This window comes from Coregonus lavaretus, assembly GCF_964263955.1.
Source record: "Coregonus lavaretus genome assembly, chromosome: 4".
NCBI classification, from domain to species: domain Eukaryota; kingdom Metazoa; phylum Chordata; class Actinopteri; order Salmoniformes; family Salmonidae; genus Coregonus; species Coregonus lavaretus.
The window spans coordinates 55,100,868-55,245,046 of NC_139991.1; the positions used below are offsets into that span (position 1 = coordinate 55,100,868).

The window sequence follows — 144,179 nt, forward strand, 5'->3', positions numbered from 1 at the left end:
TGTAGAACTTAAATATCACATTTACTTAAGTATTCAGACCCTTTACTCACTTTACTTTGTTGACGCACCTTTGACAGCGATTACAACCTTGAGTCTTCTTGGGTATGACGCTACAAGCTTGGCACACCTGTATTTGGGGAGTTTCTCCCATTCTTCTCTGCAGATCCTCTCAAACTCTGTCAGGTTGGATGGGGAGTGTTGCTGCACAGCTATTTTCAGGTCTCTCCAGAGATGTTAGATCAGGTTATATTCTGGGCTCTGGCTGGGCCACTCAAGGACATTCAGAGACTTGTCCCAAAGCCACTACTGCATTGTCTTGGCTGTGTGCTTAGGGTCGTTGTCCTGTTGGAAGGTGAACCTTCACCCCAGTCTGAGGTCCTGAGCGCTCTGGAGCAGGTTTTCATTAAGGATCTCTCTGTACTTTGCTCCGTTCATCTTTGCCTCAATCCTAACTAGTCTCCCAGTCCCTGCCGCTGAAAAACATCCCCACAGCATGATGCTGCCACCACTATGTTTCACGGTAGGGATGGTGCCAGGTTTCCTCCAGACGTGACGCTTGGCATTCAGGACATAGAGTTCAATCTTGGTTTCATCAGATCAGATAATCTTGTTTCTCATGGTCTGAGAGTCTTTAAGTGCCTTTTGGCAAACTCCAAGGGGCTGTCATGGAGTGGCTTACTGAGGAGTGGCTTCCATCTTTCCACTCTACCATAAAGGCCTGATTGGAGGAGTGCTGCAGAGATGGTTGTCATCCTGGAAGGTTCTCCCATCTCCACAGAGGAACTCTAGAGCTCTGTCAGAGTGACCATTGGGTTCTTGGTCACCTCCCTGACCAAGGCCCTTCTCCCCCGATTGCTCAGTTTGGCCGGACGGCCAGCTCCAGGAAGAGTCTTGGTGTTTCCAAACTTTGTCCATTTAAGAATGATGGAGGCCACTGTGTTCTTGGGGACCTTCAATGCTGCAGAAATGTTTTGGCACCCTTTCCCAGATCTGTGCCTTGACACAATCCTGTCTCGGAGCTCTACGGCCAATTCCTTTGACCTCATGGCTTGGTTTTTGGTCTGACATGCACTGTCAACTGTGCACACACCTTATATAGACAGGTGTGTGCCTTTCCAAATCATGTCCAATCAATTGAATTTACCACAGGTGGACTCCAATCAAGTTGTAGAAACATCTCAATGAAGATCAATGGAAACAGAACGCACCTGAGCTCAATTTTGAGTCTCATAGCAAAGGGTCTGAATACTTATGTAAATAAGGTATTTCTGTTTTATTTTTTATAAATTAGCAAAAATGTCAAAACCTGTTTTCGCTTTGTCATTATTGGGTATTGTGTGTAGATTACTGAGTTTATTTTTATTTTTATTGAATCCATTTAAGAATAAGGCTGTAACGTAACAAAATGTGGGAAAAGTCAAGGGGTCTGAATACTTTCCGAAGGCACTGTAGCTACCTAATAGCCAATATCAGGGTGACAGTCACGGTAAGCACACGCATACAATGCATACAAGCAACAATACACCCGTCATCAGTACTTTTAATGAAAAAATAAACAATCGTCAGTTTTAATAACTGAACAGTTACCATTATTTCTGTAAAACTAACAGTGAAATATGGTACGGTAGTTGCGTGGTACAAAAAAAATAATGTCTCAATCAAAACTGTCTATAGGAGAGCGCTTTCGACACACCCACTCCTTTTCACACGCCCACTACTTTCCTTTCGACACACCCACTTGCCCATACTCCGGTTGCCATATGGGCCTTCTAGTTTACCCACTTTATTTTTTTGCCTGAAAGTTTACCCACCTTTTTGAGGAAAATGCATTTAAAGTAAAGTGAGCTTTACTTTTTTCACGGCAACCAGACTTCACCCACCAATTTTTTTTTTTACCACTACATCACTGTCAGCAATAAGAAATTATATAATGTAGTAGTGACAGAAGTGGAAACCAGGTTATGTTTCCACATCAGCAATGACAGCGCCATTTAGTCTGTCCTCCTCCCTAGATTCCACTGTCCTTATCTCACTCCATAGGGGCTCTGGGGGTTGTGGGGTGAGGGAGGGGTTGAGCGGTTACAGACCTTCTGGGCCAGGATAAAGGTGCAGTCGCCTTGTCGCCCTGATTGAAGGCACATTTTTTGAGGTATGTGCTCTGCCACAATCTCAGACAAGGCTGCCAACACAGTTCAGTGGGTTCCAAGGGAACGAGCGGTCTAGTCTCTGTCTAAACATGAAAGCCAAGAGGGTTCCCTCAGGCCTGATAACAACTAGCTGCTTACTATAAATAGAAGAAAACTGCCCCCTGCATATTATCAGTAAGGGAACAGCAGTGTTTTCACATTGAGAACGCTTCATCTTATACCACGTCATAGTTTCCCTCTGTCTACGGTTTCTGTCATGATACTGAACTTTCAGGTAGTAGCTAATATCCATCTTTTATATTGAACTCTGCATTGTTGGAAAAGGACCCATAAGTAAGCATTTCACTGTTGCGCCTGTTGTTTACGAAGCATGTGACAAATAAAATGTGATTTCATTTGATCCATTTATACATATCCAGAGGTGTATACTCGTACAGAACTATAGGGCTTTTGAAGTGAGGGCTATATGGCTTTTGTAATAACTGGCATAGGAATAACATGTCTGTCTCTCCTTCGTTCTCCTGGGTTTGTGAAACCCAGTAAACTCAATAGACTAGCCCACATTTCAATCTCTCTTGCTAAGGGGTTTGTACTGGCAACAGGAAGGAAAGTTGCCAACAACAGCGTTAGATATAGGAGAACCTGGCTGAATTAGGAAATGCTTTGGAGAAAAAGACCACACCTTGAATAGAATAGGAACAGCCATGTAAATGATTACAATAGAAACACTGTCTAAATATTTGTTCCAATAATAGCACTAGCTGTGTCACTACAATTCATATCGCTACGCTCATTGGCGTAATTCTTGGTTCTTGATTGGAGAGAGAAGCGTGACAGGGTCTGGTGATAAGTGTGACCTTTTTTGAGGGGAAAGCTGTCCTAAAATAAAAGCTGTATTATTGGACTGTGCTTTGATCTGTGTGGGAAACAGAGCTGCTGGCTTTGGGAGACAAATTGCTGTTGTGACCTGGTGTGTGTGTGTGCTGGTTGACCTGCAGCCTGTTTGTACAGAAACTAGTAATGAGATTGTTCTCTCGCTCTCTCTCTCAATTCAATTCAAAGGACTTTATTGGCATGGGAAACATATGTTAATAGATAATAAACAAAAGGGAAATAAACAATCAGAAATGAACAGTAAACATTACTCTCTCTTTCTCACTGCAGGATACTGATCTTCATGTGACAGTTGGTTGGCAACGGCAACACTCCAGCCTCTCCCAGTGTGCAGTGTCCAGCCCCTGAGGTTAGCAACAGAGAACACGATTGGACAGAAGGACTGGAAGAAGGAGAGAACCAAACAACCTTCTGTAGCGTGACAATAGAGTAGAGTGAACCTCGACTCACTTCTTCATTTGCTCTGTGGTTGGCAGTGGCACCATTTCTGGGCAACGGCTATAGAAACAGGAAGTTGTTACTGGTGGTTGAGCCTGCTAATCATCGAACGGACGGTCCCTGGTGGAGGGCCAGAGTCTGCACGTGTAGCGATGCATGTAGAGAGGAGGCCCCTTCCCTGCTACCTGACTCAGACTCTGGCTGTGACCTTCAACGTGCCCCCGGCCCCACCATGCTGAACAATGCCTCTCTGGTCTACATCGCCCTGGAGCTGGTGATCGCCTGCCTGGCCGTGACCGGTAATGTGCTGGTCTGCTGGGCCGTGTGCCTCAACAGCACCCTGCAGACCATCACCAACTACTTTGTGGTGTCCCTGGCGGTGGCAGACATCGCTGTGGGCTTGCTGGCCATCCCCTTCGCCATCACCATCAGCATGGGCTTCTGCGCCAACTTCCACGGCTGCCTGTTCATTGCCTGCTTCGTGCTGGTGCTCACCCAGAGCTCCATCTTCAGCCTGCTGGCCATCGCTGTGGACCGCTACATTGCCATCAAGAGTCCCCTCAGGTGATGACCTTAGCAGGGGAGGAGAGGGAGGGGACTGGGGGGGGTTGGCTGGGGACAGGGCTGAGCATGGTGGTGACACTCTGCTCCTGGTCTTCTCTAAAAACCAACTATCAAACAAACAGGTATCATCTATGCTTGATATGTTGTTTTATTTACAGAACATCAAAAGGCAGGTCCTCTGGCCCATTAGATCTTGGCTATGATATAAGTGATGTGCACAGCACAATGCATTTGTGTATGAAAATACATTGAATTATAGCAGGGTAATTCGATTAGGGTTAATCTTCCCACCGCAGGGCAGACAGAGATAAATGTCTCCACAGGCTTCATTGGGTTAGTGTTTGTGTGCTGCTGGAAGGATTAAAATGGCTAAAGGCTTTGATCATTATCATCCTGGTAAATCAACACCAGGGGAGACCTGTGAGGGAGCGGGCCCAGGCACAGTATATATAGACAGGACTGTGTTCTCACCTCAAACAGCCCTGGATCCCCCCCCAACAGAAACATGAACACTCTCACGTAGCCTCTCTGTCACTGTGACACAAGGGGACACACACAGAGCATTGTCATCCCTCCCTTTTAGCTTTATAGTCATTAATTTCCCCAAAGGGGAAAATTGTTGAATTTCCTTACAATTAGATGTATATTTATAGTCCTTTAGTCCTGCCTTTAATGACAAAATGGAGATAGTTTATAGATAACAATAATTTGTCTGTGAGGAATGGACAATATTTGCGTGGTTGTCAAGTAGGGTTAGTTTAGTTGATAATCTTTACAATTATTTGTTGTCTTTATTTGTTATGTCTAAATGTACACTGCTCAAAAAAATAAAGGTAACACTAAAATAACACATCCTAGATCTGAATGAATGAAATAATCTTATTAAATCGTTTTTTCTTTACATAGTTGAATGTTCTGACAACAAAATCACAAAAATTATCAATGGAAATCAAATTTATCAACCCATGGAGGTCTGGATTTGGAGTCACCCTCAAAATTAAAGTGGAAAACCACAGTACAGGCTGATCCAACTTTTATGTAATGTCCTTAAAACAAGTCAAAATGAGGCTCAGTAGTGTGTGTGTGGCCTCCACGTGCCTGTATGACCTCCCTACAATGCCTGGGCATGCTCCTGATGAGGTGGCGGATGGTCTCCTGAGGGATCTCCTCCCAGACCTGGACTAAAGCATCCGCCAACTCCTGGACAGTCTGTGGTGCAACGTGGCGTTGGTGGATGGAGCGAGACATGATGTCCCAGATGTGCTCAATTGGATTCAGGTCTGGGGAACGGGCGGGCCAGTTCATAGCATCAATGCCTTCCTCTTGCAGGAACTGCTGACACACTCCAGCCACATGAGGTCTAGCATTGTCTTTCATTAGGAGGAACCTAGGGCCAACCGCACCAGCATATGGTCTCACAAGGGGTCTGAGGATCTCATCTCGGTACCTAATGGCAGTCAGGCTACCTCTGGCGAGCACATGGAGGGCTGTGCGGCCCCCCAAAGAAATGCCACCCCACACCATGACTGACCCACCGCCAAACCGGTCATGCTGGAGGATGTTGCAGGCAGCAGACCGTTCTCCACGGCGTCTCCAGACTCTGTCACGTCTGTCACATGTGCTCAGTGTGAACCTGCTTTCATCTGTGAAGAGCACAGGGCGCCAGTGGCGAATTTGCCAATCTTGGTGTTCTCTGGCAAATGCCAAACGTCCTGCACGGTGTTGGGCTGTAAGCACAACCCCCACCTGTGGACGTCGGGCCCTCATACCACCCTCATGGAGTCTGTTTCTGACCGTTTGAGCAGACACATGCACATTTGTGGCCTGCTGGAGGTCATTTTGCAGTGCTCTGGCAGTGCTCCTCCTGCTCCTCCTTGCACAAAGGCGGAGGTAGCGGTCCTGCTGCTGGGTTGTTGCCCTCCTACGGCCTCCTCCACATCTCCTGATGTACTGGCCTGTCTCCTGGTAGCGCCTCCATGCTCTGGACACTACGCTGACAGACACAGCAAACCTTCTTGCCACAGCTCGCATTGATGTGCCATCCTGGATGAGCTGCACTACCTGAGCCACTTGTGTGGGTTGTAGACTCCGTCTCATGCTACCACTAGAGTGAAAGCACCGCCAGCATTCAAAAGTGACCAAAACATCAGCCAGGAAGCATAGGAACTGAGAAGTGGTCTGTGGTCACCACCTGCAGAACCACTCCTTTATTGGGGGTGTCTTGCTAATTGCCTATAATTTCCACCTGTTGTCTATTCCATTTGCAGAACAGCATGTGAAATTTATTGTCAATCAGTGTTGCTTCCTAAGTGGACAGTTTGATTTCACAGAAGTGTGATTGACTTGGAGTTACATTGTGTTGTTTAAGTGTTCCCTTTATTTTTTTGAGCAGTGTATTTTTGAATGTGTTGTATGTTGAATGTCCCATACACCTCCTCTATTCTATACCGTGACTGTGTAGCAGAATGGGACGGTGAAACTCTCCACTTGTGGTGCCGATAGCTAGCTTTTCGGGTGGCACGACTGAGTAAGACGCTTCAGGATGGCGGTCACGTGTGTTTGTGAGGCAGAGGTCCTGGGTTCCAGCCTCGGAGTGAGCCAGCCAAGTTAGGATCAAATCAGGCTTAACACTTTGAGAGATAATGTGGCTAAAACGTTTTACAGTCGCTGAACCAGTGGTGGAAAAGGTACCCAATTGTCATACTTGAGTAAATGTAAAGATACCTTAATAAAAAAAATACTCAAGTAAATAGTGAAAGTCACCCAGTAAAATACTACTTGAGTAAAAGTCTAAAAGTATTTGGTTTTAAATATACTTAAGTATCAAAAGTAAAAGTATAAATAATTTCAAATTCCTTATATTAAGCAAACCAGGCGGCACAATTATTATAATATTTTTATTTATTTATGGATAGCCAGGGGCACACTGGACATAATTTACCATTTGAAATTGTGTTTTTTACATTGGATAAAAGTAGAGACTCAGAGCTACAAAATGGTATATCATACACTGCAGTTGAGGAACAATGGAGAAAGTAATTCTGCTTTGAAAGTTGATCAACTTGTAACCCCACTTTTGAGAAAATGGCCCTTGAATGTTTTGGTACACCTACTGGAGAGCTCCTCTTTGTCTACACCTATTCAGCATCGTTCACACCTTCTTAAGCCTTAGCCCCACCCATCTCTTTAAGGATTCACATGTGAGGCCATGTGCTAAACAGAGTGACTAAGGTAGTGTAATTAACAACCAACGATTTCAAGACTAAAAGTGGTGAAAGTAGTAGCCTACAATAAGGAAAAACTCCAGGTATAAATACACTCCTTATACCTACAGTTGAAGTCGGAAGTTTACATACACCTTAGCCAAATACATTTAAACTCAGTTTTTCACAATTAATCCTAGTAAAAATTCCCTGTCTTAGTTAGGATCACCACTTTATTTTAAGAATGTGAAATGTCAGAATAATAGAAAGATAATTATTTATTTTCTGCTTTTATTTATTTCATCACATTCCCAGTGGGTCAGAAGTTTACATACACTCAATTAGTATTTGGTAGCATTGCCTTTAAATTGTTTAACTTGGGTCAAACGTTTCGGGTAGCCTTCCACAAGCTTCCCACAATAAGTTGGGTGAATTTTGGCCCATTCCTCCTGACAGAGCTGGTGTAACAGTCAGGTTTGTAGGCCTCCTTTCTCGCACACGCTTTTTCAGTTCTGCCCACAAATGTTCTATAGGATTGAGGTCAGGGCTTTGTGATGGCCACTCCAATACCTTGACTTTGTTGTCCTTAAGCCATTTTGCTACAACTTTGGAAGTATGCTTGGGGTCATTGTCCATTTGGAAGACCCATTTGCGACCAAGATTTAACTTCCTGACTGATATCTTGAGATGTTGCTTCAATATATCCACATAATTTTCCTTCCTCATGATGCCATCTACTTTGTGAAGTGCACCAGTCCCTCCTGCAGCAAAGCACCCCCACAGCATGATGCTGCCATGGTTGGGATGGTGTTCTTCGGCTTGCAAGTGACCCCCTTTTTCCTCCAAACATAATGATGGTAATTATTGCCAAATAGTTCTATTTTTGTTTCATCAGACCAGAGGACATTTCTCCAAAAAGTACAATCTTTGTCCCCATGTGCAGTTGCAAACCGTAGTCTGGCCTTTTGATATAGGAATCAGGTTAAAAGTAATGACTAAGTGTTCCACCCTTAAATATAGTTGTGAAATGTTCTTGTTTTAAGTATGATTTAGTATTTTCTTAGTAGTGACTAATTATTACACTCTGAAACTGTGTGAGATGTGTTAGAATCTACTACCTGGTAATGTGTGAGTGTAGGACCAGTAAAGATTATGACATTGTGCTACTATTTAGCAATGTGAATAAGAGTTAGGCCAGACAACAAAGGACAAGGAGAACTGTCTACAGGCAACTGAGAAACCAAGATAACTGAGGAATTTAGGGAGGAGAGAAACTGTTAGGCTTGTGTGTGTGTGTGTGTGTGTGTGTGTGTGTGTGTGTGTGAACTGATGGTCAGGAGAGCAATTATAAAGTGGAAAACTACAGCCTGCCTACAGAGGGGAGGGATTCTTTCTCTGACGTGTGCATATAAAAATATTGTATGACCATTTTGTTTTAGAACGTTCTCATGAATAAACCCTGATGATTGTATGCTGGGCTGCTTGGTCTGATTATTAGAGATTTACAACCTCTGGGATACAGACTGAGTAATAAGTTCATTTTTGAAACATTGGGATAGAAATTCTCATAACACTTTTTTTATGGCGGTTTTGGAGCAGTGGCTTCTTCCTTGCTGAGCAGCCTTTCAGGTTATGTCGATATAGGACTCGTTTTACTGTGGATATAGATACTTTTGTACCTGTTTCCTCCAGCATCTTCACAAGGTCCTTTGCTGTTGTTCTGGGATTGATTTGCAGAACGCGTCTCCTTCCTGAGCGGTATGATGGCTGCATGGTCCCATGGTGTTTATACTTGCGTACTATTGTTTGTACAGATGAATGTGGTACCTTCAGGCATTTGGAAATTTCTCCCAATTTTTTTCTGAGGTCTTGGCTGATTTATTTTCATTTTCTCATGATGTCAAGCAAAGAGGCACTGGGTTTGAAGGTAGGCCTTGAAATACATCCACAGGTACACCTCCAATTGACTCAAATGATGTCAATTAGCCTATCAGAAGCTTCTAAAGCCATGACATCATTTTTGGAATTTTCCAAGCTGTTTAAAGTCACAGTCAACTTAGTGTATGTAAACTTCTGACCCACTGGAATTGTGATACAGTGAATTATAAGTGAAACAATCTGTTTGTAAACTATTGTTGGAAAAATTACTTGTGTCATGCACAAAGTAGATGTCCTAACAGACTTGCCAAAACTATAGTTTGTTAACAAGAAATTTGTGGAGTGGTTGAAAAACGAGTTTAAATGACTGCAACCTAAGTGCATGTAAACTTCCGACTTCAACTGTATGGGAGATTCTGGAGCGGTGCCTGAGACCGCGTTTTTCACCACCATCAACAAAACACCAAATTATGGAATTTCTCATGGAAGAATGGTGTTTCATCCCTCCCATAAAGTTCTAGACACTTGTAGAATCTATGCCAAGTCACATTGAAGCTGTTCTGGTGGCCCATGGTTGCCCAACACCCTATTAAGACACTGTTGGTGTTTCCTTTATTTTGATGTATGTAAACCTCTGACTTCAACTGTATATCCTGATCTGACTTTGGTGCAGGTCATGTTGTTCTTTACATTACCATCTCTGGTAAACACACACTATATCAAATCAAATCAAATCTTAGTTTATTTGTCACATGCACAGGATACAGAAGGTGTAGCAATATCAAAAATATAAAGTGTCCATAAAAAAATATTTTATACATATTTTATCATTATTAGATTGTTTAACCAGACACACTTGTCTAAATTGATGTGTCATGCAAAATAAATGCTATAACCACCCCCCAGCCACATCTAGCTAAATGGATGGGTCACTATTGTCTAGACATGTACACATGTTCATGAAATACAATTGATGGCAGTAATCACCCCGACACACACCTGGCAAACATGATGGGTCATGTAATTATGTGGAGTCTTTTGTTTAGACATGTACCTAAACAATTAACCATAATCCCAACGCATACCATACAAACGGATTGTCATAGCTAGCCACAATGCATGAAATGCTGTAGTATGAATCTGCAGCTAGCTAAAGCTAACCAACTACACTATATTTACAAAAGTATGAGGACACCCCTTCAAATGAGTTGATTCGGCTATTTCAGCCACACCCATTGCTGACAGGTGTATAAAATTGAGCACACAGCCATGCAATCTACATAGACAAACATTGGCAATATAATTTCCTTACTGAAGAGCTCAGTGACTTTCAACTTGGCACCGTCATAGGATCCCACCTTTCCAACAAGTCAGTTCATCACAATTCTGCCCTGCTAGAGCTGCCCCGGTCAACTGTAAGTGCTGTTTTTGTGAAGTGGAAATGTCTAGGAGCAAGACATTTGAGCCGTGAAGTGGTAGGCCACACAAGCTCACAGAACGGGACTACCGAGTGCTGAAGAGTGTAGTGTGTAAAAATAGCAACACTCACTACCCAGTTCTAAACTGCCTTTGGAAGCAACGTCAGCACAATAACTGTTTGTCGGGAGCTTCATGAAATGGCCGAGCAGCCGCACACAAGCCTAAGATCACCATGCACAATGCCAAGCGTCGGCTGGAGTGGTGTAAAGCTCGCCGTGCACAATGCCCCCATGCACAAAGCGATTTCCATACAGAAATGGTTTGTCGAGATCGGTGTGGAAGAACTTGACTGGCCTGCACAGAGCCCTGACCTCAACCCCATCGAACACCTTTGGGATGAATTGGAACGCCGACTGTGAGCCAGGCCTAATTGCCCAACATCAGTGCCCCGACCTCCCTAATGCTCTTGTGGCTGAATGGTCCCCGCAGCAATGTTCCAACATCTAGTGGAAAGCCTTCCCATAAGAGTGGAGACTGTTATAGCAGCAAATGGGGGCCAACTCCATATTAATGCCCATGATTTTGGAATGAGATGTTCGACCAGGTGTCCACATACTTTTGGTCATGTAGTGTAGGTTCAATGTTAGCTAGGTAGCTAACATTAGGCTATAACTAGCAATGCAAACGGCTTTCTGAGATACAAGTAATATTACTACACAGATCTATAGAGACTCCTCAGAGGAGGAAGGGGAGAACCATCCTCAGTGAATTTTAATAAAAATACAAATGATAAATCATTAAAAAAGTTATCCTTTTAGATACAACTATAATAAATATATTAAAGTCACCAAATAATTGATTAAAACAGTGTTTTGCAATGAAGGTCTACAGTAGCCTCAACAGCACTCTGTAGGTTAGCACCATGGTGTAGACGGAGGACAGCTAGCTTCCGTCCTCCTCTGGGTACATTGACTTCAATACAAAACCTAGGACGCTCATGGCTGTCACCCCCTTCCATAGACTTACACAGTAATTATTAAGGTTTTTTCGCCTGGTCTCATACAGCTGATGTGTTGTGCATTGAAGTCCACAACTAAAGGGAAAGGGTGAGAGGGGGATAGTGCATAGATTTACATTTTACATTTTAGTCATTTAGCAGACGCTCTTATCCAGACAGTTAGTGAGTGCATACATAGATGCGAGAAGAAATACAACGTGGCTGCTATGAAAGTGAACTGTGTTTACGCGTGATCAGGGGTGTGTTCTTTCCGCCGATTCTGTTGAAAAACATCTCTTAAACGGAATGAAACAGGGATAAACATACCTGAATTTGGTATTGAATGTGACAGTCTGTCACCTCAATTTTTTCTCTCGACCTGTGTGCACCTAAGTTGGAAACTTTCATTCATAGGCTAGGTTGTAGCAACCTCATGATATAGGGAAAATTAGAGTATCATGTCGTAGCCTAAACCTATCGATGTTACATTGAACTGGGTGAATGGAATATGAATGACAGTCATCCAATATGCTGTAATAGAAATAAGGCAATGCTCATGAACAAAAAAAAATGGTCCTCCCTCATCTTAAACGGCACCAACCGCCACTGACACAGATCATACACGTAACGTTAGCTAGCGAGTCAGCAAGCTAACGTTCGCTAGCTAGCTAACAGTACTTTCTGACTAAATTAGAAACATATAAAATCTGAATATGTAGCTAGACTCTTACCCGTATACATGGATGAACGCTTCATGGCAGCCTGGAACCACTTTAACTAAGTGTCGTTTCCATTTTGTTTGTAGCTACAGCTTGTTTGGCCAGTTGTGTCAAGTCACTCCGGTTCACACAGACCGCCTACTAAATTCAGGGCAGCAATGTTGTTGAGAGCAGTAGCAACACTTTTGCAGTTGTCCATGGCTAACTTCATCTCTTTCAAAAAAGCTGCGGTAGCAAGGATTATCTACACATACTGAGCAGCTCATGTTATAGACAGAAGCATTCTACATGGCAGACCAATCCCAACTCATCTCTTGGCATGTCCAGCCCATCCATTATCTCAACCTGTTTAGTGAGTGCCAGATCAGAGGCAGAAGGGATGACCAGGGATATTCTCTTGATAAGTGCATGAATTGGACCCTTTTCCTGTCCTTTTGGGTGTCAGGGAAAATGTATGGAGTAAAAAGTACATTATATTATTTTAGGAATGTAGTGAAGTAAATGTAAAAGTTGTCAAAAATATAAATAGTCAATTAAAGAAAACAGATACCCCAAAAACTACTTAAGTAGTACTTTAAAGTACACCACTGCGCTGAACCAAGAACCTGACAGGGTAGTGAGCAACTCTTTGGTTCAGAGAGAGAGAGCTTTGTGTTTTTCTGTTTTTCAGCTCTCCCTCAGGGTGTGATGGCAGGTAGATAATTCGGGTTGGGCCTCCTGAGTGGCGCAGCGGTCTAAGGCACTGCATCGCAGTGCTTGAGGCGTCACTACAGACCCGGGTTCGATCACGGGAGAACCATGAGGCGGTGCACAATTGGCCTAGCATCGTCCAGGTTAGGGGAGGGTTTGGCCGGCCGGGATTTCATTGTCCCATCGTGCTCTAGCGACTCCTTGTGGCAGGCCGGGCACCTGCAAGCTGACTTCGGTCGCCAGCTGGACAGTGTTTCCTCCGACACATTGGTGCGGCTGGCTTCAGGGTTAAGCGAGCAGTGTGTCAAGAAGCAGTGCGGCTTGGCAGGGTCGTGTTTCGGAGGATGCATGGCTCTCGACCTTCGCCTCTCCTGAGTCCGTAGGGGAGTTGCAGCGATGGGACAAGACTGTAACTACCAATTGGATATCACGAAATTGGGGAGAAAAAGGGGTATGTGTGTGTGTGTGTGTGTATGTATGTATATATATATATATATATATATATATATATATATATATATATATATATATATATATATATATATATATATATATATATATATATATATAAAAAATAATTACAAAATATGTATCATCCGGGTTGCTATCTGCTCAACACCAGTCATTAGGAACATTAACTGCAACAAATTGCCTGCAATAAATGTCTAGATAGCTAGTTTAGTATGCTATGTTAATAAGGCACTCAAGTTTGCATAAGGGACAAATATGTAACTTTGAATATATGTTAAGGGATATTTCCTGCAGACTACAACCAAACAACCCGCAAACTTGGCAACAACAACCAAAATCCCCTTAACTAGAGTGAAACTAGAGTGAAATAGGGTGCCTCATACTACAAACGTGTGGGTAACCAAAGCCACTGTTTGGTCACAGTCACAACCGCAATTTTGATTCTCCTGTGGGAAGGCATTGCTTTCGTGGAAAAGTCATTGCAGGTTAGGGTTAGGGGCCCAGCCAGTGTGTGTGTGTGTGTGTGTATTTGTATGTGTGTGAAATATGAATGAGCTTTCATTGGAGCCTGAGCTCTAGATCCAAGGGGCTTAGTAAACTTGCCGCCACCCTGGTTCACAGAGGCCTAATTCCCCCTGGACCCCCCAACCCACCCCTTAACCACAAACAACTGGGTCATGTGTCTGTGGCGCTGCCCTTTGAGATTTTACATTATGAACTCTGGTTTAGAAATGGCCAATGGAAGAATACAGACAGCAAGACCTGACAACAGCCTAATATTCTGTTCATTACAACTATTGGCCTTAAGACTGAATGTTCCCCTTAGTATTTGCTTTAATGCTGAGCGAATATTTGCCTTAAATTTCTATAGCTGTGGTGTATCACAATATTGAGTGGTTTGTGATATTATATCAATCGGTTGATCTCATTCTGCATATTACATAGAACACAGATTTTAATTTGTGTACTGTCTGGGGCACAAACAAAGCACAGCCAACAAGGGTTACATCAGAGGGTAGATAAGCTTTTGTGCAATGTTCCCTAAATCACAATACAGGTAGGAAATGCTTTCTTAAGTCCACATATAGTACATGAGCTGATATCCGCTGCTCCATCTCCTAGTATGGCAGGGCTAGTCGAGTCTGTCAAACAATGGACTCATTTCCCAAAAGGCTGCTGCTATACAAGTAGATACGGGTACATTCTATGTATAAAGGCTGTTTACCCTCTGAAGCCTGTCCCATACATTCTGCAGAGCTCTCTGATCACAGGAAGCCATTCGTTTGGTCCAGGAAAGGTGAACTTGCTTTGTTATTGAGTCTGTCTGGCCTTGAATAAAGGAACTCTCTCATCCTGGGAACATCAATGTTTGTCATGTAATAAAAAATATAAAGCACCTATCTGAATTCCTCTCTTGTGTTTTCATGTGATCTTTAGGTATAACAGCCTTGTGACGGCCGGGAGGGCGAAGGGCATCATCGCAGTGTGCTGGGTTCTCTCTGTGGGCATCGGCCTCACTCCCATGCTGGGCTGGAACAGGGGCGTCAACGCCACCAACAGCAGCTCATGCCCCGAGGGCATGACAGAGTGCCTGTTCGAGGGTGTGGTCACCCTGGACTACATGGTCTACTTCAACTTCTTCGGCTGCGTGCTGGTGCCTCTGCTGGTCATGCTGGCCATCTACGCCCACATCTTCATGGCAACAAGGGGCCAGCTGAGGCGGATTGACCTGAAACTGGCTCACATGCACGCCCCCGGGACAAGTTCGTCATCCACATCTTCCCGCTCCACCCTGCAGAAGGAGGTCCACGCGGCCAAGTCTCTGGCCATCATCATGGGGCTGTTCGCCCTTTGCTGGCTGCCCCTGCACATCATCAACTGCTTCAACCTGTTCTGCCAGGACTGTGGGCGCCCACACATCTGGGTGATGAACATCGCCATCATCCTGTCCCATGCCAACTCCGTGGTCAACCCCTTAATCTACGCATACCGCCTCCGGGAGTTCCGCCACACATTCCGCAGGATCCTGCGCCAGCATGTGCTGGGCCACCAGGAGGGGCATGGGGCTGGGGGTGGCAGAGGGGTGGGCGGCAGCATTAGTATCATGTGTACCTCCACTCGCATCAGCATGGTGGATGACTCATTTGGCACCATGGTGAACAGTTATGCCCTGGAGCCCAGACCCAAACTCAGCCCCACTAGGACTCCCATAGAGACCCATAGAGCTGGGAAAGAGGCTTCCTCTGCCTTCTGCCAGTGGTCACCACCACGGTCAGACCCTGCACCAATCAGCTACATCCAAAACGGACACCACAGAGGGGATGCCCCCCTGTCGCCTAGGTGGAAGCAGTGCATCATGGGATGTGCGGTCCAAAGTGGGGTTGAGACTAAGAACCTTGTGGGAACAACAGAGGTGATGGAGATGACAGTGGGAACATCTCATTTGTGCACGTCAGGCCTCTGTCCCCCACACAGACCAGCCCTAACCATTCAGTAGAACTCATTGAGGTGTCATGATATAGTTATCCCCATGATGGACAAGTTACTGATACCCCAATGTACATCATCAACTAGGAGGGGGAGAAGTGAGGGACCAAGCTAAAAGCATGTTCCCTACGCCTGTAAAAATAAATTTGACTTAAATCTTGGAAATGCTTGCACTTACTAGAAATAGCTTTTCTTTCTTTAGGAGGGAGACTCCTTAGCCTGGAAGGGCAACAACAAACTGGTATTAAATTACTCCCAGCCATTTAACTTTTTTCTTTCTTCAAATGATTGTATTTGTTGTTCACATAGCTGTTATTTGTGGACACATTTTGTATACATCGCCTCTGAGGCATTTTAGTGTAGGCTGATAGTCTTTCTGAATTTAAAGATTGATCACATTATAAATTAATGGACTGGTCTAAGGAACACCTGTCGTATGCTGAAAGATTATGACCAAAACCATAAGGACGCCAACGACTGTGCAACACTGTATGATACAATATCCGGTATTGCTGGCCAACCACTACTGAGTTAATGAAACTACTGTATGTCAGTGTGAGGCTTCTGAAATGTATGCTCTCCCTTTTGCAATGCAGTATTCCTCCAATTCTGTCATATCCTGTTTTCAAAAGCTGGTCCCCTGAGTTTACTTGTCAGATTATTAAAAGTCTTAAACTCTATTATCACTGTGTGTTTCTTTAAGTGAGTTCTGGTGGGGAGAGAGAACACATCACTAAGATGTGATGATGCTCTAGACGTCCATTAGTTTATATTGAAAGATGTGATACTGCATCTGGTTGGAGAGTAAATCGCAGCATCTTGTGATTGCACGCTCACTGCTGAAGTGAAAACTAACTACATTACTCCAAGGGGAAAATCAATAGTTCCATATAGCCTCCATATATAGCCTCTGTAACTTGCTGATTTTACAGCCAAATATACTCTGTCTATATCTACTGAACATATGAGGTTGCCAGATTGATAACCTGGACAAAAGAACCAGTCACCCATCACAACTCTATTGAGTACGTCATCAAAGTCATTGTATAATTTCAGAGCCAGATCCCCCTACAAGTGTTGCCAACAAGCCAAAACAAAGAAACACAAAGGATTTTATCTCACTGCTCAAATAAGTGGGCACACCTTTAACCTCCCCCTGGAGAGCTAAAACACACACACAATCACACGCTCACCAACTGGTGTGATTGTGTTTACAGAGTAGTTGCTGACAACAGTCACTGGGCCTAATTCAATGGAAATCAAATGAAGGTGCATTTGATTGTCTTTTATTATGCCATTATGCTTTCCCTTTCCTCATTGAAATGCTCCTCCACTGTGGGAACGACCTGCATTAAGCAGTGTTTTCTCCCCAGAGCAATCGCGTGATGTGGGGGAAGAGTTCTCCCTTTAGTGCTCACAGCCTTAGTTTGTGTGGGCATGTACTGTGTGTGTTTATTCAATAATGATGCATTGCATCTATTCAGCATCCATCATAACATTATGCAGTGAATTAAAATAGAAGGTGGACATTGGCAATTTGCTCTTTAAAATGTTTTGTGTTGTGTAACTATAATAACATGAGATGAAGGAAATATGAAAATGAGCTCTACAACCTACAATCAATGCCGTAACCATCATAAAAATACTAATCAAACACTGTGGAATGTTTTTGCATTCTGAATGACATAATCAATTGTAGACTAAACATGGTGAAAGAAAGACAAGTTTCAGGTGGAGGCTTTGGCGGCATGATATTGTGTAATAAAACAATGGCTCATTCAAGTGGGTTAACTTTTACAGCGAGTAATACAGTAAAAATTAACATATTGCTGGCTTTAACATACAACATGAGTCTAGTGGGTGCCTTGTTAGAGTATACACATTTTATTAGGGACATAATTAGCCTAGCGGATAATCTTTATGGTTATTTGTTTGTAAACATGCCTTTACAAGTCCCTCTGTCACAGTTGATTCTATGGCCTTATTGCTACTGCTATAAATAGAGAAGAGGAGACATGGGGGTCCCGTGTAGCTCAGTTGGTAGAGCATGGTGCGTGCAACGCTAGGGTTGTGGGTTCGATTCCCACGGGGGGCCAGTATGAAAAAAATGTATGCACTCACTAACTGTAAGTCGCTCTCGATAAGAGCGTCTGCTAAATGACTAAAATGTAAAACGTAAATGTACCCTCTGATGCATGTCTCTAGATTATTGGCACTGACTGAATAAGTGTATAGAGGGACAGAGAGCTGTGTAGATCAGGTCCCTGGCAGGTTTATTTGAAGCTTGAATTAGGTTTTGGTCTGGAGCTGAGAGATAGTATATAATGAGTTGGTAGGACTCCTCGTCTGTCTTTCTCTCTGTGTGTGTGTGTGTGTGTTAGAGAGAGAAAAATAGTTTCAAAGCTCAGTCCAGACTAGTCCATGGTCAGTTACAGAGAAAAAGAGAGATAGTATGGCTTGGTATCCTTGGACATATTATATTTGTATCATCTACTTCCTCTGTGGGTCACTTTGTGCAGAAAAGAGATATGTGCAGGCAATCTCCTGATTTAAAAAAACAACAAACTAAGCACATCACCACAACCATGCCAAAACACAACATGTGAAAAGACTTTAAAGGTCAAATACTATCTTCACAAATCCAGAATTCATGGGCCCTTGGGCTCTTTGAGCTAGAAAGGGGACAACTTCAAAACATGTGCATTAAAAGGAGCTGAATAGCCTTCTATTAGTGGCCATTTGAGGCAGGCATGCATCCCATAATCTTATAAGGATAAGGAAGGAAGGGGAACTGGACATCTGTATGCAATTTCATGTAAGTCCACTTACACTTTTGCTCATTTGTCCTGTTTCTCAGGTTATCAAACTAATTGACAATGACAGCTGCAATATTTGTTTGTTTCCTGCTTCTTTCAAAAGCGCCTCAGTGCATGACTGACTGGTCAGTTTCACAGCTGGTCAGATTAACATTTTATTTCACCTTTATTTTTTATCATATTGAGACAAAGGACTCTTTTACAGATGAGCCCTGAATTACATAAATTACAGAAAATACACACCAATATATATATATACATAAAATGTAAGCAGAAAGAAAAACACGGTCATAAAAAACAAACACATTCATCTGTAATAAGGTCCTAAATCCGCTTTCTGAATTGCCAGAGGCACCAGAACATGCCATTTAAGATCATTTTAAAGATGGATAAACAAATAAGGTGCAAGAAAACTAAAAGCTGATTTACCTAACTCAGTAGAGACCAAAGGAATTTCCAGAGTTAGCCATCGCTGAGACCGGGTGTGGTAACTCGTATGTCTAAAGTTTAGTAACGATGTTAGGTATAGTGGGACTTTTTGTAAAAGGGCTTTATAAATGAAAATATAGCAATGTATCAACCTACGTGACATCAAAGAAGGCCAACCATCTTTCTGGTAGAGAATGCAGTGATGAGTACTAAAATTGTTGCCCGTAATAAAGCGCAGTGCGCTATGATAAACTGCATCTAACGACTTTAATTAAGTGGCAGCTGCGTTCATATATGATATCGCCATAGCCTAGGACCGATAGGAACGTCGACTGAATCATCTGCTTTCTACTATTTAGCGAGTGGCAGGACCAATGTCTATAGAATAAGTCCATTTTTATTATCAGCTTCTTAACTATCTCATCAATATGCTTTTTAAAAGACAGCTTTTCATCTATCCAGATGCCCAGATATTTGTAAGCACGGACACCATCCAAAGTACATGTTTAAATAAGAAAGTTATTTTTTACATTGCCATGACACTGGCTGCCACTGGATGAAGTAGGCTACTTTGATTTATTCTAAACAACGCACCAACTCAATACTGCTCCCTACCGTCAATATCAGTGTACTATAGGATCGTAAACCACTGTAGCAAAGATATTTGTAATTTACCCAAGATATTCCATCTGTGTCGTTTACAGTGGGAGCAAATTAAGCATTGTGGGCAGAACAAGCAAGGGCCACAATGAAAGGAAATGGCCTGTCAGATTGTCTGTATGTTTAATTTATCCAAACACGTTCATTTTACAAAAGGATCGTCTCCATCTAAAAAAGTGGGTTCGCCTGAACTTATTTAGCAAATGTAAGCGCCATTGACTCATATTTCGAGGAAGACAACAAGTCCCATGAGGCATCACTTTATGTTTTAACCGGAAGTTCTTCCTTTCCCCAGTTGCATTCTGGGTAGTCGTAAAACGCACAAAACACTCTCGCGGCTGATTCATAGGTCGCACGTTGCAGAAGCTTGAAAGTTGGAAGACCGCGGAAACCAACAAAGAACAACTTCATTCAAGTTCAAATTAAGGTAAAATCAATGCTACATTTTAAGCAAGTTGCTGCTGTGTTAGTTGCTAGATTGCTTATACTATCCAGCGAGCCTAAACCAACACACCCATCCTTGCCAGCAAGCTAACGTTAGCTAGCTAGATAGCTACAGTAGAGACCCCCCCACGGATGAGTAGGCTATAGTTGGCTAGCTATATAGTTACCTAGCTAACTACATTTTGCACTTCTAAATAGGTTTGTGCGGCAGGTAGCCTAGCGGTTAGAGTGTTGGGCCAGTAACGAAAGGTCGATGGTTCAAATACCCGAGCCTACAAGGTGAAGAATCTGTCGATGTGTCTTTTGTGCAAGGCACTTAAACTGAATGTGCTCCATGGGCGCCGCACTACAATGGCTGACCCTGTAAAACAACACATTTCACAGCACCTATCAGGCGTATGTGACAATATTTTGAATTTAACGTTTTTTCTAATTTACCTGGCTCAGAAATTATGTGCAGGTAGCTATCAACCTTGATACTGAAACTCACTTAACTTTCCAGTAGAATTGAAAAGGTTTGTTTTCAATGTAGGCCACCATAACTTGAAAGCCATGCGCAGGCTGAATAACCACATAATGTTAATACAATTGTAACCCAGGTCTAAACCAGCAAGTAGAGGTGACAAAGAAACTGAACTATTGGTAGGAAGAAACTATGAAGGATCCACTCAAGAGGGGTGTACATCCTCTGATTGGCCAAGTAGAAGTTCATAGTTCTGTGACCACCTAGTTTGAAGAACAATAGTCCATCAAGACTAAGTCAGGCCAGGCATATCATTGGCAACAATGAAGACTGATGTTGATCTGGGTCAGCCAAGTGAGTGCATGGACTGAAGACCAGACATTGAAAGAGTCGGGTTCCAGGTAAAAGGTGAAATGGGGCAGTGCATGGACGGGTAGTGCCAAAAGCAAGACTTAGGGTGACCAGGGGTGCGGCAGTGCAAGCATTTTTATTTATAGTAGGCTATAATCTAACCCTTCCATTATGCTGAAATAAAATACTTTAGTTTGGGTGTTATACCTTGTTAATTATTATAATAAGGTACAATTTGTTTTCTATCTCTGGAGATGCTGTCAATCTAAATATTGTTTCTACAGGACCACTGCAAATATGTCCATCGGCGTGCCCATCAAGATTCTGCATGAAGCTGAGGGTCACATTGTGACCTGTGAGACCAACACTGGTGAAGTGTACAGGGGCAAGCTCATTGAGGCTGAGGACAACATGAACTGCCAGGTTTGTCATCTGACTGCCTTCAGGTTTCAGACAATAACTTGTTTTAAGGGATACTTGTCAGATAATCTCTATTTTATTATTATGTAAGGGAGGGATTTGTTTGTTGTCCCTTTTAGAGTTGTCTGTAGGAAGTATATCAACTCTTATCTCTTCTTTTCAGATGTCAAATATCACTGTGACTCATCGGGATGGCCGTGTAGCCCAACTAGAGCAGGTCTACATCCGGGGCAGCAAGATTCGCTTCCTGATTTTACCGGACATGTTAAAGAATGCCCCTATGTTAAAGAGCATGAAAAACAAGAACCAGGGCACCGGGGCAGGGAGGGGGAAGGCAGCCATTCTCAAAGCTCAGGGTGAGTGCTACTGCTTCTACATACACCAGTATGGAAAAGGATTGAGGGTCAATAACACTAATTTTCACTCGAGCCATAAGACTCCTGAACAGCTAATCAAATGGCTACCGGGACCATTTGCATTGTCCCCCCCCCCCCTCCCTCCCTCCCTATTTTTAAGCTGCTGCTACTGTTTATCTATGCAAAGTCACTTCACCTCTACCCACATGTACATATTACCTCGACTAACCTGTGCCCACGCACATTTACTCTGTACCGGTACCCCCTGTATATAGACAGATTTTATTAAATGTATATCTAATGAATTTAACTGTCTGTTTTCTGCAGTGGCTGCAAGAGGACGGGGTCGTGGTGGAGGAATGGGAAGAGGAAACATTTTCCAGAAGAGGCGATAGTATCCGCAATGGTTAATTTAAAAAGATTACATTGTACAGTGTTTTTAATGTTTTTTCTTAAGAGAATATACACTATTTTATTCTTTTGCCAGACTTCTACATTTTGCAAGACTGACACCTGTTTTGACATTGTAGTTTCACCCCCTCTTTTTTGTTATATTTGAAATAAATTCTGCTAACTTCTATTTGAAGTGCCTTTTGGTCTCTTTATTTAGTGATTGTGATAGGACCCTTAATGTCTATGGATATGACATGCAATTACCTTTTTAGAAACGTTCAAATTTTACCACCCTTTACCTAGATTTATGGGTTGTAAAATTACACAATATATACGAAAGTATGTGGACACCCCTTCAAATTAGTGGTATTTCAGCCATACCCCTTGCTGACAGGTGTATAAAATCAAGCACATCGCTATGCAATCTCCTTAGACAAACATTGGCAGTAGGATTGGATTTACTGAAGAGGCTCCGTCATAGGATGCCACCTTTTCAAGTCAGTTCTTCACATTTCTGCTATGCTAGAGCTGCCCCAGTCAACTGTAAGTGCTGTTATTGTGAAGTGGTCCTCTGTAGCTCAATTGGTAGAGCATGGCGCTTGTAACGCCAGGGTAGTGGGTTAGATCCCCGGGACCACCCATACCTAAACCTGTATGCACGCATGACTAAGTCGCTTTGGATAAAAGCGTCTGCTAAATGGCTTATTATACACTGCTCAAAAAAATTAAGGGAACACTAAAATAACACATCCTAGATCTGAATGAATGAAATAATCTTATTAAATACTTTTTTCTTTACATAGTTGAATGTGCTGACAACAAAATCACACAAATTATCAATGGAAATCAAATTGATCAACCCATGGAGGTCTGGATTTGGAGTCACCCTCAAAATTAAAGTGGAAAACCACACTACAGGCTGATCCAACTTTGATGTAATGTCCTTAAAACAAGTCAAAATGAGGCTCAGTAGTGTGTGTGGCCTCCACGTGCCTGTATGACCTCCCTACAACGCCTGGGCATGCTCCTGATGAGGTGGCGGATGGTCTCCTGAGGGATCTCCTCCCAGACCTGGACTAAAGCATCCGCCAACTCCTGGACAGTCTGTGGTGCAACGTGGCGTTGGTGGATGGAGTGAGACATGATGTCCCAGATGTGCTCAATTGGATTCAGGTCTGGGGAACGGGCGGGCCAGTCCATAGCATCAATGCCTTCCTCTTGCAGGAACTGCTAACACACTCCAGCCACATGAGGTCTAGCATTGTCTTGCATTAGGAGGAACCCAGGGCCAACCGCACCAGCATATGGTCTCACAAGGGGTCTGAGGATCTCATCTCGGTACCTAATGGCAGTCAGGCTACCTCTGGCGAGCACATGGAGGGCTGTGCGGCCCCCCCAAGAATTTGCCAATCTTGGTGTTCTCTGGCTAATGCCAAACGTCCTGCACGGTGTTGGACTGTAAGCACAACCCCCACCTGTGGACGTCGGGCCCTCATACCACCCTCATGGAGTCTGTTTCTGACCGTTTGAGCAGACACATGCACATTTGTGGCCTGCTGGAGGTCATTTTGCAGGGCTCTGGCAGTGCTCCTTGCAGAAAGGCAGAGGTAGCAGTACTGCTGCTGGGTTGTTGCCCTCCTACAGCCTCCTCCACGTCTCCTGATGTACTGGCCTGTTTCCTGGTAGCGCCTCTATGCTCTGGACACTACGCTGACAGACACAGCAAACCTTCTTGCCACAGCTCGCATTGATGTGCCATCCTGGATGAGCTGCACTACCTGAGCCACTTGTGTGGGTTGTAGACTCCGTCTCATGCTACCACTAGAGTGAAAGCACCGCCAGCATTCAAAAGTGACCAAAACATCAGCCAGGAAGCATAGGAACTGAGAAGTGGTCTGTGGTCACCAACTGCAAAACCACTCCTTTATTGGGGGTGTTTTGCTAATTGTCTATAATTTCCACCTGTTGTCTATTTCATTTGCACAACAGCATGTGAAATTTATTGTCAATCAGTGTTGCTTCCTAAGTGGACAGTTTGATTTCACAGAAGTGTGATTGACTTGGAGTTACATTGTGTTGTTTAAGTGTTCCCTTTATTTTTTTAGCAGTGTATTAAGTGGAAACGTGTAGGAGCAACAAGGCTCAGCCGGAAGTGGTAGACCACAAGTTCAAAAAACGCGAGTGCTGAAGCGCATAAAAATCGTGTCCTCGGTTGAAACACTCACTACAGAGTTACAAACTCAAACTGCCTCTGGAAGCAACGTCAGCACAATAACTGTTCGTCGGGAGCTTCATGAAATGGGTTTCCATGAGATGTTCGACGAGCAGTTGTCCACATACGTTTGGTCATGTAGTGTATATCGTTTTTGTACCACACGGTGGAGCCAGAAATCATCAAGGCTATATTCTCCGATGCCAAGAAAGGCCAATTCCATGGCAAGTTTGTTTCAGCTATGCTCCGAATAGCTATTTTCTGTTGTGAATCTACTGGGGTAAATAATAGAACCGTTCGTTTGAGAGGGTCCATCACCCACAGCATTTCACCCACCGGCCACAAGGTGTCTGCCCAACTACATTGGTCCGTCAGAGGATTCTCGCTACTTATCACAACGATACCCCCGTTCAGTTTCTCTATGTAGCTAACCAGCAACATCAACGCTATTTCATACCTCAGGTGGCTAGCACACGGAATACCTTTAGTTGACATTTGCACTTAATGAAAAGGTAAGTTTTTGTGCAAGTGTTTCTACCACGCATCACGTTAACGGTCGAGGGCTTGTTTTTGTGAAGCGCGAGCGTCGCCTTCCCTCAACATCATTCTGTATCGTGAAGCTAACTAAGTTGGCTAGCTAGCTCCACAATCAAGTACGACGATACGTGGGAAATCTGTCAAGGTGTATTGAACATTTTATGTTCGTATGTCAATTATATAAATATGCCATTACCTATAACATGACCTTATTTGGCAATACATAGCCTAAACAATAGCTAAGCTATTTTAAAGTGCGAAAATCTTCGTTAGGGTTAGCAACCTAGCTAGCTATAAACTGTAACGTTAGCTATGTAACATATCCTGCACAGCAGTAACGTTTGCTATTTTTCTGTAAGCTGTTGTGAAGGTGAACCTTGCATGGTTCTCTGTTTTGTGTGTTGATGTGGTAATGTACAGGTTATAAGTATCTTCCTCGGAATGAGCCACCTGGGTACCGAATTGTGGGCTTGCAGACTAACATTGTCATTTAATGCGAATTGCTTCCCATCCAATTAATGTGAACAGATCATATCGATAAGTCATAGGCACCCAGGTCAAATCATGATACCAAACTTGCCAAGTGTTTGCTTGCAACATCTGTTTGGTCAAGTATATTTGAAATAGGCCTAATGGGTTTCCAGATGTTTAGCCGTCAATCCCATTGAGTCCACTGCATAAATATTACAGTAGTTACATCAGCTATATAGTCTGCTTGAGAGAAGAGACTTCTCTTGCCATTCACAGGGGCTTATCTGGTCTCGGACTATAGATCAGTGACAGGGTTGTAATGTTGATCTGTTAATGATGTTGAGAATACTCCTCTGCTACATATGGCCCTGTGTGAGTGTTGTTGTCCTCAGAGTGAATCCCCAGATTCTGATACCCACCCAGGTCAGATCATGTGACTGTTGTTATGATATGAGCCAGTGGCATCTGGAGCAGAGCAGCATCTGTTTGTTTCCAGGGCTGGAAGCTGCTTCGTCAGCGATCCAGTGTAATGAGGGATCAGGGTAGTTTAATGGTTTGAGCCTCAGATCTCTAGGAGCAAGGAAGTAAGTTGTCTTTGGACTCCATTTCAGCCAATTTGACAAGAATAGGGACAAGAAAATGTGTTAATATGTAGGCTAACTCTGAAGTGTGTGTGAATATCTCAACCACGGATTGTGTTTGCATTAGCATCTCATGCGAGTGGAAATAGGTCTTGAGCTGGGCCTCGCCAACCATCTGAGATCAAAGTAGGTCATGGATAGTTGACTGCACTCCGATTATAGAAAGCCCCATGTACACAGTGGGTCACGTCTCACCACGTTCCTCTACTCTCCTCAAGCTAAATCAGGCTATCAGAGTTGAGTTGTGACAGCAGGGGAGTTTACAGTGCTACTCTGCTCTGAAAAGAAGGGGGGGGGCACATCGTTGTTGGGTCTGATATCCTTTATTTTCTGTGATCTGTTGAAACCGACCCCGTTTGATATTGTATTGTTACTTGGTAACGAGGGAAGGAGGAAGATTCATAAAGGTTGTCCAATCCACAGCATGTTCTGGAAATGTTTCTCTTCATCAAAAGATGAAACACACAATACCTGTTGTTGACTCTCCCCCAGCAGATGGAGACTGCCAGTGAGTGTGTGTGGGGGTGTTTAATAGGAGGCTGTCTTGTGGATATAATGAGCTAGGGGTCAGTGGTGAAGTACAGCGGGTACCAAAAAGGGAGAAAGGCTGGACGTGACTGAGGGGACAGGGAGTGGTGGTGAGGCAGAGAAGGAGACACAGACAGAGGTTATAGAGAGGAAGCTAGAGGGAGTTTTATGAATAGAGAAAATGTCAAAGAGTGTTGAAAAAGAGTCAAGGAGAGAGCAAAATAAATTCACTCCCCCAAGACAGTGGTGGTAAAGAGAGAGGGATGAATAGAGAGAATGTGGAGGCGAGAGAGAGAGAGAGGAGAAACGAGGCCACCTGGAGGGGGCTTCTTTTCCCACACACATTCTCCTCGTTTTTTTTTTATTTTTTTTATTTTTTTTATTTCACCTTTATTTAACCAGGTAAGCCAGTTGAGAACAAGTTCTCATTTACAACTGCGACCTGGCCAAGATAAAGCAAAGCAGTGCGATAAAAACAACACAGAGTTACATATGGGGTAAAAAAACATAAAGTCAAAAATACAACAGAAAATATATATACAGTGTGTGCAAATGTAGCAAGTTATGGAGGTAAGGCAATAAATAGGCTATAGTGCAAAATGATTACAATAGTATTAACACTGGAATGCTAGATGTGCAAGAGATTATGTGCAAATAGAGATACTGGGGTGCAAAAGAGCAAAATAAATAACAATATAGGGATGAGGTAGTTGGGTGGGCTAATTTCAGATGGGCTGTGTACAGGTGCAGTGATCAGTAAGGTGCTCTGACAACTGATGCTTAAAGTTAGTGAGGGAGATAAGAGTCTCCAGCTTCAGAGATTTTTGCAATTCGTTCCAGTCATTGGCAGCAGAGAACTAGAAGGAATGGCGGCCAAAGGAGGTGTTGGCTTTGGGAATGACCAGTGAGATATATCTGCTGGAGCGCAGACTACGGGTGGGTGCTGCTATGGTGACCAATGAGCTAAGATAAGGCGGGGATTTGCCTAGCAGTGATTTATAGATGGCCTGGAGCCAGTGGGTTTGACGACGAACATGTAGTGAGGACCAGCCAACAAGAGCGTACAGGTCACAGTGGTGGGTAGTGTATGGGGCTTTGGAGACAAAACGGATGGCACTGTGATAGACTACATCCAGTTTGCTGAGTAGAGTGTTGGAGGCTATTTTGTAAATGACATCGCCGAAGTCAAGGATCGGTAGGATAGTCAGTTTTACGAGGGCATGTTTGGCAGCATGAGTGAAGGAGGCTTTGTTGCGAAATAGGAAGCCGATTCTACATTTAACTTTGGATTGGAGATTCTTTATGTGAGTCTGGAAGGAGAGTTTACAGTCTAACCAGACACCTAGGTATTTGTAGTTGTCCACATACTCTAGGTCAGACCCGTCGAGAGTGGTGATTCTAGTCGGGTGGGCGGGTGCCAGCAGCGTTCGATTGAAAAGCATACATTTAGTTTTACTAGTGTTTAAGAGCAGTTGGAGGCTACTGAAGGAGTGTTGTATGGCATTGAAGCTCGTTTGGAGGTTTGTTAACACAGTGTCCAATGAAGGGCCAGATGTATACAAAATGGTGTCGTCTGCGTAGAGGTGGATCTGAGAGTCACCAGCAGCAAGAGCGACATCATTGATATACACGGAGAAAAGTGTCGGCCCAAGAATTGAACCCTGTGGCACCCCCATAGAGACTGCCATAGGTCCAGACAACAGGCCCTCCGATTTGACACACTGAACTCTATCTGAGAAGTACTTGGTGAACCAGGCGAGGCAGTCATTTGAGAAACCAAGGCTATTTAGTCTGCCAATAAGAATGCGGTGGTTGACAGAGTCGAAAGCCTTGGCCAGGTCGATGAAGACGGCTGCACAGTACTGTCTATTATCAATCGCGGTTATAATATCGTTTAGGACCTTGAGCGTGGCTGAGGTGCACCCATGACCAGCTCGGAAACCGGATTGCATAGCAGAGAAGGTACGGTGGGATTCGAAATGGTCGGTGATCTGTTTGTTAACTTGGCTTTCAAAAACTTTCGAAAGGCAGGGCAGGATGGATATAGGTCTGTAGCAGTTTGGATCTAGAGTGTCACCCCCTTTGAAGAGGGGGATGACCGCGGCAGCTTTCCAATCTCTGGGGATCTCAGACGTTATGAAAGAGAGGTTGAACAGACTAGTAATAGGGGTTGCGACAATTTCGGCGGCTAGTTTTAGAAAGAAAGGGTCCAGATTGTCTAGCCCAGCTGATTTGTAGGGGTCCAGATTTTGCAGCTCTTTCAGAACATCAGCTGTCTGAATTTGTGTGAAGGAGAAGCGGGGGGGGCATGGGCAAGTTGCAGCGGAGGGTGCAGAGTTGGTGGCCGGGGTAGTGGTAGCCAGATGGAAAGCATGGCCAGCTGTAGCAAAATGCTTGTTGAAATTCTCGATTATTGTAGATTTATCGGTGGTGATAGTGTTTCCAAGCCTCAGTGCAGTGGGCAACTGGGAGGAAGTGCTCTTATTCTCCATGGACTTTACAGTGTCCCAAAACTTTTTGGAGTTAGTGCTACAGGATGGGGGGGGGGTACTTGAGATAGAGGTAAACAACCTTGGTTGGCTAGAATAGATAACCTAACCCCCTATGGAGGCTTCAATGAGTCCAACCGTTCGGAGATGTTGTTTTTGATTCTAGCACTATTTGGAGTTGTTAGCACATGGAGAAACTGTATGCTAGTAACGTCGTAGCCTAGCCTAAGTTCATACAGCTGTAAGTTGATTGATTCTCTAGTTATGAAGTTGCTCTGTGTTTTCATACTTTTCCTAGGATTTGTTTGTTGGCACCTCAACTCGTTTTGAGTTGAAAGAGCTAAAATGTTGTTGCAGGTTGGAATTCCAAGGGGGTCTGGCACATCTTGCTATTTTGCCCATGAACAAGGTCAGGACCTAGGCTCTGTGTCTGTCTACAGACCTGTGTTGTAACTGTTAGCCTAAATGTTAGACATTTTTTGTTTTTTCATCCTTCAAGTTCTCTGTGTTGAAAAGTGAAATATATTTTGTATTGTGTGTTTTCTCTTAGCTGTCTTCTCTCCTGAGGTAGACCACTGATGGAGCAGCGGCCAATAGGCTCTGGGGACAGTCTACGTCATGTTTCCGTGTGTTTCCTCCTGGCCCTCTGCTGAGCCCCCTTCGCCCTGTTGCCATGCCTCCCTGCTCACACACACTCATACTCAGCCCCTGCTGTGCAGCTGCCCTGCCCCAACGATGAACCCTCAACCCCACCCTGTCCCAGACTACCTGGAGTCCCTCATCGTGGTGACAGAGTACGAGCCCAAGGGAGGTGAGGAGGTGGAGGACATGGACAGCTCTGAGACCCCTGAGCCTGGCGCGCCCCCCTTCAGAGCCCACTCCTGCCACCAGCTGTCCCACGCCGTGGGCCGCCCCGAGGCCCTGTTCCCCAAGCCCCATGAGCACCGGGGAAGACTAAACCTGTCAGACAGGAAGCTATCACTGCAGGAGCGCTCCCAGACGGCCTCGTCTCCCTGCGGCTCCCCAGGGCTCAACGGCCGCTTCATCTACCCCTCGCTGCCCTACTCGCCCATCACCTCGCCCCACTCCTCCCCCCGGCTGCCCCGTAGACCCACCGTGGAGTCTCACCGCGTCTCCATCACTGACCTGCAGGTAGGCTACGGCCATTTAACCTCCTACTTGGTCTGTTTAATAAAACACAATTTTTGTGTTAGCCAAATTCTATGAATGCACATCAGCTGAACATGTGCATTTGTCCCCAGTGGTAAATGAAGCAGCATACTGGTATAAAGGTTGAGTCTATGTGAAGGTAAGGTCCATGGTCTTATTAGATGCCAGCTCACTCCCCATTAGATCTCAGAAGCATAGTCCAGTAGACTCCATGTAGAGATGGTTTGTGTCCCAAATAGCACCCTATGGTCTCTAGCTATGCTGTTACCCTTCTCCTTGAACACCTCTAGACTTGACTTGATGTAAACTAGCAGATCCCATTACTCATGGTTTGTACAGACTTAAATTTTGTATGTTTAGTCATGCTGACTTTTGTTAGTTTGTTTTCCAAGGTGATCCATAATGAAGGTTGTGTTGGGAAGCACATTGCTTTTACATGGATTGTTGGTTCTGCTAATGCTATACCTAATGTGATGATTGTTGTAGACCAAGAAAAATGCATTAGTCAACCAATTGCTTTTTTCTCTCTCTCTCTCAAAGGACTGCGTGCAGCTCAACCAGTACAAGCTCAAAGATGAAATCGGAAAGGTACTGTCGTCGCTCTTCAAAGCACTTCAGATCAACTTTATTATACCACCAGGGGGAAATTAATTTGGTCGTGCTTAAAAAGATGGTACATAAAACATGAAAACACAGAAACTACACAATATATTTAATTAAAAGTGCTATACTGTAGCTACACATTTAAAGTGAAAGTGGAATATGCTGTATACAAGAGGAACCAACAGATTATCTATTATAGAGCCTAATGGCTGTTGGAATAAAATAGTCTGTTTTGATTTTCTTTTGAAGAAGTCCCCATTCCTCTATCTATTTCCCACTGTGCATGTTAAAAAGACGGAGGATCATTAAGGACACAGTTGCCATCATTCTCAGTTCTCCCTGCCAGCCTTGTCCTCATTTCAAATTCTCTGAAAATCCCTGGCCCGGGGAGAGTTAAGAGGAGGATGAGAGGCTGGTATAAATAGCCCTAGTCATCTCCTCCTTGGGTAGTGTGCATGGGGCCAAGTGAGTCTGTTCTGTTCTGTGTGGAGCAGTAGACAATGGGAGCCTGTCAGGATGGAGTTGGAGAGAGTTGTGTTCTGCTATCACCTCATCTCTCTAGTCTGGGATGGGCTTCCTGCTGTAGCCCCAATCTGTTCTCCCAGCTGGGATGTGTGTGTGTGTGTGTGTGTGTGTGAAGGATATACTTTCCAACTAATTGTGCTAAGCTCTGTATATGTGTGTGGGTAGAGAAGCTAGATTGTGTTGCACTAATTAGGCACAAATCTAATATGTGTGGGTGGGTGGGTAGATTTGAATTGGACTGTTGATTTTGAAGCTGCTCCTCATTGAGAGTACTCAGCCCATACATTTCCGATGGGTCAGCTTGGGATAGCTATTCTGTGTGTGTGCGTGCATCCGGGTTTGTGTGTCCTTTTGAGTGTGTACAGCAGGTTTTTATTTGTGTGGATGATTGACAGCTGCTGAATGTCACACTCTGTCTAACTGTTTTCTCCTGTTCTCTGACAAGGGCTCCTATGGTGTTGTCAAGCTGGCCTACAATGAAGACGACAACACCTACTATGTGAGTCCTGCTGGCCACCGTACACACACAACACATACACACACACTCTCACACTGTCATCATTAGTACTAATCGCTATGTAGTGTTGACACGATACAATTATCGCGATACTCAGCGGTATCGTGACAAAGAAATAAAACATGAAGTGGCCCTAATTTTGGAAACTAGCAGCCTTATGTTGTCACCCAGATCACATGTTTATTTTCCAAGCTATAGCACACAATATGTTACATACAATAGGTTTTTTAAAGGACCAAAAAGTTTAGTCTGCTTTGTGTTTTCCTTTTTGCCATGGAAAATCTGGTATCGTAGTATCGCGATACTGGTATCATGACAACGCTATCGCTATGAGGTGTGACAGTATGTGAAGCAGAATAGAGGCAATTGGTAGATAATTAATTAATTGAGGAACACTCGCAGTTCTGTAATGTGTTTCTTGTATTGTGTAAAAGTAGGGTAATGTTTCACATCTACGCCATCCTCTATCCAGAGAAGCATGTGCACAGGTTTGTAGCATGTAACTGCACTCCTTTTTACTGTACATCTCTCCATACTTTGATGTCAGACTTCTCTCCTTCTCCCTCCCTCTCTTTCTCCCTCCCCTCCTCTAGGCGATGAAAGTACTGTCCAAGAAGAGGCTGATGAGGCAGGCAGGTTTCCCACGTAAGTACAGAGCATGAGGCAGATAGTAAATCCAGCAGGGAGTACATAGCCTAGCTAGTAGTGCTTGGACGATAATCCGAAAATTACCGACATTGTCTTCTTCTTACCGAAGCATTTTTCGTACGTGACTAGTTTTCTGTGATTTTGCTACACAGCGTTCATGTAGATAGTTCTAAAACCGATGCATTATGTTGATTCCTGCTTTGAAAGTATCTGCCTGGAACGATACATAGCAGCAGGAGCAACCCAGGGTGTCAAAAACACTTCGAAATTTGAAGTTGGAGCAACTTCTAAATTTGATGTTTGGAGAAACGTGGATAAATTGGTAAAACCGTGAGATCTTGTTGTACATCAAGTAGCCTAGGCCTAGCATTGGAAAGTTTTTGTAGGACATTAGCCTACATTTACTGATAGGTTTAATCAATTAGCTTTCATGGCTATATAGCAGCAATATCATATTTAGAGATTGCAATCTAGCTAAATGTTTTGCCTTTAAATTGTTTAACTTGGGTGAAACGTTTCAGGTAGCCTTCCACAAGTGTCCCACAATAAGCTGGGTGAATTTTGGCCTATTCCTCCTGACAGAGCTGGTGTAACTGAGTCAGGTTTGTAGGCCTCCTTGCTCGCACACGCCTTTTCAGTTCTGCCCACAAATTTTCTATAGGATTGAGGTCAGGGCTTTGTGATGGCCACTCCAATACCTTGACTTTGTTGTCCTTAAGCCATTTTGCCACAACTTTGGAAGTATGCTTGGGGTCATTGTCCATTTGGAAGACCCATTTGCGACCAAGATTTAACTTCCTGACTGATGTCTTGAGATGTTGCTTCAATATAGCCACATCATTTCCCTTCCTCATGATGCCATCTATTTTGTGAAGTGCAACAGTCCCTTCTGCAGCAAAGCACCCCCACAGCATGATGCTGCCACCCCTGTGCTTCACGTTTGGGATAGTGTTCTTTGGCTTGCAAGCGTCCCCCTTTTTCCTCCAAACATAACGATGGTCATTATGGCCAAACAGTTCTATTTTTGTTTCATCAGACCAGAGGACATTTCTCAAAAAAGTACGATCTTTGTCCCCACGTGCAGTTGCAAACCGTAGTCTGGCTTTTTTATGGCGGTTTTGGAGTAGTGGCTTCTTCCTTGCTGAGCGGCCTTTCAGGTTATGTCGATATAGGACTCGTTTTACTGTGGATATAGATACTTTTGTACCTGTTTCCTCCAGCATCTTCACAATGTCCTTTGCTGTTGTTCTGGGATTGATTTGCACTTTTCGCACCAAAGTACGTTCATCGCTAGGAGACAGAACACGTCTCCTTCCTGAGCGGTATGACGGCTGCGTGGTCCCATGGTGTTTATACTTGCGTACTATTGTTTGTACAGATGAACGTGGTACCTTCAGGTCTTGGCTGATTTCTTTTGATTTTCCCATGATGTCAAGCAAAGAGGCACTAAGTTTGAAGGTAGGCCTTGAAATACATCCACAGGTACTCCTCCAATTCACTCAAATGATGTCAATTAGCCTATCGGAAGCTTCTAAAGCCATGACATTGTTTTCTGGAATTTTCCAAGCTGTTTAAAGGCACAGTCAACTTAGTGTATGTTAACTTCTGACCCACTGGAATTGTGATGCAGTGAAATAATCTGTCTGTAAACAATTGTTGGAAAAACTACTTGTGTCATGCACAAAGTAGATGTCCTAATCGACTTGCCAAAACTATAGTTTGTTAACAAGACATTTGTGGAGTGGTTGAAAAACTAGTTTTAATTACTCCAACCTAAGTGTATGTAAACTTCATGGGCAATAATATGGAGTTGGTCCCCCCTTTGCTGCTATAACAGCCTCCACTCTTCTGGGAAAGCTTTCCACTAGATGTTGGAACATTGCTGCGAGGACTTGCTTCCATTCAGCCACAAGAGCATTAGTGTTGTGCGATTAGGCCTGGCTTGCAGTCGGCATTCCAATTCATCCCAAAGGTGTTCGATGGGGTTGAGGTCAGGGCTCTGTGCAGGCCAGTCAAGTTCTTCCACACCGATCTCGACAAACCATTTCTGTATGGACCTCGCTTTGTGCACGGGGGCATTGTCATGCTGAAACAGGAAAGGGCATTCCCCAAACTCTTGCCACAAAGTTGGAAGCACAGAATCGTCTAGAATGAAATTGTAGGCTGTAGCGTTAAGATTTCCCTTCAATGGAACTAAGGGGCCTAGCCCGAACCATGAAAAACAGCCCCAGACCATTATTGTTCCTCCACCAAACTTTACAGTTGGCACTATGCATTCGGGCAGGTAGCGTTCTCCTGACATCCGCCAAACCCAGATTAGTCCGTCGGACTGCCAGATGGTCAAGCGTGATCAATCACTCCAGAGAACTCGTTTCCACTACTCCAGAATCCAATGGCGGCGAGCTTTACAACACTCCAGCCGACGCTTGGCATTGCGCATGGTGATCTTCGGCTTGTGTACGGCTGCTCGGCCATGGAAACTAATTTAATGAAGCTCCCGACTAACAGTTCTTGTGCTGATGTTGCTTCCAGAGGCAGTTTGGAACTGTTTAGTGAGTGTTGCAACCGAGGACAGATTATTTTTACGCGCTACGTGCTTCAGCACTCGGCAATCCCGTTCTGTGAGCTTGTGTGGCGTACCAAAGCAGTTGTTGCTCCTAGATGTTTTCACCTCACAATAACAGCACTTACAGTTGACCGGGGCAGCTCTAGCAGGGCAGAAATTTGACATACTGACTTGTTGGAAAGGTGGCATCCTATGATGATGCCACATTGAAAGTCACTGAGCTCTTCAGTAAGGCCATTTTACTGCCAATGTTTGTCTATGGAGATTGCATGGCGGAGTGCTCGATTTTATACACCTGTCAGCAACGGGTGTTGCTGATATAGCTGAATCCACTAATATGAATGGGTGTCCACATGCTTTTGTATATGTAGTGTACTTGGCACTGGAAATAAATTGTCTATAGCCCTGCCGCTAATGTAAAGTAACTTTCCATTAAACAATTGTTTTTATTGTTGTATGCTATTTATTGTTATCGAGCAAGAAACACTGAACAAAAATATAAACGCAACATGTAAAGTGTTGCCAGAAATTTTCCAAATGCACAAAAAATGTATTTAGCTAAAATTTTGGCCACAAATTTGTTTACATCCCTGTTAGTGAGCATTTCTCCTTTTCCAAGATAATCCATCCACCTATCAAGAAGCTGATTAAACAGCATGATCATTACACAGGTGCACCTTGTGCTGGAGACAATAAAAGGCCACTCTAAAATGTGCAGTTTTGTCACTTACAGATGTCTCAAGTTTTGAGGGAGTGTGCAATTTGCATGCTGACTGCAGGAATATCCACCAGAGCTGTTGCCAGAGAATTTAATGTTAATTTCTCTACCATAAGCCGCCTCCAACGTAGTTTTACAGAATTTGCAGTACGTCCAACTGGCCTCACAACCGCTGACCACGTGTAACCACGCCAGCCCAGGACCTCCACATCCGGCTTCTTCAACTGCGGGATCGTCTGAAACCAGCCACCAGGGCAGCTGATGAAACTGTGGGTTAGCACAACTGAAGAATTTTTGCACAAACTGTTAGAAACCGTCTCAGGAAAGCTCATTGGCGTGTTCATCGTCCTCACCAGGGTCTTTACCTGACTGCAGATCGGCGTCGTAACCGACTTCACTGGGCAAATGCTCACCTTTGATGGCTACTGGCACGCTGGAGAAGTGTGCTCTTCACGGATTAATCCCGGTTTCAGCTGTACCGGGCAGATGGTAGACCACGTGTATGGCGTTGTGTGGGCGAGCGGTTTACTGAAGTCAACGTTGTGAACAAAGTGCCCCATGATGGCAGTGGGGTTATGGTATGGGCAGGCATATGCTATGGACAACGAACACAATTGCATTTGATCTATGGCTATTTGAATGCACATACAGTCGTGGTCAAAAGTTTTGAGAATGACACAAATACTAATTTTCACAAAGTCTGCTGCCTCAGTTTTGATTATGGCAATTTGCATATACTCCAGAATGTCATGGAGAGTGATCAGATGAATTGCAATTAATTGCAAAGTCCCTCTTTGCCATGAAAATGAACTTACTCCCCAAAAAACATTCCACTGCATTTCAGCCCTGCCACAAAAGGACCAGCTGCCATCATGTCAGTGATTCTCTCGTTAACACAGGTGAGAGTGTTGACGAGGACAAGGCTGGCGATCACTCTCTCATGCTGATTGAGTTAGAATAACAGACTGGAAGCTTTAAAAGGAGGGTGGTGCTTGAAATCATTGTTCGTCCTCTGTTAACCATGGTTACCTGCAAGGAAACACATGCCGTCATCATTGCTTTGCAAAAAAAGGGCTTCACAGGCAAGGATATTGCTGCTAGTAAGATTGCACCTAAATCAACCATTTATCGGATTATCAAGAACTTCAAGGAGAGAGGTTCAATTGTTGTGAGAAGGCGTCAGGGCGCCCAAGAAAGTCCAGCAAGCGCCAGGACCATCTCCTAAAGTTGATTCAGCTGCGGGATCGGGGCACCACCAGTGCAGAGCTTGCTCAGGAATGGCAGCAGGCAGATGTGAGTGCATCTGCACGCACAGTGAGGCGAAGACTTTTGGAGGATGGCCTGGTGTCAAGAAGGGCAGCAAAGAAGCCACTTCTCTCCAGGAAAAACATCAGGGACAGACTGATATTCTGCAAAAGGTACAGGGATTGGACTGCTGAGGACTGGGGTAAAGTCATTTTCTCTGATGAATCCCCTTTCCGATTGGTTGGGGCATCCGGAAAACACCTTGTCCGGAGAAGACAAGGTGAGCGCTACCATCAGTCCTGTGTCATGCCAACAGTAAAGCATCCTGAGACCATTCATGTGTGGGGTTGCTTCTCAGCCAAGGGAGTGGGCTCACTCACAATTTTGCCTAAGAACACAGCCATGAATAAAGCATGGTACCAACACATCCTCCGAGAGCAACTTCTCCCGACCATCCAAGATCTGTTTGGTGACGACCAATGCCTTTTCCAGCATGATGGAGCACCTTGCCATAAGGCAAAAGTGATAACTAAGTGGCTCGGGGAACAAAACATCGACATTTTTGGTCCATGGCCAGGAAACTCCCCAGACCTTAATCCCATTGAGAACTTGTGGTCGATCCTCAAGAGGCGGGTGGACAATCAAAAACAAACTCCAAGCATTGATTATGCAAGAATGGGCTGCCATCAGTCAGGATGTGGCCCAGAAGTTAATTGACAGCATGCCAGGGCGGATTGCAGAGGTCTTGAAAAAGAAGGGTCAACACTGCAAATATTGACTCTTTGCAAAAACTTAATGTAATTGTCAATAAAAGCCTTTGACACGTATGGAATGCTTGTAACTATACTTAAGTATACCATAGTAACATCTGACAAAAATATCTCATAACACTGAAGAAAATATTTGTGTAATTCTAAAAACTTTTGACCAAGACTGTAGATACTGTGACGAGATCCTGAGGCCCATTATCATGCCATTCATCCGCTGCCATCATGTTTCAGCATGATATTGCACAGCCCCATGTCGCAAGGATTTGTACACAATTCCTGGAAGCTGAAATTGTCCCAGTTCTTCCATGGCCTGCATACTCACCAGACATGTCACCCATTGAGCATGTTTGGGATGCTCGGATCGACGTGTACGACAGTGTGTTTCAGTTCCCGACAATATCCAGCAACTTCACACAGCCATTGAAGAGTAGTGGGACAACATTACACAGGCGACAATCAACAGCCTGATCAACTCTATGCGAATAAGATGTTGCACTGCATGAGGCAAATGAATCCCCTTTCCGGCAAATGGTGGTCACACCAGATACTGACTGGTTTTCTGATCCACGCTCCCACTTCTTTTTTAAGGTGTTTGTGACCAACTGATGCATATCTGTGAAATCCATAGATTAGGGCCTAATGAATTTATTTAAATTGACTGATTTCGTTATATGAACTGTAACTGTAAAATCTTTGAAATTGTTGCATTTTATATTTTTGTTCAGTGTAGTTGCATTTATCACAATATTACTTTTTGTCCATATTACCCGGCTCTACTAGCTAGTACACTACTCTGGGATTCTGCTGCTGTAGACTAACAAGGCCACTACACTCTCTCTTCCCTCCTGTTCACCTGCAGGGAGACCACCCCCCCGCGGAGCCAAAGCAGCCCCCGAAGTCCCCCCTCAGCCCAAAGGACCCCTGGAACGGGTTTACCAGGAGATTGCCATCCTGAAAAAGCTGGACCATCCCAATGTAGTGAAGCTGGTGGAGGTGAGGCTCTGCAATTTGGATGGCGTTGGTCCTCTTAACTCAAGCTGTTTGTGGACTGCCAATACATAATACAATCATTGAGACTGCGTAGTCTGCACTGTGTCCTCGACCCTGTCAGTGATTGCAAGTTTACTTGTGTTTACCACAGACTGCTAGTAGTGTAGTGTGCTGTAGGCCTAGTATACTTAGTATGTGTTCCTCTCACCTGCTTTCTTCTCCTGCCAGGTTCTGGATGACCCTGGTGAGGACCATCTGTACATGGGTATGATTGGCCTGATTCTCCCTCTGCCTGGCAATCCGCATGCACACACACATGTCCCACTCACGTCCTAATCAGACCTACTCACAGATTAAATGATTTCCCGCTATTATCAATTCAATCATAATAACTAACTAGCTAAAGCATTGTTGATGATGATGTAATGATGGCATCTTTGTTCTGTTCACAGTGTTTGAGCTGGTCAAACAGGGGTAAGTTAAGCCTTTTTTTACTGTAATCATTACAAGCTGGAATGAGCCCAATCTAGTTATGCACAGACGTAGGGCCCTACAAAATCATTGTAATATTTTTCCTGATTCCGTTTAGTTTTTCCCAAAATTCTGTTTGCTCTTTCCAGGTTTCAGATTTTCCCAGTTCTTTCAGGTTTTCTCTCTCAAAATCACACTTTTTAAATAGAAAAACAACTAAATTGGATGTTGTAAGTCCACACAATGCTTCAATCACAAATAAAAAAAAATCGAAATTGTGATTTTTTGGTGTAGTTACCCTTTAATTGAAGTGGCTGTTGTTTAGCGGTGTTTTTGTATTGTATGTGATGAATTTGCTAAACAAATACCCACTGGATTGATGAAAATAATCATGATATCATTCTGCCAGGTAAGCATAGAGCCTCATGAAACTCTGCAATTATATCCTGAAGTTTGTAGTTAAGTTTTTATTGAGAAGGTTTTTTGGAAAGCCTTTCCATCTACCAGAAGACTGTTTCCATTAGCTAGCATCATCGCTAACGCGTGCACAGCACACACACAGACAGGGGCATTCTCGTTGCCTCTTCAGAAAGTTGCAGGAAATACGTATCACTGATGCATTCTGTTCATGTCTTATGATAAACTTGGGAAAATGTATTCATGTTCAATACATTTAGTTGCTTCTCTAGTATATACAATACATTTTTGAACATTGTTGAATTTCGTTTTAATGTCTGGATTCCGTGATTCCGTCCGCGTTCACGGCATCGCAGATTTTATAGTGCCCTACTGACGCTTAATGCACTGCTCTCTCTGCGTGTGTGTCTGTCTGTGGGTATGTTTACGTGTGTGTGTCTGTCTGTGGGTATGTTTACATGTGTGTGTGCGTGAGTATGTGCGCGCAGGGCTGTGATGGAGGAGATGCCCACGGACAAGCCGCTGAATGAAGACCAGGCGCGGTTCTACTTCCAAGACCTGCTCAGGGGGATCGAGTTCTGTGAGTGGGTTCTCTTCTGTGATCTCAGAACTGTCTGTTCTCTTCCTCTCTTTAGCCACCCACTGCCGCCTTTGCCCGACGCACATAATCTCAGTGGCTTTTAGTGCCATTATTGCACTCAAACAGGACCCTAGTCCCTATATAGTGCACTACTTTTGACCAGAGACTACATTACATTTTCTTTTGACCAGAGCCTATGGTGCTCTGGTGAAAGTAGTGCACTATATAGGGAAAAGGGGGCGCACCCTAAGACTTACCACAAGCTCTGTCTTCTACCAGAGCAGTACAGACGGAGATATGGAGGGAGGGAGATGCACTGTATGGGCACTAGATGCAGCACTCAAAACCTCTCTCCCTCTCCCTTATACAACTACTTAGTCAACCCACCTTCACTTATAGACAAGGTAAGAATCCTTATTTACCTGTATTCTACTAAGGCGTGTGTGTGTAACAGATTGAGATCGTACCAAATAAACTCACCCACAGCTTGAAATGTTGCTAATTGCGCCATTAAATTGGATCCTTTTCAGTGGCGCAAATGGTTAGTAGGCTGTCAAGCAGGCGGTCACAGGTGTTTGCGAGCAGAGGGTAACTAGTTCGAGCCATGGACAAGGACAGTGATGGAAGCGATACTGTTTGCAGCACAGTGATGCCGGTAACATGTGTTGTTGTTGTTTTTGTTTTCCAGTGCATTACCAGAGGATCATCCACCGGGACATCAAGCCCTCTAACCTACTAGTTGGGGAGGACGGTCATATTAAGATCGCTGACTTTGGGGTCAGTAACCAGTTTGAGGGGGCAGATGCCCTTCTGACCAGCACGGTGGGCACACCCGCCTTCCTCGCCCCAGAGACCCTCTCTGAGACCAGGAAGAACTTCTCTGGCAAGGTGAATGAGCTTCTGTCACCCCCTGGAGGGCTCTTTGGAAATGACATATTTTCCTTTGGAATTCCCGTAGGGCAACTCGTATGGGACAATTTAATGATGTGGGTTTTAAATTAAGTCCATTTCTGTTTCTTCTTGTAGGCATTGGATGTTTGGGCCATGGGAGTGACGCTCTATTGTTTCGTGTTTGGAGTGGTAAACCTCTAACCTCTTTCCTTACACTGCTCACTAACCTTACACTGTGTTGCACATATTACCTCACAATCCACATCTGCATAAAGCAAGGTCAGGTTTAACACGGATACTGAACAATTTAACTTGTACATTTTTATACATCATTGTTCACCTAAAATGTTAACTTTTGTCAACCACGTTGACTCTAATTTTACTCCCATCAACAGTGTCCCTTCATGGATGAGCGCATCCTCAGTCTTCATCAGAAGATCAAGACCCAGCCAGTGGAGCTGCCAGAGCAGTGAGTACTACATTCAACTCTACTGGGAGTGATATGATCCATTACAAATGGATGACCGTAAGCATCCTAAGTCTATTGTTGTGGCCCTACAGTGCAGACATATCTGACGATCTGAAAGATCTGCTACTGAAGATGCTGGACAAGAATCCAGAGAGCAGGATATCAATACCACAGATTAAGGTTTGCTTCTTTGTGATTTTCTTATATGTTTATGGTGTGTGTGTGTGTGTGTCAAGAAGTAAGTAATCTCAAGCAGTGTTTCAGAAATCCATTATTTTATTCTGGATAGCTTCCAACACTCAACTCAGCAAATTGGATGTAGTCTATCACAGTGCCATCCGTTTTGTCACCAAAGCCCCATATACTACCCACCATTGTGACCTGTACGCTCTCGTTGGCTGGCCCTCACTACATATTCGTCGCCAAACCCACTGGCTCCAGGCCATCTATAAATCACTTCTAGGCAAATCCTCGCCTTATCTTAGCTCATTGGTCACCATAGCAACACCCACCCGTATTATGCGCTCCAGCAGGTATATCTCACTGGTCATACCCAAAGCCAACACCTCCTTTGGCCGCCATTCCTTCCAGTTCGCTGCTGCAAATGACTGGAACGAACTACAAAAATCTCTGAAGCTGGAGACACTTATCTCCCTCATTAACTTTAAGCATCAGTTGTCAGAGCAGCTTACTTATCACTGCACCTGTACACAGCCCATCTCTAATTAGCCCACCCAACTACCTCATCCCCATATTGTTATTTATATTGTTATTTATTTTGCTCATTTGCACCCCAGTATCTCTATTTGCACATCATCTTCTGCACATCTATAACTCCAGTGTTAATACTAAATTGTAATTATTTTGCACTATGGCCTATTTATTGCCTTACCTCCATAACTTACTACATTTGCACACACTGTATATATATTTTCTATTGTGTTATTGACTGTACGTTTTTGTTTATTCCATATGTAACTTGGTGTTGTTGTTGTTTTTATCGCACTGCTTTGCTTTATCTTGGCCAGGTCGCAGTTGTAAATGAGAACTTGTTCTCAACTGGCTTACCTGGTTAAATAAAGGTGAAATAAAATTAAAATTAAAATTAATACATTTGTGTGTATGTGTGTGCTTACATGATGTTGAGATTGTCTCTCTGCTCCCTCCAGGTGCACCCGTGGGTGACGAGGCACGGAAAGGAACCCCTCCCTCTGGAGGATGATAACTGCTGCATGCTGATTGAGGTGACCGAGGAGGAGGTGGAGAACTCTGTCAAACACATCCCCAGTCTGGCCACTGTGGTGAGTGGTGGGAGGAGGACACACACAGGCCACACACTGCCCTGCCTTTAACACTGGATTAAACATGATAGCACTGGATTAATGGCTCAGAACTCACACTCAGGCTCATTTTACAGCAGGCAGTTTCTTGCTGTCCTGGGACATGAGGTCATACTTTGCAGTTCACAAAAGATGCCTTGTTACGAATGTTCATTTATTGGTTTAATATGTTCAGTTTCCTTTCAGCTCTTTGATTATTTCATCTACCTTACTGTCATACAGTTGGGTAATTAAACTGTGGTTACCAAATAAGTTATAGAGTAATTATTGCATTAGTGCAACTTGATATGAAGTGTTGCTAAATATGTAACTAATTAAAATACTTTGTTTGAACTATAACCAGGAAAAGTGAAAGTATGACTACGGACAATGAATGATCTGCTCATAGCCACTCCGTGATGTGTTTCATACTTAACTCTATGGTATAGCCCTTTCAAAAAGCCCCGGACATAATACAGTCTGATATCTGATTTTGTCCCCCTAAAAAGCCACTGACACAATACAATATCACTCAGAGTTGTGTGGCCAGATCACAGATGTCTGTCTATCTGTCTGTTTATGTAGATCCTGGTGAGGACCATGCTAAGGAAGCGCTCATTTGGGAACCCCTTTGACTGGGGCCGTCAGAGGACAGAAGACAGAGGCACAAGTCTGTCTGCACCGGGACATATGCTCACGTAAGTCCCCCTCTTAGGCCTTTTACACTGCTCTCTAGTCAGTTAGGGTTGCAACATTCTGTTAACTTTCCCCAAATTCCCAGGTTTTCCCGAAATCCTGGTTGGAGGATTTTCTGCTTTTTTTTTTGAAAAACCGGGGAATTAGGGGAAAGTTACCAGAATTTTGCAACTATAAAAGCAGCAGGGTTGGGGTCAATTCCATTTAAATTCCTGTCTATTCAGAAAGTAAACCACATTCCAAATATTCCTAATTGAAAAGCATTGAAGAGAATTGAAATGGACTGGAATTGCCCCTAACTCTGAAAAGCAGTTCATGGTTTTTAATAAATGTAATGTAGCTTCATATTACTCTGGAGAAGCTCTGTGCTAGAGGCACTTTCGTACATGGGCAACATTCCTAACTAGTCTGATCTTGCAAAATGATGCTCCTTTTAGAAGGTGTTAAGATGTATTCTCTCCCTGGGCGACCAATGATATGCTTGCCTGCACTTGCTGTGGCAGCCTCTTAATCTGTCCCCCCCTCTCCTGCCCACCAGCAAAAGGAGAGCGGGAAATGTGAGATACTGCTACATTCATAGTAACCAAAGAAGGTAAAGGACTATGGGCCTGCCACTGCCTTGCCTGCCTATCTATCTTAGTACTATTTAAGTGGTATGAAATACACTTAAGTCCATAGGCATGAATGGTGTTAGTTTGTCAAGTGCTCCTGTGTAACAGTTTAACATACAGTCAATGAAACAATTATAGCCAATACACAGGGGTACTTGAAGCCATGTCTGGGAACCTCTTGCTGATCCCCAACTGCACTGGTATCCGTTATGAAGTGGGGTTGCCTACTACCGAGCGCAAATGTAAGTGTTTTTGGCCAGGTGTGTACTGTACAGCAATGAGCAGAAACCGTCAACTTAGAATCTCATTGTCTAAACCCTGATTGTAATGAACTTCATAACATGATCAAGGTCAACCAGCCTGACTCGATCCTTGGCCAAGCACTTACAGAATTGTAGCCTAAACACTTTGCCTGTGAAAACCCTGAATTAAATTTGGCCAAAGTATCCGTTTATTTTTATGGGTTACTGAATCCTCTGCATGCAGCACCACAATACCCTCCTCCCTCTCCCAAGGACATACCAGTGAACTACTTTCATGTACTTTTTTTTTTTCCTCTGACCTGAATGTTCGACTAACAGCTTGCTAAGTTCCCTCTCTGCTCACTCTCTCCAGTTATGTAACAAGTGAATGGTTCCACTCAGTTTCCCAGCTAAACTGAGGTTAACTAACTATCTATGCAGTGATAGAATTGACACAGCTACAGTGCCTTGCAAAAGTATTCATCCCCCATGGTGTTTTTCCTATTTTGTTGCATTACAACCTGTAATTTAAATTGATTTTTATTTGGATTTCATGTAATGGACATACACAAAATAGTCAAAATTGGTGAAGTGAAATGAAAAAAATTACTTGTTTCAGAAAATTCTAAAAAATAAGTAATGGAAAAGTGACCAATTACCTTCAGAAGTCACATAATTAGTTAAATAAAGTCCACCTGTGTGCAGTCTAAGCGTCACATGATCTGTCACATGATCTCAGTATATATACACCTGTTATGAAAGGCCCCAGAGTCTGCAACACCACTAAGCAAGGGGCACCACCAAGCAAGCGGCACCATGAAGACCAAGGAGCTCTCCAAACAGGTCAGGGACAAAGTTGTGGAAAAGTACAGATCAGGGTTGGGTTATAAAAAAATATCTGAAACTTTGAACATCCCACGGAGCACCATTAAATCCATTATTAAAAAATTGAAAGAATATGGCACCACAACAAACCTGCCAAGAGAGGGCCGCCCACCAAAACTCACAGACCAGGCAAGGAGGGCATTAATCAGAGAGGCAACAAAGAGACCAAAGATAACCCTGAAGGAGCTGCAAAGCTCCACAGCGGAGATTGGAGTATCTGTCCATAGGACCACTTTAAGCCGTACACTCCACAGAGCTGGGCTTTAAGGAAGAGTGGCCAGAAAAAAAGCCATTGCTTAAAGAAAAAAATAAGCAAACACGTTTGGTGTTCGCCAAAAGGCATGTGGGAGACTCCCCATACATATGGAAGAAGGTACTCTGGTCAGATGAGACTAAAATGTAGCTTTTTGGCCATCAAGGAAAACGCTATGTCTGGCGCAAACCCAACACCTCTCATCACCCCGAGAACACCATCCCCACAGTGAAGCATGGTGGTGGCAGCATCATGCTGTGGGGATGTTTTTAATCGGCAGGGACTGGGAAACTGGTCTGAATTGAAGGAATGATGGATGGCACTAAATACAGGGAAATTCTTGAGGGAAACCTGTTTCAGTCTTCCAGAGATTTGAGACTGGGACGGAGGTTGACCTTCCAGCAGGACAATGACCCTAAGCATACTGCTAAAGCAACACTTGAGTGGTTTAAGGGGAAACAGTTAAATGTCTTGGAATGGCCTAGTCAAAGCCTAGACCTCAATCCAATTGAGAATCTGTGGTATGACTTAAAGATTGCTGTACACCAGCGGAACCCATCCAACTTGAAAGAGCAGGAGCAGTTTTGCCTTGAAAAATGGGCAAAAATCCCAGTGGCTAGATGTGCCAAGCTTATAGAGACATACCCCAAGATACTTGCAGCTGTAATTGTTGCAAAAGGTGGCTCTACAAAGTATTGACTTTGGGGGGGGTGAATAGTTATGCACGCTCAAGTTTTCATTTTTTTGGTCTAATTTCTTGTTTGTTTCACAATAAAAAATATTTTGCATCTTCAAAGTGGTAGGCATGTTGTCTAAATCAAATGATACAAACCCCCAAAAATCCATTTTAATTCCAGGTTGTAAGGCAACAAAATAGGAAAAATGGGGGGTGAATACTTTCGCAAGCCACTGTACTTAGCACTGATGGCTGTATTGAATTCTGCTCCTTCTGTCTGTTTTCTAGGAAACAAGAGAGCGGTGAGGGCATGAGAAGTATGGACCTGCCCTTCGTGGGCGAAGATGAGGCTCTTTCCTGATGCTGTGTGGTTTTTCAGCACGAAGGTGGGCGCATGCTAGCGACTCGACTTGCAGCCCCCCCTCAAGCCCACCCTTCATTCACTGCTTTATGTTGTCGCGGCCACCAATGGTTTTTGTTGAGGTGGACAGGACTGTTGGAAGAGATCCAGGACTTGAATATGGAAGTGACTGGAGCCTGGACACCCTTCTGGGGGAATCTCCCTCCTGACTGTCACTCACTTAACCCCATGTCTGTAATGCATGCTCATGTTTCTAGTCATAGCATGCTCTGTCTCAGGCTTCTGCTGTAAAGGTCTGTTAGCCTATACACGTGTTTCTCCACCCTCTCCTCCATTTGAAAATGCTCTCACGTTTACTGCAGGGGTATGGGGGCGGGAGGGGGTGTTTGTTGATGGTTGTACATTTCAAAGGGTGACTCCTGGCCCCCACGTTTCAGCAGAGCAGATTACTTGACTATTTATGATTGTCTGGACCTTTCATCAATGTGGCCAGTTTAGGAACATGTTTTGAGTGGAAACCTGTATAGTAGAGGTTTATTGAAATGAAAAAGGTTTACCAAATTCATAGTATGCATGTGAGTTTGTTAATTTCCCAATGCAAAAATTGTATAAGCTACATAAGTTGCACATTTAATAGATATAGTTGTTGATGCACAATCTATTTGTTTTATTTATTAAGTCCTCACTACTGGTTAATTGTAAAGTCTCCCAGTTACTACAACTGGTAAAGAGCTTTTAAAAACGAAATGAAACTAAATGTTTCTAATATATGTGTTTACTTCTCAAACGTGTGGAGAGCAAATGGGGATGATACAATGTTGAAGCTCAAATCAAAATCATGTGTTTGTTTCTTTTTATATGGTAATAGATTTAAGGGTGTGGTTTTTAAACATCTCATTTTCAGAACACCAAAAAGAAAATGTGTATCATATTTTGTAAAGTAAGAGCAATCATAGAGAAACAAACACCTTTTAACCAAGTGAATATTTGTAATTGCAATGTCATTGTGGTCCTCTGTAGCTCAATTGGTAGAGCATGGCACTTGTAACGCCAGGGTAGTGGGTTCGATCCCCGGGACCACCCATACGTAAAAATGTATGCACACATGACTGTAAGTCGCTTTGGATAAAAGCGTCTGCTAAATGGCATATTATTGTGAAATTGTATAAATTACTGGCTCTTACAAATTAATTTTAATACCAAGCGTATAGCCTAGTGTGACTGCAGACCTCTTGTACAATCTATGCATGACATATCTCTTATGGAAATGTTGGAATTAATTTGACATAGATAAAGTTGTCATCAGATATGGTAAGATACAAACGAGATGGTAGAACTTCGACATTGCCAGTAGAGTGCAATCTTAGATGAGCCCAAAGTGGTCTAATAATCTCCCCAGTTCTCTAGTGGCATGTGTTTTTAACCTCTTGCGCTTTTTGCATGTAGTTAGACAGTGTTGGTGTACAGATAACTTCAGTCACTGGGCATGTTTATGATTCCATAAGATATTATTGAAACAACATTAATTCAACAATTCATGCTTCCACATAATGATTATTTCAGCACCAACGTGTCATTTTCTTGCATGTCACTGCTGTATGTGAAAACACGGACTTGTGTGTTTTTTAAGACTTACTATGCATAAGAAATGTCGCTCTGTTGCAATGCTGGACCCTGTCAGTCAGCCTGTCATGTATGCTGTGTTGTTAGATGGTATCTGAGAGGTCTCTGTATAGCTGACCACCTACAGTGCCTTCAGAAAGTATTCATACCTCTTGACTTGTTCCACATTTTGTTGTGTTACAGCCTGAATTAAAAATGAATTAAATATATTTTTTCTCTCACCCATCTACACACAATACCCCATAATGACAAAGTGAAAACCTGTTTTTAGACATTTTTGCAAGTGTATTGAACATGAAGTACAGAAATAGCTATTTTACGTAAGTATTCACACCCTTCAGTCAATGCATGTTAGAATCACCTTTGGCAGTGATTACAACTGAGTCTTTCTGGGTAAGTCTCTAAGAGCATTGCACACCTGGATTATACAATATTTGCCCATTATTATTTTCAAAATTGTTCAAGCTCTGTCAAATTGGTTGTTGATCATTGCTAGACAACCATTTTCAAGTCTTACCATAGATTTTCAAGCAGATTTAAGTCACAACTGTAAAAATTAACTGTCTTGTTGGTAAGCAGCTCCAGTGTAGATTTGACCTTGTGTTTTAAGTTATTGTCCTGCTGAAAGGTGAATTAATCTCCCAGTGTCTGGTGGAAAGCAGACTGAACCAGGTTTTCCTCTAGGATTTTGCCTGTGCTTAGCTCCATTCTGTTTCTTTTTTATCCTGAAAACATCCGTCCTTAACGATTACAAGCATACCATAACATAATGCAGCAACCACTATTTTTTAAAATATGGAGAGTGGTACTCAGTAATGTATTGTATTTGCCCCAAACATAACACTTTGTATTCGGGGCAAAAATGTAATTGCTTTGCCACATTTTTTGCATTATTACTTTAGTGCCTTGTTGCAAACAGGATGCATGTTTTGGAATATTTGTATTCTGTACAGGCTTCCTTCTTTTCACTCTGTCAATTAGGTTAGTATTGTGGAGTAACTACAATGTTGTTGATCCATCCTCAGTTTTCTCCTATCACAGCCATTAAACTCTGTAACTGTTTTAAAGTCACCATTGGCGTCATGGTGAAATCCCTGAGCGGTTTCCTTCCTATCCTATAACTGAGTTAGGAAGGACACCTGTATATTTGTAGTGACTGGGTTTATTGATACACCATCCAAAGTGTAATTAATAATTTCACCATGCTCAAAGGGTATTCAATGTCTGCCTTTTTTATTTTTTCCCATCTACCAATAAGTGCTCTTCTTTGTGAGGCATTGGAAAACCTCCCTGGTCTTTGTGGTTGAATCTGTGTTTGTAATTCACTACTCGACTGAGTGACCTTACAGATAATTGTATGTGTGGGGTATAGAGATGAGGTAGACATAAAAAAATTATGTTAAACACTATTATTGAACACAGTATGAGTCCATGCAACTTATTATGACAGACTTGTTAAGCACATTATTACTCCTGAACTTTAGGCATACCAAAACAAAGGGGTTGAATACTTACTGACTCAAAACATTTCAGCTTTTTAATTTTTTAATTTATTTGTAAACATTTAGAAAAACATAATTCCACTTTGACATTATGGGTTATTGTGTGTAGGCCAGTGACCCAAAAATCTCAATTTAATCCATTTAAAATTCAGGCTCTAACAACAATGTGGAAGAAGTCAAGGGGTGTGAAGGAACTGTAGTATGGAAGTACCTGTTAGTGAGATAGTGATCTAACCATCTTGTCAAATGTTCAGGAGGGGCCCTTTTGAAAATAATCTAACATTTAAATTATGGATAAGATACTGAGGATGATTATAAGCTCAGTCCAAATCTAATTCTGGATAAACACAGTCATGACGCAACTTTGGTTTTAGAAGTGGGGGGGACATAACTTTTGATATAACCCACTATCATGGGTTTAAATTGGACTGTTGAAAATGTCGAAGACAAACCATATTTTATCACCCCTCCACGTGAAAGTGCTCCCCTCTCCTAAGAACAATATATCAAAGGAGAGGTTGGGTTTGACTACAGGGTTAAATTAAATGCAACCCCCAGAATGCTGTATGATATTTGTATTTATACATATATTTAATCTTCGCTTTCTGTTTCATCACAATCTTTGCCCAATCTTATTGAAAGGGCTAGGATTACCTTTACTGTCCATATCACACAATGTACTATAGTATAATGTCATCCATTGTAGTGAGACGTTGGGGCCTCTACCCAAATGCATGCTAACATACTGTAAACATACCATTGAATTGTCAGTATGACAGAGCTTCTCACAAAACGAGAGCTCATAATGAATTATTCTATACATATTGTATCCAGTTCATTATTTGAATAAATTACAGTTGCCTTTCTGCAATTTGTGTCCTGACTCTGTCACATTATTGTTGAGTATTTTTTGCAGAAGAGCATTGTGCACTTGTTTTCGGGCCATCATAGGGGTAATCCCAATTATGTGTATACATTGGTAATGCCCATATTGTATGTAGCTACATCAACTTTTACTTTACACAAAAAATGACCACCAGAGTGCATCCTATCCCATTTCATGATACAGGATGCACTCAGCACATTCACTGCCTTGGGTAAAAAAATATCCTAAAGCTGAATAATACGTTTTCTTATTAATCGTTATAGATAATAGATAGATAGCCTAATAGGTGAATGTATTTTCAGAGTTGTACAAACCAGCTTCAAGCAAACTTGTTGAATGTCTTGGTGAATTTATTTAGCGTAGGGAATAGGGATTATCGTGTTCTTTAATAAATTGAGAGTGGTTAATTTATTATAATATGAAATTCAGGTCAACATTTTGGGAGGACATCTAGACTTGCTTTACATACGTGAAAATGTTATGAGAATAAACGGTTCTTCAGAATATTAACGTTTCTCATTGCGACGTTGGCAGCTGTCTGTGTTGTGGTCAGTGTGGTGTGTGGGAGGGAGGGAAAGAGAGCCACTAGGCAACGCTTTCATCGGTCTCACTTTTTAACGAGTGACAGGTTGAAGCGCAGTGAGTCCTGTAATTGCAGGGTGTTCCCAAGGCAACAGATAAGGCATGCATTTCATCAACCTGTTTGGGTTCAGTTTCTGCAAAACAACTGAGCCCGACGGTGACAGATTGAGTCTGACGCATTGATTGCTCTGTTTGGTCGAGACTCGCATGAACGCAGTAAAATGTAAAGTGTTGCAGCGCTCGCGCCATTCTAGTCATTGCATCTTCTATGGGAAATATATTTTCATCTACTACGCAGCCGGGGAAGTTCATTGAAGAAAACGCTTGTCTACACAACAGTTTGCCGCAGTAAGTAGTATATACATGTACAATTTGACAGTGGCTATTTTGTAGCCATCAATTGAAGCATATAGTTCACAAACTTTCCAAATATCTGTTAACATGATTTGTTTTACCGTTTGAACGCACACACACTTGCAACTTTTAATTTTTTATCTCAGTTCCAATATATTTCCCACCACTGCTTTCTCAGTAGCCGACGTCCAAATGGTAGTTATGTGAAGAATTGACATGTGATTGAATATACAAGACACAAACTAGGCTACACCTCGGATTGATAGGTGAACTTTAGAATGATATCATATCCCAATAAAATTATAAATCTTATGCAGTATCATGCAACAGTTTATTGCATCCTTTTCATACACATCCTAAAATGTAATACGTTTTTTATGGCAAGTAGGGCCTAATGACTAGTCTGAACCTTAAAAATACCTGTAACTTGATCATACACAGTTGGTGCCGTTTAAGATGAGGGAGGATGAGAATTTTTTTTAATGAACATGGCCTTATTTCTATTACAGCATATTGGATGACTGTCATTCATATCCATTACGAAAAAAGATTGCAGTCAAGAGTGCAATATAACTGCAGGACACTGTTTTTTTTACTGCAGTAATTGTGCAGTGCAACTGCAGTTACAGTGCAGTACACTGCAGTTATTCTGCAATTACTGTGTCCAAAATACCACAGTCGACTGCAGTTACTGCACTTTTACTGCAGTTTCAAAACTGCAATCTTTTTTGTAAGGGATTCCATTCACCCAGCTCAATGTAACATAGATATGTTTAGGCTACTACATGATACTAGAATTTTCCCTGTACCCACTATGAGGTTGCAACAACCTAGCCTTTGAATGAACGTTTACAACGTAGGTGCACAGGTCGAGAGATTTTTGAGTAATCAAGGTGGCAGACAGTGACACATTCAATACCGCGTTGCACACTCTTGCCTGCATCTAGCTGATCTAGGGTGTAATCATTACTCCAACACTTTCAAACAAAAGTTTCTATTGGACAAATTCAGGTATGTTTATCCCTGTTTAATTGCGTTTGCTTCTGTTTAAGAAATAGTTTTTTTCAACAGAATCGGCACAATTAATACACCACTGATCACAAGCAAACACAGTTTACTTTCATAGCAGCCCCATACAAACAGCTAGTTGTATATATAATTCCTTCTCGCATGTATCTACGCGCTCTCCTCCTCACCTTTTCCCTTCACTTATTGACTTCAGGGCACAACACATCAGATGTCTGTGACCAGGCGAAAAACCTTTCCAAGCCAAACCTTCATATCATGACCCGCTACACACAGCCTACATCGTTGTCACGGTATAGTCAACATAGCTACTAGAACTAACGCGTTAGTAAACCCGCTAGCTACAATCATGCAGCACAGTGTACAGTCAGCAGCGAGCAGTTACACAGGCGGGCCCCGGTGTTAGATAGCCATAGCCAGCCAGCTAAAATATCATCCCTCTCTGTTTGAGCCTGGTGTTTGAGTAGGCTAAACTAGCTAGCTGCATTTGAAGCTAGCTTAGAAAGTGAAAGTGAAAAAAAGAATACTAGGAAATATAGCTAGCTCTCTCTCTTTTGCTTCTCCTTAATTCTGGAAGAAATTAAGTTGTTCAACTATTGTCTTTCTCACTCTTTGTGTCAACTACTCACCACATTTTATGCACTGCATTGCTAGCTAGCTGTAGCGTATGCTTTCAGTACTAGATTCATTCTCTGATCCTTTGATTGGTTGGACAACATGTCAGTTCATGCTGCAAGAGCTATGATAGGTTGGAGGACGTCCTCCAGAAGTTGTCATAATTACTGTGTAAGTCTATGGAAGGGGTCGAGAACCATGAGCCTCCTAGGTTTTGTTTTGAAGTCAATGTAACCAGAGGAGGACAGAAGCTAGCTGTCCTCCAGCTACACCAGGGTGCTACCCTACAGAGTGCTGTTGAGGCTAGTGTACTGTATACCTTCATTGCAAAACAGTGTGTTTTAATCAATTATTTGGTTATATGTGAATATATTTAGTATAGTTTTATCTAAAAATGATAACTTTTTTAATGTTTCACTATTCATTTGTTCTTCTGAAATTCACTGAGGAGGATGGTCCTCCACTTCCTCCTCTGAGGAGCCTCCACTGGTAAGCGGTGAAACGTGCAACAGGTGCTCTCTTGTTAGGTCCCTATATCATCCAAACTACACAAGTAGCCTACTGAAAGTGCAAGTGCAAAATCGAACCTGTCCCTTGCAGTAATAGTTTTATCACCAAGAGTGTGGAATGTTTCATGTGTGTTATGTGGTGTGGCAGTGACACTTGTTTGCATGTCTAATCACATTTGTCCCTGTCTGTGTGTGCTTTGTGTTCATTGTGTGTGGTCTGGTCTCTCTCAGCTGCTGGACAAAGGCACTAACTTCTGCTGGTCTTGCTTGGGTTACACACACGCTGTGGGACTGACTGTGCATCCTGTCCCGTTCACCCCCACAAGATGCATATGACTAGCTTACTGAATCGATGGAGTAAGTAACACACTCTTCTAGTCCAACCATAAGCTCCTAACAGCATACTTACTACTTTCCTTTTTCCTTTGCACTCAATTCTTTACGTTTTAGAGCTAAATGTAATATTTTTGCATTGTAATTTTAGAAAATGTCCTTAATATACTATTATTGGGCCCACTCAAAATGTCATTCTAATGGTGCAGCCTTCTTATTGGTCAACAAAGGACAGACCATCTCTTGTTGTCAAATTGAATGGCTCCAGCAATTATCTTGTTGTCAATTCAATAACGGACCAGTTAATTTGACAACTAGAGATTTGCTGGCCACAGTGAGACGGTTCGTTGTTGAATTGTTACATGTGGTACCTTTAACACATTTCCCTCCCTTGAAAGAAAATAATTGGAGAAAATCTATTGTTGAAAGTTATTGCATTGCTTTAATCATTTATCTGTGCACCCCAGGGTTTTACATTGTTATATTATCCATCAGCGTGGCAGGTGCTTCACATTTTTCAGGGACTTAGTTTACATAGACTACTGAAATATGGCTTGTCTAATGATCTAACCTAAACTTAGATTGTGCCAAGCCAGTCACGGTGATAAAGTAGGTCTAAACTTGTGTTGAAATCATGACTTCATTTTCTACCCAGTTACACTCAAAGCTGAAGGAAATAGATGGTACAGTAATAAATGTAATGTACATGTCATTATGGACATGTTATGGTAATCACAGGATAATAACATGACTGGCCAATTATTTCACTTCACTGACTGCTGATTTGGCAATACCAACTTTAATCACCATGGAATTCAGAGTTTTGAGTGTGTGGTGAACAGTGCGGTCAACTCCCACACTTATTATTATTATTATTTTCAGTCCAATCCAAATTGGGGGGGGGGGGGGACATAAGAGAAGACATATGAGATATAAGGGTAGGCAGTGAACATAGGGGACCTAAGGGTAGGTGGGGTACATAGGGGACCTAAGGGTAGGTGGGGTACATAGGGGACCTAAGGGTAGGTGGGGTACATAGGGGACCTAAGGGTAGGTGGGGTACATAGGGGACCTAAGGGTAGGTGGGGTACATAGGGGACCTAAGGGTAGGTGGGGGCTTGATGCATTGCCGTGAATTTATTGGCACTAAGTTACTCTACCCAGGAGTAGGGAAGAACAGGAACTGTGCAACTGCCACCCGAACGAGGAGGACAAGTCATAAATCAGTTATTAATTTCAGACAACAGAACAGGTGTTGTGGGCCTTCAGTACAGGAGGCTTTCTAACAGGGAGCTTGTGAATACAGTAGAGTTGACGCTCATTAGGGGTATAGTTGATACAGTGCTTGATATACAGGTAAGACAAAAAATTAAGTTTACATTATTATAATTCACATACTGTATTTATATGTAATTACCATCTATATATACACTATATATACAAAAGTATGTGGACACCCCTTCAAATTAGTGGATTCGGCTATTTCAGCCACACCCGTTGCTCACAGGTGTATAAAATTGAGCACACCGTGATGCAATCTCCATAGACAAACATTGGCAGTAGAATGGCCTTACTGAAGAGCTCAGTGACTATCAACGTGGCACCGTCATAGGAAGCCACCTTTCCAACAAGTCAGTTCGTCAAATTTCTGCCTTGCTAGAGCTGCCCCGGTCAACTGTAAGTGCTGTTATTGTGAAGTGAAAACGTCTAGGAGCAACAACGGCTCAGCCGCGAAGTGGTAGGCCACACAAGCTCACAAAACGGGACCACCGAGTGCTGAATCGCGTAGCGCGTACAAATCGTCTGTCCTCGGTTGCAACACTGCCTTTGGAAGCAACGTCAGCACAATAACTGTTCCTCGGGATCTTCATGAAATGGCCGAGCAGCCGCACACAAGCCTAAGACCACCATGCGCAATGCCAAGCGTTGGCTGGAGTGGTGTAAAGCTCGCCGCCATTGGACTCTGGAGCAGTGGAAATGCGTTCTCTGGAGTGATGAATCACGCTTCACCATCTGGCAGTCCAATGGATGAATCTGGGTTTGGCACATGCCAGGAGAACGCTACCTGCCCCAATGCATAGTGCCAACTGTAAAGTTTGGTGGAGGAGGAATAATGGTCTGGGGCTGTTTTTCATGGTTTTGGCTAGGCCCCTTAGTTCCAGTGAAGGGAAATCTTAACGCTACAGCATACATTGACATTCTAGACGATTCTGTGCTTCCAACTTTGTGGCAACAGTTTGGGGAAGGCCCTTTCCTGTTTCAGCATGACAATACCCCTGTGCACAAAGCGAGGTCCATACAGAAATGGTTTGTCGAGATCGGTGTGGAAGAACTTGACTGGCCTGCACAGAGCCCTGACCTCAACCCCCATCGAACACCTTTGGGATGAATTGGAACACCGATTGCGAGCCAGGCCTAATAGCCCAACATCAGTGCCCGACCTCACTAATGCTCTTGTGGCTGAATGGAAGCAAGTCCCCGTAGCAATGTTCCAACATCTAGTGGAAAGCCTTCTCAGAAGAGTGGAGGCTGTTATAGCAGCAAAGGGGGGACCAACTCCACATTAATGCCCATGATTTTGGAATGAGATGTTCGACAAGCAGGTGTCCACATACTTTTGGTCATGTAGTGTATATTTACAATACACGTACATCCTGTATACCTGAATATTGCATTACATATCAGCACATTTTGTAGAAATATTGTATAGATGAAATGATTTGCTTCAGCCTTTGTAAGAGAAACGCAAAGACAATATGTCTGTCAAATACATCAGTGTTCATTTGTCTCTGAGCCTGAGGAACCGCACGATCTCTTCTCATGGCGTTCCAATGACAAAGTCAGATCTTTCACCCTGTGTCCTCTGTGGGTACAAAGCCTTCCTCAGATCTATACATCATTGTCACTCATTTAGAGAAGGAATGAGAAACGCTCTTAAGAATGTTCTCTCCCTCTAGGAGTGATGTATGTTTTGTCTGTGCGTTCTGTTTGCCACGTACTGCCCTTGGTTATGTTGATACTAATGCTATATTCTGTGGTGTTTCACTAATGGGAAATTGTTTGTGGCAGCCGTCGATGGTTCAGTTGGAGCAAAGTAGCTGAATGAATGTGCGTAGGTCATCTGTTTGGGGTGGTTTACTGACCAAAACAAATGAGAACAAGGGGGTCGATTCATAAGGGGCTTAACCGCGCGAATTAGCTCTTATCTGTGTGGCACAACGATGGCACGCAAGCCTTGACTGAACCCTGCCATGAGGTGACCATCTCTACGTGATGTAAACACAGAGGGTAACATTGGTCAGATTCAGCTGCATGAAGGACTTATGTGTGTGTGTTTGTATGCAGATGCCGTTTGTGTGATTCTGGAGGTTGGCCATAGGTCATTTCCAGCTTTGGCTACTCAATGTGGAACTGTGACACGTGTCACTTAGTTTTCCGGCCATCCAGTAGGACTTAAAATACTTGTCAGGTCATAATGGGAGAGCATAGAGTGATCATGAGGAACAAGGTTACATTAAGCTAAGGGTCAAGGCCTTGGAGTGCAGTCATTTCCTCTGAGGTCTTGCTGTCTTAGTACGGTCAAGTGCTCTGGAAATGTCTGGATTACCTTTAGACACATCTTGTCACATCCTGGATTGTTTGTGATGACACACAGGCGTGGTAGATCCTTCATATGTCCTTAGTTAAATCCTTCCTATGTCCCCAGTTTCTCTTCTGGTCCAAGTTAACCCTTCATAAAAAGTCTTCATGCATGTTTACTTGAATAATATCTACTTAAAAAGCCTGGCTACACAATTGAACTGAAAACAAACTGAATCCTACACGAAGCTGCCACATTGTGCATAGTTCTGGTCAGGGAAATAGTTAATACCCAATAAACTGTTTTCATACCCATAGTTTGTTTAGTTGGTGTAGAACCCAGCCATATCCTATCTATTGCATTGTGTTATAGGTGCCCCCTCTGGTTTTAGCCAGAGTCTCTGTGGGTCTCTGATGGTGTGCCAGCTAGGAGGCATGGTGGTACATGGTACCAGAGGTACAGTAGAGAGTTCACCACCAGTAGCAGACTGTGCTCCAGCGGTAGGTAGGTAGCTGTCCTGGGCAGTTAGTTGAACCTTTTGAACATCCTATTGTTCTGTACTCAGGCACCTGGCCTGGTACTGGTTGCTTTGGCACTGGCACTACTGATGACTGGTGGCCCCAAAAAAACCATTCTGAACCAGAGCCATACAGATCTCTAGGCCAATCTGAACCATTCACCATTATTCACTCCAACCAAATGCAGGAGCTGGATAGTAATGCATTTCACAAGCATTTCGCTACACCCGCGATAACATCTGCTAAATATGTGAATGTGACCAATAACATTTTATTTGATTTACTGTGTCTCTGGTTGGTTGTGTGTTTGTCAGAACGCTGATCCAGTAATTAAGCTACCAGACCTCAGTCACTGACCTCTGATTGATACTTTGAGTCAGTACACTTGACACCTACTCAAGACAATGTGACCGGGTGAAGGAAAATGGGTGATTAAATAATAAAAATACAGTATGTCTCATGTCAAATATAATGATCACGGCATTAGGAGCTTAGAACACCCTGCCCAAGACTCTTAGTCATGAATACGTTTAAACTTTGAATGTAGTTTTAAGCAACACGGTAACAATATCTCCATTTGAATTCAATCACATTTTGACAGAATCCCTTTTGTTTTAAACAAAACGTTCCATACATGTTTGCCCATGGAAGAAGTGGTGAGAAAGTTACTTTTTGGACCTGAATGCCAAAACATTCTGGAGATAAAGGCACAGATAGAACAATAAGCCAGATGTTTCACCGGATGTATAAATCTGAAGCATCTGGTTGGCATTTCCACTCACCACCAAATATGGTGATGAGAGGAAGCCCGGTAGCTGGAAGTGGGAGAAGATGGAGAGAGATGGATTTTGGCAGACATTCTGCAAACTGTCTCATCAATGGAACATTTGATCGCAATAGAGTTTTCTGTTCCCAAAACTACAATCTGTTATGAAAAGACTGGACTAAGTTTTGTAGACTTTTTTACAAAATTGCATGGGCGAATTGAGTTGCACACGCGCACTTCACAGAGTAGGCGTTCCCTAACGGAAATATGCAAATACATGCTAGAACACGCCAATAGCAGCTCACTAGCTCGTGCTTGGTTCTGCCCACAATGATTAATTTGCTCCCATTGGAAATGACAGGCTGTGGTCTATCTTGGGTTAGTGATAAAAATCTTTGATAAAGGTGCTCAAAGTTGACCCATTTTGCATACCCCACCCTACATTGAGACATCCATGTCTTCATCACTTGAACATATAAACTGTTGAGTTTGATATCATTTCAAAGCTTACAAACAGGGTTGTCAAATGATGTCATAATTTCTAGTTTTTGTTTGTTTGTTTTTAATGTCAATTATCTAAAAATGTGTAAACTTCAGTTTTTTTCATATTCACATATGTTGTAGCTTAGACCCTATTTTACAGCATCTGAGGTTTTTGTGTTGTGCCGGCCAGCGGTTGAGACACAACATGCTCTTGAATACAGGGTGGGTGTCATTTTGATCATAGAAATATAATTCATAGAATGAACCTACACCTATCCCTTCAGACCACTGCAATTTATCTGTTACACTATTGACATTTAAATGTAATTGAAATTGTAACTTCTAATTACTACCACAAAGATGGCCGCTGGTCCACCAACCATTGAATGTCAACTGAAATGGTCATGTCTATTCTATTATCTATATTTCTATGATTTCAATAGGTTTCCTATGGAGGATTGACAGTATTTCAAACAACAGATATGACCGTTCAAGTCAACATTTTCTGATGTCTGGACCTCCAACCATTGTTGTGGTACCATTTGATTTTAAAGTTGACATTTCTATTTTATTCCTATTTTAGTACATTTATTAGCCAAAACATGACACCCACCCTGAATTCATGTTGTGTCTCAACCGATGGTGGGCACAACACAAAAAGCTCATATGATGTAAAATAGGGTATTCGCTACCACAGAATCTGAGTTTACACGTTTTTAGATAATTGGCATTAATGGTTAAAAAAATGACAATTTTTATTTAAAACAACATTTTTTTAAAGAAATTATAAAATAGTTTGACAAACCTGTTTGTGAGTTTTAAATCAATCTCAACCGTTTATCTTTTCCAGTGATGAAGACATGGTTGTCTCATGCTATGGTGGGGTATGCAAAAGGTGTAAACTTTGAGCACTTTTATCTCTTGAATGTTTGGCATTCAGGTCCAAAAAGTAACTTTCTGAGCACTTCTACAATGGGCAAATACAGTGGGGAGAAAAAGTATTTGATACACTGCCGATTTTGCAGGTTTTCCTACTTACAAAGCATGTAGAGGTCTGTAATCTTTATCACTTCAACTGTGAGAGACGGAATCTAAAACAAAAATCCAGAAAATCACATTGTATGATTTTTAAGTAATTAATTTGCATTTTATTGCATGACATAAGTATTTGATCACCTACCAACCAGTAAGAATTCCGGCTCTCACAGAGCTGTTCGTTTTTCTTTAAGAAGCCCTCCTGTTCTCCACTCATTACCTGTATTAACTGCACCTGTTTGAACTCGTTAACTGTATAAAAGACACCTGTCCACACACTCAATCAAACAGACTCCAACCTCTCCACAATGGCCAAGACCAGAGAGCTGTGTAAGGACATCAGGGATCAAATTGTAGACCTGCACAAGGCTGGGATGGGCTACAGGACAATAGGCAAGCAGCTTGGTGAGAAGGCAACAACTGTTGGCGTAATTATTAGAAAATGGAAGAAGTTCAAGATGACGGTCAATCACCCTCAGTCTGGGGCTCCATGCAAGATCTCACCTCGTGGGACATCAATGATCATGACGAAGGTGAGGGATCAGCCCAGAACTACACGGCAGGACCTGGTCAATGACCTGAAGAGAGCTGGGACCACAGTCTCAAAGAAAACCATTAGTAACACACTACGCCGTCATGGATTAAAATCCTGCAGCGCACGCAAGGTCCCCCTGCTCAAGCCAGCGCATGTCCAGGCCCGTCTGAAGTTTGCCAATGACAATCTGGATGATCCAGAGGAGGAATGGGAGAAGGTCATGTGGTCTGATGAGACAAAAATAGAGATTTTTGGTCTAAACTCCACTCGCCATGTTTGGAGGAAGAAGAAGGATGAGTACAACCCCAAGAACACCATCCCAACCGTGAAGCATGGAGGTGGAAACATCATTCTTTGGGGATGCTTTTCTGCAAAGGGGACAGGACGACTGCACCGTATTGAGGGGAGGATGGATGGGGCCATGTATCGCGAGATCTTGGCCAACAACCTCCTTCCCTCAGTAAGAGCATTGAAGATGGGTCGTGGCTGGGTCTTCCAGCATGACAACGACCCGAAACACACAGCCAGGGCAACTAAGGAGTGGCTCTGTAAGAAGCATCTCAAGGTCCTGGAGTGGCCTAGCCAGTCTCCAGACCTGAACCCAATAGAAAATCTTTGGAGGGAGCTGAAAGTCCGTATTGCCCAGCGACAGCCCCGAAACCTGAAGGATCTGGAGAAGGTCTGTATGGAGGAGTGGGCCAAAATCCCTGCTGCAGTGTGTGCAAACCTGGTCAAGACCTACAGGAAACGTATTATCTCTGTAATTGCAAACAAAGGTTTCTGTACCAAATATTAAGTTCTGCTTTTCTGATGTATCAAATACTTATGTCATGCAATAAAATGCAAATTAATTACTTAAAAATCATACAATGTGATATTCTGGATTTTTGTTTTAGATTCCGTCTCTCACAGTTGAAGTGTACCTATGATAAAAATTACAGACCTCTACATGCTTTGTACAGTGGGGAAAGAAAGTATTTAGTCAGCCACCAATTGTGCAAGTTCTCCCACTTAAAAAGATGAGAGAGGCCTGTCATTTTCATCATAGGTACACGTCAACTATGACAGACAAAATGAGAAATGTGATTTTCTGGATTTTTTCTCTCTCAATTTGTCTGTCATAGTTGACGTGTACCTATGATGAAAATTACAGGCCTCTCTCATCTTTTTAAGTGGGAGAACTTGCACAATTGGTGGCTGACTAAATACTTTTTATCCCCACTGTAAGTAGGAAAATCTGCAAAATCGGCAGTGTATCAAATACTTGTTCTCCCCACTGTATGTATGGAAGGTTTGTTGCAATCAAAAGGGGTTCAAAAAGTTATTGAATCCCAAAATGCACACACAGGCCGACACACACCTTATGGAAGCAGCAGGTCGTGACCCCAGGAGACAAACCATCGAGGATAACAGGTTCCACTACACTGAATTATTGATCCAGCTCAGCAAGGCAAAGCCCAGGCAGGCCAGGAGCCGATCCACTTACCATCAATACAAGTCCCAACCCTGCCAGCTCTCCATGCAGCCTCATGTCACAGAGACCATAAATTAATCATTATCCACGGGTGGGTGGCCCATTTGGAAAAGCTCAATTTCGTCACTTTTCAACCTGATCTTTTGTTTGTTACATTGCCCATAAGGATCTTACACTAACTGCATTGCATATGAGAGTGATGTACACTTGCATATTGTGTATGAAATAATGCATTGAGTCGAATTGTGATGCTGTGATGCTGGCCAGTGTAAGGTTGTTGTTGATCAGGCCTTGTTCTTTATTACTCCCCCGCCTCCCCCTCTGTCCCATCTCTGGCCCTCTCAGAACAAGTGTTATGAAATCAACTGCTGTCCATTTGTGTGTGAGGGCTGAGTGGCTCTGTGATTGTTTAGTGGTGGGTGGCCCTCCACATGTCCAAAATTGCTTAACCCAGCTTGCTCCATGATTCTCTCTCTCTCTCTCTCTCTCTCTCGTGCGCTCTCTCTCTCTCTCCATACTAATACAAGGTACATACTGTACTCCCACTAGCACAACCACATTCTCTTTTCAGTAGCTCGTATACTCAGACATTTCGGTCTCAACCATTCATTTCCCTTGTAAACTACTCAGTCAGACAAAGAATGACACAGAGTTTGCGTAATGCTCCGGAGGACCACTTAGAATACACCCTCATACATACATGGCTTAGTGTTCAGAAAGGCAGGTTAGCCCACACAAACTCAGCTAGTTCTCATGAATCTGCACACGCACGCACACACACACACACACACAGACACACACACACAAACACACAAAGCCTTGGAATGAGGAAGGCCTTTCTGCCCACTCTCCTGAAAGCTCTGAGAGTTTTAGTGGGAGAGAATGTGAGGGGGAAGTAGAACTCTGGCGATATGCTTTCTCATTTTGAACGGTCACAATGTGAAACATCACATTCAAAATCTTCTCAGTCCTACAAGAAAAAAAAATGCAATGGTAGGGGACCAGCCAAGCAGGTTTCAGGAGTGTTGAAAACAATGAGTTCATCGTTAAAGAAAAAATATGACGTGTGTCTGTGTGTGTGCGCGTGTGCATCATGCACAATAGGTGATAGCTCATGCAGTGTCATGTGTCCAACACATGTGAAGAGCCATGTTCTAGTTCGAGAAGCAGAAAGTTATCAGGTAATTGCCTGTTTGTGTTGATTTGACACTATCTCTCTGTTGCCAGCTGTACTGTACTATACTGTACTGTACTATATTGTACTATACTGTACAGTACTGTACTGTACACCATGGTTGCATATACAGTGGAATGAAAACAGAGCTCTTTGGCCACATACAGTATGCAGAAAAGAACCACATACCTACTGTCAAATATGGTGGTGGATCTTTGATGTTCTGGGGCTATTGGTCCTGGGGCCCTTGTTAAGGTTAACGGCATCATTAACTTTACCCAGTACCAGGAAATGTTTGCCAAAAACCTGGTTGCCTCTGTCAGGAGGCTGAAACTTGGCTGCAAGTGGATCTTCCAGCAAGACAATAACCCTAAGCACACATCAGAATCCACAAATAATTGGTTAATTGGCCACAAAATCAACAGTTTGCAATGGCCATCTCAGTCTCCGGACTTGAAACCCATTGAAAACCTGTAGTTTGAATCGAAGAGTGCAGTCCATAAGCGCAGACTAAGGATATCAAGGATCTGGAAGGATTCTGTATGGAGGAATAGTCTAAGATTCCTCTCAATTTGTTCTCCAACTCATAAAACATTTTATTAAAAGGCTCATTGCCGTTATCCTCACAAGGTGAGGTATTGAAAACAGGGGTGTCAATAATTTTGACACCTACCTTTTTAAATTTGTTTTTATAATATTTACTTGCTAAACAAAATCTATTTCTCTGAGCAATTGAATTAGTATAAAATAATATAATTTCCCTTTCTTAAAAAAAATTAAAATACAATATAGCTCAGTATTTGAATTATTTATTTTATATAGTCATTTTTGCTGATCTTTATGAATGGTGTCAATAGTTTCGGACCCCACTGTATATTCCATAGTGTTGAAAGGCTCATGCTGGAATGAAAAAGGGCACTTTATGCAAAAATGGCAGAAGCAATCTTTTCACAAATCTGAGAGAGAAAGCAGGATTTGATCTTAAGTGAGATGAGACAGGAAGTATAGCGTCAAGGGATTTCAGATTCATCTCTCTATGTAAATCCCTTAATAATCCCTTCTGGGACCTAAATGGGCTGATGATGATTCCCATATGGGCCTGTAGAAAGGCTTTAGCCCTAATGTAAGTTATCTAACATGTCCTCTGTATACAACATTATGCCTTGTTTACGTCAGCTGGATTTTGTAATCTGCGCCCGGTGGCTGCGATAGGGGAGGTTACCAAACACTGGTTATTTGGGCAGCCCCCCATCCCTCTCCCCCCAGTTGTTTGTCTGTTATAACATTGTCAATCATTTGTCCATTGTGGTGTGCTTTGTGCCGCTGTGGGAGGGCTGCTGGTAAGTACACTACATGACCAAAAGTATGTGGACACCTGCTTGCCGACCATCTCATTCCAAAATCATGGGCATTAATATGGAGTTGGTCCCCCCTTTGCTGCTATAACAGCCTACACTCTTCTGGGAAGGCTTTCCACTAGATGTTGGAACATTGCTGCGGGGACTAGCTTCCATTCAGCCACAAGAGCATTAGTGAGGTCGGGCACTGATGTTTGGCTATTAGGCCTGGCTCGCAGTCGGTGTTCCAATTCATCCCAAAGGTGTTCGATGGGGGTGAGGTCAGGGCTCTGTGCAGGCCAGTCAAGTTCTTCCACACCGATCTTGACAAACCATTTCTGTATGGACCTCACTTTGTGCATGGGTGCATTATTTCTTTTTTTAACCTTTATTTAACCAGGTAAACCAGTTGAGAACAAGTTCTCATTTACAACTGCGACCTGGGCAAGATAAAGCAAAGCAGTGCGATAAAAACAACAACACAGAGTTACATATGAGGTAAAACAAAACATAATGTCAAAAATACAACAGAAAATATATATACAGTGTGTGCAAATGTAGCAAGTTATTGAGATAAGGCAATAAATAGGCTATAGTGCAAAAAAAGTACAATTAGTATTAACACTGGAATAAGAGATGATGTGCAAATAGAGATACTGGGGTGCAAATTAGCAAAATAAATAACAATATGGGGATGAGGTAGTTGGGTGGGCTAATTTCAGATGGGCTGTGTACAGGTGCAGTGATCGGTAAGGTGCTCTGACAACTGATGCTTAAAGTTAGTGAGGGGGATGAGTCTCCAGCTTCAGAGATTTTTGCAATTCGTTCCAGTCATTGGCAGCAGAGAACTGGAAGGAATGGCGGCCAAAGGAGGTGTTGGCTTTGGGGATGACCAGTGAGATATACCTGCTGGAGCGCATACTACGGGTGGGTGTTGCTATAGTGACCAATGAGCTAAGATAAGGCAGGGATTTGCCTAGCAGTGATTTATAGATGGCCTGGAGCCAGTGGGTTTGGCGACGAATATGTAGTGAGGACCAGCCAACAAAAGAGCGTACAGGTAACAGTGGTGGGTAGTATATGGGGCTTTGGTGACAAAACGGATGGCACTGTGATAGACTACATCCAATTTGCTTTAGTAGAGTGTTGGAGGCTATTTTGTAAATGACATCGCCGAAGTCAAGGATCGGTAGGATAGTCAGTTTTACGAGGGCATGTTTGGCAGCATGAGTGAAGGAGGCTTTGTTGCAAAATAGGAAGCCAATTCTAGATTTAACTTTGGATTGGAGATTCTTAATGTGAGTCTGGAAGGAGAGTTTACAGTCTAACCAGACATCTAGGTATTTGTAGTTGTCCACATACTCTAGGTCAGACCCGTCGAGCGTAGTGAGTCTAGTCGGGTGGGCGGGTGCCAGCAGCGTTCGATTGAAGAGCATGCATTTAGTTTTACTAGTGTTTAAGAGCAGTTGGAGGCTACTGAAGGAGTGGTGTATGGCATTGAAGCTCGTTTGGAGGTTTGTTAACACAGTGTCCAATGAAGGGCTAGATGTAAACAAAATGGTGTCGTCTGCGTAGAGGTGGATCTGAGAGTCACCAGCAGCAAGAGCGACATCATTGATATACACAGAGAAAAGAGTCAGCCCAAGAATTGAACCCTGTGGCACCCCCATAGAGACTGCCATAGTTCCAGACAACAGGCTCTCCGATTTGAGACATTGAAATCTGAGAAGTAGTTGGTGAACCAGGCGAGGCAGTCATTTGAGAAACCAAGGCTATTTAGTCTGCCAATAAGAATGCGGTGGTTGACAGAGTCGAAAGCCTTGGCCAGGTCGATGAAGACAGCTGCACAGTACTGTCTATTATCGATCGCGGTTATAATATCGTTTAGGACCTTGAGCGTGGCTGAGGTGCACCCATGACCAGCTCGGAAACCGGATTGCATAGTGGAGAAGGTACGGTGGGATTCGAAATGGTCGGTGATCTGTTTGTTAACTTGGCTTTCAAAAACTTTCGAAAGGCAGGGCAGGATGGATATAGGTCTGTAACAGTTTGGATCTAGAGTGTCACCCCTTTTGAAGAGGGGGATGACCGCGGCAGCTTTCCAATCTCTGGGGATCTCAGACGTTACGAAAGAGAGGTTGAACAGGCTAGTAATAGGGGTTGCGACAATTTCTGCGGCTAGTTTTAGAAAGAAAGGGTCCAGATTGTCTAGCCCAGATGATTTGTAGGGGTCCAGATTTTGCAGCTCTTTCAGAACATCAGTTGTTTGAATTTGTGTGAAGGAGAAGCGGGGGGGGGCATGGGCAAGTTGCAGCAGAGGGTGCAGAGCTGGTGGCCGGGGTAGTGGTATCCAGGTGGAAAGCATGGCCAGCCGTAGCAAAATGCTTGTTGAAATTCTCGATTATTGTAGATTTATCAGTGGTGATAGTGTTTCCTAGCCTCAGTGCAGTGGGCAGCTGGGAGGAGGTGCTCTTATTCTCCATGGACTTTACAGTGTCCCAAAACTTTTTGGAGTTAGTGCTACAGGATGCACATTTCTGTTTGAAAAAGTTAGCCTTTGTTTTCCTAACTGCTTGTGTATATTGGTTCCTAACTTCCCTGAAAAGTTGCATATCGCGGGGGCTATTTGATGCTAATGCAGTACGCCACAGGATGTTTTTGTGCTGGTCAAGGGCAGTCAAGTCTGAGGAGAACCAGGGGCTATATCTGTTCTTAGTTCTGTATTTTTTGAATGGGGCATGTTTATTTAAGATTGAGAGGAAATTACTTTTAAAGAACAACCAGGCATCCTCTACTGACGGAATTGTCATGCTGAAACAGGAAAGGGCCTTCCCCAAACTCTTGCCACAAAGTTGGAAGCACAGAATTGTCTAGAATGTAATTGTATGCTGAAGTGTTAAGATTTCCCTTCACTGGAACTAAGGGGCCTAGAACGAACCATGAAAAACAGCCCCAGACCATTATTCCTCCTCCACCAAACTTTACAGTTGGCACTATGCATTGGGACAGGTAGCGTTCTCCAGGCATCCGCCAAACCTAGATTCGTACGTCGTACTGCCAGATGGTGAATTGTGATTCATCATTCCAGAGAACGCGTTTCAACTGCTCCAGAGTCCAATGGCGGCGAGCTTTACACCACTCCAGCCGACACTTGGCATTACGCATGGTGATCATAGGCTTCTGTGCGGCTGCTCGGGCATGGAAACCTATTTCTTGAAGCTCCTGGCGAGCAGTTATTGTGCTGACGTTGCTTCCAGAGGCAGTTTGGAACTCGGTACTGAGTATTGGAACTGAGGACAGACTATTTTTACACTCTACGCGATTCAGCACTCGGAAGTCCCGTTCTGTGAGCTTGTGTGGCCTACCACTTCGCGGCTGACACATGGTTGCTTCTAGACATTTCCACTGCACAATAACAGTACTTACAGTAGACCAGGGCAGCTCTAGCAGGGCAGAAATTTGACGAACTGACTTGTTGGAAAGGTGGCATCCTATGACAGTGCCACGTTGAAGGTCACAGAGTTCTTCAGTAAGGCCAATCTACTGCCAATATTTGTCTATGGAGATTACATGGCTGTGTGCTCGATTTCATACGCCTGTCAGCAACGGGTGTGGCTGAAATAGCCAAATCCACTCATTTGAAGGGGTGTCCACATACCTTTGTGTATATATAGTGTAGATTGTGTGAGAGGATGTGTGTGGATGCCCGGGGTTGCAGGGAGAGCCAAGGGTTAGAGTGATGGACTCATTGGACTGATGGCTGTGGAGACTGCAGTGTGGAGTGTGGCTGCTAGGACCGCCTAGGGAAGATTGGATGGAGCTAGTGCTGTAAATGGTTTATTTATTTATTTGCTGTAAATATGGTTGGATGGTTAAAGAGAAAGAAGGCCTTTACTGGCAGTCCCCCATGTCATAGATGGCTGAGGATTGAGCAGCGATGGCTTTTTAATGTTGGGGTGATGTAACAGGCTCTCATCCACACTGACATGTTAAGCTGTTGTTGATGAAATAATATATTTCTTGTACACATTGGTCATGCAGTACATAACACACACACACACACTTACTCTTTGTGCTCTATCTCTCTCTCTTCCATGATTTATTTCCAAGCATTTATGATGCGTGATTCAATTTCCAGGCCTTTGTAAATATATTTAAAATCAATGTGTTCTTAATTGACCTGCTTGGTAAAATAAAGGTAAAAAATATACAGTGCCTTCAGAAAGTATTCTTACCCTTTGTCTTATTGCACATTGTGTCGTGTTACAGCCTGAATTCAAAATGGATTAAATATGTTTTTTCTCTCACCCATCTACACACAATACCCCATAATGACAAAGTGAAACATGTTTTTCAGAATTTTAGCAAATTTATTGAAAATGAAATACAGAAATATCTAATTTACATAAGTATTCACACCCCTGAGTCAATACTTTGTAGAAGCACCTTTGGCAGCGATTACAGCTGTGAGTCTTGCTGTTTAAGTCTCTAAGAGCTTTCCACACCTGGATTGTGCAAAATTTGCCCATTATTATTTTCAGAATTCTTCAAGCTCTGTTGGTTGGTTGTTGATCATTGCTAGACAACCATTTTCAGGTCTTGCCATAGATTTTCATGTAGACTTAAGTCAAAATTGTAACTCGGCCACTCAGGAACATTCACTGTTTTCTTGGTAAGCAACTCCCGTGTAGATTTGGCCTTGTGTTTTAGGTTATTATCCAGCTGACAGTTGAATTAATCTCCCAGTGTCTGGTGGAAAGTAGACTGAACCAGGTTTTCCATTGGCTTCATGGTGTTGTGTTGGATTTTCCCCAACCAAAACGCTTTGTATTCAGGACATAAAGTGAATTTACTTTCCAAATGTTTTGCAGTTTTACATTAGTGCCTTATTGCAAACAGGATGCATGTTTTGGAATATTTGTATTATGTACAGGCTTCCTTCTTTTCACTCTGTCAATTAGGTTAGTATTGTGAAGTAACTACTATGTTGTTTATCCGTCCTGATTTTTCTCCTATCACAGCCATTAAACTCTGTAACTGTTTTAAAGTCACCATTGGCCTCATGGTGAAATCTCTGAGCGGTTTCCTTCCTCTCCGGCAACTGAGTTAGGAAGGACGCCTGTATCTTTGATACACCATCCAAAGTGTAACTAATAACTTCACCATGCTCAAAGGGATATTCAGTGTCTACCATTAGGTGCTCTTCTTTGTGAGGCATTAGAAAACCTCCCTGGTCATGGTGGTTAAATCTGTGTTTGAAATTCACTGCTCGACTGAGGGACCTTACAGATAATTATATGTGTGGAGTACAGAGATGAGGTAGTCATTCAAAAATGATGTTAAACACTATTATTGCACACTGAGTGAGGCAATGCAACTTAATATGTGGCTAACTAAGCAAATGTTTACTCCTCAACTTTAGGCTTGCCATAACAAAGTGGTTGAATACTTATTGACTCAAAACATTCAGCTTTTCATTTTTTATAAAAATGTAACATTTTGAAAAACATAATTCCACTTCGACATTATAGGGTATTGTGTGTAGGCCAGTGACACATCATCTCAATTTAATCCATTTTAAATTCAGACTGTAACACAACAAAATGTGGAAAATGTCAAGGGGTGTGAATACTTTCTGAAGGCACTGTATACATACACTACCATTCAAAAGTTTGGGGTCACTTAGAAATGTCCTTGTTTTTGAAAGAAAAGCAATTTTTTGTCCATTTAAAATAACATCAAATTTGTCAGAAATACAGTGTAGACATTGTTAATGTTGTAAATGGCTATTGTAGCTGGAAACGGCTGATTTAAAAAAAAATATGAATATCTACATAGGCGTACAGAGGCCCATTATCAGCAACCATCAGTCCTGTGTTCCAAGTTTATCATTTTAAAAGGCTAATTGATCATTAGAAAATCATTTTGCAATTATGTTAGCACAGCTGAAAACTGTTGTGCTGATTAAAGAAGCAATAAAACTGGCCTTCTTGAGACTAGTTGAGTATCTGGAGCATCAGCAATTGTGGGTTCGATTACAGGATCAAAATGGCCAGAAACAAATAACTTTCTTCTGAACTCGTCAGTCTATTCTTGTTCTGAGAAATGAAGGCTATTCCATGTGAGAAATTGCCAAGAAACTGAAGATCTCACAACTGAGCAAGAGGACAAATACATTAGAGTGTCTAGTTTGAGAAACAGACGCCTCACAGGTCCTCAACTGGCAGCTTCATTAAATAGTACCCGCAAAACACCAGTTTCAACGTCAACAGTGAAGAGGCGACTCTGGGATGCTGACCTTCTAGGCAGAGTTGCAAAGAAAAAGCCATATCTCAGACTGGCCAATAAAAAGAAATGATTAAGATGGGCAAAAGAACACAGATACTGGACAGAGGAAGGTTGGAAAAAAGTGTTATGGACAGACGAATCGAAGTTTGAGGTGTTCGGATCACAAAGAATAACATTTGTGAGACGCAGACCAAATGAAAAGATGCTGGAGGAGTGCTTGATGCCATCTGTCAAGCATGTTGGAGGCAATGTGATGGTCTGGGGGTGCTTTGGTGATGGTAAAGTGGGAGAGTTGTACAGGGTAAAAGGGATCTTGAAGAAGTAAGGCTGTCACTCCATTTTGCAACGCCATGCCATACCCTGTGGACGGCGCTTGATTGGAGCCAATTTCCTCCTACAACAGGACAATGACCCAAAGAATCTCCAAACTATGCAATAACTATTTAGGGAAGAAGCAGTCAGCTGGTATTCTGTCTATAATGGAGTGGCCAGCACAGTCACCGGATCTCAACCCTATTGAGCTGTTGTGGGAGCAGCTTGACCGTATGGTACGTAAGAAGTACCCATCAAGCCAATCCAAGTTGTGGGAGGTGCTTCAGGAAGCATGGGGTGAAATCTCTTCAGATGACCTCAACAAATTGACAACTAGAAAGCCTAAGGTCTGCAGGGCTGTAATTGCTGCAAATGGAGGATTATTTGACGAAAGCAAAGTTTGAAGGACACAATTATTATTTATATTAAAAATAAATATTTCTAACCTTGTCAATGACTACATTTCCTATGCATTTTGCTATATTTCCTATTCAAACTAATTTCATGTATGTTTTCATTGAAAACAAGGACATTTCTAAGTGACCCCAAACTTTTGAACGGTAGTGTATATATTTTTAAAGTCATAAGAGAAGTACACAAATATTTTGACCATTTAAACATGATTATAACCTATAGGACAGTCAACAAGTGATTTATGGTTTACTAGGAGCCACTAGTAAACCATATCTATCCCCACACCAACACACTTAGAACTTCACTTTGGCCCAGGGCTGGACGATAAGCTCATGTGGCCCTCATGATCTCACCACTCTACGTTACACACTCCAGGGTAAAGGCTGTGTGTTGCATGCGAGTGTAACCCAATCGACCACCCAAATAGACCAGGCTCATGTTAAAACTGACTGTTGCTTCTTGTCCCATGACATCAGTGGTAGGCTAATACAGGTGAGAGAGAGAGCAAAAGAAAAGAGCGGTAGAGAAAGAGAGGGCAAAATAGAGATAAGTAAAGAGATAAGAAAGAGATAGAGAGAATACAACTGTACTTTACAGTCCTTTGAAAACAAAGACACAGTTGAGTTTATAGCTAATCAACATTGGCTTGTCTGCCCAGAGTTACTGTGTGGCAGTGTGTTTCAGATAAAACAGTCCTCCTGGCAAAGTCATAACATTACCATGACTTACTGTATTTTTGTGGATTCATGACATTCCTTGGAGTATTGCATTGTTTATGACCTTACTGTGCTGGAAAGACTCTGAGGAAGCCCCTGTCTCAGAGGCCTTGTCCTGGGGCCTTGGCCTGTGTGTGTACATGGCAGGGAGGTGTGATACAGGGGCCTGTGTATATGACCTTTATATGACCTGTGTGTGGCCTGGCCACTGGTCAGAGGTCCCCTGGGTTCACTGTCTCTGTCTAATCACCACTCTAACTTGTAAACCAACACTCTGACCACGTTGTGTGTGTGTTGCAAAATTAATATACACACACATGCTATTCAATCATTTCACCCACACCGCTCGCGCGAACGAGGGTCTGCGTAGCCAAGCGCTAAAATAGAACTTGGCTCCACGCACTGCACGTCCCCTCCTTATTAGATATCAGGAAGATACAAACCTACGTGGATGCTTGAAAGACAAACCAGGAGAGATTCATTAAAGATAACTAACAATTTTATATGAATTCAGTTCAAAAATCTACAAAGAAAAAGCTAAAAAGATGTCAGGTAAAATAACAACCCAATGTTTATCTCCCAGGACAAACTAGCTAGCAACAGCTAGCTAGCTAAATATCCATGAATGTTTCATGTGTGTTTCGACATGCCCCCAAATTAATATAGTTGGTTCACAGTTGGTTTTGGTATTTTAACCTGCGTGTCATCATCGCGTCTGGTGTGGATGGATGAAATCAACATGCGGGCGATGGCGCATGCACGTGGTCAGTGTAGTCAGCATGTAATTCATCCCCTCCCCCACCATTCTGCCCCCCAATCGATCTACCTACTACCCACACCTCCCCCTCCTCATCCACCCCCACGCCTACCCAGACTACCCACTTCTATTCTATCTCTGTCACCATGTATGCTCTCCCACTAAAGTATTGTCATGCACACCTTACCTGATCATACCTTATCTGATCATCATGATGAAAATATTTAGCGGAACTCTTTTCAACTCCGCACCATTTGCAGATGCTATGAGAAGCTTGTCTGATGGAATCTGTGTGAACAGACAACAAACAGGAGGTTGTTTGGCCTTGAGCAGGTGTTAGATACAGTAGCCAAGGCCTCAGCCCGATATAATTGTTTTCTGCCTTGGAGCTGAAAGCAACAATGACTTATGCTGTTGTGATGGTGTCATAGACCTCTACCCATGTACAGTATGTATTTGTAGTTTTAGGCTACACACCACATAAGCAAAGAATAATTAATCTAAACCGTGATTCTGTGTCTCCAACTGGGTTTTAAACCTGTCATAGTTATGCTGGCCAAGTCAAACATCACTTTGTAAAGGGGATTTTCTGGTGAACAGAAGAGTAATTTCAGTTTAATACAAGTTGCAACACAGAAGCAGAGAAAATGTCTAGCGGAGACAGGCCCTCTTGGAGACAGGCCCTTTTATATTCTAATCTGACAGTACCAAATGTACTGTAAACACCAGGCTGGGAGGAAGACACAACATCAGCGGCTACAGAATCACACAGTGTCACAGATACATTATCAGTATTCCCTCGGCTCAGCGTGGCGTCACACTTTAACCATAACATTCAACACTGGTAGACATTTGATACTGGCAGTTAAACAGGTAAAAGGTAGGAACATCAGTACTTAGTTACAGTAAATAAAATACAGTTGAGAAATGTAGAAAATAATTTGCCATTACATACTTAGAAGGAAATTGCAAAGTTATTTAAAATTAATTGTATGCATTCAAAAGATCTTTGCTGTGCAAATTATGTTTTCATCTCAGAAAGTCTTTCATCTCACCAAAATGTTTTCCCTTTCCTCTGAATTTGTTTCATTAGCATTTTAAATGAGTATTTTTCCCTTTCAAATCGCCCCCATTTTACTTCAAGATCAATGTTCTTTTTCAGAAACTTTTTTTCTCATGTTTACGACACCGAACAAACATCTAAACGCAACATGTAAAGTGTTGGTCTCATCTTTCATGAGCTGAAATAAAAAATCCCATACGCATAAAAAGCTAATTTCTCTCAATTTATTAGGCACATATTTGTTTACATCTCCGTTAGTGAGCATTTCTCCTTTGCCAGGATAATCCATCCACCTGACAGGTGTGGCATAGCAAGAAGCTGATTAAACAGAATGATCATTACACAGGTGCACCTTGTGCTGGGAACAATAAAAGGCCACTTGAAAATGTGCAGTTTTGTCACACAACACAATGCCACAGATGTCTCATGTTTTGAGGGAATGTGCAATTGGCATGCTGATTGCAGGAAAGTTCACCAGAGCTGTTCATTTCTCTACTATAAGCTGCCTACAATGTAGTTTTAGAGAATTTGGCAGTACGTCCAACCGGCCTCACAACCGCAGATCACATGTAACCACGCCCGCCCAGGACCTCCACATCTGGCTTCTTCACCTGCAGGATCATCTGAGGGGGTGTGGGGGGGTGCTGAGGAGTATTTCTGTGTGTAATAAAGCCCTTTTGTGGAGAACAACTCATTCTGATTGGCTGGGCCTGGCTCCCCAGTGGGTGGTCCTGGCTGCCAAGTGGGTGGGCCTATGGCCTCCATGGCTGCACCCCTGCTCAGTCATGTGAAATCCATAGATTAGGACCTAATGTATTTATTTCAATTGACTTATTTCCTTATATGAACTGTAACTCAGTAAAAACGTTGAAATTGCTGCATGTTGCGTTTATATTTTCGCTCAGTATAATTTTGAGTGTTTGCCGCCAATATTTCTGGATTGAAGGAGAGCATTGTGATAATTCTAGTTCCTCTGATGGCTTTAACACTGGGATAGGGATAGTGAGTGAGACTGAGTGTCTGACCCTGTGACCCTGTGCTTCTCTAGACGAGCTGTCCAGGATGAGGTGTGAGGTGGAGTTGACCCCTGAACCCAGCAGCCCCACGCTGCTCGGAGAGGTAGCAGACACCTACTGCCAGGTGGACCGCTGGCAGAAGCTTCGCACCGCCGTCCGCAAACTGGAATTCTGGGAAGACTTCAGTGCCGAACTGATTGGGAGTGGCTTCTTCTCCAAGGTGTACAAGGTATGAACCGTCCAATTTGTACATGGCTGAAAATAAATGTGTGTGTACTTGTGAATACATTGATATGTGTGTGAAAGAGAGAACAAAAAAGAACAGACTTTCTACACACCTTGTCTATGATTTACTTCCCATTTTTCATATTTTTTTCAGTTACAAAAGTGTTCAAAAGTGTCATCATGCTGTATATGGCACACATCCAGATAAGTGTATTACAACATATTTGACACAGAAGCCAATACATAAATTACAGTCCCATACAAAGAGCAACCTATATTTTGTGTACTACCAACTCGGGTGTCAACAGAAAACATGATGCCTTGGCTGATCCCTTAAGCACTCCTCAGAGCATCAGACACAACATGCCCAGGTGTGAGGTAATGTCTGTAGAGTCAAATGAACAACATTGAAATGCTAATGACTGAACACTGGCAGCGTCTTCAACAGTCCTTCTAGTAGTTGTCCTTGGAGGGAATGTCAGGTCACAATAGCTCTGTAGCAGGGCCATCATGCAGGGCCACCGTGCGTGTTTGTGTTGAGTTGGAACTCCCAGACGTTCAGATACGGATCAGAGATGGCGATATAAAGTCCAGTCCTGAAAGGAGCGTGATTACAGGTGCGCAGTCAGTCAGCCAGTGTGATGGTTCAGGAACCTGTACCAGACAGTCAGTAAAAGTCTGTCTCCCAAATGGCTCCCTATGTAGGGCACTACTTTTGACCTATGGGCCCGGGTCAAAAGTAGTGTACTACATAGGGAATAGGGTGCCATTTGGGACGCAGCCAAAGAATGCTACTGTGGAGGGAACATGGCGTACCACGGAACCAGTCTGGCCTCACAGAGACAATAGGATGCAGTTAACTTTAATCACCTCAGGAAGACATCAAGACTGCTAAGATTAGCACATTTTGGTCTTGTGTTGGTATATAAGAAACGGCATTGTTTGTTTTGTTACCCTGGCTCTAGTTCAGAGAGATCCAGCCTTGTTTACAACTTGTCCAAATGCACAATAGAGAGATTGTCCAACTGTTGTCAATCAAAGCTGAGCAACAACACCTCTGTAAATATATAACGCCCTTTGTTGTCTAGGTGTCGCACAGCACAACGAGGAAAGTGATGGTGGTCAAGATCTATAAGAAGGACGTGGACCAGGACAGCATCGTACGAGAGATCAGTCTACTCCAGAAGCTCTCACACCCTAACATTGTCAGGTCAGTCCCTTTCCAACATATATGACAAATGCTTGTTTTTAGAGGAAGATGTGTAGGAGTTGCAACAACAAAAAAGGTGTAACACCGGGATAGTAATGCAAACTATTATTATCCTCATAGGTATCTTGGAATCTGTGTACGAGAAGAAAAGCTGTACCCGATATTGGAGGTAAGTCTCCGTTTTTTGGTGCTCATGTTCTTAATCCCTTATAGCACCAATATTCTCCTCTCAGTATCTGTGCATCTCACCGTAGTAGCAAGAGATTGGTATGCCTGTGTAAAACCCATAGAAATGATTATCTCTATGGTATAACCCATCTCCATAGACACAAATGTAGATTCTCTATGGTACTTTCCCTCTGTATTTGTGCACCTGGCAGTAATCATGGTTGTTGAAGGGAATAGATTGCTATGTATGTAGGATATCTATGTACTTTATATGGTACTGAAAAAAGGATCCATCTCCATAGACATGAATATAGGATCTATATGGTACTTATGCACCCCCTCTCTGTGTTGTGCCAGTATGTGAGTGGGGGCTGTCTGGAAGACCTCTTGGCCCAGGAGGACGTCTCTCTGTGTTGGAGGGAGAAGGTGGACCTGGCCTGTGATATCAGCAGAGGCATGACCTACCTGCACTACAAGAACATCTACCACAGAGACCTCAACTCCAAGGTATACACAAACACACACACATACGCACACAAGTACACACACACATATGCGCGCACGCATGCACACACACACCACTGCCAGGGTCTCGTCTGGTTATTTCTTGATCTGTAAATCAGATAACTAGGGTCAGCCGACTATTTTCTCAAGCACGTAGATCAGGGATCATCAACTAGATTCAGCCGCGGGCCCATTTTTTTCTTGAGCGGATGGTCAGGGGGCCGGAACAAAATTACGAATAATTTGTAGACTGCAAATTGACCGCAAGAACCCAAACAGATGTAATATTTGACTAAAACATAATAATTTCAAACCTTGCTTACATTTGTATACGATCACATATATCGCTCTATGATGCATGGGAATACTCTGGAACAGATTTCCAAAATAAAAATCAATTGGAGCTGATTTGCTGCTGTTTTTACAGTCTTTTATGTCCAACAATAAACAATTTATTTATTTATTTTTTGGCTCCAAAAAACTTGGGGGGCCAAATAAAATCACCTTGGGCCGCCAGTTGAGGAACCCTGACGTAGATAGATATCCAATCTAACTGCACTATACCCTAACACCCATAATAGGGACCTAACCTAGTGTCTACTTTAACTCTACTAGCTTTAGCAGAACTTAACCTTTCACTGTTTCACTGTATACAACGCAAATGCTAAGCTGCAGGGTTTGCATTCTTCATAGCCTGTATTAGTCCCACTGGACAACTTTGAGAAAAAGTAAGAATAAGTCCTCTTTGAAACAGTGTTAGCTCTTATTCATGCCGCTTTAGTTATAATAAAGCTTGTTTTTGCCAGCATAGGCAGATTACAGGGATCCTGCCTCAGATACCACTGACTACTGACTGAATTTCACTGTAGGGGAGACATTCCTATCAATGTGGTGTTTTGTTAAAGTTATGGGCCTCCCCAGAAGCTGGCCCTGCTATTAAGTCCTTCTCAAAGGCTGCATCCCAAATAGCACCTATTCCCTAAATAGTAGAGCAAAAGTAGTGAATTGTTTAGGGAATAGAGTACCACTTAATAACAGGGCCATCTTCTGGGAAGGCCCATAACTGAAACTAAACCCCACATTGATAGGAATGTCAATGTACAGTGTACAGTAAGTAAGCCTTGTCCGAACCGGAACAGCCCATAGGACAGAAGTCTATCTCATGTTTCTATAGCGTGAGGCAGTATGATGTACAAGTACACCCCCTGGACAGGACCCTAGTCTATAAAACAAGTAAGAGGGGGCTGAGGTTGGGTGTTTTCCACCTCCTAGATAATTAAATTTACATTATCCTCTATGTGAACCTTATGCAAGGGGTTGTTTATATACAAGCATGCACACACTCACATCTCCCTTTCTCATTATCTATCCATCCCAGTCCAAATTCCTCTCTTTAGTAGTAAACCACATCAGTGATGAGATGATGATGGGTTTTGGTGGGTGTGATCCTCCCATTGCTCCATTGCTCTGTCATTACAGGCCATGGTGTGGCAGGAAACGCCCTGCATGCTCTAACTTGAACCAGTCATGTCTCCCCAGCAGCACCAGGGATAGAGAGGTTATAGAGATATGCTGAATTCTTTTTTATAAAACACAGTTACAGATACTCTCTGTCTAACCACTGGCCCATAGGTCTAGATACAGATATTGTCTAAATCACTGTCAATGACCTATTGGTTGAAACGTACTGTTACGATCTGTCATTAGTCTCGGAAACCCAGACCTAGGAACAAGAGCACTAGATCTGGGGAGGATGTCGGATTCTCTTGGACATTTTGAAAGGGAAATCTCTCATCTAAAGTTTGGGTAGGCGGGGCTTAAAATGCGGGTGTGAAGTGTGCTCATATTTAGCTAGGGCAACAAGTGGATACGGCAGTGATGTCACCGGTGACTCACGTCCCATTTCCAACTTCTCCTCTCTGTCCCAACTAACGCCGGAACTTCTACAGACGTGTAAGCTGGAGCATTGGTACATTGTGGGAGGCAACCCATCTGTCTAGAGAGACTACTCTGTCATCACTAGCATTGGGCCAACAAAATGTCCCCCAGGTCACGTCTCAATAATTCACTGTTCAGAGAGGATGGGTGGTGAAGGGACGTTTCAGACTGGATTATGAGGCAGCCTGCTAAACCAGCTGGTTTCAGATGGGTACTGTTTGTCCTGATGCAGGAGCCATAGTCAGCTCAGTAAATGACAGAGGAACGAATCTCAAGTGTGTTTTCACAGTCACATCCAATGTTATGATTGTTTCAATTATTCGCTGTCCATGTGCCTCTTTGTCCATGTTAGAATTGTGTGGTTTGACCTCCAGCACAGTGATCAGTCATACCTGTCAGCACTCCAACAGTGAATAAAGAGGTGTTTCATATCATGTAGAAACATATGAATGTACAGTCTATGGAATTAGGTTGCTACCTCCAGGCTCAAACGCAGATAGAATGGAGGAGGTTAAAATTGCTTTGTCTTGTGGATGTAGAAGTGTCTCACTGACCTCTTGTGGTCAACATGTTGCACTGCAGTGTGACTAGAGGATGACTTCAGCTATTGCCTTTCAAGTGAATACCAGCTCTATGAATATTTACTATACATTTATGAATACATTTTTATATCTACTGTATAGTAAATTTGAATAGATGTAATAGATTTGATAGCAGTGACCAGTGCTTGTAATATGAGTAATGTTCTGAACGTTGTGTGTGTGCAGAATTGTAGGCCGGCATTGTGTTAGGCCGTCATTGTAAATAAGAATTTGTTCTTAACTGACTTGCCTAGTTAAATAAAGGTTCAATTAAAAAGAAATGTAAAAAAGAACTGTTGTCTAACGTTGTCTGAACGTTGTGTGTGTGCAGAACTGTTGTCTAACGTTGTCTGAATGTTGTGTGTGTGCAGAACTGTCTGATCCGGGAGACGTCTCGGGGCAGGGAGGCGGTGGTGACAGACTTTGGTCTGGCCAGGGAGGTAATGGTGGAGCTGCCGGCTAACGACCCTGAGAGGAAGATGTCTCTGGTGGGTTCTGCCTTCTGGATGGCCCCCGAGATGCTCAGAGGGGAACCCTACGACCGCAAGGTAGGTAGACTACACACACTCATTGTATCCCAAATGGCACCCTATTCCCTTTTGAGTGCACTACTTTTGACCAGAGCTCAATGGGCCCTGGTCAAAAGCAGTGCACTAAAAAGGGAAGAGGATGCCATTTGGGACACAGAGAGTCTTACACCCTGATATAGAAATAACTAGGATTTTATTTAATGGTTTCCACTGAATGATAGAAAATACATACATCTGATCCTTCCTATTTTAATCCATTCATAACATTAATTTAATTGATTTAATTCATTAATGGAATGGAATGGAATTAGGACGATGAAGTCAATAACATAACTTCTTTCCTCCAGGTGGATGTCTTCTCCTTTGGGATCATGCTGTGTGAGATTTTGGGCCGGATCCCAGCAGATCCAGAGATCCTTCCTAGAACACGGGTAAATAAAAAACATACACACACACACACTTATCAAAACTAAAGAACCATAGACTACTAGATTTAGACTGACACTATACAGTGAGGGAAAAAAATGTATTTGATCCCCTGCTGATTTTGTACTTTTGCCCACTGACAAAGACATGATCAGTCTATAATTTGAATGGTAGGTTTATTTGAACAGTGAGAGACAGAATAACAACAAAAAAATCCAGAAAAACGCATGTAAAATTTTTTATAAATTGATTTGCATTTTAATGAGGGAAATAAGTATTTTACCCCTCTGCAAAACATGACTTAGTACTTGCTGGCAAAACCCTTGTTGGCAATCAAAGAGGTCAGACGTTTCTTGTAGTTGGCCACCAGGTTTGCACACATGTCAGGAGGGATTTTGTCCCACTCCTCTTTGCAGATCTTCTCCAAGTCATTAAGGTTTCGAGGCTGACGTTTGGCAACTTGAACCTTCAGCTCCCTCCACAGATTTTCTATGGGATTAAGGTCTGGAGACTGGCTAGGCCACTCCAGGACCTTAATGTGCTTCTTCTTTAGCCACTCCTTTGTTGCCTTGGCCGTGTGTTTTGGGTCATTGTCATGCTGGAATACCCATCCACAACCCAATTTCAATGCCCTGGCTGAGGTAAGGAGGTTCTCACCCAAGATTTGACGGTACATGGCCCCGTCCATCCTCCCTTTGATACGGTGAAGTTGTCCTGTCCCCTTAGCAGAAAAACACCCCCAAATCATAATGTTTCCACCTCCATGTTTGACAGTGGGGATGGTGTTCTTGGGGTCATAGGCAGCATTCCTCCTCCTCAAAACACGGCGAGTTGAGTTGATGCCAAAGAGCTCCATTTTGGTCTCATCTGACCACAACACTTTCACCCAGTTCTCCTCTGAATCATTCAGATGTTCATTGGCAAACTTCAGACGGCCCTGTATATGTGCTTTCTTGAGCAGGGGGACCTTGCGGGCGCTGCAGGATTTCAGTCCTTCACGGCATAGTGTGTTACCAATTGTTTTCTTGGTGACTTTGGTCCCAGCTGCCTTGAGATCATTGACAAGATCCTCCCGTGTAGTTCTGGGCTGATTCCTCACTGTTCTCATGATCATTGCAACTCCACGAGGTGAGATCTTGCATGGAGCCCCAGGCTGAGGGAGATTGACAGTTATTTTGTGTTTCTTCCATTTGCGAATAATCACACCAACTGTTGTCACCTTCTCACCAAGATGCTTGGCGATGGTCTTGTAGCCCATTCCAGCCTTGTGTAGGTCTACAATCTTGTCCCTGACATCCTTGGAGAGCTCTTTGGTCTTGGCCATGGTGGAGAGTTTGGAATCTGATTGATTGATTGCTTCTGTGGACAGGTGTCTTTTATACAGGTAACAAGCTGAGATTAGGAGCACTCCTAATGCAAATCAATTTATAAAATTGTTGACATGCGTTTTTCTGGATTTTTTGGTTGTTATTCTGTCTCTCACTGTTCAAATAAACCTACCATTAAAATTATAGACTGATAATTTCTTTGTCAGTGGGCAAACATACAAAATCAGTAGGGGATCAAATACTTTTTTCCCTCACTGTACATGGGGAAATTATACCACAACTGAGGCATGAGTTAATTAAATGTAATTCCCCACAACTCAGACATTATATTGAACGTGATCCTGCAACATAATTTGGCGATTAGCTGTCTTGTGACTTGATAGCACTCTTTAGTTATTAGGCCAGTGACAGTGACATTTGTATGTAGATGATGGTGAAATGAGTCATCTAATGTCCCTTTCTGTCGTCCCTGGGATGATCAAGACAAGGTCAGAGACAGGGAGCAGAGAGAGACTTTAATGTGCTTGTTGAGGTTTCACCTAAATTAGATTTATTTGTGACATTTGTCATTAGAAGTGGGAGGACCGCAGGGTCAGTTAGTCACACTGCTATCCTATCTATACAGTATGTGTTCTGCGAATTCATCAGTAGTCCCTGATGATCAAAACAGAGGGATATACAGTAGCCTGTACACAATAGTGATGATCTCAAGACTTCATTTTTTGCCATGACGTACATTGGTTATCTGATCTAGCTCTCTAACCTGTAACTACTTAGTGATACTCTATGGGCCCGTACATGGTGTACAATGCATTTGACACAGTGTTTGTTCTCTCTGCAGGACTATGGTCTAGACGTCGAGGCCTTCAGTGAGATGGTCCAGGGTTGTCCACGACGCATCCTGGAGCTGTCAGCCAACTGCTGTCTGGTGAGTGTGGACTGGAGGGAGGGAGTGTGAGGAAGAAACAGAGAGAGAGGCTGAGAGACAACATTAGAGAGAGAATGTGAGATCATGTGTAAGAAAATGAGAGATTTAAGCCAGGGTTCATTCCAAAGGGCATTGACCGACAAACACATGGCTCTTATTTAGGTGTGCTTTTTAAAGGTAATTTAAGTTTGACCCAACATCTGCAGCGTTTATCATGAATGCGATCTCACATTGTCTGTATTTCAGTGCGTAGCGCTTTAACAGCACTATAACATGCTTCAAAAGAATCCTGGTCATAGAGTTCGCCTCAAAAATACAAGAGTGTAAAAAATACTTTAGAAGATCACTCATGTTGTCCTATTGTCCTGTGGTTCAGATGGACTCATGTTGTCCTCTTGTCCTGTGGTTCAGATGGATGCGTTTCGGAGACCCTCCTTCTCAGAGTTGCTGGATGAGTTGGAGGACATTGCTGAGAGCCTGGAACCCCCCGACTCAGACCTGACTACTGGGTGATGGGGTGGGGTCACCGTGTACCCCCTTCAGCCCTCCTCCCCTGGAACAGAGGACAATCTGGACGGCAGCAGGCAGCCACCCCAGTCTTAAACAGCAGAGGCACTTTATACTTCAGGGCCGCTCTACAGGAAGCAGGTGTAGGGCTCATAATGCAGCACTTCCTGCTGACTCTGTGTGACTCTGTGTGTTTCTCTGAAACAGAACCGGATGACTGGAAGTTCAACACTCACCACCCCCACTGTCTTTCTACAGTACAAACTCAGCTAGTGTGGGTCCATTTGAAAGGGATGGGGGTCGAAACAGACTCAAAAATTCCCTAAGGAGCATTTCCTCCTGGCTCTGAAGTTGTATTATATGATTTTATTTTTCCACTTTAAGTTAAGGATGTAGAAATCCTTTGATTGTAAATAGTGCATAAGGAAGACTGTCTGAGTAGTCCTGATTTGTCTATTCTCTTCTATTTCAAAGCTGTCTCCTATCATAATTTAAAACAGGGGTTCCCAACCTAGGGGGCACGCCTAAATCTGCAATTCTTTAGGCTAGAAACATGCGGTTAATTGCCTGAGGAAGACACGACTCTGATGCACATGGGAAATTGGACTTTGCTTGGGAAGTAATCTTATACAATGTGTGGCTCTGTCGCTATCAATTGATCTATTCACTTTCTGTAAAAGAGAATACCTATAATTAAATTAAGGGTTCATATAAATGATCATAATAAAACATGTTTGGTAGTGGAATAACATTTGAGGAAATCGGGTTTAGACTTTATTTTCCTTCTCCATTATTATTAAATAGCTTCTAAAAGATGTCACGAGTCTTCTTAAACTACAAAGAATTGCAGGAAATTAGCTACAAAACAAAATTTTCCTAGTCCCTCAAATTAAACAAAATCAAGCTGGTGGTGTATTTAATATAGAATATCTCAATAAACAATCATAAATAAAAAACGAGAGGAGGGTTTGACATTTTTCAAATGTGAAAAAGGGGGCCCTGGGGGAAAAAGGTTGGGAACCCCTGATTTAAAAGAACCTTTATGTGGGACTGCTCCCCCACTCTTTGATCAGCCAGTCCAAGTGGCGACACAAGCAAGAAGAAATCCCTCTCTCTGTCAAAGTAGTCATCTGAATGATGCTGCTGGACTGCAGCAGTTGAGCAGGATTACAGGAGTCAGGATTACATTGCACGAGAAGTGACTGTTACAGTACATGGCTGAAATCAATAGGATGAAGGAATTGTGCTACTGTGTGCGTAAGGACCAAACAACACTCTTTCTTTCTCTCATTTCCTCTTGTCCTTTCTTTCTGGTTTCTAACGTCAACATTGTTCTGTTGGAGATTAACATAGGTGGCCAGTGTTAGGTAAGGGTTGGTGTTCAGTACTAGGGCTAAGTCGACAGGAAGGAGCGCTATACCTCCCTCTCAGGAAGTGAATGAAATAATACTAAACTCAATGAAACACTAACCATAGGAAGAACTTAACTGCTGTTGTGTATCGTTTTCTACTAAATGCCTTTGTTTCTTGTCATGCTTGTACAGTACCTGTTTTGCCTCACCCTTTTGTGGGGATATATTTTACCATATCAGATCCATACAGTACTTTATGTTTATATTTTGTGAATCTGTTGGATGGGTAGGATTTTGCTTACTTTACAGATCTTTAGATTTATATGGAAGATTTAAAGCAATGTTTAATAAAACGTATTGATGTGTGTATGTACTTAAACTGGACTTTTAATGGGATAAAAAAAAAGAACACTATTGTGCTCATTACATTAGCCTCATTAGCTGAAGGTCTTTAATTGGTGTCTGGCTAAAACCAATATGTTGAATAATTCAAAACAATATTGCTGCGTTCACACAGGTAGCCCAATTCTGATATTTTTTTCACTAATTGGTCTTTTGACCATTCAGATCAGCTTTGAAAGATATCTGATGTGAAAATATCTGATATGATTGGTCAAAAGACCAATTAGTGGAAAAAAGATCAGAATTGGGCTGCCTGTCTAAACGCAGCCATTGTGGTGGTTCTCTCTCAGAAAATGGGCTTGGAGCTCTTTCTTAATTCTGCAATTCTCATAATTTACTGCAACAGGAGAGTCATGTAGTAATTCCCCTGTTGCTTCTTCCAGCCTATTGATATGACATGGCATGGCTGCATGATTCCCCTTGTTGCTGTGGAAGCAATACAAATACAAATGGAAAATGGAAAAAGATCTTCAAGGTTATTTTCTGAGGGTGAACGGCACGTAATGTTTTTAAAAGGTTTGCTTTTTGACCATCATTTATTTGTACCAATCAATAGGACATTGTCAAAGGCAAGAAAAAAGTCAAGAAAATCGCTCACATTGGAAAGAACAATTTCCCCCACCACTAACCTCTAAATGAATTTAACAGCACTCTGCAGCTATCCTGCTCTGAGAGAGAGATATACACTGTCCTAGGTCAGCAGTCTTAGAATTGCACACTTCTGCAGGTGTGCAGTTTTTTCTGATCCTCTAGTTCCTCTCTGGTTCCTCCCCTCCTCTTATTTCTCTCAGGCCTTCCCTGGTTTCCTCGTTTGGAGAAATGGCAGGGTTGGCCTCTAAAGAGAAGGAGGGAGCTGACAAAGTAGGTGAGGGAGGGAGGGAAAGAAATCTTCTGTAAGGAGAAGATTATTTTTTAATTAGAGGAGGGACCTGTTTTAGTGCAGAAAGATGGTTAATCACAGTCTGTATAAAGTATTCAGATAAAGTAAATAAATTATTCAAGTTGGCCTTAAATGTAAGAGAAACTCTAGTTGTACTCTAGCATTATAGTCGGATGAAAATACATCAATTTCCTGAATATGTTTTGTCTAGGGACATCAGAGATACTACTGTGAATGTAAAATGTCTAATTCCATACATTGTTGATTCCAATCCCCCAATGTGCTCCACAATGAAGAGAACAAACCCTCAGTTAGGCCTTGGTTGAAGGACAAAACAAACTACTAAGTCTTTGAATGTGCCAATCATGAACGAACACACACCAACGTGCACACACACGCACTCACACACCCTTTAACTTCTATGCGGAATAGTCAATTTACAACGCGTTGCAACTCGCAGCTTCAGACAAATGTTCAAAACGTATGTTCTGACAGTGATGGAAAAGTAACAAACTCGTTCTGGAAATTCAGAGTTCCACACTCTCGACACTGCTCTGATTTTAAAATGATAATATAAACATGACAACCACTTTTCAGCACTTTCATCAGCTGAGCAAAGAGAAAAGAGAGATGAGCAGTGAGGGGTTCTAGTAGAGACAGACTGTACTGTCAACTGCTGTCCTCAGACAGACGTCTCACGTGTTGGCTCATGAGCCCAACAAGCTCAAGCTTCAAGCTCTGGTTCTCTCACTAACTACCAGACATCCCAGTACCTAGCACTCCCCCTCCCCCCTCCCTCCTGCACATCACATAGCTCTGATATGCTCAGTAGCGGTGCGTGGATAAAATCACTGGGGATGCCAAGACAGAAAAAAAGCCATGTTGCGACCTATGTGTTGTGATAATTGCGTTGTTTGCTCTATAACCTGTTAGTTCATATGCCTTGCCGCCGTGATATGTAGGCCTAAGGCCGATACAGTAAGAAGACACAGTGGCAGAATAAATTCAACCACACATTTGTTTCATTACAAAACTGGAGAGCAACATCTGTCCGGTGGAGTCCACAAAGCATATTGCATGTAACAAACAGTTACATGACCTACAGCATGGGCAATCAAGTGAATGTTTCTGACATTTTCGGACCAGTAAACAACTATCGATTTAGAACACTGGAGAGTTACCACAAGTCGCAAAGAAAACAGGAGCTGCCTCCACTATTCCAGTACCATTTCAACTTCAACATTTTAACATAATCAAATCACCTATGCTTAGTCTAATACAGTGACAACTAAAAGATTCCAAAAACAATTTAGTCTAGTCAACGTAAGCTAAATATCATGTGGCTGTCCATTGTACAATTTCTCTGTGTGTGTGTGTGAATGCGTGGTTGGATCAGAATCGCCGTTATAATCATTGGCCGGTACGGATAATTCCGCCCATGGCTAATTTAGGAAGTCCAAATCCCTATCTCCGCCCATGGCTAATTTAGGAAGTCCAAATCCCTATCTCCGCCCATGGCTAATTTAGGAAAGGGACAATTTTAGCTAGCTAGCTAGCTAGCCACCAGAGGACAACACAACAAGATGCCACAATTCAAGTATTTTTTCTGTCAATGACGTTTAGCTTGATGTGATGTAATTGGTGCAAAGCCAAATCCAAACTTGCTTCCCTTGACACTTTTCTTTTGGTGCGGCAGGCCATTCACAGTTGAGCTCACTCAGTGGTTATTATTGTATTTTATTTTTTTATCAAGGGAAACCAAATGCTCGCTGGCTTCCCTTGCATTCAATGCTACGGGCGGCAACAATGTCTTACTCTTTTTGACCAGACAGAATCAGATAGATATGCTACACATACAGAGACAGAGGGGCACTGTTTCGCTCGCTCTGATGTTTTCTCCGGTGAGATACAGTGGGGAAAAAAAGTATTTAGTCAGCCACCAATTGTGCAAGTTCTCCCACTTAAAAAGATGAGAGAGAACTGTAATTTGCATCATAGGTACATGTCAACTATGACAGACAAATTGAGAAAAAAAAATCCAGAAAATCACATTGTAGGATTTTTTATGAATTTATTTGCAAATTATGGTGGAAAATAAGTATTTGGTCACCTACAAACAAGCAAGATTTCTGGCTCTCACAAACCTGTAATTTATTATTTAAGAGGCTCCTCTGTCCTCCACTCGTTGCCTGTATTAATGGCACCTGTTTGAACTTGTTATCAGTATAAAAGACACCTGTCCCCAACCTCAAACAGTCACACTCCAAACTCCACTATGGCCAAGACCAAAGAGCTGTCAAAGGACACCAGAAACAAAATTGTAGACCTGCACCAGGCTGGGAAGACTGAATCTGCAATAGGTAAGCAGCTTGGTTTGAAGAAATCAACTGTGGGAGCAATTATTAGGAAATGGAAGACATACAAGACCACTGATAATCTCCCTCGATCTGGGGCTCCACGCAAGATCTCACCCCGTGGGGTCAAAATGATCACAAGAACGGTGAGCAAAAATCCCAGAACCACACGGGAGGACCTAGTGAATGACCTGCAGAGAGCTGGGACCAAAGTAACAAAGCCTACCATCAGTAACACACTACGCCGCCAGGGACTCAAATCCTGCAGTGCCAGACGTGTCCCCCTGCTTAAGCCAGTACATGTCCAGGCCCGTCTGAAGTTTGCTAGAGTGCATTTGGATGATCCAGAAGAGGATTGGGAGATTGTCAGATGAAACAAAAATAGAACTTTTTGGTAAAAACTCAACTCGTCGTGTTTGGAGGACAAAGAATGCTGAGTTGCATCCAAAGAACACCATACCTACTGCGAAGCATGGGGGTGGAAACATCATGCTTTGGGGCTGTTTTTCTGCAAAGGGACCAGGACGACTGATCCGTGTAAAGGAAAGAATGAATGGGGCCATGTATCGTGACCTCCTTCCATCAGCAAGGGCATTGAAGATGAAACGTGGCTGGATCTTTCAGCATGACAATGATCCCAAACACACCGCCCGCGCAACGAAGGAGTGGCTTCGTAAGAAGCATTTCAAGGTCCTGGAGTGGCCTAGCCAGTCTCCAGATCTCAACCCCATAGAAAATCTTTGGAGGGAGTTGAAAGTCCGTGTTGCCCAGCGACAGCCCCAAAACATCACTGCTCTAGAGGAGATCTGCATGGAGGAATGGGCCAAAATACCAGCAACAGTGTGTGAAAACCTTGTGAAGACTTACAGAAAACGTTTGACCTGTGTCATTGCCAACAAAGGGTATATAACAAAGTATTGAGAAACTTTTGTTATTGACCAAATACTAATTTTCCACCATAATTTGCAAATAAATTCATTAAAAATCCTACAATGTGATTTTCTGGATTTTTTTTTCTCATTTTGTCTGTCATAGTTGACGTGTACCTATGATGAAAATTACAGGCCTCTCTCATCTTTTTAAGTGGGAGAACTTGCACAATTGGTGGCTGACTAAATACTTTTTTTCCCCACTGTACATTCAGCCTCTTGCGATTTGAAGGAAAATTATGAAACACAGAGAGACCAAAGATACATTATTTTATGTTTTTTTTTATTTTCTTTATTGGTACATTTTTGTGGGAAGCCTGGCTTCCCTTGGCATCCATGAATACACACCACTGGATATGCTCTGCTTCTTGAGTTTGAGCTATACAAAAGCCCTTGTTTTGGAATTTAAGAAAATGTTTTCTTTCTACTGAAACAAATTGAAACTTAGTATTTTAGGAAAAGGGCCTTTTAGGCTGCTATATCCTGGATCAAAAGGCCTAACTTTAGGCTCTAAAGGCCTACCTTTCCATCCTACTCAATAGCACATAGACAGTGTATTTCATAAAGGGAGGAGCTGAATAATTGATAGACAAAGCAGAACAAACAGTAGGCAGCCATGCCTCCTCCATCCACAGTGACTGAGACTTTGTGTACACACCACAAGGTAACTGAAGCATTTGGTACATTATTTTGAGCTATTGCTCTGCCTTATGGTTTCAGTAGAGAACCTATTGAAGAAACACACACACACACACACACACACACACACACACACACACACACACACACACACACACTCCTCTGTTTCCTCTGTTCCAAATGGTGATAGATGGAATGTTTAGCGCATTATGCTCTAGACTCTAGCGGCTATGCTCTATTTCTGAGTTCAGGCACAGTGAAGCATCAAGAGGCGTGAGAGAAGGAGGCAAACTGGGTTAGTGAGAGGAGATGAAAAGAGATGAAAGAATGAAAGCTCAATTCCCCCTTATCTTCACTCAGAAACCCTGTCAATGATGGTCTAATGTGACATAATGAGTAGGCCTACTTATGAGAATCACAGGTGGCCAACACTTACCAAAGAAAAATCTCTGATTGTTGCCATTATTGTTTGATTTAGGTTAGTCTTGTTTCAACCTGTGAGACACTTGTACTTAGCATCAACCTGGACATTTAAGAATCGACTAGAATATGTAGGCCTAGATGTGCATGTTAACCAGTCACAGCCTGCTGTAGCCTACTCGTCCACAAGGTTTGCGCTCAGTGCTGGATGGACCACTGCGGTGACATTGACCTTGACGCACACACTTTAACAAAAGTAGTTTGAGAACGTGCTCCCAAATTATTACAAACACATCGACTGTCTAACTCGCGGAAATTCTACAATTGGCCCTTTCCTAACCCTTTGAAGAACCCTTTTGGGTTCCATGTAGGACCCTTTCCGCAGAGGGTTCTACCTGGAACCAAAAAGGGTTCTCCTATGGGGACAGCTGAAGAACCCTTTGGAACCCTTTTTTCTAAGAGTGTAGGCAGTTCTCCAGAATTCCAACTTCTCCCCCTAGGCAAATCTTGGAAAACTTTCTTTAGATTAAATGTATGTCTTTACCCTGCAACAGGTATATATAGAGAGAGAGGGAGGGGTGGAGATTAGTGATAAACGTGCCGAAAACCAGAATAAATACTCACTCCATTGGAAATGATGCAGACAATTACATTGACGGAAGCTACAATCTATCTGCAGTATTAAAGCTGATCTACCCCCCAAAAAACAAAAATAATAAATACGTCTCACTCCATCAATCCCTGTATCTTTCTGTCTGTTAAACTACTGAAAAGATCCTCCTCTAAAGTCAGTTTCAGACTCGAGCTTGTTCTTGTCTACCATCTCTCCATCCCTCTTGTTCTATTGTAGTTCAGAATGGGGGCAAACAGAGTGGAAGGACATAACTCCAATGTTAGACAAAGGACTACACATCATCAGCCCAACAGATGAAATACTGCAAGGCACGATCAGTTTAATCAGAGAATATCCAACTACAAAGATATTCTGTTGAATCAACCCTTTACTCCTCTTTCCCCCTTCATTTTAACAGTCTGAATCAATGCTAATCTCTGTAGACTCCCATTGCTTTATCGAGTGCTCAGTCTGCATAGTGCGTAGTCAGTGCAGACTTTCTTTCCAAGCAATCACTCAATTATGTTAAATTGACCTGTTCACTGACCCTGCTATGGATATGACACAGGGTCACTGGAATTCTTCATTTCTCCAATGGACTCATTAGGAGTGAAGTGTGAGGCAGATAGCAGAGTAGGATATGGCCTTTCAGGGTCAAAGAACCCTGCTATAGCACTCTGAAACATGGCTCTTCCAGCATGACGCCGTTAATACTCGCTTTAATGAAATGACAAGACATCAATGAAAAAAAGAGGCAAACTCTGGTCTCCATTTCCACAGACTATTTTACTGGAAATGTGCTTTAAAAACCATTATGCATGCGTCAGTGCCAATTGTGTACATGGTTTCTCTCAGTAGATTGAATGGATGCCCTTAACACAGCCCACTTTAATCCAAAATGGATTTTCTCCCTCTCAATAACATGATGGTAAAGTACGATGAAATGCTCACGACACAGATTTGCTTTCGAGGTTGGTAATTTCAAATAATCATTATCACCAGTAGAGATATACAGTGTGTATTTTATTGTTGTCTACATTGATCTAGAAACACATTGAGAATCAGAGTGCTCCAAAATAAATAATCACATCGTTTCACACTCCCCTCATGTCTTAAATGATTCATAGATTATAATTCAGTGTAGACTACTTGCTATAGAATAAACAGACATACAAAAGGCTGTGGACTTCTTAATGGCACTAAATATCAATCATGGGGCGTTCACTGGTTAACAATGGACCTCCCCAAAGCAGAATGGTATCGTTCCAGGCCGACTACATTGCAGACATCGCATTGCATCGACCAACGGTTGTGTGCCAGGTCATAAACTGCACAGTCAGGCATCAGATTGCTGTCTTATATGATTTGGTTCGATTATATGTTAAACACCTATCCAGGCATTGTGAAATCTGAAATGCGTGTCTTCAATGTAGTCAGCCTGGAACGCGGCCACAATCCACCAAGTGGGTGGGCTGTATGCCTCCTCAGTCTGTCATCGATCAATCATCCTCTAACTAAGCCAATCATCTTCCAGCTGAGCCAGCCATCTCTCAGTGGGCAGCCAAGAGAGGAGTGATGGGAGGATGCAAAAGAGGAGAGGAGGAAAGACGTAGCTAAAGAGCAGACCTCCTAGGCTTCGTCCCAAATACACCCTATTCCCTTTATAGTGCACTACCTTTGAACAGGGCCCATAAGCAGACATTAAAAACAGTAGCATCCTCTGTCTGAGTTCAAATGAGACATGAAAAAAAACAAGTGCTTTGTTGTTATTTTTCCTCAGCGCTCCAGAACTCTGAAGCGTACAGTACAGTGAGTCGCTGCACATAAAGTCTTGTTGTTAGCAAGAGAGAGTTTCAAAAAGAGTGAGAACATCAATCATTTTCGGTCATTCTCAACTTTCTTACTTTCCTCCCATCTCTTCCATGTTGCTGCTACAAACCACAGATCGAGGAGAAATACATGTCTCTGGATTCTCACTCTGTGCTCAATACCATACCATACACAGTAAACTGGATAGAAGCAAGAAGCAAGTAGCTCAAATGAGTAAGTAAAACAAATCCTCATTTCTTTTTGGATACATTTCTTTTTAATCCGCTCTTATGTTTTCCCTCACACCTTTTTTTATATTTAAAAGGTAACAGTACAGTCATAGAGATTGATGTTACATAAATGATCAGATACGGGTGGAGAGAGAGATACACTGTATGGCTGTTTGCATCTTTAATTAGATGTAGTAACAAAGGCTTATATGAACTTTAGAGAAGAGAACAGAAGAGTACATATAGAACTGCTATAAGAGTGCTGAGTCAGTCTGGGTTACGTAAATCACTATGACTCAGTCTCCAACAGTTAGAGCGTTCGGAGGTGGGTCAAGGTCACCATGTAGAAGTACTGTTCCACCACACCACCACATCTATTGCTACATCTGAAGGATGACATCGATATCTACCACTCAACTCTTCACCCGTTAGTTCCCCTCAGAAACAGTACATTTTTCAAGAGCATGCCAAAGGCCGACAGAACAGCCACACAAAAGAAGACAAATGTGTTTGTGTTATGTTGTGTTGATTTGGCGCTTACAGAGAAGAGCTTGGCTGGGAATAATGCTGTGTGTGTAAGCTGGATGGCTTTGACTAGTGTGGAGTTATGTCTTTTCTCTTTTCCAACAGTAAGCAGAGCAGCTGTTCCTTTTAGACGTCCCCTGATCGTTTAGTGTTACTGGGTAACACCAATAGGAGCTTTGCTTGAGCTATTGGCGATGACACCAGACCTGATATCACAAGTCCTCTACTGGAAGCGTGTGCCAGTGACTTCACTCTGTGGTGAGACATTGACTGGTGCAGCTTGGCTATATCAGAGAAGGAAAACGCACACGCCCACGCTGTATTTGTGGTCACATCATCCCTACACTTTTGGATCTGGAGCTGAATCAGTTGAAATAGATAGCAGATAAATGTCTCTGAGATATACATTCATCCCAAGCAATGGCAATTATGATAACAACATCTGATAGAGTAGGGGATCAAACCAATTATTTCATGGCTAAAACCTGAGTTATTGAAAAGAGTCCATAAGAAACACCACAACAATACACATCAAAAATATCATATTCTCATATATAGACTATTTGCATGACTAGAGCTAGACTATATTCATGTGATGTAGACATACGTTTATTTATGCTTCTCCAATCCAGATTATCTGAAAGAACCAACAAATACAATTGCATTTAAAGGTTTGTGCTATAAGCATCTCGGACACAAACATAGGGAGAGAAAGAGAGAGCACAGAAAATCCCTTCATACCTCTTTGTCTCTCCCTTTATACTCCTTCACTCTTTCTCTCCAATCTTCAGGTCTCCTTGTCCTTCTAGCATTCCTTTGGCTTGGTTTCTCTCTTTTTGACCCCTGACCTTTGTGGTTGCGTAGGAGGTGAAGAGGAAGGTTGAAATAAATAATGGGTTAGAGACACACCGCCATGATAGCTGCTATGTCACCCGTCATCCTCCTCCTCTACCTCCTCTCTATCACTCCTGTCCCTCTTCTCCTCTACCTCCTCTCTATCACTCCTGTCCCTCTTCTCCTCTACCTTCTCTCTATCACTCCTGTCCATCTTCTCCTCTACCTCCTCTCTATCACTCCTGTCCCTCTTCTCCTCTACCTCCTCTCTATCACTCCTGTCCCTCTTCTCCTCTACCTCCTCTCTATCACTCCTGTTCCTCTTCTCCTCTACCTCCTCTCTATCACTCCTGTCCCTCTCCTCCTCTACCTCCTCTCTATCACTCCTGTCCCTCTTCTCCTCTACCTCCTCTCTATCACTTCTGTCCCTCTTCTCCTCTACCTCCTCTCTATCACTCCTGTCCCTCTTCTCCTCTACCTTCTCTCTATCACTCCTGTCCCTCTTCTCCTCTACCTTCTCTCTATCACTCCTGTCACTCTTCTCCTCTACCTCCTCTCTATCACTCCTGTTCCTCTTCTCCTCTACCTCCTCTCTATCACTCCTGTCCCTCTTCTCCTCTACCTCCTCTCTATCACTCCTGTCCCTCTTCTCCTCTACCTCCTCTCTATCACTCCTGTCCCTCTTCTCCTCTACCTTCTCTCTATCACTCCTGTCACTCTTCTCCTGTACCTCCTCTCTATCACTCCTGTCCCTCTTCTCCTCTACCTCCTCTCTATCACTCCTGTCCCTCTTCTCCTCTACCTCCTCTCTATCACTCCTGTCCCTCTCCTCCTCTACCTCCTCTCTATCACTCCTGTTCCTCTTCTCCTCTACCTCCTCTACCTCCTCTTCTTCTCCACCCCCCTCTCCCAGTCCTCTCCTGGATGAAAGCAGGTATGATGGGTGTTACAGTGGGATTGAGCATTAGGGTTGAGTTGAGTTGAGTTGAGCAGTGGTGTTCAGTGGGTCCTTCTGCCCCAGTATAGACTGTATGTACGCTACAGGGCTGACTTCACTTGGAGCCCCGTCACAAAAGATCCTCGTAGTCCAGGAGTTTGGAGTGCTGGCGGGTTTTCCACAGACGGAAGAGACGGAAGTCAAAGTACATCTCAATAATCTCTTTTCCTAGATAAAAGAAGTAAACATTAAATTATGTGTTTCCCTACAGGGCACCTTATCTAGTTACAATTACAAGGACTGAGCTAATAAGATTTGTTACCCTCAAGCGAGTCCACCTTAATATACTTAGGTTGTGTTGCACCAACATGGATTAACTCTTACACTGGTTTAAATCCAGGTTTATGTTGCACAAAACCTAGTTTAAAATGTATCCTAGTTAAATGTAATTATTATTTAAACCCAGATCAAATTGAATCCTGTCGCTCCATTGATCAGGGATTCATTCTAAAACCTGCCACTGGAGGAGGATTAACTTGATAACAAGTCAGTGTATCTGCTGTATTTTTGGTGTGATTAACAATTTTAGTTACTTTGGTTTATCATGTTGGTAAGAGTAAACTAGCCAGCTAACTAATTTGACAAAAAGCGCAATTAATTCCATAATTTAGCCTGAAGTGAAAATTCACTTTGCTAGGTAGCAATGACCAGTGATGGTTTGTTTCCATAGAAATAGAATTAGAACATAATCGCTTTGGTGAATCCATTATGACATGTCACTAATCATAGTTGAAAGATTTAACCTTCATTTTAAACCGGATTAATTAATCTAAATGGTGCAACACATCTCTGATTAAATATAATCCTAGATTTATAAAGTCTAGATTAGGTCTAATCTAAGATTAATTTAACCCATGTTGGCGCAACCCACCCTTAATATACTGTGTGTGTTACACACATATATTGAATATGATAATAATCTCTTTAACATTTGACTGGTTATTCTCAAGAACAATATAATTTACAATGGATGGTTCAACTTTCTATCATTGTGTGTTGACACTATGGGAGACGTCATTCACTGTTCAGGGAGCAGGTTCATTTGACCCTCTCTCACTGCCTGCCATTAACCTTCCTGACCTTATCTAACTCACACCAAAATCTCACATAATCACCCAGTCTGTGTAAGAGAGGGAGAGAGGGAGAGAGAGAGAGAGAGACAAGATGGTCCAGTTACAGTGAATGGACCCATAGCAGTGACAGAGGAAGAAATAAAAATGAGAGCAAATGGAGAAAGAGAGATAGCAGTAGCAGAGAGATAGCAGTAGCAGAGAGAGATAGCAGTAGCAGAGAGACATAGCAGTAGCAGAGAGACATAGCAGTAGCAGAGAGACATAGCAGTAGCAGAAGAGATAGCAGTAGCAGAGAGAGATGGCAGTAGCAGAGAGAGATAGCAGTAGCAGAGAGAGATGGCAGTAGCAGAGAGACATAGCAGTAGCAGAGAGACATAGCAGTAGCAGAGAGAGATAGCAGTAGCAGAGAGACATAGCAGTAGCAGAGAGACATAGCAGTAGCAGAGAGAAATAGCAGTAGCAGAGAGACATAGCAGTAGCAGAGAGACATAGCAGTAGCAGAGAGACATAGCAGTAGCAGAGAGAGATAGCAGTATAAATGAAAAATGTGAGGGACAGAGAGAGAGTGGAAGAAGGAGAAATAATTACATTTTTAATTGAGGGAACGAGTCCATCAATAAATCCTTACTTCGAAAGTTAATGCTGGTCGAGTATATGTGTGTGTGTGTGTGTGTGTGTGTGTGTGTGTGTGTGTGTGTGGTGCGGTGCATGCGTGTGTAGCTGACAGTCCTCACCCTGCGCGGACAGCTCCAGTGGTGACTCAAATTCGATGGAGTAAGGCCTCATCAGGTTCTTCAGCTTCTGGAACAGCTGTTGGCCAACGATAAGAACAGACACCAATTAATCCTCCAGCCTGGCCTCAGAGCCTGGCTCTCCCTCCTGCTAGGTCCTGCCGAGGTCATCCATCCTGGACCTCGGCAGGACCAAGCACCCGCCACAGTGAGCCTCCAGCTCCAAGCTTTACGGCTGCGGCAAACTGCGCATTCATCTAAGATTGGTGACAGAGAGAGAAAGAGAGAGAGAGAGAGAGAGAGAGAGAGAGAGAGAGAGAGAGAGAGAGAGAGAGAGTAGAAGAAAGAGTTTCAAAGGCGCCCATTGATTGCCAGTCTATGTGTGTTCCTTTTTCTGTACTCTGTGATGACACTCTGCCTGCTCTGAGGAACACCTCTTTCATACTCACCTCTGGAGACTTGCCCTCAAGGAGAATCAAAGAATTAGCTCATCTGTAATTTAATGGATCTAGACATACTGGCTGACAACTCTCATTCCGGGAGCCTTTGCTTTAGAGTTTTATTGAAGCTAGCTTTTCTCTTCAGGGAGCACAACTTTCTTCACTTAGCAGCAAGCCCATCCTAGCTGTTCTTCTGATCTGCCAAGCTGTGTCCCCAAGTCAAGACACCTCGCCAATACAAATAGAATGATAATGCGCTGGGGGTATTGAGTCAAGGTCAAGAAGGAGAATTCTAAGAATCAGATCACCAGATCCAGAATTCTGAGTTTACGAGTACTTGTTGAAACTGTAAATGATGACATATCACCCCAGTCAATATGTGATAAACTCTACTGCTGAGCAGTAGAGGAGGAAACGGTTGGTTAGCTGTATTCTGACAAGGCTTTTAGATTTTTTCAGAGGGTGTTCAGTGGAGCAGGAACCATGACCTGACTGTAACTCTGAGAGGGAGAGGAGTGGAGAAGAGAGGAGTGGAGAGGAGGGGTGACGTTGAGTGGAGAGGAGGGGTGGAGAGGAGAGGAGTGGAGAGGAGGGGTGGAGATGAGTGGAGATGAGGGGTGGAGATGAGTGGAGAGGAGTGGAGAGGAGGGGTGACGTTGAGTGGAGAGGAGGGGTGGAGAGGAGAGGAGTGGAGAGGAGGGGAGAGGAAGGGTGACGTTGAGTGGAGAGGAGGGGTGGAGAGGAGAGGAGTGGAGAGGAGGGGTGGAGATGAGTGGAGATGAGGAGTGGAGATGAGTGGAGATGAGGGGTGGAGATGAGTGGAGATGAGTGGAGAGGAGGGGGGAGAGGAGTGGAGTGGAGAGGAGGGGTGGAGAGGAGTGGAGTGGAGAGGAGGGGTGGAGAGGAGTGGAGAGGAGGGTGGAGAGGAGAGGAGTGGAGAGGAGGGGTGGAGATGAGTGGAGATGAGGGGAGAGGAGTGGAGAGGAGTGGAGAGGAGGAGTAGAGAGGTGGAGAGGAGGGGAGAGGAGGAGTGGAGAGGAGAGAAGGAGTGGAGGAGGAGTAGAGAGGAGTGGAGAGGTGGAGAGGAGAGGAGAGGAGAGGTGGAGAGGAGGGGAGAGGTGGAGAGGAGAGGATTGGACATGCTAACTGTCAGAGCTGATTGGTCCTGCATCTGTCTCACACACACGCATGCACAAGCAAACGCTCAGGTAGGCAGGTACACACACACACACAGTCACTCACTCACACACACAGTCACTCACTCACACACACAGTCACTCACTCACACACTCACTCTACATACACCTCCTATGCACACATATTCATGCTCTAACATTCAGACAGACACTGATGCCGAAACCAAGGTCACATATATACATACGTTCTTTACCCCCATCATATATAAGGTGTACACGATCACTTTCATAACCTGTGACATCACGTCTGTTTCCGTGGTCCCTAGATCCACTGTCAGACAAATAATGAGAGAGCAGACAGCCAGGAGGATGGCAGAGCAGAGCCCGGGGGACTACATGGAGGGCTCTGGGATGTTTCGGTTGTTTATAGTGCTTAAGCAGACAGTTATCCTGGCCCCTGCATTTTACTTTACTGTACACTCCCCTTAACAGCTTCACAACAGAGATGCCAGAGAGCACTTCACATTATGTAACTAACAACACCAAGCACTTTGGCAGACTACAGAAGCCCACAGAGTTGTGTTAGCACTGGTCCCATGTGGGTGTATGAGAGAGTGTGTCTATGTGTGTGTACACACTCTGTGCTCTGTTTGTGCTCTGTTTGTGCTCTGTTTGTGTGTGGCTTTAAGTGAAGAATGGCGTAGCAGCCTCTCTCCTGTCACAGTCACTTGGTCCCTGTGCCTCTCTGCTAAATCCAGAAACATGACTCAGGATGAGATAATGGGCTCTTACAGGTAAGAGGGAGAGAAGTAGAGAGAGAGGAGTGAGAGAAACAAAGACAGCGATTCTCGAACCTCTCCATATATTAGCAAGGCGCCATAATGAGTCACATAAAGTAAGGAGTGTGTGTATATGTGTGTGTGTGTATATGTGTGTGTGTGTTTTAATATTTGAGAAGTGTATTGTACCTTCTCTCCATTGGGGTTTCCGAGGACGTAGCAGCCCATAATGTGGATGAGGTTGGGTTCAGGGTTCACTTTGCTCATAAACCGACTCAGCCTCCTCCAGAACCTGTTGTAGGAGGATAACATGGCTCACTTACAACAATACTGCTACTCTAACAATACTAACAGAGAGACAGGTACTGTATGGGCGCATCCCAAATGGTACCCTATTCCCTATGTAGTGCACTACTTTTGACCAGGGCAAATAGGGCCCATAAGACTTTGGTCAAAAGTAGTGCAGTGTGCCATTTGGGACGCATCCAGGTACTGTATAAAAAGTATGGCTGCTGTATGAAGAGTATGACTGATGAAACTCACTGGCTCATGTCCTCCTCTTTCTCCACCTTGGCAAATGTGGCCACTTTATTCTTCAACAGGTACAGATGCCCTGGACCTCCCTAAGAACCCCACAGAGATGTAGCTTTTCAAGTTCTCAGTCAAGATTCAAACCAACACCACTACTTGGCACTCACATAACATAGCAGGATCCCATTAAGAGAAAAACACAATTATCCCCTCGACCTCCAGAGTTATGTCACTAATTGTGGTGTTATCTATCTTTCCACTGGGAATTACAGAATTTAGCCAACACACGCTTTCTTTTGTTCTTTCATAATCATTGTCATCTCTCTCTCTCTCCCCTTTCTCTCTCTCCACCTTCTCCCTATATCACCTGACAGAAGATGAGCATCCTCCAGATTTTGCTGCCTCTCCTGTAGGCTGTTAACTTCTTGTCAATCTCCTCTGTGAAGAGAGAGAAAGAGAGAGGGGTTAGAGAGAGAGAAATAGAGAGGGGTTAGAGAGAGAGAAAGAGAGAGGGGTTAGAGAGAGAGAGGGAGAGGGGTTAGAGAGAGAGAGGGAGAGGGGTTAGAGAGAGAGAAAGAGAGGGGTTAGAGAGAGCGACAGGGGTTAGAGAGAGTGACAGGGAGAGGGGTTAGAGAGAGCGACAGGGAGAGGGGTTAGAGAGAGCGACAGGGAGAGGGGTTAGAGAGAGCGACAGGGAGAGGGGTTAGAGAGAGTGACAGGGAGAGGGGTTAGAGAGAGCGACAGGGAGAGGGGTTAGAGAGAGCGACAGGGAGAGGGGTTAGAGAGAGCGACAGGGAGAGGGGTTAGAGAGAGCGACAGGGAGAGGGGTTAGAGAGCGACAGGGAGTACAGTAAAAACAGATTTCCCCACACTAAAAGAAAACAATATGGAACACTGCATTATTCTCACTGCATAATGCGGTTCACTCCACAAACATGGTCTGCGTCCCAAATGGCACACTATTCCCTACATAGTGCACTACTTTTGATCAGGGCCTATAGGACTGGTCAAAAGTAGTGCACTATATAGGGAATAGAATGCCATTTGGGATGAAGATTTCAACAGAACAAACAGATAAAGACAAAGTCACATAAAGGGCAGTTTACCTACCGAGGATATCATCAAACGTAGCATGTTCATGGTCCTGGAGACACAGAGATATAAAGTCCACTCAATATCCCTTCACTGAATATTATACATGATAACTGATTTATCACCTGTGCATGCAGACACATAGAGAACAAGGTGACAGTGTGTGTGTATGTGTGTGTGTGTGTGTGTGTGTGTGTGAGAGAGAGAGAGAGAAAGCCACTCACATAGAGGATGGGTATGATTGAGGGGTCATCCCTGCGGATGATGGTGGGAACGTACTCTGCCTTGGGGACTTTGGAGGAGATCAGCTGAGAGTGAGATATGGAGAAAGAAGAGAGAAGGAAGAGAAAGGAGTGTCCCATTCACTCTCTGTTGTTTTCTGTCTCTCAACCAATGCCTGCTGGGCCCTGAACACTCACTATTCACACTAGTCTGTCTGCGTAGCCAAGATGCATTACACACTGAGTGTATAAAACATTAGGAACACCTTCCTAATATTAAGTTGCACCCCCTTTTAGCCTCATAACAGCCTCAATTCATCGGGGCATGGACTCTACAAGTTGTCAAAAGTGTTCCACAGGGATGCTGGCCCATGTTGACTCCAATGCTTCCCACAGCTGTGTCAAGTTGGCTGGATGTCCTTTGCGTGGTGGACCATTCTTGATACACATGGGAAACTGTTGAGCGTGAAAAACCTTGCAACGTCCTCACACTCAAACCGGTGCGCCTGGCACTTACTACCATACCCTATTCAAAGGCACATAAATATTTTGTGTGTCCCTGTGCCCAAGAACACTAAGGTAACCTGCCTAAATGACTACCGACCCGTAGCACTCACATCTGTAGCCATGAAGTGCTTTGAAAGGCTGGTCATGGCTCACATCAACACCATTATCCCAGAAACCCTAGACCCACCCCAATTTGCATACCGCCCCAACAGATCCACAGATGATGCAATCTCTATTGCGCTCCACACTTCCCTTTCACACCTGGACAAAAGGAACACCTATGTGAGAACGCTATTCATTGACTACAGCTCAGCGTTCAATACCATAGTGCCCTCAAAGCTCATCACTAAGCTAAGGACCCTGGGACTAAACACCTCCCTCTGCAACTGAATCCTGGACTTCCTGACGGGCCGCCCCCAGGTGGTAAGGGTAGGTAACAACACATCCGCCACGCTGATCCTCAACACGGGGGCCCCACAGGGGTGCGTGATCAGTCCCCTCCTGTACTCCCTGTTCACTCATGACTGCATGGCCAGGCACGACTCCAACACCATCATTAAGTTTTCCGACGACACAACAGTGGTAGGCCTGATCACTGACAACGACGAGACAGCCTATAGGGAAGAGGTCAGAGACCTGGCCGTGTGGTGCCAGGACAACAACCTCTCCCTCAACGTGATCAAGACAAAGGAGATGATTGTGGACTACAGGAAAAAGAAGAGGACCGAGCACGCCCCCATTCTCATCGACGGGGCTGTAGTGGAGCAGGTTGAGAGCTTCAAGTTCCTTGGTGTCCACATCACCAACAAACTAACATGGTCCAATCACACCAAGACAGTCGTGAAGAGGGCACGACAAAACCTATTCCCCCTCAGATCCTCAAAAGGTTCTACAGCTGCACCATCGAGAGCATCCTGACTGGTTGCATCACTGCCTGGTATGGCAACTGCTCGGCCTCCGACCGAAAGGCACTACAGAGGGTAGTGCGTACGGCCCAGTACATCACTGGGGCCAAGCTTCCTGCCATCCAGGACCTCTATACAAGGCGGTGTCAGAGGAAGGCCCTAAAAATTGTCAAAGACTCCAGCCACCCTAGTCATACTGTTCTCTCTGCTACTGCATGGCAAGCGGTACTGGAGCGCCTAGTCTAAGTCCAAGAGGCTTCTAAACAGCTTCTACCCCCAAGCCATATGACTCCTGAACATCTAATCAAATGGCTACACTCTGTTTATTATCTATGCATAGTCACATTAATAACTCTACCTATATGTACATATTACCTCAATTACCTCGACTAACCGGTTCCCCCGCACATTGACTCGGTACCGGTACCCCCTGTATATAGCCTCGCTATTGTTATTTTACTGCTGCTCTTTAATTTTTAAATTTTATTTTATTTCTTATAATTCTTTTATTGAAAGTTTTTTTGGTATTTTTTTAATTTTTGGTATTCTTTCTTAAAATTGCATTGTTGGTTAAGGGCTTGTAAGTAAGCATTTCACTGTAAGGTCTACACCTATTGTATTCGGCGCATGTGACAAATACAATTTGATTTGATTTGATTTGATTTGATTTAACAAGTGACATCAATAATGGATCATAGATTTCAGCTGGATTCACCTGGTCAGTCTATGTCATGGAAAGAGCAAGTGTTCCTGATGTTTTGTACACTCAGTGTATATACTGGTATCAAACAGGAGTCCACTCTAATTCAATTCCACTTTATTTCAGTCAGTTAAGGATAAAAAAGTAGCCCATTGATTTCTATATGGTCTTTTGAGTACATGAGACCACATTTTCAATCATGTCTTGAAGAATCACGACAGCCATGACATTCCAACACAGTAAACATGTTCACATGCAGCCAGTCCCTCATTGGGTAAACCTGGGAATTTTGGGAAAGTTACGAGAATTGTTCAACCCTAGTCCCTCACCATGATTTTGGGTGGGATGAAGTCGTCTCCCTCACAGGCCAGTCTCTCCATCTCCCGCTCTTCCTCCCAGTCTAGGTCCTCACGCTCCCCCTCATCCAGAGTCCCACACGAGGCCGGCAGGTCCCCACCTATCCCCCGACAAAGAGAGCAGGCACACCGTTAAAGAGAGGGGGGAGGAGACGGGAGGGGGAGACATGGCGTAAGAGAGGGGGGGGGGGGGGGGGGGAGAGGCGGACAGAGAGAAAGAAAGCAATGGAATAATAGAGAAAGAACGAGAAAGGCAGATGAAGGGAGAGAGAGTGGCAGGGAGTGAGAACGGCAGATGGAGGGAGAGAGAGTGGCAGGGAGTGAGAACGGCAGATGGAGGGAGAGAGAGTGGCAGGGAGTGAGAAAGGCAGATGGAGGGAGAGAGAGTGGCAGGGAGTGAGAACGGCAGATGGAGGGAGAGAGAGTGGCAGGGAGTGAGAAAGGCAGATGGAGGGAGAGAGAGTGGCAGGGAGTGAGAACGGCAGATGGAGGGAGAGAGAGTGGCAGGGAGTGAGAACGGCAGATGGAGGGAGAGAGAGTGGCAGGGAGTGAGAACGGCAGATGGAGGGAGAGAGAGTGGCAGGGAGTGAGAAAGGCAGATGGAGGGAGAGAGAGTGGCAGGGAGTGAGAACGGCAGATGGAGGGAGAGAGAGTGGCAGGGAGTGAGAAAGGCAGATGGAGGGAGAGAGAGTGGCAGGGAGTGAGAACGGCAGATGGAGGGAGAGAGAGTGGCAGGGAGTGAGAAAGGCAGATGGAGGGAGAGAGAGTGGCAGGGAGTGAGAACGGCAGATGGAGGGAGAGAGAGTGGCAGGGAGTGAGAAAGGCAGATGGAGGGAGAGAGAGTGGCAGGGAGTGAGAACGGCAGATGGAGGGAGAGAGTGGCAGGGAGTGAGAAAGGCAGATGGAGGGAGAGAGAGTGGCAGGGAGTGAGAAAGGCAAATGGAGGGAGAGAGAGTGGCAGGGAGTGAGAAAGGCAGATGGAGGGAGAGAGAGTGGCAGGGAGTGAGAAAGGCAAATGGAGGGAGAGAGAGTGGCAGGGAGTGAGAACGGCAGATGGAGGGAGAGAGTGGCAGGGAGTGAGAAAGGCAGATGGAGGGAGAGAGAGTGGCAGGGAGTGAGAAAGGCAAATGGAGGGAGAGAGAGTGGCAGGGAGTGAGAACGGCAGATGGAGGGAGAGAGTGGCAGGGAGTGAGAAAGGCAGATGGAGGGAGAGAGAGTGGCAGGGAGTGAGAACGGCAGATGGAGGGAGAGAGAGTGGCAGGGAGTGAGAACGGCAGATGGAGGGAGAGAGAGTGGCAGGGAGTGAGAATGGCAGATGGAGAGAGAGAGTGGCAGGGAGTGAGAACGGCAGATGGAGGGAGAGAGAGTGGCAGGGAGTGAGAACGGCAGATGGAGGGAGGGAGAGTGGCAGGGAGTGAGAACGGTGGCAGTAGAAAGTGACAGTGAGGGACAAAGAGAGACAGAGGTGAAGTGACAGAGGACAACAACCATCCAGAGGAATAGGTGGAAGAAAATTAAGAAAGAAAAGGAAGCAAAATAGTCTAGTCAAAGAGGAAAGCAGAAAATGTATGAGTAGGATATCGTGAGGTGAAAAGGAGAACGGGAAAGGTGACAGGGTAGATCAACAGATTGTGCCAATCATTAGGAAAAAAACATTGGGCTGTCAGAGAAGAAGAAAAATTCAAGACACAAATATACCTGCCGCCATTTCAATGTCATAAACAGTAACCTCTATCATCGGACTGTGAGAGATGCAGAGGCCCAAAGTAGATGGAAAAACAGAAACAAACACACAAACATTCAAGAGACTACAGAGAAAAAGACATGCAGACACATAAACATACAGTGCGTATCCACACACACTCCCAGACCTGCGCTTGACACACTCCCAGACCTGCGCTTGACACACTCCCACACCATTTGAGACAAATACTCACAGAGAAAGAGAGAGAGCATCACAAATTTGGAGACAGACCCATGGTCAGAAGGAGACAGACAGATAGGGTCAGAGTCAACAGCAGAGACAGCCGATTAGTGTGTATGTGTCTTTTATCATAAATTATTTTCAATGCTTAATGCTTCAGCATACTTGTACTTGTGTGTGAGTGTATGAGTGTGTGTGTCTGTTTGTGAGTGTGTGTGTATCAGTGGAGGCTGGTGGGAGGAACTAAAGGAGGATGGGCTCATAAATGGTACAGAGTCAAACATGTGGTTTCCATATGTTTCATGTGTTTGATACGGTTCCATTCATTCCATTCCAGCCATTACAATGAGCCCGTCCTCCTATCGCTCCTCCCACCATCCTCCACTGGTGTATTTATAGTAATGCATGTGACTGTTTGTGAGTGTCTTAGTGAGTGTGTATAGTAATGTGTGTGACTGTATTGACTCACTGTCTCTGGGGTCATGTGAAGAGTCATTCTTGACAGGGGTGGGATCACTCCAGGAGCGGTTGAAACTCTTCGCTCTACGCTCGGCAAATGCTAGTGCAGGTGGGGAGAGAGAGTCACACACCCACGCACCACACACACACCCTGAACACACACACCCTGAACACCCAACACACAGTCCATTGTACACACACACAAGCATGTACGCACACGTACGCTCACGCACATACACACGCGCACACACACACAGGTTCCACCCCCAAACACCGCAACTCCTCTCCAGAAGACACACTGGGTGGGTGAGTTTTGGCTAGGTGCAACAACACCAGCCTCACAAATGAGAGACTGGGGAGATATTTCATTCGTTAGCTTAACGACTCGCATATCCAGCACCAGCATCAAACTTGTGCCAAAACATACACACTCATCGGTGCACAACGGCATGCCACACACCGATATACATAGAAATAGCACACATCACACACATGGCCATGCATAAACATAAAGACAACAAAACACAAAACCACTGATGGGGGGCGGACATGTTGGGAGAACACACAGCACACAGTAACACCGTGACTCACTCTGTGCCTTCATTCTCCTACTGCCCACCATTCTAAGATGCTTCCGGAAGTTCCTGTGGGCCGATTGGGCATGGGGAGAGAGGGAGGAGGAGGAAGAGGAAAAGAAGAGGAAGAATCATTTAGAGGAGGAAGTGAGTTAATAAGGGAAAGAGAGTGGTTCTGTCCCAAATGGCACCCTACATAGTGTACTACTTTTGACCAGAGCACTGTGGAAAGTAGTGCGGTATATACGTACGTAGGGAATAGGGTGCCATTTGTGACGTAACCAATAAGATAAAAAGTGACAGATGTGCACAACATTTTTCTAATTAAAGATTTAAGATAGAAAACGATTAATTATTTCATAATTTAGGTCTGTCAAGTGAGTGTTTTAAGTAACATTGGAACATTCAACTGCTACTACATAACCTTCAGTATCTGTTACCTGTTGCTACATGTAACACCACTGCCCTTTGTCAGATGTTTCTGACCCGACATAGACATGTTTGAACCAGTAGCCTAGATCAAAGAAAAAAATACAGACACCTTCTTCATTGACTAGCTTAAAGTATTACGGCTCTTCATAGCTTTGAGTGACATTTCACTAACAACCAATATCATTGTGTTCTCTGTCTGTTTCCCCCTCTCAACTGCCTGCCTGTCGTTCCCTATTCATGCCATTCATTCCATTCCGTATAATTGCTATTTTTTAAATAAATAAACATTTCCTCTCCTCCATCTCTCTGGCCAACTCCCCCACAGAAGTCACATCTCTCCAGCACGCCTTGTGATTGTTCACCACGGCAGCAACACGTCTAATGAAGACAGGGTCAAACATAGCTGCCGCGTGTGGGTGGAGAAGTGTGAGACATGAGGAGGACAGAGAGAGAGAGAGTGAGAGATAGAGAGAGAGAGAGTGTGAGATAGAGAGAGAGAGGGAGAGAGAGGGAGAAACACTGTTCACCAACAATGAATGATAATCCAATTTACACCTTTTCACACACACAGTCAAAAAAAGGAATCTCAAATCAGACTAGTTTTACATTGTGATTAAAACATTCCTTTCTCAAACATTCCCTAACCCCTCAACCCTAAAAAATAGCAGGCCTCATCACTATCGACGTGTGACAGATGGCGGAGCGTGAGCTGATAGAATGGAGAACAGAGACCAACTCTCCACTCCTCTTTTTCCCCACATGCCCACAGAGGAGAGACACGCAGCAGGTCGGCTAATGAGAGGATGAAAGAGAAGGAGAAAACACCCCTCCGCCCACTCAGCCAGCTGGGGATGAGTCACCGGCTCTCCTCTCTCTCTCTGTCTCTCTCTAGTCCTACCTCTCATTTACTCCCTCTCTCTCCATTGTCCTCTCTCTACCTCTGTTCCCTCTCTTTCTCTATCTATCTCCCTCCGTCTATCTCTCTATGCTGCTCACGCGCTGAGGGCCGATCCGATGCTCCTCCGGCGTTATCTCTTATCCCCCCTCTCTTCCCCATCTCTCTCCTCCTCCACCCTCTCTCTCTCCCTCTGTGTTTCTCTGATTGTGTGTCGTAGGCTGCTCCAATGCACCCTCGTCCTCCCTCTCTTTTCCCATTTCTCCTCTCCCCGCCGCGCTTTCCCTCTGTCTCCCTATCTCTTATCCCCCCCTCTTCCCCATCTATCTTCCTCCTCCCCCTCTCTCTCCATCTCTCTCTCTTTCTCTCCACCTCTCCATGTCCAGACAGAGGGGATGGTGGTCTGTTGCTCCTCCATTAATCAGCCGAGGCTTCGTGCCACAGTGACCTTTTACTGCTGTAGCCTGGCATTGTGGGAAAACGTCTGTAGGTTTGTCCGTCTGCCCATCTGACTGACTCTGCCAAGGTAATGGGCTCACTCCCAAAGTCGCCATCACACTGCACACTGCCCTATCCCATCTGGACAAGAGGAATACCTATGTAAGAATGCTGTTCATTGACTATAGCTCAGCATTCAACACCATAGTACCCTCCAAGATCATCATCATCAAGCTTGAGGCCCTGGGTCTCAACCCCGCCCTGTGCAATTGGGTCATAGACTTCCTGACGGGCCGCCCCCAGGTGGTGAAGGTAGGAAACAACATCTCCACTTCGCTGATTCTAAACACTGAGGCCCCACAAGGGTGTGTGCTCAGCCACCTCCTGTACTCCCTGTTCACCCATGACTGCGTGGCCAAGCACGCCTCCAACTCAATCATCAAGTTTGCAGATGACACAACAGTAGTAGGCTTGATTACCAACAACGATGAGACAGCCTACAGGGAGGAGGTGAGGGCTCTCGGAGTGTGGTGTCAGGAAAATAACCTCTCACTCAACGTAAAAAAAACTAAGGAGATGATCGTGGACTTCAGGAAACAGCAGAGGGAGTACCCCCCAATCCACATCGATGGGACAGCAGTGGAGAAGGTGGAGAGTTCTAAGTTCCTCGGCGTACATATCACTGACAAACTGAAATGGTCCACCCACACAGACAGTGTGGTGAAGAAGGTGCAACAGCGTCTCTTCAACCTCAGGATGCTGAAGAAATTTGGCCTGTCACCTTACAAACTTTTACAGATGCACAATTGAGAGCATCCTGTCGGGCTGTATCACCGCCTGGGACGGCAACTGCACAGCCCACAACCGCAGCGCTATCCAGAGGGTGGTGCGGTCTGCACAACGCATCACCGGGGGCAAACTACCTGCCCTCCAGGACACCTACAGCACCCGATGTCACAGGAAGGCCAAAAAGATCATCAAGGACAACTACCACCCGAACCACTGCCAGTACAGGTGCATCAAAGCTGGGACTGAGAGACTGAAAAACAGCTTCTATCTCAAGGCCATCAGACTGTTAAACAGCCATCATTAGCACAGAGAGGCTGCTGCCTACATACAGACTTGAAAATCACTGGCCACTTTAATAAATGGAACACTAGTCACTTTAATAATGCCACTTTAATGTTTACATATCTTGCATTACCCATCTCATATGTGTATATACTGTATTCTATACTGTATATTGCATCTTAGCCTATGCCACTCTGATAATGACATTGCTCATCCATATATTTATATATTCTTATTCCATTCCTTTACTTAGATTTGTGTGTATTAGGTTTTTGTTGCAGAACTGTTAGATATTACTTGCTAGATATTGCTGCACTGTCGGAACTAGAAGCACAAGCATTTTGCTACACTCGCAATGCTACACTTGCTACAATCTGCTAACCATGTGTATGTGGCCAATAAATTTGATTTGATGATTTGATTTGATAGTCACCTGTCCAGGAGTTAGCTTTAGCCTTGTTAGCATCGCTAACTATGCCTCATATACAGTAGCCTAGCTCATCATGAGTTTTTGGCTACGTTAGCACTGAGCTAGCTAGGTTCCGTACCATTATACAACCTCACCAGAGGAGGTTGGTGTGAGGAGCTATAGGAGGATGGGCTCATTGTAATGGCTGGAATGGAATAAATTAGAGATATGTTTCATTGTCACATACAATGTATTCAATGCACCTGGAGCAAATTAGGGTTAACCTTTTACTGCAGTGGGCTAAATCAGGATCACATAGAGTTTTTCTTGGTAGTCCTAAACAAATCTACTTTGAAACAAAAGTATACACCTGGTTATAGTCTTAAGAAAATAATCACCTCTACCATGTCAGATATAGAGTTGAAATGTATTACACTTTGAGTTTGCATCCCAATATTGCACTTTAGATCCTTTTTTCTCTCACTTATAGTAATAACGTAATTGCAATCTGCTTTTTTCCTCCTATTTTCTACCCCTCCTGGGAGTCTATATCTATTCTATGGATAATGGATGGGGGGAGTCAGAGAGTACTGGAGCCCAGCAGCACATCCTGACCAGCCAGGAACACAGTAGGTACCTCTGGATGACTTCAGCCGAATCCAGCTCCCTCTCTCTCCTCTTTCTCTGCACAAATCCCCGGAAAGCCCTGCCGGGACGTGGCACAGAATGAAAGGATGAGAGGGAGAATGCTGGCTTAGCACGAGGGGAGAGATATAGCGCAGGAGGAAGATGAGGGGAGGCGGGGGGTATTGCCAGGGTAGGGTTTAGCTACAGTACAGGCTTTAGTCGGCTCTGGGGGATGTAGCTGTAATGGCTAGGTTTGCATCATCGGGATTTGGGATACTGTCTCTTTGTTTGAGTTAGTTGAGGAGGTTAGCGTCAGACGTTAGGGCCAGCTGGGGTTTAGCTGAAGAGTTGACCATGTGGGTTAGTTGGAGGTATCAAGCAGCCAGAGGTGAAGGAGAACAGTGCTGCAGCCAGAACAGTCTGCATCTTGCAGCCGGGTCTGGGTTATTAGCTGTCTGTCTGTGCCAGTCGCCCCAGGGTCTTCTTGCAGTGTGTGGATTAGAGCTGGGTTTAGCTGCAGTGACAGGGCTCAGGACGGCTCAGTGCACAGAGGCCCTTTACCATGGCTTGGGTTTGGGGTTGGCTAAAGTCTCAGTTGTGGTCAGTTGCAGTGGATTAGTGAAGGGTTCAGTCAGCGGTGTAGGTTTCGGTTTGTTTTGCATAGGGGTTCAGCTATCTACAACAGCTATGTCTGGGTTGTAGTGGGTTAGGACATGTTTTCACTGTTGGTAGAGCAGGTTTAGGTAACATCCACACACATATTATAAACACAGCTTCCAAATGTGTGCTTCCTCATTCACTCTAGTTACAGTGAAGTCAGTTTCCTCTGTAACTTCAAACACTAAGCCCAGGGAAGGGTTATGGGTCATGGGGTTAAAGGTCATAGGCTTAAGGGTCAAGGGGGTTAAGGAGCGGGAGGTAAGCTAGATTCAGTAGGTCAAAGATACTCACGATATCCTGCAGTGGGTCAGAGAAAGAAGTGCATGAAAGAAAAAGAGAGAGAAAGACATTATAGGTCAAGACTATTACAAAGTGTGTGTATTAAAGGAGAGACGAAGCATTATCAGAGAGAGAAAGAGAGACAGAGAGACAGAGAGACAGAGAGAGAGAGAGAGAGAGAGAGAGAGAGACAGAGACAGAGAGAGAGAGAGAGAGAGAGAGAGAGAGAGAGAGAGAGAGAGAGAGACAAAGAGAGAGAGAGACAGAGACAGAGAGAGAGAGAGAGAGAGAGAGAGAGAGAGAAAGAGAGAGACACAGAGACAGAGAGACAGAGAGAGAGAGAGAGAAAGAGAGACAGAGACAGAGACAGAGAGAGAGAGAGAGAGAGAGAGAGAGAGAGAGAGAGAGAGAGAGAGAGAGAGAGAGAGAGAGAGAGAGAGAGAGTGGATGTGGAGTCCCAGTGACATCCCAGCTAGCACATAACGTTCTGAGAACCATATGTTTCTTAGAGCTTGGTGAGAGCATGGTTGTCCTATGGTTCTTTTGCATACAACCTTCCCACAACTTTCTGGGAAACGTGCAGGATAGTTGCTTGGCTTTGGAACATTCTCAGCACATTTAAGGAACTTGACCAAAAAAGTATATTTTCTAGGTATTTTATTACTTTAACAGGACATTTCCTAAAAGTTCAAACATGGTTACATTTCAGTTTTGGTAATGTTCTAGGAACATTATCCAACTGGTTTGAAATTGGGAATGTTCTCAAATAGTTCAGAGAATGTTAAGAAACAACATTCTTCTGTGGGAATTTCAGTACTTCAGCATAACGTTTTCTATAGCTTTCCTCATGGTTCTATTTAAAACCAGTTAAATGTAACTGAATGTAATCGAAAATGTAATCTACATAATCCCCAAAAGTAATGATTTATCATGAGAGGGCTATAAACAATAACTAGTAATGCTGCATACGCCAAGAAATGTTAAAATCTCACCTTACTGAGGATACAAGCTCAAGTACACAGTACAAATATTATAAAAATACTAAAATATGAAATATTTTATGATGTATTTCCTATTCAACAAAACTGTATAAGGCTTGAAAGGACTTATATGCTTTCTAAATATAGTATAATCAAATTATAAAATGACTAACTATAAGATTTCACCTTCCTTATAACTGTAAAATACATATTTGTGTGTTAGCGAAAATGTACATATTTTCTAAAGGTCTCTCTTGATCAAAACGTCTTCCCCCATTACTGTGAACGTCTCACAGAGCTCTAGCTTAGCTTCCTGAACTTGTTAGGAACTCGCCTTTCATCTCATATGAATATTGTCCGTCTATGTTAAACAGAAAGTGTTTTTTGTTTAAAATCAGCATAATGTTTGTCTGAAGGTTTCCTCATGGTTTTATTTAAAGTCATGGTCTCAGAACATTAAGAAAATGTTCCATAAAAAACACAAGAAAACATTAGCAACGTTCCAAGAACAAAACAAGATAGAGGATAGAGGAAAGAGAGAGTTAAGTGTTCACTGATGCCGTGTCACAATAAAAAAAAATGTGTTTGCATGATTAATGCCTAAGCCAATACATTTCTATGGGTCCTATTTGTGCTTGGAGTTCAAAACAATTAACCTGAACTAAGCTACCAGTGTTATTAACAGACGTATTGAAACACGTTCTCAGAATGTTAATAAAACCTCCCAGAAAAACTGTCTGGGAACCATAGTAAAACATTCTCAGAACCTACCTGTAACCTAAACATTTATGTTCCCAGAACAGGCAAAATTTTCACTTTCATTCTCAGAAGGTTTAAAAAAACGTTTTTTTACCAGTCAGGAAACTTAGTTCCCAGAGCCAATGGGAAACCAAAAACGTACGTTCCCACAACTTCCAAGGAATCAAATGTGCTAGCTGGGATGTCAGCGTGTTCCCAGATAGACAGGTGTTCAGTTGTTAGCAGGACTAGCACCTGCACAAGCATCTGTCCCTAAGGTCACACTGATTCACTGTAACTAGCTTACTGTAGACAACTGTGGCTTGTTGTGGGAGATATTATGTATGTGAGTATGTGTGGGCATGCACTAGTCTATGTACATAAATGTGTGTGTCTAACTGTTTGGTCCTCTACATTGTATGTTTGTACGATAATATAGTATGTTTGTAAATGTGTATGTGTGTGTGTGTGTATGTGTGTGTGTGCTTGTGTGTATGAGTGTGAGGGCTGGGTACTCACGCCTGCATGGTGGTAGTAGCAGTCTGAAAGCTGAACATGTTTTCTTTTGGGTCCCAGCTGTTGTCCTCTGTGGCAAGAGAGATAATGAATGGAAGTTACAGTAGCAGCCAGCCACATAGTGTGTATGTTTTTTAACTCTTTATAGCAACGATAGGAAACCTCAAAGGACACAGCACCAGTCCACTCCACAGAGGGAGAGAGGGAGACACACAGGGAGAGAGAGCAGAGGAGAGACGGAGAGACGAAGAGTCAGAAATACAGACCACGTCACAATCCAACTAACATCGACCCCCCCCCTTCACCACACAACCCCCCCTGGATTTCAGCGCCTCTCCCTCTCTGTCTCCCTCATCTCACCTCTCTCCAGCCCAGTCATCCGGTCCACACTCCACATCCTCTCAAGGCGTCTGTGTTGCTTGCCTGCCTCGCGGGAGCTCTCTAGATCCAGGGAGCCCTGGCTACGGGACGGAGCCCCACTAGAGTCCAAGGCCATGTTGAGGCTGCAGTCCTCCCGCGAGCCACCCTTTCCCCCCTCACCCCAGCTGCGGATGTTGTGGGCGCTGACCGAGCTTGACAGGGGCTGCTGGGACAGGTGGTGGTGGCTGCCATGGTGACCATGGTGGGTGGCGCCCCCGCCGGTAACAGTCAGAGTGTGGTGGTTGCTGCCGCTGGCAACGGGGTTGCCATGACGATGGCTCCCATCATCGCGATGAGTGTTGCTACGGTGACCGTGGCGAAGGTGGTGCTGGGTGGGGGAGGAGGAGGTGGAGGAGGGGGAGGTGGAGGGCTGGACCAGGGTCGACGCCCCCTTCAGCACTTCCAGCTCCAGGCTCTCCTTGCTGCCCCGGTTGCTACCCAGCATACCGTGCTCTCCGGTGATGGTGTAGACACGGGCAGGCTGCAGGGCGCACTCCACACACTTCTGCTGGTCCTCTTCGGCCGAGAAGCTGCGCTCCAGAGACAGACGGGCCTTGGTGGTGGTGATGGAGGGAGGCGGGGGCTGGAGGTGGCCCAGCGGAGGTTTCAACAGGCTGGACTCAGGGGGGGCTGGAGAACCCCTGTGGGGGTATGGATGGTTGTTGCTGTGGTGACGGACACCACCAGGGGAGTCAGAGTCTGGGCCCACAAATGTGTCAGACAGGAGATGGGCTGCTGGGTGAAGCAGAAGGAGAGAGAGAGATGGAGGAGTTACAGAAAGAGAGAAATAGACATAGAGAGCAGAAGACGAGAGAGAATAGGATCGTGGAACATTATCATCCATCCTCAATCAGTGGTTTACATATAAATTATGTAAATGACATATAAAGGAGGATGGAGTAAATATGCTATTACAAAAGAAAAGAGGGAAAAGCACAAGAGGAAAATGAACAGAAAGATGGAGGGAGAACAAACGGTGGCAGGTAGGGAGGGATGCTGACCTGATCCGTTTCGGTTCTCAGGGTGTGTGTGGGACAGGTACTCTCCAAATGCTCGCGCTGCTCTGTAGAGACACACCCACATGACACACACTGATGTTAACACATGAGTGACAGGGAGAGAGAAAGATAAGAAGAGAAAGAGAGAGGGAATTGTTAACTTAATTGCCTGCTATGTAGCTTGTGCCACCCACAGATTAAGATGTAGCTGTTTATCTCTCAACTCCAGGCAGACTCAGAGAGAGAGAGAGAGAGAGAGAGAGAGAGAGAGAGAGAGAGAGAGAGAGAGAGAGAGGTGGTAAAAGAACGGCTTAGGTGCACTTAATTTCCAATCATATGACCTCCTGTGTCTTAGTTTGCATCAATGCATACCTAGCAACTGAGAAATGGCTGTGACAACATAGCTGAAAATAGTCAGAGGCATTCACTAGTATATGTGGTACAAACCCACACACATTCTGTACAAACATACATGCACACACTTACAGACAAATGCACTCATTCATACATAGAAACTGGGAGATTATGAAAAGAAATCCTCATTACATTTGACATTTTAGTCATTTAGCAGACGCTCTTATCCAGAGCGACTTACAGTTAGTGAGTGCATACATTATTTTATTTTTTCATACTGGAATCGAACCCAAAACCCTGGCGTTGCAAATGCCATGCTCTACCAACTGAGCTACATCCCTGCCGGCCATTCCCTCCCCTACCCTGGGCCAATTGCGCGCCGCCCCATGGGTCTCCCGGTCGCGGCCTGCTACGACAGAGCCTGGATTCGAACCAGGATCTCTAGTGGCACAGCTAGCACTGCGATGCAGTGCCTTAGACCACTGCGCCACTCGCCACAATTTAACCCATATAGCCTACTTAAATTAGGAATATTCTGTTTATTCATGGATACAGGGATACTCATGAGCGGGATATCAAAGGTGCATGTAAACAGCTTATCCCGAATAAGACCTTAAGCGTGATATGAGCTACTATCCGGAATACTGTGTGCATGTAAACGTGGTCATTGTTTCATGATGTTATGCTAACAAAAGCGGGCGCACAGTGCACTGGTCAGATTCGCGGGCAATTGATCAACTGCGCTATCCATGGTGCTGAATCTCTGCTAGCCTTGGTCTGTTTGTTTAGCGGAGAATTTGATGTTCCCTGTGACTGTCACCACAATGAGCAAGTTATCATGAGGCAAAAACGGTCAACCTTCCCAAATTCCAACGATAGCCAGATGCAAGGGTAGAGAAAAGCTACCTGACGTCTTCCAAAGGTAGGCTAAAACGAATGTAATTTTCACTAGACCTCATAATATTTTACCAGTCGGCCAACAGTGCTTCATAGGTCTAGGCTACCTTAAAACTAAGCTACATCAACGAAAAGTGTGGTAACTTTGAGTTGATTAAATTGAAACACATACAAAAAAAAAAACGTTAGATTCATGTGTAGCCTAGATTTCTGCAATTACATTGGTATACTTTTTATTCGCTGGTATTATATGCTTTTAAATAGCACTTCCGGTTTCAGCGGGAATACAGAACATTCCCTAGGACTGCCTGGAAGCCTTAAGTATGAGAGACAGAGAGAGAAAAGCTCCATCTCTTCTCTTCTCCTCCCTTTCTCTCCCCCTTAGTATTTCATCAGTCAAAAGGATCCACTTCAAAGCCCCTCTGCGGTACTGTAGATGTCATATTGCTTTAAGCTCCTCCACACAACAGTCACAGTAACAGTCTGGTTCTCTGGGTTTGGGGGTGGCACCAGTAAACGAGTGGCTCGACACGTGCACCACCAAACGGCTCCCGTGCACATGTAAAAATAACCCTGCAAACATGTGTCAATGTGATTCTGCCACTGCACTTTCCTCCTTCCTCTCTGGCTAAACAGTATCACCCTCCCTGGAATGCTGTTTGTGTGTCTGTGTCTATGTTTGTGGATGCGTGTGTGTATGTGCCCATTCGCATGCGCGTGTGTGAGCGAGTGCACTTCGTCATGGTGTGATTAGTCAGGCCTTCTGGGAGCTATCTCTCTGTGCAGAGTGCGATTAAACTGGTCTGGTGTAATGGGTAATTACTCCTTCCCTTCTGAAGCTTCTGAATACTTTTTCATTTTTCCCTTTTTTATTATTCAGCAGCTCGGAGCTTTGATTAAAATCAACAACAGGATGCACACAGTGGCCTGGGAGATACACATCATCCATAAAACATGAGCAAAAACAGAGGAGAGAGAGAGAGCAAACCGCCTCCCCATCGCCATCTCTCTCTCTCTCTCTCTCTCCATCTTTTCTCCATTAGTGATGGGAAGTTCGGCTCTTTTTACTGACTCTGATCTTTTCGACTCGTTCAGTCAAAATAACTAATTTCGTTCATTTGAGTCAGTCATGCACAGAGCACGCAGGACCCGCTACCGGCGAACGATGAACTGAAATCTCAAAAGAGTCATGATTCTACAAGCCTCTCGTTCACATAGGTGGCTTATTTGTTTGCCACCTAGCAATGTACATTTGTTGATTGCTAGGCATACAAATAAGATTATGTTTTGATACATTTGAAACAAGGTCTAGTTGTGGCCGCATCCGGACTAGATTGTAAACGACTCTTGGCGGAATGCATTGCTTGACTGCGGTGACATGCTGACCAAACCGGCTGCGTTGCGTGCGTGAGCGATACAAAATAAATGTACATGTACATGTTATTAAATAATTGTATCCAAACTGCTCACGCGCGTCAACGGGCGTCTGCGTAGTCAGGTGCTAAACTAGAACTTGGTTCTATTTTAGATGCATGACATGCTGCAAGTCCCACTTCTCCCATCTACTCATTGGTTTTTACAAGCATATACCCACGTTGGTGATTGAAAGATGAACAGGGTCCACACTCCAGTCCAATTGGTGGCGGTAATGCACCTTAAAGTTGGTTACCAACCGCCATATAAAATCCACAGAAGAAGAAGAAGCAGCAGCATGACAAAGGAGGAGAGATTAATCAAAGAAAACAAACTAGGGTTCCCCTTTTAATCTGTGGATAAATTGTCGGAGTAGAGAACACACGATTTTGTATGATTCAAAATGTGTCAACATTTTACAAAGATCCAGCTAAAAAAAGAACCATATGCATTTCAGGTAAAATAACAACCCAATGTTTATCTCCCAGGACAAATTAGCTAGCAATAGCAAGCTAGATAAATGTCCATTCATGTTTCGTGTGTGTTTCAACCTGTCCCCAAATTAATATAGTTGGTTCACAGTTGGTTTTGGTATTTTAACCTGTGTGTCATGAACGCATCTGGTGGGCATAGACAAAATCAACATGCGCACGATGGCGCACTGAGCCGGTTTAGTCAGCATGTGAGGGTGATAAGCGCAATGTCGTTAGCGAACTGCAGCCCCCCAACGATTTGTTCTCGAGTTCGAGTTTGTTGAGCAGAGGCATTATATGTTATGGTTATACAAAGCTGTGTCCATCATAACGTTCAATAATCAATTAATTGCATTCACTCTTGCACCATGCTGTTCAATTATCAGTGCTAAACATGTATTTTTCTTATCGATGCTCATCTATTTTCCTGCATGCATATGTCGAAGCACGTCTCTGAAGCCGCTGACCCGGAGGAGTGTGTATTAATCCCGCTGTAGGACTCATTGCAGCCAGCTCTAGCAGGTCAATCTAATGACTAAAATGAACGAGTCACTCAGAAAAACGAATCATGAGTCTAGAGTCATCAAAAATAATCTCTCTCTCTCTCTCTCTCTCTCTGGATATAGCACATCTGGGTAATACTTAACTGTATATAGGTTCGATGAAGGGAGAGAACACTAGGGATAGTGAGACTGCATATTAGTGAGAGAGATAGAGAAAGAAGGGGGAGGAGGGGACCAGCATGCTCCCAGACGTGAGTGGAGAGGAGAGCTACGAGGTAGTGGATTTGGGGTAGGGAGGAGGATGTAGGGGAGGAAGATTACAACTGAGAGGAAGAGAAGAAAGGGGCATATTAAAGATGAAAGGGAGATAAAGAAGAGGAGAAGGGAGAGCAGGATGTGGGAAAAAAACCAGAGGGACAGCAGAGAGAGAAAATGGAGGTGAAAAGTGGCTATACAGTGGGGAGAACAAGTATTTGATACACTGCCGATTTGGCAGGTTTTCCTACTTACAAAGCATGAGAGAGCTTTTTGGTCTAAACCCCACTCGCAGTGTTTGGAGGAAGAAGAAGGATGAGTACAACCCCAAGAACACCATCCCAACCGTGAAGCATGGAGGTGGAAACATCATTCTTTGGAGATACTTTTCTGCAAAGGGGACAGGACGTATTGAGGGGAGGATGGATGGGGCCATGTATCGCGAGATCTTGGCCAACAACCTCCTTCCCTCAGTAAGAGCATTGAAGATGGGTCGTGGCTGGGTCTTCCAGCATGACAACGACCCGAAACACACAGCCAGGGCAACTAAGGAGTGGCTCCATAAGAAGCATCTCAAGGTCCTGGAGTGGCCTAGCCAGTCTCCAGACCTGAACCCAATAGAAAGTCCGTATTGCCCAGCGACAGCCCCGAAACCTGAAGGATCTGGAGAAGGTCTGTATGGAGGAGTGGGCCAAAATCCCTGCTGCAGTGTGTGCAAACCTGGTCATGACCTACAGGAAACGTATGATCTCTGTAATTGCAAACAAAGGTTTCTGTACCAAATATTAAGTTCTGCTTTTCTGATGTATCAAATACTTATGTAATGCAATAAAATGCAAATTAATTACTTAAAAATCATACAATGTGATTTTCTGGATTTTTGTTTTAGATTCCGTCTCTCACAGTTGAAGTGTACCTATGATAAAAATTACAGACCTCTACATGCTTTGTAAGTAGGAAAACCTGCAAAATCGGCAGTGTATCAAATACTTGTTCTCCCCACTGTACCTGCAGCCCAAGACACTGCAGCTCTATCTACACAAAGTTCATGGCAAGGCTGTGTGGTGAGAATGCTAGAATAGTATAGAGTTTGAACTCTGTGTGAATATAGAGGTATTATCATGGGATAATGAGGAGGAAAGAAAGCATGATACGGCATCCAGATGTTCAGGAGAACATGCAACATACTCACGTCAAAACTACACAGGGGAGTCTCATTGTGCAAGAGAACACGTTAGAGACAAATCCACTGAGTCCGTATAGTTCAATAATAGGATCTGTTCTGTTGGCTCGTGCTCTGTTGCAGATTGCCAATAGGGGGCACCGTTTTACTTCTGATCATGAGACACTAATGACAAGACTTAAAAAGCATCTCTCATTTTTTCCCTCTCTGCCACTATGCCACTGACTGAACCCTTCCGAATCTCATACTAGTCCTAGCTGAAGAAAGAGTCTTGTCATCACAACATTGGGCCAATATAGAGTTCTGCACACCACTTCATCACACTATAGATACAAAAAACAAAACAAACAGTCCACATTGGATGAGTTTAGACAGGCAACCCAGTTCTGATCTTCTTTCCACTCATTTGTCTTTTGACCAATCAGATCAGCTCTTTTGCCAATAATTGTGGAAAAATATCAGAATTGGGCTGTGTGTAAACACAGCCTAAATGCATAAGAAGTTCCTTTTTCTCTATCAACTCACAATCCTTTCCCTTTCATTTTTCTTTGTTTCTTAATGCAGTGAAACAACATACTCCAATATAATTTAGAGGACAAACAACTAATGCCTTAAGACGACCATCAGTTCACTGGCAGGATTCCCAGTAGTCTACCTGCAGACCAATTCCCCAGCCTTTACCCTCTCATCGATAAACAATAGGCTGGCCAGCAATATCTTTAAATGTTGGCTAATCGAATCCTCTCACCGTTTCACTAATTGAATTGGTTTTCTCTTCCAGCTGCTTAACTCATTTATAGGGCATATGGGACCAGCACTTGATCAGAGCACTGATGAAAACATCTCCTCGTCAGAGAGTAGGTGCCACATCAGCCTCCTAAACGCTGAGTGATGCAGCAAATTCACACTTGCCCACGATGCAGCTCATCAAACACACACACACACACACACACACACACACACACACACACACACACACACACACACATAACCAGCACCCAACACGACAGCAGTGTCACAGGCCTTATTGCTGTGTGTCAGTCACTTCGAAATCGGTATCATCTCACACAATTACCATAATTACAGCAAGCTCTGTAATAGCCTCTAATAAAGAGGGAGGAAGAGAGGGAATGAGAGGGTGGGAAAGGGAAAGAGAACACAGGAGCTCACTGGCTCATTTTACACTTGAGTAAGCTTAGTTTAGGATAGTTCAGCTCAGAAAAACAAACATATTAAAGGGTAGTAAAGGAATAAATAAGAGTGGGATAAAACGATTATGTGAGAGGAGAGAGAGCACATAGAAGAAAGATAGACCAGGGGCTAAAACTATCTGCTACACTGCACCACCAGAGACAACGCACTGGCCATAGAAATATAATTACTAATTCTACTGGCACTCCTTTCAACCTGCTTGCCATTTATTTGAATGACACCCAAAATAATGTGTCTGAATGTGAGAAGTGTGATCCCCACATCACTCCATCTTTCAGAGTGCTCTAGTAGTCCAATGCCCTTCAACTGATCAATCGTATCACTCTCCTTAAGGATACACAAATCAAGGATTTGGGGATTTTCCTGATGACAGATTTCCAAAGATTATCCAAAAGGCTGCAGGCCAGGGTGAGCTATCTATTGCTCTAGCCTCAGCGGTTTGAACGTTTCAGTAGTTTGTGTGATCTGTAATGCTATCAGGTATACACACACCTTGGCAGAAGGTGGGTGTCTCTGCATCTTCTCTGCGTCAGTCTAACACGCTGCCTGCACTGTCCAATCAACACTTAGAGTGGCTGGACACCTCATAGTGTGCAGCATTCTGATTGGCTGTGGGATGTGATTAACTGTCCGACCCCACCCACCCCTATACGATAAGCACTGTGTGCTGTAAAGAGGTGAAGCATCACTCTTCACCAGACGGTATATTCTAACAAGAGTGTTTAAAAGTACTGGTAAACAGTAATGACTGATGACTCAGACACCGGACGCATACCGACTGTCTGGACGCCCGCAGGCTGAGGTGTGTGTGACCTCCGGTCGTTTGCTATGTCCCCTGGCAGAGCTCTTCAGTGAGCCCCTCCCTCCACAGGGTGACACTGTGTTTCCTGACGCTTACACCGGGACCGGAAGAGTCGGACAGAGAGGCCTCGCCACTGTGGACGAGCACAGCTGGCCTCATCCATCACACAGCCTACAGGAGCACAGAGGAGCCACGGAGCTCAGCCATATGTCCCACTAACACAGGACACACACTTTCACCTGAGACTGTCGGTTTCACTGCTTCAGCCTCAGAGCCTCAGAGTTGAGTGCGGTTGAAGTGGGCTAAAAGATGAGGAGAGGAAAGACAAAGCATTGTACTGAATCAATAGATGGGCTGCAGAGAGGAAAGGGGAATGTCAAATGAAGTGCATATGCATTGAAGTGTTAGGTATCTTAGGAACATGGTACAGTGTGTGTTGGGATCCAGCAGGGATAGAGGGTTTTCTGGAATACAGAGGGAGAGAAGAGAGAAGGCACAGGGCAAAGCTCAGTGGGGTAGAGCAGGAGAAGAGGCACTGCAGAAAGAAAGACAGCTTTGATATGAGGAGCAGCTTGCAGAGCTGCAGAGCCCTGCCTGCCCTTCAGACAGTGGAGAGGAAAGCAGGCCGGGGTGCATCGAATAGGAGAGTAGGACTCTGTGTCCCAGCAGGCCTGTGTGTGTGTGTAGAGGAAATAATGATTGTTTGGTGTGTGTGTGTAAGTATGTGCGTGCATGCGGGTATGTTTATGTGTGTGCGTGTATGTGTGTGTGTGCGTACGTGTGTATGTACGTGCATGCATGTGTGTGTGTGTGGAAAGCAGGACCATTGGAGGAACTCCTGTGTGTTGAGGACGTTCAGCCCACAGACCCTGGCACCCTTTTAATGGCTTTCTCTAGTCACAATGTCGCGCAAAGGCCGGGCTGTGAATACCAAGAATATAGGCCAGCTCCTACTGTAGAACACAGACATACTGTGTGTGTGTGTGTGTATACAGTAAGCACCTGTGTGAGTGTATGTGTGTATGTGTGTATGTGCGCACACACAAGTGAGTGTGTATGTGTGAGAGATTAGACTAGGTTAGTACTGTGCGTGACCATGGATTGATGAGTTCATACAGTATGCAGGTGAGTGGGGGATGAATATTGTATGTGTTAGATGTGTGATCACAGTAATGAAGGTAAAGGATGGAGTGTACAATGAGTGTACTCAGCCTGGAGAGACACCAGTTGTCTCTGGTGTGTACTACTGTATGTCCAGTCAAGTGTATGACATGAGAGATAATGTCAATGTGTCAGGCACAAGATTGGTGTGTGTGTGTGTGTCATGTGATATTTGTACGTGCTCTAGGTCCCCTCTTTCTCGTCACAGCCCTTTGTGTGTGTACACCGAGAATACCGCAGCACAGAGAGTTGTGCGCACACACACACGGCATTGCATAAAGAGAGCGCTCACACCCACAAACACACATATCCATACACACACGTACGCACGCACACATACACACAGAATTACGTAACCATGCTAATGCAATCCCACATCTGTCTGTGGAGTAAACCCAGCATCTGCAAGGTCATGCAGTGACCTCCATTAAGAGAAGACTACCGTGTGACAACTCATGTATGACCAATCAGATACTGTATATTGATCTCTGTGAACTTCTCTCCTATATAATGTCCACCTGCTGTACGGTTCATTTAATCTCACCAAGGTGCAGCAGCAGCCATGACGGTACAAGGGAACCATCACATAGATTACACTATTGGCCAAATCGAGTCCAGACCTATCCAGCTCTTGGGAATCCATAAGCAGACGACATGCATTGAGAAAACTGCTGGTTATTCCTCTCGATAGACCCAGACAGTGAACACAGGAGACCTGCGCATAGCCAATTTAAGAACAAATGTTATTGCGGTGCTGTTGTACATTATTGCCTGGGTGAGGGGGTGTCAGAAATCTCCCAGATTAACGACCCCTGTTTACAGGACATGAGAAGTAACGATTAGCCCATGTGGGTCGTTTACACGGCTTATAGCCTTGGAGACCTGGCAGGAATTTGCTTCCTTTGCTGAATAAATTAACGGTGGCGTTTATAGGCATTCTGTTGCCCTGCTCCGACCGGTGCAATAACTCACTGTGATGGGTGATCACCGAAGGTGCCCAAGTCAATTGCGGCTGATCGATAAATTGATAGCTCAATCATTTGCCCGCAGCATGCAACACCAGTGCATCCAAGAGCAGTAGCACTCTCTAACTTTTGTATAATTTCAGCTAGTAGTCCCCGTTTTTTGTGTACTAGGTCATCCAATTGTGTACTACGTCATCCATTTCATGAGATATATTACGGATTTTGCAATTTATGTGATATGTTACAATTCGTGCAATATGTTAAGATATTGTTTCTCTATAAAGATGACGGTTAATGGTAAGTGTCCTTCATATCTAATCCATCCAGTTGGAGCCTATATTTTTTAAAAACATGTCACCAGTGCAGTGGGACCCATAGGCTACAGTAACCTAAATGGGTTAGGCGATGTTGCCATGATTTTACCTATCTTTCGCATATCATCGTTTGATTTTAGCACAATAACCAATATGCTACCTTCAAGAGGTTATGCTATACTGCTAATTTAACTTTTGTCTGTAGACAGAGAGTGAACTGAAGTTGACATGGACTAAGCTCAAAGCATTTAAATTGCACTGCACCACACAGATCTCCAGGATCAGTGAACATATTCCCCTTCATGATGCACACTTTCTGCATGCGTCCGGAGACTTGCTTGTGTCAATGGTGAGAACAAAGGCAACTTTTGGGCACCAAAAGCAGTAAATTGTGTGATCATTCCACGCTATTTGTGCAACCAAGTCATGTCGAGCATGCTGCAGACGCAGCGACGGGTTGATGTTGCTCCCCGATGGTTATAAGCTGTTGCCTACCTGTCCTGCACCGGACGACATAACGTGGAAGAATTCTGGAGAATAGATTGAGGCGTTTATAAACGCGCAATTACACAATTTCGTTGGGTAACCTAAATGTCACTTATGTCACACAGTGTTTTACATTAACTTGGTAGCATAGCAGATCTCTTCTACAGTATGACGGCAATACTGATAGGCTAGTCTGTTGGTGGGTGGTCGACCGGGAAAGAGGGCAGGACACTCACCTAACTTTTGCTGCCACCGAAGATATCGCATCGTTTCTTAAATTCTTCCTTTTAGACACGACAGTTCCCATGCTGGCATGGAAACGACGCAGGCAGGAAAACAGCTCATTCCAGAAAAACCAAGGATTGAGAAATGCGTCGAGGAAACACTAGAATGTTAAAAGAAATCCAGGAAATACTAGGGTCACAGGCATTCCATTACGGTAGGAATCCTGGTGTTTTCAGGTCTGCGGAGCTCTCTCTCGGAAAGAAAACAATGGATTCAGCGCCTCTTCTCCCTGCTGTGTCTTCAGAGTGCATGTGTGAGGTAACCCTGTACTGACAGAATACACGGACACGCACCGACAGTGTTCTCTCGCTCTCTCTCTCTTCATTGATCAGAACCAGAGAAAATGGGATGGGATGGGGTTGGACTCCAGCTTGTCATCATCAGGTATGTGCGTATGAGTGTGTGTACATGAGGGGCAGGGGTGGAGGCAGTATAAACTGAGCAGAGCCATATAAGGAGCTGTCATCCCCCTACATCACTAGGTGAATTCCTTAGGAATAAGCATGTACATACACACATACAGGTGTATGCAAGTGCATTGTCTCTAGAGGACCGCATTTTACTTGGTACATTTGAGTGAAATTCTAAGGTGCATAAAGTCAAGATATAAGGTGTGCACGAGTCCTGTAAGTATATGTTTTTGTGCTTAGTTGAGTGGCTTTCTAGCTAGCACAAATCGAGAGAATAACGTGACTGCAGATGAAGGAGGGAACGGAGGGATGAATGAAGAGAGGACAGTGTAGCTCCACACAGTAAAGAGGAGCAGCAGATGAGGGAGGAAATAGGAGAGATGAATGAAAGGGGAAAACAGTGTGGTTCCCTGTACAGACTAAAGACAGGGGTGTGGCTCTGACTAGTGCAAGCAGAAAATAGGTAGTGTGTGTGTGTGTGGAGAAAAGACAGAACAAATGGAGGAAAGAAAAGAAAGATGTGAGAAAAAGGAAAGAGGAGACAGAGTTCTTGTGTTGACCTCCACCAGACCTTTCACTAAGAGCATACATGCATGTGTCTGCCAGAGATATACGTATCTCCTCTGACCCCAAAACCACTCAGTGTTTGACTGATGAAATTGCTGATCAATATTGGAGTCTGTGTCGGGTAGTTCTACCAGCCTAGTGCATGGCTGGAGTGTCGCTCTCATTTTACTCTGTCCCATTGAGTACTTTGAAATGACATCCATCCTTCCTCCTTCAGCCAAGGTGATCTCAGATCTAACAGCTGCTCATACACATTAAGGTTACTGTCCTTTAGTTGCTAACAAAGCGATCCTCTGAAGAGTACGGTGTCCATATTAGGACAGTCTCTGAAGAGTATGGTTTACATATTAAGACAGTCTCTGAAGAGTACGGTTTACATATTAGGACAGTCTCTGAAGAGTATGGTTTACATATTAGGACAGTCTCTGAAGAGTATGGTTTACATATTAGGACAGTCTCTGAAGAGTACGGTGTCCATATTAGGACAGTCTCTGAAGAGTATGGTTTACATATTAGGACAGTCTCTGAAGAGTACGGTGTCCATAATAGGACAGTCTCTGAAGAGTATGGTTTACATATTAGGACAGTCTCTGAAGAGTACGGTGTCCATATTAGGACAGTATCAGCAGGAGTTGTAGAAGAGGGTATTTTTCAATTGAAGGTAATAAAGAGGTGGATGGAATTAGAAAATACTGAGAAAAAGACTCAAAGGACAGACTGTGGCATAAAAAAAGCATGTGCCAGAGAGTGTGACATTAATTATGAACTGCCACACTTACCAGCATAAGTTGTAGTTCAAATCTCTGAGGTCCTATGGGAGTGTTGGAGGGAAACATGATATACAGTTGAAGTCGGAAGTTTACATACACTTAGGTTGGAGTCATTAAAAAACTAGTTTTTCAACCACTCCACACATTTCTTGTTAACAAATTATAGTTTTGGCAAGTCGGTTAGGACATCTACCTTGTGCATGACACAAGTAATTTTCCAACAATTGTTTACAGACAGATTATTTCACTTATAATTCATTGTATCACAATTCCAGTGGGTCAGAAGTTTACATTAAGTTGACTGTGCCTTTAAACAGCTTGGAAAATTCCAGAAAATGATGTCATGACTTTAGAAGCTTCTGATAGGCTAATTGACATCATTTGAGTCAATTGGAGGTGTACCTGTGGATGTATTTCAAGGCCTACCTTCAAACTCAGTGCCTCTTTGCCTGACATCATGGGACAAGTAAAATAAATCAGCCAAGACCTCAGAAAAAAAATTGTAGACCTCCACAAGACCTGGACAACAACAAATACCTTGGTGTCTGGTTAGACTGTAAACTCTCCTTCCAGACTCACATTAAGCATCTCCAATCAAAAGTTAGATCTAGAATCGGCATCCTATTTCGCAAACAAAGCCTCCTTCACTCATGCTGCCAAACATGTCCTCGTAAAACGGACTATCCTACCGATCCTTGACTTCGGCGATGTCATTTACAAAATAGCCTCCAACACTCTACTCAGCAAATTGGATGTAGTCTATCACAGTGCCATCCGTTTTGTCACCAAAGCCCCATATACTACCCACCATTGTGACCTGTACGCTGGCCCTCACTACATATTAGTCGCCAAACCCACTGGCTCCAGGTCATCTATAAATCACTGCTAGGCAAATCCCCGTCTTATCTTAGCTCACTGGTCACCATAGCAACACCCACCCGTAGTCTGCGCTCCAGCAGGTATATCTCACTGGTCATCCCCAAAGCCAACACCTCCTTTGGCCACCATTCCTTCCATTTATTTGCTGCCAATGGCTGGAACGAACTGCAAAAATCTCTGAAGCTGGAGACTCTTATCTTCCTCACTAACTTTAAGCGTCAGTTGTCAGAGCAGCTTACCGATCACTGCACCTGCACACAGCCATTCTGAAATTAGCCCATCCAACTACCTCATTCCCATATTGTTATTTATTTTGCTAATTTGCACCCCAGTATCTCTATTTGCACATCATCTTTTGCACATCTATCATTCCAGTGTTAATACGAAATTGTAACTATTTTGCACTATGGCCTATTTATTGCCTTACCTGCATAATTTACTAAATGCGTACACACTGTATATATATTTTCTGTTGTATTTTTGACTTTATGTTTTGTTTACCCCATATGTAACTCTGTGTTGTTGTTTTTATCGCACTGCTTTGCTTTATCTTGGCCAGGTCGCAGTTGTAAATGAGAACTTGTTCTCAACTGGCTTACCTGGTTAAATAAAGGTTTAAAAAATCATCCTTGGGAGCAATTTCCAAACGCCTGAAGGTACCACGTTCATCTGTACAAACAATAGTACGCAAGTATAAACACCATGGGACCATGCAGCCGTCATACCGCTCAGGAAGGAGACGCGTTCTGTCTCCTAGAGATGAATGTACTTTGGTGCGAAAAGTGCAAATCAATCCCAGAACAACAGCAAAGGACCTTGTGAAGATGCTGGAGGAAACAGGTACAAAAGTATCTATATCCACAGTAAAACGAGTCCTATATCGACATAACCTGAAAGGCCGCTCAGCAAGGAAGAAGCCACTGCTCCAATACCGCCATAAAAAAGCTAGACTACGGTTTGCAACTGCACATGGGGACAAAGATCGTACTTTTTGGAGAAATGTCCTCTGGTCTGATGAAACAAAAATAGAACTGTTTGGCCATAATGACCATCGTTATGATTGGAGGAAAAAGGGGGTGGCTTGCAAGCCGAAGAACACCATCCCAACTGTGAAGCACGGAGGTGGCAGCATCATGCTGTGGGGGTGCTTTGCTGCAGGAGGGACTGGTGCACTTCACAAAATAGATGGCATCATGAGGAAGGAAAATTATGTGGAAGCAACATCTCAAGACATCAGTCAGGAAGTTAAAGCTTGGTCGTAAATGGGTCTTCCAAATGGACAATGTCCCCAAGCATACTTCCAAAGTTGTGGAAAAATGGCTTAAGGACAACGAAGTCAAGGGATTGGAGTGGCCATCACAAAGCCCTGACCTCAATCCTATAGAAAATATGTTGGCAGAACTGAAAAAGCGTGTGCGAGCAAGGAGGCCTACAAACCTGACTCAGTTACACCAGCTCTGTCAGGAGGTATTATTCTGACATTTCACATTCTTAAAATAAAGTGGTGATCCTAACTGACCTAAGACAGGGAATTTTTACTAGGATTAAATGTCAGGAATTGTGAAAAACTGAGTTTAAATGTATTTGGCTACGGTGTATGTAAACTTACGACTTCAACTGTATGTCTACCTTGTTGATGGCTTGTATGGTTTTGTTTATTGTTCTATTCCTCAGTCCTTCAATTTTTCTCTAATAAGAAACATCACAAAGAAAGAAATAAAGGATGCAAATGAAGATATCTACATCATAAATGAGGTAGAATGCAGTTAAATGGTTCTTCACCAAGATGAAGAGAACTATGGATGTATTTATCTTAGAGGGCAGAGATCACCTGACAGGAGAAAGAGAGAGGGAGAGAGAGGGAGATGGCCAGAGAAGATAGATGGCAGCATGTAAAATAACAGAAAAGGAGGGATGAGATAGAAACGAAGTGGGCCCAAGGAGGGAAGATTTTCAATCGGCAGGCATGGAGTGAGAAAGTGATTTTGTGTGTGTGTGTGTGTGTGTGTGTGTGTATACAGTGCATTCGGAAAGTATTCAGCCCCTTTGACTTTTTCCACATTTTGTTACGTTACAGCCTTATTCTATAATGGATTTTTTTTTATGTCCCTCATCAATTTACATACAGTACCCCATAATGACAAAGCAAAAACAGGTTTTTAAACAAAAAAATAAAAAAATAAAATATCACATTTACATAAGTATTCAGACCCTTTACTCAGTACTTTGTTGAAGCACCTTTGGCAGCGATTACAGCCTCGAGTCTTCTTGGGTATGACACTAACGTAACAAAATGTGGAAAAAGGGAAGGAGTCTGAATACTTTCCGAATGCACTATATGTGTGTGTGTGTGTGTGTGTGTGTGTGTGTGTGTGTGTGTGTGTGTGTATGGATCCAGAATTCTGTGCTTCCACTCTGTCACCTGTTTAAGTATGTTTGATCTACTACCTCGATCAACAGACAAAATTATAAGGGAATGACATGCAGAAACACACACAAGCACACACGCACACGCAAGCACACACGCGCACACACACACTTACCATCTGTATTCTGTAATATGAGAAGGCGGTGGTGAATGTAGAGGAGACAGGGCTGGTTGGCTGGTCTCATCTCCCTGGCTATGCCTGCTCTCCTCTCCATCGTGCCAAAGCTGCTAGAGAAAACAAACAGCTAAACCAGGTCAGCCAACAGCCTTTCATCCACTTCCCCTGATAACATGGCCTAGCCACGGCATCAATCTCACTGTAATATGGCTGCTGTGAATGTAATTACAGTGCCCAGGCATACTGTAGATAATCAACTGCTATGAGCACATCCAGAAGTGCTGATGTGGATGTATGCAGGATAATCTGCCAGTATCACAATGTCTCTCAGTGCTCTGTCCTTCTTTTGTTTGGACCAGATGTGAACCTTCTGACATTTACGCTACCAACTGAGTCAGACAAGCTGCCAATAACCCCAATGAACCGTTTGATTTGCATAAGCAAATAATAGGCAATTATGTTAATGTCATCCAAACAAGCTATTGATTTAATGTGTCAGTCAGTAGTTTTCAATTTCAATTTCATCATTGGGTTTGGATTGGGATGGAGATGTCATCTCTAGGGTGGAAATCATTTCACTGTGATGTACTTTATGATAAATACTAATGCTGGGATGACCTACTCATCAAAGATAAATAGGCCAGCCATAGCCTCAGCTGACCTGACCATGTGGAACTGTGGCTCGGTTTTGGCTCTTAGAGAGGATAGCAGAGTACAATCCTACTGGACTACTGAGCCACAATTAGGACAAGATAGTTGAACCCAAGACATGAAAAAATAACAGAATAAAAGAAAGTGATCACAAGAGTGGATAACTGGAAGTGAAAGAGGGAGAGAGCGACCGACCATAGAGATAGATAGAGGACTCTAGTGGCCCAAAGCCTGTTTTAGCATGGGCAGCTCCATTTAGGACTGTAACTATTTTGAAGTAGTCAACTGGGTGGGACTTCCTATAGGTTAAGGAAGGATCACATAATTCCATCCAGGTCATCAGGAGGGGTCAGCCTATGAATTATACCTGTGAGCAAACATTCTACAGTTGTGGTCAAAGGTTTTGAGAATGACACAAATATTTGTCTTCACAAAGTTCGCTGCTTCAGTGTTATGATATATTTTTGTCAGATGTTACTATGGTATGCTGAAGTATAATTACAAGCATTCCATAAGTGTCAAAGGCTTTCCGCCCTGGCATGCTGTCAATTAACTTCTGGGCCACATCCTGACTGATGGCAGCCCATTCTTGCATAATCAATGCTTGGAGTTTGTCAGAATTTGTGGGTTTTTGATTGTCCACCCACCTCTTGAGGATCGACCACAAGTTCTCAATGGGATTAAGGTCTGGGGAGTTTCCTGGCCATGGACCCAAAATGTCGATGTTTTGTTCCCCGAGCCACTTAGTTATCACTTTTGCCTTATGGCAAGGTGCTCCATCGTGCTGGAAAAGGCATTGGTCGTCACCAAACTGTTCTTGGATGGTTGGGAGAAGTTGCTATCGGAGGATGTGTTGGTACCATTCTTTATTCATGGCTGTGTTCTTAGGCAAAATTGTGAGTGAGCCCACTCCCTTGGCTGAGAAGCAACCCCACACATGAATGGTCTCAGGATGCTTTACTGTTGGCATGACACAGGACTGATGGTAGCGCTCACCTTGTCTTCTCCGGACAAGGTGTTTTCCGGATGCCCCAAACAATCGGAAAGGGGATTCATCAGAGTAAATGACTTTACTCCAGTCCTCAGCAGTCCAATCCCTGTACCTTTTGCAGAATATCAGTCTGTCCCTGATGTTTTTCCTGGAGAGAAGTGGCTTCTTTGCTGCCCTTCTTGACACCAGGCCATCCTCCAAAAGTCTTCGCCTCACTGTGCGTGCAGATGCACTCACACCTGCCTGCTGCCATTCCTGAGCAAGCTCTGCACGGGATTGCAACCTGCCCCGATCCCGCAGCTGAATCAACTTTAGGAGACGGTCTTGGCGCTTGCTGGACTTTCTTGGGCGCCCTGATGCCTTCTTCACAACAATTGAACCTCTCTCCTTTAAGTTCTTGAGGATCCGATAAATGGTTGATTTAGGTGCAATCTTACTAGCAGCAATATCCTTGCCTGTGAAGCCCTTTTTTGCAAAGCAATGATGACGGCACGTGTTTCCTTGCAGGTAACCATGGTTAACAGAGGAAGAATAATGATTTCAAGCACCACCCTCCTTTTAAAGCTTCCAGTCTGTTATTCTAACTCAATCAGCATGACAGAGTGATCTCCAGCCTTGTCCTCGTCAACACTCTCACCTGTGTTAACGAGAGAATCACTGACATGATGGCAGCTGGTCCTTTTGTGGCAGGGCTGAAATGCAGTGGAAATGTTTTTTTGGGGATTAAGTTCATTTTCATGGCAAAGAGGGACTTTGCAATTAATTGCAATTCATCTGATCACTCTTCATGACATTCTGGAGTATATGCAAATTGCCATCATCAAAACTGAGGCAGCAGACTTAGTGAAAATTAGTATTTGTGTCATTCTCAAAACTGTTGACCACGACTGTATAACTGCAGGTGGCAGTAAATCGCCAACCTCTAACTATCTTTATAGGACCGACTGAAATCGAGACTGGTAGAGAAAGAGGGAGAGATGAACAGGTGGAAAGAGAAATAGGGGGCGATAACATCGGAAAAGAGGAATAGAGAAATGCTTAAAAAAGGTGTGAAAGGTATTTTATAGATAAAGGAGTGCGTGGTGTACCCGCTGTTCACGTCCCAGTCAGCAGTGTCGTGATGTGATGCCAGTATGCAATTCCCACATTGGGACAGACAGGTTAATTTCTTTATGACTCATGGACAGCCACCTCATTAGAAGGCTAAGCACCGCCACTGACCAGGCCAATCCTACCCCAGCCTCATGTCCTTCTCCTGGGTGAGTCATCCCCCTACGCCTCCTCCACACCCTCCTCCACCCAGCCATCCTCTCCTCTAATCCCTCATGCTCTTACGCAGAATGCCAAGGGGGTGAGCAGATAATAGTAAATCTGGTTGGGTTACCGGGAATCCCCCTCTCGTCCCCGTCCCCCCGCCTCTCGGTGATATTCTCCAGTGTGACAGTGGTGGATGGCCTGGAGGTCCTGGAGATGATGAGGGTCGTTAAAGGTCTTAATTGCTTCTCATGATAAGCAGGGCCCGCAGCCCTGATGAGCACTGACAAAGGCCAGGATTCCCCTCCTACACCTGGGTTCTACTCACCACGCAAGCTGGAGAACACAACTCGGACTGTATCCCAAATGGCACCCTATCCCTATATAATGGACTACTTTTGACCACAGCCCATAGGGCTCTGATCAGAAGTAGGGCACAATAGGGTGCCATTTGGGATACACCCTGTATTTCTATCACATAGAATTAAGAAGCTTTTAAACAGGGATTTGCTTTAAACAGGATGGAACTTGGGGTAGAGGCTAAGCTCCTTGAGATAAGGTCAAACATTCATATCCCCACTCAGACTTCTCCTCGCCCCAACACTCGTATTCCCACTCTGTCTTCTCCGCGCCTCAAAATCCAGTGACATATACACTGGCACAGCACACCACATAGGCAGGCAGAAACACACACACACTCACATTCACACACAGACCCTGATATTATTAACAGCCCAACACGTAACAATACCTGTGTGTGGATTAGTGGCTGGGCTTGGAGGGGTTCAATTACGCGGATGTGTCAGGTCCAGTAATGGAGAAGCCCTGCAGGACAATAGCAGCTGTTACTCACTGGGGCTACGTTCCAAATGGCACCCTATTCCTTATATTTTGAGGGTATGTCAGAGACTATAGGGCCCTGGTTAAAAGCAGTGCATTCTATTGGTAATAGGTTGCAATTTGGGACGCACACCGGGCGTATGGCTAGGCCAGGTAGAAGGGCTGATTGAATCTTTACCTACCATAGTTACTCATGTCCACCTCCAAGCCTTTCTCCCATCTACTGTCTATAACGGCACACACAAATACAATTCGATTCTGTCTCATATCAAATACGATCTCTCAACAGAACTGATTGCTATTCAGATAGATAGCGTTCTAAAACTGTGTTTATGTCTGTGTGTATGTGTTTTCTAGACAATTTGACACTGTAAGTGCATACATGAGAATAGAGGCCACATCATAAACACAAACTGTATAGAGGAACTTTGGTTCACATCACCAAGTCACACACCAGTCTACATAGAAAAAGTTAACTCACCCTTCCCAAAAGAAAAAAATATACATTTCAGTATATTTAATGTCATGTAAAATGTAAATACATTTGCATATTTGCTCAAATGCATGTAATGCCTGACAATATTCCAGAAATTAATGGCTATGACATCTAGTCTACAGGGTGGCCAAAGTGGTTCCTAAGTCAGCTACTTAAATTATTCTTTACATATTGATCAATGGAGATACTTTTCTGGGCCACAAAGCCAAAACATTGGCAGTGATTTTAAATTGTGATGGTGAGTAGAAAATAAAAATTTACATTGAGATAAAGAGCACATGTTCAACTTCATAAAAAACACATTTTCCCATTTCAAGAGGTAAAAAAAAGCCTAATTAAATAAAGAAAATAATCTAGGAGTGGTATGATAAGTCTACAGTCGTGGTCAAAGGTTTTGAGAATGCCACAAATACTAATTTTCATAAAGTCTGCTGCCTCAGTTTTGATGATGGCAATTTGCATATACTCCAGAATGTCATGAAGAGTGATCAGATTAATTTTTATTAATTGCAAAGTCCCTCTTTGCCATGAAAATGAACTTAATCCCCCCAAAAACATTTCCACTGCATTTCAGCCCTGCCACAAAAGGACCAGCTGCCATCATGTCAGTGAATCTCTCGTTAACACAGGTGAGAGTGTTGACGAGGACAAGGCTGGAGATCACTCTGTCATGCTGATTGAGTTAGAATAACAGACTGGAAGCTTTAAAAGGAGGGTAGTGCTTGAAATCATTGTTCTTCCTCTGTTAACCATGGTTACCTGCAAGGAAACACAAGACAAACAAAAACCCACAAATTCTGACAAACTCCAAGCATTGATTATGCAAGAATGGGTTGCCATCAGTCAGGATGTGGCCCAGAAGTTAATTGACACCATGCCAGGGCGGATTGCAGAGGTCTTGAAAAAGAAGGGTCAACACTGCAAATATTGACTCTTTGCATAAACTTAATGTAATTGTCAATAAAAGCCTTTGACACTTATGGAATGCTTGTAATTATACTTCAGTATACCATAGTAACATCTGACAAAAATATCTCATAACACTGAAGCAGCGAACTTTGTGAAGACCAATACTTGTGTCATTCTCAAAACTTTTGACCACGACTTTACAGTGGATGGTTAGCAGTGTTATGCTGCGTTCGTAACCAAGTGGGAAGTGGGAATTTACCACATCTGGGAAAAATCCACTTGAATGGCACTCCAACTGGTAATTACTAGTTAAATCAGCCATGAATCCCCTTGTGACAGGGGGAATGGAAGCTTGTTGTGTGCGGTGGGGATGGGCAATTGAATGCAAGATTCACAAAAATGTTTACATTGTTAAAAACACTTCTAGCCAATCTATGGGTAAAAGGGTTGACGTGTTATGCTCGACCTGCTCAGTTTTTCACCACAAAACACCAGAAAATGGCCAAAAAGAGTAGAACCATCTCACCTGCTTTTACACTATGATTTGACTATTAGATTTTCAATGTTACTTTTGAAGTAAATATTTTAAAAGGAATAGTTTCACCATATTAAAGCGAGAGTTCAGTTCACATAACAGGGTTGACCTTAAAATGAGGGACAGATATAAATTAATCACTATTCACATGAAATAAATAATAATATTCAGAAATAACTTTGTCAAAGCAATTAAATAACTAGGGCTTTACAATGATGGTGAAAACTTTGAGTATATTTTTGGGTTAGTGAGTTAAAATATTCCTAGAAGTCACAGAGGGTGCATGTCAAAATGCTGAATTTTGGCACTTTAGCAAGTCTTTATACATTTTGAAAATCAGATTTATTGAATTCTTCATGTGGTCTATATTAAAGGGCACTTCATATCACGGAAAAGTGGTGCGTGCATATGTATTCACCCCCTTTGCTATGAAGCCCCTAAATAAGATCTGGTGCAACCAATTCCCTTCAGAAGTCACATAATTAGTTAAATTAAGTCCACCTGTGTGCAATCTAAGTGTCACGTGATCTGTCACCTGATCTCAGTATATATACACCTGTTCTGAAAGGCCCCAGAGTCTACAACACCACTAAGCAAGGGGCACCACCAAGCAAGCGGCACGATGAAGACCAAGGAGCTCTCCAAACAGGTCAGGGACAAAGTTGTGGAGAAGTACAGATCAGGGTTGGGTTATAAAAAAATATCCGAAACTTTGAACATCCCACGGAGCACCATTAAATCCATTATAAAAAATGGAAAGAATATGGCACCACAACAAACCTGCCAAGAGAGGGCCGCCCACCAAAACTCACGGACCAGGCAAGGAGGGCATTGATCAGAGAGGCAACAAAGAGACCAAAGATAACCCTGAAGGACCTGCAAAGCTCCACAGCGGAGATTGGAGTATCTGTCCATAGGACCACTTTAAGCCGTACACTCCACAGAGCTGGGCTTTATGGAAGAGTGGCCAGAAAAAAAGCCATTGCTTAAAGACAACAATAAGCAAACACGTTTGGTGTTCGCCAAAAGGCATGTGGGAGACTACCCAAACATATGGAAGAAGGTTCTCTGGTCAGATGAGACAAAATTTTTGCTTTTTAGCCATCAAGGAAAACACTATGTCTGGCGCAAACCCAACACCTCTCCTCACCCCGAGAACCAATTATATTATATTATATATATATTATATATTATTATATTATATTATATTATATATAACACCATCCCCACAGTGAAGCATGGTGGTGGCAGCATCATGCTGTAGGGATGTTTTTCATCGGCAGGGACTGGGAAACTGGTCAGAATTGAAGGAATGATGGATGGCACTAAATACAGGGATATTCTTGAGGGAAACCTGTTTCAGTCTTCCAGAGATTTGAGACTGGGACGGAGGTTCACCTTCCAGCAGGACAATGACCCTAAGCATACTGCTAAAGCAACACTTGAGTGGTTTAAGGGGAAACATTTAAATGTCTTGGAATGGCCTAGTCAAAGCCCAGACCTAAATCCAATTGAGAATCTGTGGTATGACTTAAAGATTGCTGTACACCAGCGAAATCCATCCAACTTGAAGGAGCTGGAGCAGTTTTGCCTTGAAGAATGGGCAAAAATCCCAGTGGCTAGATGTGCCAAGCTTATAGAGACATACTCCAAGAGATTGCAGCTGTAATTGCTGCAAAATGTGGCTCTACAAAGAATTGAATAGTTACGCACGCGCAAGTTTTTGTTTTTGTTGTGTTATTTCTTGTTTGTTTCAGAAAAAAACATATTTTGCATCTTCAAAGTGGTAGGCATGTTGTGTAAATCAGATGATACAAACCCCCAAAAAATCAATTTTAATTCCAGGTTGTAAGGCAACAGAATAGGAAAAATGCCAAGGGGGGTGAATACTTTCGCAAGCCACTGTACATGACCGATAATGTATCATGTTTGTAGTCATTTTTGTAGTCATTTAAATGCATGTTAGTGCTTTTGGTATGTGTCAAGTACCATTAAAATTCATTTTGACAAAATATATTGTAGCGGCGGCAGCCTATTAGAAGACTTGGAGGCGTAGCTTGTTTTTTAATGACTACCTCATATCTGTACCCCACACATACAATTATCTGTAATGTCCCTCAGTTGAGCAGTGAATTTAAAACACTGATTCAACCACAAAGACCAGGGAAGTTTTCCAATGCCTCGCAAAGAAAAGAACCTATTGGTAGATGGGTAAAAAAAAAGGGAAGACATTGAAAACCCATTTGAGCATGGTGAAGTTATTAATTACACTTTGGATGGCGTATCAATACACCCAGTCACTACAAAGAAACAGGCGGGCTTCCTAACTCAGTTGCCGGAGAGAAAGGACACCGTCACAGAGTTTAATACAGTATGAAAATGTATGCACTCACGAACTGTAAGTCGCTTTGGATAAGAGCGTCTGCTAAATGACTAAAATGTAAATGTAAAGTCGGAAGTTTACATACACCTTAGCCAAATACATTTTAACTCAGTTTTTCACAATTCCTGACATTTAATTCTAGTAAAAATTCCCTGTCTTAGGTCAGTTAGGATCTGCACTTTATTTTAAGAATGTGAAATGTCAGAATAATAGTAGAGAGAATTATTTATTTAAGCTTTTATTTCTTTCATCACATTCCCAGTGGGTCAGAAGTTTACATACAATAAATTAGTATTTGGTAGCATTGCCTTTAAATTGTTTAACTTGGGTCAAGCGTTTCGGGTAGCCTTCCACAAGCTTCCCACAATAAGTTGGGTGAATTTTGGCCCATTCCTCCTGACAGAGCTGGTGTAACTGAGTCAGGTTTGTAGGCCTCCTTGCTCGCACAGGCTTTTTCAGTTCTGCCAACACATTTTCTATAAGATTGAGGTCAGGGCTTTGTGATGGCCACTCCAATACCTTGACTTTGTTGTCCTTAAGCCATTTTGCCACAACTTTGGAAGTATGCTTGGGGACATTGTCCATTTGGAAGACCCATTTACGACCAAGCTTTAACTTCCTGACTGATGTCTTGAGATGTTGCTTCAATATATCCACATAATTTTCCTTCCTCATGATGCCATCTATTTTGTGAAGTGCATCAGTCCCTCCAGCAGCAAAGCACCCCCACGGCATGATGCTGCCACCCCCGTGCTTCACGGTTGGGATGGTGTTCTTCGGCTTGCAAGCCACCCCCTTTTTCCTCCAAACATAACGATGGTCATTATGGCCAAACCGTTATATTTTTGTTTCATCAGACCAGAGGATTTTTCTCCAAAAAGTACAATCTTTGTCCTCATGTGCAGTTGCAAACCGTAGTCTGGCTTTTTTATGGCGGTTTTGGAGCAGTGGCTTCTTCCTTGCTGAGCGGCCTTTCAGGTTATGTCGATATAGGACTCGTTTTACTGTGGATATAGATACTTTTGTACCCGTTTCCTCCAGCATCTTCACAAGGTCCTTTGCTGTTGTTCTGGGATTGATTTACACTTTTCGCACCAAAGTATGCTCATCTCTAGGAGACAGAACGCGTCTCCTTCCTGAGCGGTATGACGGCTGTGTGGTCCCATGGTGTTTATACTTCCGTACTATTGTTTGTACAGATGAACGTGGTACCTTCAGGCGTTTGGAAATTGCTCCCAAGGATGAACCAGACTTGTGGAGGTCTACAATTTTTTTTCTGAGGTCTTGGCTGATTTCTTTTGATTTTCCCATGATGTTAAGCAAAGAGGCACTGAGTTTGAAGGTAGGCCTAGAAATACATCCACAGGTACACCTCCAATTGACTCAAATTATGTCAATTAGCCTATCAGAAGCTTCTAAAGCCATGACATCATTTTCCAAGCTGTTTAAAGGCACAGTCAACTTAGTGTATGTAAACTTCTGACCCACTGGAATTGTGATACAGTGAATTATAAGTTAAATCATCTGTCTGTAAACAATTGTTTGAAAAATTACTTGTGTCATGCACAAAGTAGATGTTCTAACCGACTTGGCAAAACTATAGTTTGTTAACAAGAAATGTGTGGAGTGGTTGAAAAACAAGTTTTAATGACTCCATCCTAAGTGTATGTAAACTTCCGACTTCAACTGTAGCTGTTATAGGAGAAAACTGAGGATGGATCAACAACATTGTAGTTACTCCAAAATACTAACCTAACTGACAGAGTGAAAAGATGGAACATGCATCCTGTTTGCAACAAGGCACTAAAGTAATACTGCAAAAAATACATTTTACATAAATTTATACATTTTACATACATTCCAACATATATTATGCAATGTATTTAACATGTATATATAAATGTATGTAAAATGTATATCACAATATATGTTAAATGCATTGGAAAATGTATTTAGTGTATTTAAAAATACATTCTGAAATACATTAAAGAATGTATTTTAGAGTATATTTTCACATGTATTTAAATACATTTTTAAATCAATAAAAAAAATACATTATTTGGGCAATTTCTAATATTTCACATGTATCCTAAAAAATGTATAACAAAATATTTTTTATGTATTTTTTCCCGTATGGGTTAAGTACACCGAAGGATGGCTCTAATGCATACATTTAACTTAGGGCGCTGAGTCATTATATTCCGTGATGTAGAATAAGCTATAAGGTCTGTGAACATAGATAAAAACGTCCTCATCTGGATAAGCTAAATTTACAGCATTGTTAGCGGCATAACTCTAAGCCAGTCCACCAATCTCATTACTGCTTCAGTACAGCCATCACCTGGGATTAATGACATTCCTGCCGAGGATTTAGGTTCAGTGTGTGTGTGAGAGGGAGGCCTTCACAATACGTGATGTCCATGCCTATCCCCTCCTTCTCTCACCTTGCCACTGCAGCGCCCTGCCTTCCTTCCTCCCTCCCTCCCTCCCCTCCCCTCCCTTCCCTCCTCCCCTCCCCTCCCACCCCTCCCCTTCCTTCCTCCCACCCCTCCCCTTCCTTCCTCCCTCCCTCCCTCCCTCCCTCCCACCCCTCCCCTTCCTTCCTCCCTCCCCTCCCCTTCCTTCCTCCCTCCCCTCCCCTCCCCTTCCTTCCTCCCTCCCATCCCCTTCCTTCCTCCCTTCCCTCCTCAATTCCCACTAAATCGCTCCAAACATCGGCTCTCCAGTGACGGTTTCCCACTCCCTCTCTTATTAGATTCTGCTGCTCACTGGTTGGCTGGGAAGAGATGGCCTGATTCTCCAAGAGGTGAACTAGAGGGAAAAGGAACAGTCAGGGGAGGGAAGGAGAGAGAGAGGACTGAGGATGGAGAGGCACAGTAAAGAGAGAGAGAGGAGGGGTAGATGATGATGGTGATAAGTGAATTTAGCTGTCAATGAACAGTTTGGGTGAAGATTAGCTGAACAATAATTTCTCTAGTTCCAGATTCTGTCTCTCCTGGATAAGGACAAACCCTCTCTATGCATCTACACTGCCAGTGCTGTGTCCTGTCTGTTAATTGGTAAAGGATGACAGTGATTAGTTTCAATATGCCATTGGATGGTCCTGCCCATAGAGCCCTGCCCAGTGTGAATGGGCCCTGTCACAGTGTGGAGCCTTGCTGGGGCTGTATGACTGTGGTTGGCTGGCTGTCCTCCCATGTTGACAGATTTATTATGGTCTGTTTACCTCTGTTTATCCAGACAAACATGCCACTCGCTTTGTTCATTCACTCTGACTGGAACAGAACTGTGTGTGTACCGGTAAACACATCTCTTTCTGTGTGAGCAGCTGGCAGCTAAGGCTGAAATGGGGCTTGATGATATCATCGGACATCGGCTACCCATTGACTCTGACAAACTCAGATTTTCCATATGTTGACACACACACGCACTTCTTGCCCTGGGCACATAGAACTGGGGACTCAGGTCCAGCAGTACAGGGTCCATTAAGAACAGCATGTTCTTTTGGGGATAATGTTGTTGGGAGCGACAGGTCTACTATGAGACAGGTCCAGAACCAAAGGAGCACAAAGGAAGTCAAATCTGTGCTGATCTGTCCCTCTCCCCTCTCTCTTTGAGAGTCAAATGGGTCCTAAGCAGAGTAGCAGACAGAAAGAATGGCACTAAAGGGAGAGGTACAATGGGAGAGAGAGAGGAGAAGGAGAGAAAGTAAAGAGTAAGAAGAAAAGAGGGGCATGGTCCATTCAGCTGAAGAGAGGGATATACAGCATAGAGAGATGAATAATGGAGGGAATGGGATGGCTGGTGACAGGCCATCCAGAGTGGAGATGAATGGAGAAGCGTATTAAATGAGGGAGAGATTAATGAGTGGTCGTTGGGCTGTCAGGGGCATGAGATATGGGAGACCCTGGGGGTGACAGGTTGTCCCTGAGGCTTGGCCTGGCTGCACACAGATGGCACCCTATTACCTATATAATGCACTACTTTAGACCAGGGCCCAAAGGGAATAGGAATATGGGTGCCAATTGGGACACAGTCATACAGTATACAGTACCTGTCTACAGGCACAGAGAGAGACAACTCCCTACAGGAAGCCATGACTGACAATATTGAGGGTTTGCTCTAGCATGCCTGGAGAGCCAAATGGGCGGGGTTTGCTGGTTTTGGCACTATTCTATTGGTCCATTATCCAGGCAAGCATAATCAAGCACAGAAAGTATTTTAAATGATTTAAAATAGTATTTGAACCCAGGTCTACTGTACAAAGGTTATCATATTGACCTGGCATGTCTAACTACATACTTGGCATATTCATTAGTGTAGTTCATTTGCATTATACAGGCCATGACATGTCATAGACATGCATATTAATACATCTATTAATGTATTTAGCTATTTACAATGAAAGTGCTTTAGCTATTTACAATAAACTCCATGAGCTGTGCAAGCAAAAGTCAAATAAGAAAGTAAAAATGACTCTGGGTGAGTGTGAGCCTTAGCTCACATGGCTCAGAGAGTGTGTGTCTGGGCCTACGCTGTGTTCCTGACAGAGTTCAATGCTACGTGTGTCTGTGCTTGTGTATATAAGTGAGTGCGTCCTACATGGCACCCTATTCAGCATATGGCTCCGGTAAAAGGTAATGCACTATATAGGGAATAGGGTGCCATTTGTGTGATAAAGAGATTCTGTATTTAGAAGCTCCCGAACCCCAGTGACGCACTTCGACAAGGCCGAGCTCCCACCCACCCCCCGCCTTCACTCAGCATCAACAGTGGGTATAAATAA

The 144,179-nt window shown here is 43.6% G+C and overlaps 5 protein-coding genes across 9 annotated transcripts; 4 read left to right on the plus strand and 1 right to left on the minus strand.

The window, feature by feature from the left end:
- The first annotated feature begins 3,311 nt into the window (after positions 1–3,311).
- On the plus strand, positions 3,312–16,586 carry LOC311127824 (adenosine receptor A2b-like). The gene is made up of 2 exons (XM_084159704.1): positions 3,312–4,043; positions 14,858–16,586. The coding sequence occupies exons 1-2, from the start codon at positions 3,712–3,714 to the stop codon at positions 15,915–15,917; spliced, it is 1,392 nt and encodes a 463-aa protein (XP_084015830.1). The 5' UTR covers positions 3,312–3,711; the 3' UTR covers positions 15,918–16,586.
- Positions 16,587–20,117: 3,531 nt separating this feature from the next.
- LOC311127926 (small nuclear ribonucleoprotein Sm D3-like) lies at positions 20,118–22,426 on the plus strand. The gene is made up of 4 exons (XM_084159827.1): positions 20,118–20,239; positions 21,355–21,493; positions 21,654–21,846; positions 22,174–22,426. The coding sequence occupies exons 2-4, from the start codon at positions 21,368–21,370 to the stop codon at positions 22,239–22,241; spliced, it is 387 nt and encodes a 128-aa protein (XP_084015953.1). The 5' UTR covers positions 20,118–20,239; positions 21,355–21,367; the 3' UTR covers positions 22,242–22,426.
- A 2,235-nt stretch (positions 22,427–24,661) lies between these two features.
- LOC311127965 (calcium/calmodulin-dependent protein kinase kinase 2-like) lies at positions 24,662–48,572 on the plus strand. 2 transcript variants are annotated; one of them, XM_084159876.1, is made up of 16 exons: positions 24,662–24,963; positions 29,668–30,269; positions 30,828–30,875; positions 31,861–31,914; positions 32,526–32,577; positions 38,739–38,872; positions 39,098–39,134; positions 39,322–39,343; positions 40,246–40,337; positions 41,026–41,225; positions 41,364–41,417; positions 41,624–41,697; positions 41,790–41,877; positions 42,867–42,998; positions 43,602–43,714; positions 46,668–48,572. In XM_084159876.1, the coding sequence occupies exons 2-16, from the start codon at positions 29,736–29,738 to the stop codon at positions 46,738–46,740; spliced, it is 1,707 nt and encodes a 568-aa protein (XP_084016002.1). In that variant the 5' UTR covers positions 24,662–24,963; positions 29,668–29,735; the 3' UTR covers positions 46,741–48,572. The 2 variants fall into 2 exon arrangements, with proteins under 2 accessions (XP_084016002.1, XP_084016003.1); XM_084159877.1 differs by lacking the exons at positions 42,867–42,998; positions 43,602–43,714; positions 46,668–48,572 and adding an exon at positions 42,726–42,847.
- A 2,847-nt stretch (positions 48,573–51,419) lies between these two features.
- On the plus strand, positions 51,420–85,767 carry LOC311127788 (dual specificity testis-specific protein kinase 2-like). 4 transcript variants are annotated; one of them, XR_014613144.1, is made up of 11 exons: positions 51,501–51,681; positions 54,069–54,194; positions 75,671–75,867; positions 76,952–77,073; positions 77,194–77,242; positions 77,599–77,748; positions 80,636–80,812; positions 81,142–81,225; positions 83,390–83,476; positions 83,888–84,459; positions 84,996–85,731. XR_014613144.1 is itself a non-coding variant. In XM_084159668.1 (10 exons), the coding sequence occupies exons 2-10, from the start codon at positions 54,164–54,166 to the stop codon at positions 83,987–83,989; spliced, it is 999 nt and encodes a 332-aa protein (XP_084015794.1). In that variant the 5' UTR covers positions 51,420–51,681; positions 54,069–54,163; the 3' UTR covers positions 83,990–85,767. The 4 variants fall into 4 exon arrangements, 2 of the variants coding, with proteins under 2 accessions (XP_084015794.1, XP_084015795.1); XM_084159668.1 differs by having other exon boundaries at positions 51,420–51,681; positions 83,888–85,767; XR_014613145.1 differs by lacking the exon at positions 54,069–54,194.
- Positions 85,768–96,037: 10,270 nt separating this feature from the next.
- Positions 96,038–126,184, minus strand: LOC311127226 (NMDA receptor synaptonuclear signaling and neuronal migration factor-like; the record flags this gene model as incomplete). Its single annotated transcript, XM_084159021.1, has 15 exons — positions 96,038–96,135; positions 97,775–97,850; positions 100,316–100,418; positions 100,670–100,749; positions 101,025–101,095; positions 101,768–101,801; positions 101,974–102,057; positions 104,412–104,539; positions 106,832–106,921; positions 107,413–107,465; positions 111,279–111,347; positions 114,445–114,511; positions 114,802–115,593; positions 115,863–115,924; positions 126,114–126,184. The coding sequence occupies 15 exons, from the start codon at positions 126,182–126,184 to the stop codon at positions 96,038–96,040; spliced, it is 1,878 nt and encodes a 625-aa protein (XP_084015147.1).
- Positions 126,185–144,179: the final 17,995 nt, after the last annotated feature.

Coding starts and splice junctions, on each gene's coding strand:
- LOC311127824 (XM_084159704.1), top strand. CDS start 3,712: ATGCTGAACAATGCCTCTCTGGTCTACATCGCCCTGGAGCTGGTGATC. Junction 4,044..14,857: donor GCCATCAAGAGTCCCCTCAG/GTGATGACCTTA, acceptor TGTGATCTTTAG/GTATAACAGCCTTGTGACGG.
- LOC311127926 (XM_084159827.1), top strand. CDS start 21,368: ATGTCCATCGGCGTGCCCATCAAGATTCTGCATGAAGCTGAGGGTCAC. Junction 21,494..21,653: donor AGGACAACATGAACTGCCAG/GTTTGTCATCTG, acceptor TCTTCTTTTCAG/ATGTCAAATATCACTGTGAC. Junction 21,847..22,173: donor AGCCATTCTCAAAGCTCAGG/GTGAGTGCTACT, acceptor TGTTTTCTGCAG/TGGCTGCAAGAGGACGGGGT.
- LOC311127965 (XM_084159876.1), top strand. CDS start 29,736: ATGTTTCCGTGTGTTTCCTCCTGGCCCTCTGCTGAGCCCCCTTCGCCC. Junction 40,338..41,025: donor GCTCAGGGGGATCGAGTTCT/GTGAGTGGGTTC, acceptor TTTGTTTTCCAG/TGCATTACCAGAGGATCATC. Junction 42,999..43,601: donor TCCCCAGTCTGGCCACTGTG/GTGAGTGGTGGG, acceptor CTGTTTATGTAG/ATCCTGGTGAGGACCATGCT.
- LOC311127788 (XM_084159668.1), top strand. CDS start 54,164: ATGCATATGACTAGCTTACTGAATCGATGGA. Junction 77,074..77,193: donor TCACACCCTAACATTGTCAG/GTCAGTCCCTTT, acceptor TTATCCTCATAG/GTATCTTGGAATCTGTGTAC. Junction 77,749..80,635: donor ACAGAGACCTCAACTCCAAG/GTATACACAAAC, acceptor GTGTGTGTGCAG/AACTGTCTGATCCGGGAGAC.